The sequence below is a fragment of the Colossoma macropomum genome, unplaced genomic scaffold (assembly GCF_904425465.1).
Source record: "Colossoma macropomum unplaced genomic scaffold, Colossoma_macropomum, whole genome shotgun sequence".
In the NCBI taxonomy this organism is placed as follows: Eukaryota; Metazoa; Chordata; class Actinopteri; order Characiformes; family Serrasalmidae; genus Colossoma; species Colossoma macropomum.
This window is the reverse complement of record NW_023494804.1, coordinates 3,666,165-3,810,343: the sequence shown is the minus strand read 5'-3', so window position 1 is coordinate 3,810,343 and position 144,179 is coordinate 3,666,165. Positions and strand designations below refer to the sequence as shown.

At 40.2% G+C, this 144,179-nt stretch overlaps 6 protein-coding genes and 1 long non-coding RNA gene across 8 annotated transcripts in view; 1 reads left to right on the top strand and 6 right to left on the bottom strand.

Annotated features, from left to right (window-relative positions):
- Positions 1 to 39,730: 39,730 nt before the first annotated feature.
- On the top strand, positions 39,731 to 53,890 carry hrh2b (histamine receptor H2b). The gene is made up of 3 exons (XM_036595234.1): positions 39,731 to 39,868; positions 51,167 to 52,149; positions 53,183 to 53,890. The coding sequence occupies exons 2-3, from the start codon at positions 51,529 to 51,531 to the stop codon at positions 53,642 to 53,644; spliced, it is 1,083 nt and encodes a 360-aa protein (XP_036451127.1). The 5' UTR covers positions 39,731 to 39,868; positions 51,167 to 51,528; the 3' UTR covers positions 53,645 to 53,890.
- A 4,931-nt stretch (positions 53,891 to 58,821) lies between these two features.
- On the bottom strand, positions 58,822 to 72,195 carry LOC118825011 (protein mono-ADP-ribosyltransferase PARP14-like). The gene is made up of 16 exons (XM_036595510.1): positions 71,946 to 72,195; positions 71,162 to 71,268; positions 69,374 to 69,416; positions 69,053 to 69,220; positions 68,726 to 68,794; positions 68,386 to 68,616; positions 68,082 to 68,298; positions 68,021 to 68,028; positions 67,899 to 67,967; positions 67,559 to 67,777; positions 67,243 to 67,470; positions 65,512 to 67,092; positions 64,684 to 65,322; positions 62,949 to 63,097; positions 60,743 to 60,917; positions 58,822 to 60,616 (listed from the first exon to the last, which is right to left on the bottom strand). The coding sequence occupies exons 1-16, from the start codon at positions 72,124 to 72,126 to the stop codon at positions 60,336 to 60,338; spliced, it is 4,365 nt and encodes a 1,454-aa protein (XP_036451403.1). The 5' UTR covers positions 72,127 to 72,195; the 3' UTR covers positions 58,822 to 60,335.
- A 3,963-nt stretch (positions 72,196 to 76,158) lies between these two features.
- LOC118824471 (protein mono-ADP-ribosyltransferase PARP14-like) lies at positions 76,159 to 90,325 on the bottom strand. Its single transcript, XM_036594644.1, is given in 12 exon segments — positions 76,159 to 78,555; positions 78,640 to 78,649; positions 78,651 to 78,815; positions 80,910 to 81,055; positions 81,216 to 81,797; positions 81,977 to 83,539; positions 83,842 to 84,069; positions 84,183 to 84,410; positions 84,496 to 84,558; positions 86,953 to 86,995; positions 88,523 to 88,641; positions 89,834 to 90,325. Coding segments are annotated over 12 exon segments (3,618 nt in total). The 5' UTR covers positions 90,024 to 90,325; the 3' UTR covers positions 76,159 to 78,274.
- On the bottom strand, positions 84,898 to 86,945 carry LOC118824472. Its single transcript, XR_005008612.1, has 2 exons — positions 86,634 to 86,945; positions 84,898 to 85,391 (listed from the first exon to the last, which is right to left on the bottom strand). It is a non-coding gene; the product is annotated as an uncharacterized LOC118824472 (long non-coding RNA).
- A 2,980-nt stretch (positions 90,326 to 93,305) lies between the features above and the next one.
- On the bottom strand, positions 93,306 to 107,186 carry LOC118825010 (protein mono-ADP-ribosyltransferase PARP14-like). Its single transcript, XM_036595509.1, has 19 exons — positions 107,006 to 107,186; positions 106,693 to 106,811; positions 106,266 to 106,308; positions 105,962 to 106,132; positions 104,337 to 104,405; positions 104,026 to 104,229; positions 103,696 to 103,923; positions 98,474 to 100,314; positions 98,087 to 98,323; positions 97,765 to 97,986; positions 97,503 to 97,620; positions 96,944 to 97,093; positions 96,795 to 96,857; positions 96,498 to 96,677; positions 96,190 to 96,396; positions 95,222 to 95,848; positions 94,824 to 94,969; positions 93,741 to 93,915; positions 93,306 to 93,601 (listed from the first exon to the last, which is right to left on the bottom strand). Exons 1-19 carry the CDS (start codon positions 107,184 to 107,186, stop codon positions 93,321 to 93,323), a joined length of 5,262 nt encoding a protein of 1,753 aa, XP_036451402.1. The 3' UTR covers positions 93,306 to 93,320.
- A 6,448-nt stretch (positions 107,187 to 113,634) lies between these two features.
- On the bottom strand, positions 113,635 to 136,580 carry LOC118824470 (protein mono-ADP-ribosyltransferase PARP14-like). The gene is made up of 18 exons (XM_036594643.1): positions 136,169 to 136,580; positions 131,793 to 131,914; positions 131,358 to 131,400; positions 128,195 to 128,263; positions 127,860 to 128,090; positions 127,498 to 127,725; positions 124,944 to 127,285; positions 124,586 to 124,831; positions 124,259 to 124,480; positions 124,062 to 124,176; positions 121,996 to 122,145; positions 121,715 to 121,777; positions 121,424 to 121,609; positions 120,962 to 121,168; positions 119,727 to 120,368; positions 117,316 to 117,452; positions 114,404 to 114,578; positions 113,635 to 114,300 (listed from the first exon to the last, which is right to left on the bottom strand). The coding sequence occupies exons 1-18, from the start codon at positions 136,356 to 136,358 to the stop codon at positions 114,020 to 114,022; spliced, it is 5,649 nt and encodes a 1,882-aa protein (XP_036450536.1). The 5' UTR covers positions 136,359 to 136,580; the 3' UTR covers positions 113,635 to 114,019.
- A 5,812-nt stretch (positions 136,581 to 142,392) lies between these two features.
- The window catches only part of LOC118824469 (protein mono-ADP-ribosyltransferase PARP14-like), a 21,259-nt gene continuing 19,472 nt past the window's right edge, over positions 142,393 to 144,179 (bottom strand). For both annotated transcript variants that reach the window (XM_036594640.1, XM_036594641.1), the window contains 2 exons: positions 143,742 to 143,916; positions 142,393 to 143,639 (listed from right to left, as the gene is read on the bottom strand). In XM_036594640.1, coding sequence (XP_036450533.1) covers positions 143,359 to 143,639; positions 143,742 to 143,916 — 456 coding nt within the window. In that variant the 3' untranslated portion in view covers positions 142,393 to 143,358. The remainder of the gene's footprint in view (positions 143,640 to 143,741; positions 143,917 to 144,179) is intronic.

Below are 144,179 nucleotides of genomic sequence, written 5' to 3'. Positions count from 1 at the left end.
GTGATCCCATACTTGAGACCCTGGGTCTCTTTCTTGAGCCTCCATGATAGATCTGTTTAATTAACAGAACAATCTCTGTGGTGTTTCTTTTTTTTTTGTCTTTCTCGAGGAAACCCTCAAATTTGGACTTTTTTCACACACTTTTGAAACTTCCTCTGGGTAAGTGGGCATGGATGGGTTCAGACACAAAAATAGGCCAAGTATAGATGTCTTTTTATATTTATAGATCAGTGTACAAACAGTGCAGGAATAAGGTATAAAATATTAGAAATATGACTACTGAAAACAACAGAAACCATTTTGGAGTTCACCAGCTTAACCCATGGAAGAAGCCTGGGGAATTTGAATCTCTTTCAGTGACGTACCAAAGCTTCGTTGGCGGCTATCATGTGTCTCCAGCATTTGAACCGAGGCCCTGAATCATTGTCTCGATACAATTCACAGCACGAAGTGTCGACACTGAGGCGATACTCTGGTATCGAGCATTACGTCTCTATTTTATAGTAAGGAATGGTTTCTACTTTAGTTACTCTGTTAGTTTGTGTCCATCCGTTTGGCTGTGCTTAGTTATGGATGAGACAGATAAAATTGTTTCTGCCAGCATTTTCTCATCTGATTACTGTAACTTTTCTCATCAGTCAGTACAATCAGCACAGAGCTCATTTGCATATATCATTTCTATATGAGGCAAAGTAACAAAAATATATACATGCTATACTTAGAAACAATTCTATTATTAAGTGGATATCAGGGGGAAAATAAAACATAAGAATAATGTAGGTACATGAAGCACTGCCACATCTTTCAAACCCTTGCAAACACAACATTGATGGATAGCTTGAACACGCTTGGAGGAGAACACTAACTACTGATTCTGTTACATCAGCTACCAAATGCCCATGTTGGCTAGCATCACGCTGAGTGACGGGGCAGAGGGAAGACAGTAATGCTCTCTTGGACTCCCGATCTTGGGTGGCTGATGGCTAGATTTTTACAAAATGTTCTAGTTATGAACACAACTGTCCAGCAGGTGGCAGCAAAGTGTTGCAAATGTGCAGCTTAAACTCCATCTGTGGTAAACAGAATTCACTGCAGTAAAACTCTAGCACACATCATATATAACCAAAGTGTTCACAAAGCATCCCAAAACATCACTGAGCTCTTGTCCCCAAAGCCTTCACAGTGGTAAATAGGCATTCAGAAAACAGGCCTAATGGGATAAAATCAAGATCATAATGAGAAGTTTAGAAATATAACACCACTAAAACATCTCTACAGCTTAAAGTGGTAGCACGCAATTCATATTAGTCATATTCTTTAAGTCCAGTTCACACTTATGTAGTGAAATAAGACAATGAAGTTTTAGACCATTGAGGCCAGTGATTTTAGAGATAACTAAAAAGTAGTGTCCACTTAGAAACCATGCTTGAAGAAAATAGTTTCAGCTTCAGTTATTTTGGTGTCCATCCTTTCAATCCCTCTCATCAATGTGCTTAGTTATGGATGATGCCTTTAAATTGTCGATCATTTTAGTCTGTCAGTCATACAGTGATGGATGATCTTGAAATAATTGGCCCGAACTCCTCTCTGTCCTGCGTCCACAGTTTGGACATTTTTTTAAATGAATTGTAATCTTCATACATGTTGATGTAACTAAATGTAGATAATTACTGTAAGTGACCATTATGTTGTCTAACAGACACTGGAATGAGGAGAAATACTGACTGGTTAATTATGTGAAACAGAGAAAATAAGGAGAAAAAGCTAAAAGATAAAGGAATGTTTTGGTTTTATTTCAAGGTGTGGACAGCAAGCTAACTGGTTTGCTAATGTTATATAAACAAGGTAGAAATGTTTGAGTTACATTAGGCCTGGTCATTATTCACACAATAGTTCAGCAAATCTTTCCCATATTAAACACAAACAAGGTTAGGCTAAAAATAAACAAACATACCATGACAGTATACAAAGAAACAGATGAAATACGACACAGCAAATAAATGAATGACATTGATAACTCAAAACAAGAGCTTGAAGCCTCAGAGGAAAAATTATTCTCTGTGTATAACTGTTTACACGGCGTAGGTGTGGGGGAGTGGCTGGGCACTTACCTAAGGCCCCTAAAATGATCCACCTGGTCCTGCTAAAGGTTCATAAATGTAATAACTGGTTTAAATCTCTCAAACTGGGCTTAAATGAATTCAATACAGTGAAACCTTTCAATGCAATTTTCTCAGGTTTCTCTTTTCAAACATGATGCACATTAAAATATCATAACTTTTGAGATCTTAAAACTGTGTCTAAGAGTGCCTTTTTAAGGAATAAGTCCAAAAAATCAATATGCAAATGACATGTTTTCTGATTGGCCCTGTACTGTGCATCATACAAAAAGTAGCCTAGGCTGAAACACTCCTTATAACTTCAGTGTGAGTGGGTGGGGCTAACCTGTTGTAGGCTGACTAGGTGGATAAATGTAAATGTATTGTTTTTATTGTAGCATTGTAAAAGTAATTAACTCAAAACAGGCTGTTTTTGCAGCTTTGTTTCTATGTATGGACTGTAAAGACAGAGGCGTGAAACACTTTGGGCCTTTACCAATGTTTAAATTCTACTGCAAATTCTTGTATTTTAGAAAAATGCGGAAAATTCAGTTTTCCATGATACAGGCCTATTAAACCACCCCGTCTTGTCTCTTCAGTTGAGTGTACTTATTCAGCCAGACTCACACAGCGTGAGACCACTGAGTAGCAGTCTTACTAAAAACTGTGACTATTCTACATCATGTCAGTTCAAATGAATCTCAAGCCACTGCTGCGCTCCAACTTCTCATTTTCACATGGAAAGGCCACCTGCAGAAACTCTTCATGCATGCACGTCAGAGTAAATGGATAAATGAACAACGTTTGGTAAAGCGGCGTGAAAACAGCAATATATCCTGTCTGTGTGTTTGTCAGGTGGAGAAAGTGCAGAAAAAGAGAGTGCATTGCAAAATATTTGTTTTAGCAAGTGAAATTATTGTAAATGTAGTTAATATATCTAATATTTGTCATTAGGAGTTTGCAGTATATTATAAGATTGTTCCACCTTGTCAGTTTGCAAGTCCACCTCCTTGTTGCTACACTCATTGTCCATTTTATCAGCTCCACTGACCATATAGTTTCACTTTGTAGTTCTACAGTTACAGACTGTAGTCCATCTGTTTCTCTGCATACTTTGTTACCAGGTCCTTCATTGGTCAGGACCCCCATGGACCCTCACAGAGCAGGTATTATTTGGGTGGTGGGTCATTCTCAGCACTGCAGTGACACTGACGTGGTGGTGGTGTGTTAGTGTGTGTTGCGCTGGAGCGAGTGGATCAGACACAGCAGTGCTGCTGGAGTTTTTAAATACCTCAGTGTCACTGCTGGACTGAGAACCAAAAATATCCAGCCAGCAGCGTCCTGTGGGCAGCGTCCTGAGACGACTGATAAAGGACCAGAGGATGACCAACACAAACTGTGCAGCAGCAGATGAGCTATCGTCTCTGACTTTACATCTACAAGGTGGACTGACAAGGTAGGAGTGTCTAATAAAGTGGAGAGTGAGTGGACACAGTGTTTAGAAGCTCCAGCAGCACTGCTGTGTCTAATCCAAATGAGGAATTTTGACATTCGTGGCCTGAATCGGCGGCCTTGAAATATTAGTCACTTTTCATCACTGCAAAAACACACACAGCTGCTTTTTTTCTCTGTATGTCTTGCAGTGTAACAGAGTGTGAAGCTGTGACTCTCTGTCACTACCAGTGTCACATATGGCGCTTATGGCAACAAGCATATTTATAGAAATCGTCAGTCAATCATCAGTTTCATTAATGTTATCACCTGACCTTAAGGCTGATGAAGCCACTGCAGATGTACATGACCACAGAAAAGAGCTGGGGGCAAGCAGTGGTCTCTGAAAAGCAGAGCAGGGACTAATAGAGCTAAGCCTTATATATATGTAAGGCCTAGCTCTATTAGTCTCTATATATACACACATATGGAACCTCACAGATTATTCGCAGCACTGACATGGTTGTGTCTGATCCACATCAGTGTTACTGCAGTGCTGGGTCCATGGGGGTCCTGACCATTGAAGAACAGGGTAAAAGGGGGCTAACAAAGTATGCAAACAGATAGACTATAGTCTGTAATTGTAGAACTACAAAGTGCACCTATATAGTAATCTGCATCAGATGCATCAGACCTTCTCTTCAGCTCCTGAAGTCCCAAACAATAGAAGAGCTTGCTTAGCTATGTCTACATAGATATTTGAGAAAAAACAATATTCCATTTTCCAATTTTTTGTTGGGTCAATTAAACATTTTGTTTCTATCCAAAACTAAATAATAAAACAGGAGTGGTAGTATAATATGTGCAGGGTTTAAATACAAGCATAACTAATGAATTAAAAACTGAACTAAAAATTACAGATATAAGGCTCTTATTGATGTCTGAAAAAAGGGTCATAGTATTAGAGAATGGTTTATAGCCAGAACTTTGATTAACCATCCTATTGTATTTGGGGTCAGTTTGACCCCATTCAGTGTTAACGTCTGTGAATAAATGATTGAATAGTACAGTAATAGTGTGAATAAATAGTACAAAGACAATCTATGAAATGTTGAAACTGAGAAACATTTTAATATTTGCCCAATTTGAATTTCATTACATAAACACGTTCCAAAAAAGTCGGGACGGGGGCAACAAAAGGCTGGTAAAGTTGTGTAATGCTAAAAAATACCTGACGGTTGATTGGCAACAGGTCAGTAACATGATTGAGTATAAAAAGAGCATCACAGAGAGTCTTTTCATAGGTTTCATAAAGATGAGGGGGGGTTCACCACTCTGTGAAAGACTGTGTGGGCAAATAGTGTAACAATTCAAGAATAACGTTTCTCAACATAAAACAGCAAAGAACGTTTTGCTTTTCATCATCTACGGTACATAATAACACTAAAAGATTCAGAGAATCTGGAGAAACCTCTACTTTTTTTCATATCATACAAAAGTTTCATGAGTCATATGTGGAGCAGTTTGGACACCATTAATTAAGGTGAAATCTCCTTGCCAGACAAGACAGAGAGTGCGGTCAGTGCAACTTAAAATATATAATTGCAATAAAATAGAGTATAAAATATATTTGCAATAGAATATTGTACACTTTTGTTCCCCAATTAAATGTAATAAAGATTCAGGGTACCACCCCAGTCATTTTTTTTTCCTGAGACTGTATTTCACACGTTATTACATAAGAAAAAATATCATCATCAAATACACTTGAGTAAATACACAAGTACAAAACTTGATACATGTATATTTACAACCCCATTTCCAAAAAAGTTGGGACGCGGTGCAGAATGTAAATAAAAATAGAATGCAACACTATGCAAATCATGTGAACCATATTTTTGAAGGAAAATACTACAAAGACAACATATCAAATGTTGAAACTGAGAAATTTGATTGTTTTTTGAAAAATATTTGCCCATTTTGAATTTGATGCCAACAACACATTCCAAAAAAAGTTGGGACGGGGGCCTGTTTACCACTGTGATTCATCACCTCTTCTTTAACAACACTCTGTAAGCGTTTGGGAACTGAGGAGACACTGCTGTAGTTTTGAAAGTGAAATGTTTTTTTCATAATTGTTTGATACAGGATTTCAGCTGCTCAACAGTTCAGGGTCTCCTTTGTCATTTTTCATTTCATAATCTTCAAATGTATGCATGCAAAACATGCAGAATGTGGTTTGACATCGTCTTGCTGAAATAATCAAGGCCTTCTCTGAAAAAGACGTTGTCTAGATGGCAGCATATGTTGCCAAACCATGTATATATTCAGCATTAATGGTGCCTTCACAGATGTGCACGTCACCCATGCCATGTGCACTAATGCACCCTTATACCATCATGAATACTGGCTTTTGAACTGTGCACTGATAACAAGCTGAGTGGTCTTTAGCTCAGAGGACACAGTGTCCATGTTTTCCAAAATGAATTTTAAATGTTTCAAATTATTTTCAAGCAATTTGTTTGACCACAGGACATTTTTCCACTTCTCTTCAGTCCATTTTAAATGAGCTCAGGCCCAGAGAAGGTGGCAGTGTTTCTGCATCCTGTTTATATATGGTTTCTTCTTGGTGTTTTAGAGTTTTACCTTGCGTTTGTGGATGCAGCAACGAACTGACAGCGGTTTTCAGAGGTGTTTCTGAGCCCATGCAGTGATTTCCACTACAGAATTATGTCTGTTTTTAATGCAGTGCCATCTGAGGGCACAAAGATCATGGCCAGCATATACTGGTTTTTGGCCTTGTCCCTTGCAAACAGAGATTTCTCCAGATTCTTTGAATCGTTTAGCATTATTATGTACCATAGATGATAAAAAGCAAACGTTCTTTGCTGTTTTAAATTGAGAAATGTTATTCTCTTTGATCATTCAGTCTCTCACAGAGTGGTGAATCCCTCCCCATCTTTACTTCTGAGAGAATCAGCCTTTCTGGGATGCTTTTTTATACCTAACTGACCTGTTGCAGTTAACCACCAGGTGTTTTTTTTAGTATTACACATCTTTACCAGCACTTTGTTGCCCCCATCCCAACTTTTTTGGAACATGTTGTTGGCATCAAATTCAAAATCAGCATATATTTTTCAAAAACAATAATATTTCTCAGTTTTAACATCTGCTTTGTTGCCTTTATACTATTTTCAATTAAATATAGGGTTTAAATTTAATTTAATAAAGGATTTACACATCATTGGATTTTGTTTTTATTTATATTTTGCCCAGTGTCCCAACTTTTATTTAGTATTTAGTATTACAAATATATCACCAGTAGTTACATTGTTATTGCATGTATTGTTAATGTATAACTACACAGTTATTAGAGATACTTAATATGAAGCAGAACCAACAATGTTCTTGAAGGGCACGTACCCCAAATAGAAACTTTTATCCATGCAGGATTGTATAATTCACCATGAACTATTTAATGCGCCATTTGCCTCCCGATCCCAGACACAGAACCTCAGATGATCTCCAAGCTCAACCTTACACTCATATAGCATTTCGAATGAGCATGTGCGTTTGTGTTTGTTATTTATTATGTTTGTTATTGTGCTTGCATGCTCGTGCTCTTCTGTGTGTGTAGGGGTCCTCAGAAGGACATTTCCTGTCAGCCACATTACTCTCGCTTGCTGGCTCTTCTGGGCCAATTAGCAGGGATTAAAAACGTCTTCTGGCACTGGGATCCTGTCTCTGTCCATCATCCTCACCCAGGCGTGCGTGCTAACAAGCTGCAAGGAGCGTCTGCTCTCCAGTCCCCGGTCTGCCCTGGCACGCCCCAGCACCTTCTCTGCACGTACCGGCAAATCTTGGCTTATCTGGGTTCGTCTCGGGGCCTGCTGCACCACACTGAGGCCAGTACAGTGGGCCATGTTCTCTGAAACCCCACTTCAGGTCTAACCAAGTCTTAACTGCCTGGCCTTCTTCTCATGGGACCAAACATGAGTCATATTTTCACAGGAGACAGCAATTAAAGAATAAACCATAAAGCAAATAAAACCAATTCTGCCCTTTTTCCAAAAGTAGTCAATCAGTCAATACATGTTTGGAGTCTGACATTTGCTTATTTAAGTTTTGCAAGCATTTTAATTGCCTTACATTCTGGTCATGAATCTGATATGAATGGTCAATGCAAGACAAAGTCAATGTGGCAGAGCCGCAGGTCATCAGTCATTTTGTATGGAAGCACATGACTTGAAGCTGCAATTCTGTGACAAGCAGCAAGCAAACTAGTAAAAGGGGCACAAGCAACAAAGACTGTTGTAATTTTATGCAAATGAACTATGACATGTTGAACTGACAAGCTAAATGACTGGGTACAGTAAATCAGACACAGGGCTGTCCAAGGTCCTCAGTCTCTTTGTTTCTACCACCATCTTGTTTGAATTCCTAAGAATGTAATTGCACAATAGCACAAAAAATGGAAGAGACACCTGCAAACCCTACAAACATATAACTGCAGTTTATATTACAAACAAAACAGCAACAGCACTGTAAAAGTCAGAGACCATCTTTTTGTGAAACTGAAACAACTAGAGCACAAAAATTATTAAAGCTACAGAGAAAATGTTCGCTCCTAACAACCACCTGGAAGACCTGGTCGACCCCAAAACTGCCCCCATCAGATAAACAGCACTTAAAGCTTTCATCTGTGAGAGAGAGGAGAAAATCAAGCTGCTTCAGATCTGAAAACATCCACAGATGTTTCTGTCCATCCTTCCACTGTGAGAAGACGACTCAGCGCTGTGGGTCTGAAAGGATGTGTAGCTGTCAAGAAGAACCTCACTGAGAAAAGGAGACGGACACATCAAACAAAGAAGCTGAACAATGGACTGACCACCCCAGAGTCCAGACCTCAACACCACTGAATGTGTTTGAGTACTTCAGAAAATGATCGACCAGCTTCTAAGACTGAACTTTGGAGGTGAAAGTGAGTCTCCTGAAAAGAAAGGAAGCTGTAATAAAGGTAAAATATGGACACAAAATATGCATTTTATATTATATTTACCGGATGAAGCTTCTGCGTAATTTTCTGTTACTTTTTTATGATTCTTTTTTTATGCTGTAATATAAACAATGTACAAAATTACAATATGAAGGGTGGTGTTTGACTTTTCCACAGCACTGCATATTAGATATTTCCTACATTTCTTGCTGGACAGACTACATGTCCATAACCATGACAAGAAGAGAAAGACTTGGTGCAACATTCGTGACAATTTGCCCCCTAATGTGAATGTACCATCATTCCAAAGTGCTCCCTCACTAAAGAATCTGTAGTGTGCACAGCCAAGAGGCTAATGTTCACTCTTAAAAAAGATTCTTTCAGGGTTCTTTAGAAAAAATAACGGTTTTATATAGACCCATGAGTTCTGCGTGGTGTATATGGTTCTAAAGAGAGTTTTGCTATTGTTACAATATCAAGCTTGTAACAACAGAAAAACCATTTTGGTGCTATGTAAAACCATATACACCACATTCTCCATCAATCTGTAGAACCATTTCACCAATCAAAGAACCATTTAAGCATAAAATGTTTCTAAGCAGAACTCATGGTTTTTAATCGAGCCATTTCCTTTACAAAAACCCTTGAAAAAGCATCTTTTTTAAGAATGTAGCTAGCAAGTAAAGTTATCTTACACACCCCCAATTAGCATGGTGCTAACTGCATCCCGAAATCATCCCACACTTGTTTCAAACTGTGTGGAGTTGTTCATCTAGACTTAATTATGTGGTTTCTGACACTGTATGACTCACTGTTATCTATCCTAGGGTTTCAGTCATGTCATCTGTTGTGGCCGCCATATTTGGGACCAAATTTCTGGCTGCACTGCTCCACATGAACGTAGCTACAGATGAAAGATGGCTAAAATTACTCACCTTAATTCGGACGAGTAAAAATGTTACTTCGACAAAGTTGATAAAATCAGCTGTGATCCTTATACAGTTTCCCCTGAACTCCAGGTCCCACTTAAACTGGTGGGAAATCTACCAAATTTGTTTTCCTGACATTTATAATTATCCCATACTCAGCCCCTCTCCCTATTCTGGAGAGTCTCTCACAGCACTTAAAAGCACAGAAGCCCACCGGCTCTTCACGTCAGGGTGGGTAAAGGATCCCATAGTGTTGCATAAAGAGGAGAAAACACTCTGTCATCATAGGAGAGTAACGACATCAGCTAATTAACACAGATGTGAACAGTGCTAGCCTTTAGATAACTTTCTCTAATACTAACAGCCGAGAGATACACAGTCGTCCCCCTAACGGAGCTGCAGACAGCCGGTATAACTTTACTCTCTGTTTCTGGAGATTTAAATGATGTTTGAATGGAGAAACATCATCATCATCATCATCATCGTCAGTTAACCGCTTAGTCCAGCTAGGGTCGCGGTAGCAGTTGGGAGAGCAGAGAATCCCAGACGACCCTGCCCCCCGCAACTTCCTCCAGCTCATTCCTGGGGACCCCAAGCCACTCCCAGGCCAACCTGGAGATATAATCCCTCCAGCGCATCCTAGGATGACCCCGGGGTCTTGTCCCGGTAGGCCGTGCCTGGTACACCCCCACCGGGAGGTGTCCAGGGGGCATCCGGATCCGATGCCCAAACCACCTCAGCTGGCTCCTCTCAATGCAGAGGAGTAGCGGCTCCACTCCGAGCTCCTCCCGGATGGCTGAGCTCCTCACCCTATCAAATAGAGTGTAGCCCGCCACCCTGCGAAGAGGCTCATTTCCGCCGCTTGTATTCACGATCTCATTCTTTCGGTCATTACCCATAGCTCATGACCATAGGTGAGGGTCGGGATGTAGACCGACTGGTAAACCACTTCACCACTACAGTCCGGTACAGCGACCGCATTACTGCTGCCGCCTGTCCCAGTCTGCGGTCGATCTCACGATCCCGCTTCCCATCACTCGTGAACAAGACCCGAGATACTTAAACTCCTCCACCTGGGGCAAGTCCTTTCCCTTTACCTGGAGTGGGCGTGCCATCCTTTTCCAGGCTATGGAGAAACATTAACGTTAAATATCAGACTGAATGTTGTGGGTCGGAAAACGACGTCGTGTTTCGACAGACGTGATTCTGTAAGTTTGCTAGTGCAGTTAGTTCAGAGTTCAGCTCCAGTCCTGCAACCGCTGCACTGTGTTATTGTGGCTTCCCTGGTTAAAATACCTGATATTATTAGCTAATTAATCCCTTCTTGAGCTGAACGAGGTGTGAACAGCAGAGAGAAACACTGAACTATACAGTGCAGCGGCTCCAAGCCTGGAGTGAAAACACTGAATTAAAGGTCTGTGTGTCTCTCGTCATTCTGGGCTTCTGTTGCATCTTGCAGGCGAATTATTCACAAAGCAAAACAAATTGAAGGCATCACACAGCGCAGTCACTCCCTGATTCTTAATGAAATGGCGGCAACTACACAATGTGATGTCATACGAGAATAAACAAGTACTAAAGAACATTAGCATAACTAAAAACAGTAGCAGCAGCCATCTTGAAGTCTGCATTTTAACAGGTAACGGAAAATCATACAGTGTCAGAAACCGCATAACCAACTCCACATGGTCCGATGCTAACTTGGTGGCTATATGCTTCCGTTGCTTGCTAACTACATTTGCCTTGCAGCTCCATGCAAAACTAGAGAAGCAAACTTCAGACATACATACATACATCATCTAAACCGCTTATCCTTCTGGGTCGCGGTGGGGTGCTGGAGCCTATCCCAGCTGTCATTGGGCGGAAGGCAGGATACACCCTGGACAGGACGCCAGTCCATCGCAGGGCAAACTTCGGACAGACAAGATATATTACTGAAATGTTTATTTAACAACTTTGCACGAATCGCATGAGGTCAAATATGAATGGTCCATATAAAACAGTCCCAATACCACAGAACAAAAACAGTGAGGATGCAAAATTCAGCCTTCCATCTTACTTTTCACTCTCTCAATGATTATTTAAACAGGCTGAAATGAGGGATTCACAAATGCACTTTAACTGACAGCACACACAGAAGGATTTCACAGACTTTCTTCCCGGCCGATGCTCTCATTAACGCGCTGCCTAGAAAGGAGCGGCTCAGTGACTGTGCTTTTGACACATGATTGAAGCCAATTATTTTATTTGTTATTGAAACAGCAGAATTTTCTCTGCTCGGCTGCCTTATTAAGGAGACTTCACTGCATGTATTTTGCATGATGGCCGTTACGTAACGTTTCAGTTCAGTCTGGCCTGCATCTGAATACAAAGCTAGATCCACTCTGTTCTTTTGTGGCCACCCCTCCTGCACTGGCAGTCGACCTCACACTTCTCCTCACAGCGAAAAACTCTGATGACAGACCAAATGTGAGCGATAAAACACCTGACATGCGACCAGAGGTGTGAGATTTAATCCTTGTGTGGTGTTGATGTTTTTTGTTACTCAGTGTTCTGGTGGACCCACCACTTTATTGTTGTTTTTTAAATCAATACAACCATAACAAGTTATGTAAAAATCCTAAATATCACAAGTGGCCAGCGTAGTGTTCTCCTTCAGCAGCTGTAGCCAGTCAGCAGCCTGTCCATGTTGTTCACCCTCACACACACAAATACATAGATCAGGCATAACATTATCCTTGTTTCTACACTCATTGTCCATTTTATCAGTTCCACTTACTATATAGGTGCACTTTGTAGTTCTACAGTTACAGACTGTAGTCCATCTGTTTCTCTGATACTTTGTTAGCCCCCTTTTACCCTGTTCTTCAGTGGTCAGGACCCCCATGGGCCCTCACAGAGCAGGTACTATTTGGTTGGTGGGTCATTCTCAGCACTGCAGTAACACTGACGTGGTGGTGGTGTGTTAGTGTATGTTGTGCTGGTCTGAGTGGATCAGACACAGCAGTGCTGCTGGAGTTTCTAAACACTGTGTCCACTCACTGTCCACTCTATTAGACACTCCCACCTTGTCAGTCCACCTTGTAGATGTAAAGTCAGAGACGATAGCTCATCTGCTGCTGCACAGTTTGTGTTGGTCATCCTCTAGTCCTTCATCAGTGGTCACTGGACTCTGCCCACAGGACGCTGTTGGCTGGATATTTTGGTTGGTGGACTATTCTCAGTCCAGCAGTGACAGTGAGGTGTTTAAAAACTCCAGCAGCACTGCTGTGTCTGATCCATTCGTACCAGCACAACACACACTAACACACCACCACCACATCAGTGTTACTGCAGTGCTGAGAATGATCCACCACCCAAACAGTACCTGCTCTGTGAGGGTCCACGGGGGTCCTGACCACTGAAGAACAGGGTAAAAGGGGGCTAACAAAGTATCAGAGAAACAGATGGACTACAGTCTGTAACTGTAGAACTACAAAGTGCACCTATATAGTAAGTGGAGCTGATCAAATGGACAATGAGCGTAGAAACAAGGAAGTGGTCATAATGTTATACCTGATCGGTGTATATATTGTCAGTCATGGAATGTCCACTAAAATATGTAATTTAAACCATTTGTATTCTGTTCACACCAGTGACACGACTCCTGGGCAACACAGCTTTCATTATAAATTTTATATTTATTTGGCGTTTGTTTTCTTCATGTCATTTAATTTAGATATTCCATAGTCATGTATAGATTATTGTAGTTAAAATTGCAGAAAACTGTGTTTTTTCTTCAAATATGGCCTCAGCCTTTACACATGACTGTGAGGATGAATGCTTTTGTGGTGCTTGAAATTCTATATAATTGATTTAAAAACACAAGAAGCTGTAATTGTTCAAATAACATTGTTTTATTTAAAAAAAAACTTAATAAATTGTAACCCTAACATGTTTTTGAAGTGTAATATATCTCTAAACAGTAGGGACACAAAAGTGGACGTTTCTATAGAATGACCCATCCCTCAGATTAGGTTTCCCACACTTGTGTTTCCATTGAAAGTAAATGATGTATTTGACTGAACAACAACAGTATAAAAATCTTTTAAAATAACAATTAAATAACAAATTAAATACATTTTGTACTTTTTATGTATTCTTAAAAACTGAAAAGTGTAGGACATGAGAAAAAAACTGATTTTCACCCAAAACGCCCTTCATACGTAACACTGACAACAACTGTGTGTGTGCAAATGTGTTATGACACTAATATTTTTTTATCCTTCGTGACAAAAAAGAAACTGAAGTCCGTGTAGTTGGAGAAACATCCTTCTGTACAGTGCTGTGCAAAAGTCAGAGATTTATATATTTCGCTGTTGTCGAAGAAAACCTCGTATCTCCAAACTCCAGACTTTACAGGAGAAGGACAACGTAATGTACGAGAAGGACAATGACAATGTAAGTCAGTGGAACCAGACTTTTTTCCAAGGCATTTTGGGTCATTTCTTTTGATCCATTCATCATGAAATTTACACACAATATAAAGGACAACAGGAATTTTTAAAATACGTCCAATACCTCCAGTGTTCAGAGTGAGGCTTCAAGTTGAAGTATTTACTGAAGGATTTACTGAAACACTAAAACATCACAGTAAAGCACATTACAGGCTTCAAATGTCAGAGTTTAAACTAGAGCTGCCATCAGTGTTTTACCCAATGTGGGAAAGGTAATGTTCACCACCATTAGCTTGGTATTTGTCTTTACTTTACGCTCTCCAAGCTGGGACTGACATCTTTGGCACTGACATTATAACATGTTATTAACACTATTTATAATGCATTATATTAACAATTCACAATGTATAATAAACATGGCTATAGAGTGTAATTCAGTGTAATTCTTTTTTATAAATATTTATAACCATGTTTATAATGCCTTATAAATACATTATGTTATAAATGTATTTATAGATGCTTACAAATGTGACATTCATAGAAAGTGTTACCAGGTGTTCTTCTGACAACAGCAATATGTTAGTTTTGCATGGATCTGCAAGCAATGGAAGCTTATAGCCTCCAGGTTAGCATCGGTCCATGTGGAGTTGTTCAGCATCTCTACACTGTAATCCTGCAACTCAAATAAATTAAGTCGGTTGTACATAAAACTCAGTATATCCCACACATGGCTCAACAATTTTAAGTTAAGCGAACGTTTTTGATGATTTTGTACACCCAAATGACATTTTTGAGTTGAATTAAATGGCTATTTTGTTTAGTCTGTTGCTATGGCAACTTTGAAACCCCACATTCAAAAAAATGATGACATTTCTGTTGGTTTTAATTGTTTCTTTCTCATTAAAGGTGCTGAACAAATGTGTGAAACTGAGTGAAGCTAAGTAAGCTGTGAAATACAGTTACATGTTTCAATAACAATGATTTTATTAGATTAAACGTATATTTCTTTCCCATTGGCTGCTGGCTCCGTCTATTTGCATACCGAGTGTTTCTTTCCATTTGTTTTGCTCACCGTCAGTGTGCTTTCATTCCAACCAGGCTGCCTTTCCTCAGGCGAATGTTTTTTATATATGCTTTAACCAGCTGTCTGACATTGTGTTGTTGGCTAAGAGTGAAGGTTATCGTTCTCTTTGCTGATGAGTGGGCATTTGTGTTGGTCAGTGACCGTGTTCACAGTAAGGTTGATCCTTCGGTGTTTAGCAAGATTTACAGAAAAATTTCTCAATTGCCTAATGAAACATATAGTTAAATTGCAATTTCAAGACGTTAAATTATTATTATTAAGTTATTCTAACTCAAGTTTTCATTACACATTACTTGATTTTTTTTAGGCTTCCTTAAGTTTTTTAAGTAAATTCAACTTATCCGGGCTTACTGTGATAACAGACTTGGTTATGTGGTTTCTGACACTGTTATCCATTCAAATTCAGCATTCAAGATGGCTGCTGCTAGTCGTTTAGCTATGCTAATGTGCTTTAGTACCTGTTTATAGGTTACAGTGAGTCACACAGAGTCAGAAACCACATAATCAAGTCTATTAGAGACACTGAGCAACTCAACACAGTTTAAAACAAGTGTGGGATGATTGAGGCCTGCAGTTAGCACCATGCTAATTGGTGTTGTAGATGGCTTTACATGCTAGCTACATTCTTAAAAAAGATGATTCGTCAAGGGTTCTTTAGTAATGGAAATGGTTCTTTTAAGAACAATGGGTTCTAAATAGAAACATTTAATGCATGAGTGTGAAAATGTGTTATGACAGTAATATTATTTTATCCCTCATGACAAAAACCAACTGAAGTCCATGTATTTGCAGAAGTCAGAGATTAGCTCTTTTTTATTTTATTTTAAAGAAATATATATAACATACATAACTAAATTAATGAAAATTATATAAATAAAAAAAAATCTAGAAAGATATTTTTCTACACCTCCAAAGTTCAGTCTTAGAAGCTGGTTGATCATTTTCTGCAGTAATCAAACACATTCAGTGGTGTTGAGGTCTGGACTCTGGGGCGGTCAGTCCATTGTTCAGCTTCTTTGTTTGATGTGTCCGTCTCCTTTTCTCAGTGAGGTTCTTCTTGACAGCTACACATCCTTTCAGATCCACAGCGCTGAGTCGTCTTCTCACAGTGGAAGGATGGACAGAAACACCTGTGGATGTTTTCAGATCTGAAGCAGCTTGATTTTCTCCTCAGTCTCAGAGATGAAAGCTTTAAGTGCTGTTTATCTGATGGGGGCAGTTCTGGTGTCGACCAGGTCTTCCAGGTGGTTTTCTCTGTAGATTTTAATTATTTTTGAACTCATGTTTTTCACTTAATTTTCTTCCTTATATAAGATGATTATTTTATATCTAATCTCGTCAGAAATATGTCCTGAATAAATAAAAGGAATAACTTGTACTTGCAGTTGAAAGGGTCTCTCTGGCTTCTGTACAGTACTGTGTGTGCATGTTTTTGTTTTGTGTTTATGTGTGTATTGTGGGTTGTTTGGGTGTAAGTGTGTTATTTTATATTGTGTGTGTGTGTGTATGTGTGTGTGTGTGTGTGTGTGTGTGTGTGTGTGTGTGTGTGTGTGTGATAGTTATGCCCTGGTGCTGTGTTCTGTCTCCTCTAATTTTCATCTCCATGAATGCTGCTTTCACCACAGCTCCACACACACCGCCTGCCCCCACCACCGTCGTCAGGAGAGCAGAGCCCCCTGGAAACAGGGGAGGGGAAAGGAGGGTTAGTTGGGGGGGAGGGGGGCAAATGCACCCATGTCCCACCCACCCACACACACTCCCCAGGGAGTCGGTACACACACACACACACACACACACACACACACACACAGTCTCCAGCTTCGGCTGACTCAAACAGACACGACCGACTCTACTTACAGACAGAAACAAGACTACAGCTGGAGAGAGAGAGAGAGAGAGAGAGAGAGAGATGGAGGAGAAGAGAGAGAGAGAGAGAGAGAGAGAGAGAGACGGAAGAGAAGAGAGAGGGAGAGAGGGAGAGACATTAGAGAAGAGAGAGAGAGAGCAAGAGAAAGAGAGATGGAGGAGAAGAGAGAGAGAGAGTCATACTAAGAGGGGCTGTAGCTGGAAAGAGGGAGTAAGAGAGAGAGAGAGAGAGAGAGAGAGAGAGAGAGAGAGAGAGATTCATTCTAAGAAGGACTGTAGCTGGAAAGAAGAAGAAAGAGAGAGAGAAGAGACAGAAAGAAAGAGATACAAAGAGGCTGTAGTAGTAGGAGAGAGACATAGGAGAGGACAGATACAGAGAGAGAGAGAGAGAGAGAGACTGTAACTGAAGGAGAGAGAGAGAAAAAAGAGAAATAAAGAGATACAAAGAGGCTGTAGCAGGACGATAGAGAGAGACAGACAGAGACAAAGAGAGACAGACAGACAGAGGAGAGAGATGGAGTGATAGACACACGGACAGAAAGGGGACAGACAGAGGAGAGAGATGGAGTGATAGACAGAGAGAGAGAGAGTGATACAAAGAGAGGCTGTACCTTGAGGAGAGAGAGTGAGAGAGAGAGGCTGAGAGAGATACAAATAGAGGGAGAAAGTGAGAGAGCGACATTCACATAAACACACACACACACACACCTACACACACACACACACACACACACACACACACACACTCTTGAAGTTATTATTGCCTCACTCTCGGCTGCTCTGCCTCAGGCTCTCTCACACACCAGCGAACAGGAAGATACTTCAGCATTCTGTAGCAGTGCGGACAGTTTGACCCATAAATCATTTCTACTGTACTACTGCTGCAGTTACAACTGTTGATCAGTCGCCAACAACACACACTCCTGGAACAGCCTCAGTTAGTCAGGGCTTTGTTTAGACATGGCTATTATCTGATATGATACTCTTACCTAAAAATCAACAAAAGTAGCTGCAGTAGAAGCAGCCGGATTTCATCCAGGCTGAATTTTGTCCATGTTTACAGATAACAGTGTGTCAGACATGTCAGAAAACATATAAGTGAGTCAATTAGAGGTTACTCAACACGGTTTGAGGCAAAAGTGTGATGTTGTGATCATTTAGGCATGCAGTTAGCATGATGCTAATTGGTAGCGTCAATTGGTAAGTTCCCATTACTTGTTAGCTACATTAACCTTGTAGTTATTTTGTCATCACCAAAAAAATACTTCTGGTAACACTTTACTGTATGTCACAGTTCATAAGGCTACATGACACCTACATAAGCTTGTCGTAACAACTGACATAGACATACATAAATGTTTATATATGCTAATTCCAAAAGAGATCATTCGCTAAAAAGTTGCATTTGCCAATTTTGATCAAAGTTAGCTAAAGTAGCTTTTATGACAGATGATGCCTATTGGACTAAGCCTTTATAAGCATTTATGTAGGGTTATGTCAGTTGTCATGACAAGTTTATGTGGGTGCCATGTAGCCTTATGAATTGTGCCCTACAGTACAGTGTTACCAAACTTTTTGACTGTCTATCATACATTCATTATGAATCCCTACTGAACTCAACAAATTCCAGGAATTCCACTTATATCTATATGCTAATAAATTAATCAGTGTTGCTATCTGGCACTGTGTGTGTGCATGCAAGTTTGGGCAAAGAACAGCATCACATTTTTCCTGCTTAATGATGTAATTCAGTTGAGGAATGCTTGCAGAGTGCAGTGTGTCCAGGTGGGGAAAATATAAAGAGGTGGCTTTTGTTTTTCTTCATTGTTGGAACTATTGCAAAAACTGGTTAATGGCTAGCACTTCAAACTGGAGGATTACAAAAGAGATTTGACAGCCTGGGATATCCTCCAAAACAGATCGCAATGACAATAGAAGTTCCATATTTTTTCAATACAAACTGGACACCAGAAACTAGGAGTGACCATACATCCTCTTTTTTTAAGGACATGCACTCTTTTTGGGACTAGCCGCGATTTCAAAACAGCTTAAAATGTCCAAGATTTGGCTTTGGTTACATGTTGACATTTGGTTTCTACACTCTGACCTGTGCCACCCAAAACAGAGTCACTCCACCAAGTTTCCTGCCCCCTCAGTTAGAGGAAAGAGGCCAAACTGAGATATATTAGCTAGCTAGGTTGCTAACCTGTTAACTATCTTTTATCTTATTTCTGTAATTTCAGTAATCCATGCCTTGTTCTCATGATAGTTATTGAATAGCTTGGCTTCCAAGTAATAATGTTAGCTGTCTGGTTTGCAGTTAGCCCCGATGGTGGTTCTCAGTGGTCATCACAATTCCTGCATCACCATGTGAGGTCGTATTTACAACAGATGCATTGATGGTTCATTTGTAGATAATATTTTAGCAGATTTGAATGTCTCTAAGTGCTAGAATGTTCTCTGAAGGCCTATGTAATGCTGCTCATGCCCCAAACAAATTAAGCTAGGCCTGGCCAGTAAGACCGCCTTCCCTCTGGACCTTGTTGGCGTCTGGCCTCTGTGTTGCATGAAGGCTGGCCGTGAGGGCCACTTGCTCTTTGTCATGGAGAGAGGGGTCTGGAGCCTGCAGTGTAGCTGAACAAAGCCCCTGACATTTAAAGCTCCTGTCACATTACAGCCACTGCGGCTAGATGTTTGGCTCCCTCTTTTCTCTTGAAATCTAAGTTAAGACAAAATCTATTCCAAAAAGGCACATTGCCCCTGGCAGTAGCTTATTCATCAGAGGAAGTTACTAGGGCATGAAGAGAGTTTGTGTGCGTGCATGCAAGTTTGAGCATATGTTGTGGGGAAGAGAGATTCAGAGAGATAAAGATATAGAGAATGCAAAGAGAGAGAGAGAGAGAGAGAGAGACTGTGGGTGAGCATGGGCACCCCAACATAAATTCATGGCAGGTTTTTATCATGCCTCACTGAACCCTTCCTGCATGCCTTTGTTTCAATCCAAAGTCTTTTTAAAAAGCCTGTAAGGCCTCAGATTGTTTTGGGCTTTTGAGACCACCGGAATGCGTGCACTTCCCTGAGGGGCCACCGGGAGCAATGATGAGTCTCACTTAACCGCCTCCTACTTCAGAAAAGGCTGGGGGTGACAGCTGCATTCTGTGACAGCTGCATTCTGCCTTGCTAGTGGGTGCATTGAGCAAAGGCATGGTACTGTACTGTATCATAGGCGAAGTTTCCACTGGGGACGAGAGGGACATGCCTCCCCTTCCGCCCCTCCACCCCCACCCTCCCAACTTTCCAAAAAGCATTTTTGTCCCCCTGACTTTCAAAGTTAGCTAGAGGTTGGGGGGAAATCGCTAATTAGGGTGGGTCTACTCTTGCTGCCCAGCAGTCATAATTTGAATGTTAGAAATAGAATTATAATTTGGGTTGAGGCTAGGTGCGCTAGCAAGTTCTAAAGGACATGCCATATTATTGGCTGAATGCTATCATGGACGAGATGAACATGCAAATATATGCATCATTAGATCAGAATTTCAGTAACGTTACAGATTTCTTGCTGTGAGTTACTAGATATGTATTAAAATGGGGTGACTTGGTGAGCTAACGTTCACTAGTGTTAACATTAACATCAATTATTTGCTTAGACTGGTTTAAAGCCACCCTCGAGAATGTGTCCCCCTACTTCTGAAACTAAATGTTAGAACGAAGACAGCTCCAAACAATGACACGAGGCCCAAATAAACTAACGACAGCATGTATGCTTGAATCTTTCCTTTATTGTTATGAAGATTAGATGCATATGGTAAACAAAGGGTCACTGTAGCGACTTTCATCTGGGTCCATAGTCCACATCCAAAAAAATAAAGTAGTGAATCTCAAAATCTGTCATAGTCATGTTAGTCTGCTTTTCAAGTCCACAAACGAGGAGCATGATCAGTCAGGACAAACGTCATGCTCTGTAGACGATGTCACCACTCAGAAGGACGGTCCAAAGTATCCGAGTAAAAAGTTATGCAATTCTCAAACTTAGCATGGACTATCTTGTCACATAATGCAAATTCACTTCGGTAGATCCCATCACTGAATGACATGGTCTGTCCCTCTTCTGGACTGTAGTAGAAGCAGAAGTCTCCCGGGTTTATCAGGCCCACTCAAGTGGATGAATCATGATACTGGAAGCTTTCCTCCGGTCAATCACCCTCGTAGAGAAGTCATTAGAATAGAAGCATGGAGATGAGGAACAGCAGGACTGATCTACTTCCTGTGGACCTTTCGCGGCAGCCAGCCAAAGAACTTCCGGCATAGCTTCTTGGTCTTCACTTTGGCCTTGGCCTTGGGTTCTGTGTAGACGCTGGGCAGCGAAGATGCCTCGCTGTGATTCTGGGAGGTGGAGAATGAGAGGAAGATGGGGTGTCCTCCATCCTGCATCTCTCTTACTGGGGAATCCAGAGGCTCTAAGACCTCCCTGAACTGCCGCTCCTGTTTTCTGAAGTCATACTCCACACTAGGGGAGGGATGGAGAGAGAAACTGAGCAAGAACATACTTTTCCGTGTTTGTAAATCCAATAGGTTGGCAATTGTACAATCAAGACATGTTTGGTAGCCAGTGTTTCTTTAGCTTTGCACTGATCTACAAGGATAATAGCTAACAAGTAAAGGAGGCTTGTACTCTAATGTTAGCACTGGATGCTAACATTATCACATAGTTGTCTCAACTTGTGTTCAAACTAAAGAGGCAAACTTTATACATGGCTTATCTTGTGGAAAATGGAAAATTGTGTGATTTTAATTCTTCACCAATTGATTTCCTCTGTATTAAAGGTTGACCTGGGAAAGTCTGTCAGTTTGTGAGGTCTCACTGACCTGTAGATGATACATGCTGTCTCCTGGCAGGTGGAGCATTTGCTGAGGTCCTGGCCAGTCCGGAAACATCGGCGTCTATGGAGAGAAGCAACAGGTAGTGGCAAGGAGAATAATGAAGCAAATATTGCTGCACCTCCAGCCTCTCAATCACCTCTCTAATAGCTCTCGTGGGCCAGTTAAAAAGTGCTGAACTTTCTCGCAGAGCTGACTAAACTGCATTATGAGGGAAAAAAAAGCATTTGACAAGCTATTCTGTATGCCACTCTGCTCTTGATATTACTTGCAATCACTTTTAATCTTTCAGTACCCTGCTCACACCTCCGTGTAATGCTTTTGGCTCAAATCTCTCTCTCTCTCTCTCTCTCTCTCTCTCTCTCTCTCTCTCTCTCTCTCAATCTCTCTTTCAATCTCTCACAATGTGTCTTTCTCATTCTCACTTTCTCTCTCACCCTTTGCTAAGTGCGTGGCTCATCTCCAGGTCCTGGATGATGTTAAGCAGGGTCGTGATCTTCTCCTGGTTGGCCTGCAGACTGGCCTCCACTTTCTCTAGCCTCTTTTGAGGGTCCTGATTCCTGCCACATTCAAGAGACGTGGGCAGCAGCAAGGCCAAAGACGGAGGGTGGTAGTGTGTGAGGGTGCAGCGACCATTCGAGATGGCTCCACTAATGGGTAATATAATACTAGCTTGTGAATCAGTCTCTAATTCTTGGTGTGGTTCAGTGCATTTGAGGTTGCTATGGTTTTGTATTTGTGGCCCAGAAAGAGCATGAGAAGAAGGCAGGTGTGGATTTGGCTTGGAATCTGCATTTGCACCTCTGTTTCTGGTGACCTCGATTAATAATTCAAACGCTGGATGGAGAGGAGGTGCATGGGAAGGTTTGGGAGGTCTGCAAGTGTGCGGACAGAAAGTGTTGGGAATCCTCGGTGGTACAGAAGGCTGAGGTGTAAATTGCTGGTGTGCCGTTTGTGATTCCGAGGTTGTGAAGAGTTTGCCGTCAGCATGAATATTATGAATATCTGTCCCTGCCTCTCCCTGGAATTGCCGACTTGTTTTCACATCTGCCACTGGCTCAGCTGCTGCTTTAGAGGTGACTTTAACAGAGCTTGTAGTTGCAGTTGATGATTCACCAATTCCGTTACCCGGTTTCTCTGTGATGGACACAGCATTAGCCTCTTGCACAGCTTCTGCAAGGCCATTAGAGCTTGTTTTAGGCTGCTCCACATTGTTCGAATGCACTTCCACAAATGCTTGAGTGGTTTCAGCTGTGCTGGTCCTGGTTAAAAGGCTCATTGTTGTAACAGAACATGGGTTACATGCAGTGCTGGGATGGATGGTTGTGTAAGAGGTGTGGGACAGTTTACAGTGTGAACCACACTGGTTCTTTAATATGCTATGAGGTTTTAAAAGCGTGTCAACCTGTGGGAGAGTGCACTGAGGTGATACAGACATGTCAGTATTAGTGCTGGGAGGCTTGGAGTGTGTGCTTGTGTGTGTTGAGCAGCGCAATGTTTCGCTATCCGTGTGCAAGCATGTGTTGCCAGTCACTGAGTATGTTTGAGTGTATGTGGATGTGCCACAAGCTTTGGAGTAATTAGAGTTTGAAGTGGCTGGGGGCTTGGGGTCCGTGCTAAAATGGATTTGCGATATGCTTTGAGGTTTAGCGCTTGGATTTGCGTCTGAGGAGACGGAAGGTCCTGGGTGAGTATTTTGCCTGGCCTCTAATCCATTTGGGAGTTTGACGTCTGTATTAGGGTGTGAAGTGCAGAAAGGTTTGAAAGCTGTATTCAAATGACTCGGTTCTAAGCTTTGATCCTCTGCACTCGTGGGTGAATGCAGGGTGGCTGAAGGCTTGGGATGTGTGTTAGCATGGTTTGATTGTGCAGTGAGGGAAGGGCCTTTGGGATGTATTATGCTATGCGTGTGGGATGTGGTCTTTGGTGTAGTGGGCTGGACTGTGGCTGCCGTGATGATCAATTCGCAAGTTTTAGGGCGGCTGTCAGTAGGAAGAGAATTCATGTCAGAATTTCTGTGTGGATGCACTAAGGTCAAGGGTTTTGAATGTGTGAGTGTGGCCTCAATGCTGGCTTGTTTGGGCTGCATACCATTACAATGCAGTTTGTGTGGTGCTTTAGTGTGTGTACTTGTGCCACTTGGCCCATGTGTTTTGGCATGTGTTACCACTATGCTGTGTTTGTGTGCATTTGTAGGCAGGGTTAGCATGGGGGCCCTTGTTTCTTCAGCTGTATATGACAGTGACATGGGCTTTTGTGAAGTAGGACAGAGGGGTGAGTGTGTTTGTGTGCCCACCTCCTGAATCACCGTAACAGAATGTGCACATGGACATGATGTGCTAGTGACAGGGCTGTCCAGCATATCCTTGTTTGTTTGCGGAAGGGCAGCACCCATGTATTTCCTGGTGAATGAATGTCTGGTAAGTTTTGACACCTCCTTCTCCTGTGTAGATGATAATGGCAGGTCACTGTTAATGTTTATATTTGGATAAGGTGGAGGCCGCATCGCTGCAGACCCTTTGTCCATTTGCATAGATTTGTAGGTAGTATATTTTTCTGCCTGCGCATTGACGGGAGAAAATAGACCTCCGATGTCCTTCCCAGGGTAGAAGGGTGTTGCTGGGCCGGAACTGAGGGTATCAGACCCAGCAGATGTGGGTGAAGTGGCTCCCCTGGTGGTGGTGTAGACAACTGTAGCCACAGGGTTTTGCCTCCCTCCACAGGTACTGCAGATTCTCAGTGGAGGTCTGTGTGGTGGGGAACATGGAGGAACCTTCCTCTTCCCAGAGTGCACTGCAGTTTTGAGCCCTTGAGTTGGCTCCTCCCCCTCACTGATGTCGCTGCTGATCCCACCAATTGCCTCTGAGTCGACCACACTCCCGTTGGTGAAGCGGACGTCCCTCCTCCCTTTCACCCTGCCGTTGGTCATGCCCCCATGCAAATGAGGGTTAGTTTTGATTGTCCAAGTGTGCACCTCACTTTTTACGCCCTTACTGGCATCCTCAGGTAAATCAACGTCCACTCCTTGAAATGTCACTCCCTTCTTTGTCTTTGTCTCAAGACTCCTCTGTTTAACAAAAATACTCCTTTTTCTGTCTTTCTTAGCATCTTCGTCTGTGCCAGAATCATTAGAGATGAGGCCATTGGGTGGTATGCTCACTTTCTTCTCTGATTGGATGGTAACAGTGTCTGCCTGCTGGGTCTCCGACTGTGACTGACAGCTCCGTAAAGTGGGCCTGCACAATGTGAACAAATATTGCAAATCACAATATGCCTCACTGTATGTTACAAACACATCCTGAACCATGAAGTGCCATGGCTAAGTGTTATTCTTGGATTATACTGATCAAAATTATTCATGTTTGTTCATCAAAATATCCACAGAAATTGATCCGGAACACCTGGAGATTTGATACCTCATGTGTTTTTTTTTCCCTTACCCAAATATAATGAGCAAGACATGTTTGATGTCTGAAGTTTGCTTCTTTAGTTTTACACTGGGGCTACAAGGCTAATGTAGCTAACAATTAATGGAAGCTAATAGTCACCAGGTTAGCATTGCACACTCTTGCCTCGAACTGTGTTGAGTTGTTAAGTAATCTCAAAAAGACTTGGTTATGTGGTTTCTTACACTCTATTGTCTGTAAATGGACATTAGCAACATTAGCCTTGTAGCTCCATGGCAAAACTAAATATAAAGACACCAAATGTTTTGGCCGGTCAACTACATTTCGGGTGGGGGCAGTGTAGATTTACAGCCTTACCGAATAGCAGGAGATGTCTGGACCCCGACGTTACACTGATGGGTCCACGTCAGAGCCCTCCAGCCACGGACCCCTACCAGAGCGGGCACTCCCAGCACAGGCACAGGAGTGGTTGGATCGGCCGCCCGTCGACCCATCTCCAAGGCGACCAGCTCAGCAGGACACCAAAGCAGAAATCAGGGCATTTGGCCACGCTGTTGCATCTGAGGGGAAAGGACAAGGTTACCTTTAGAGGTGACTTTTGACCGTGTAAGTGTCAGGGGAAATAATTTGATGAGCCCAGTTGGTTTGGAAAACATGACAACAGCTCGAGTGTGTGAATGAACAGCTTGGCTTGTGCTGCACATAGCCATTTGTATGAATACTGATCAGGACAGCTCCTTCCAAAATGAAAAACCAGTGTAGCATAATAATCAAATAAGGTTATATCAGAATGTACTGCTGGAAGTAAATGGACCAAGTGGCTCTGATACAGATACTGCACATACAGAGCAAAGCAGGCCCAATATTCAGCTGTATATTACAACATGAATATTTTAATAGGTGATTTGATTTAGTAATTTACAGTACTGTGCAAAGGTCTGAGACCACTTATTTATTTTACCTCTGGTCAGAGCAGAGTACAGGTTTAAGTACAGGTACAGGTTTTAAATTTTTCAGGAAGTATTTCTGAGGAGATTAGATAAAAGATAGGATGTCAAGAAAATTGGGCTCCTATCAAGACAGGGTAGAATGTCGAGACCAGATAAACAGCACTTAAAGCTTTCATCTTCAAAGAGAGGAGAAAATCAAGCTGCTTCAGATCTGAAAACATCCACAGGTGTTTCTGTCCATCCTTCCACTGTGAGAAGACGACTCAGCTCTGTGGGTCTGAAAGGATGTGTAGCTGTTCAAGAAGAACCTCACTGAGAAAAGGAGACGGACACATCAAAAGAAGCTGAACAATGGACTGACCACCCCAGAGTCCAGACCTCAACACCACTGAATGTGTTTGATTACTTCAGAAAATGATCAACCAGCTTCTAAGACTGAACTTTGGAGGTGTGTCTGCAGATTTCTTTGAGGAACCGAAAGCAAGAATAGAAGCTGTAGTAAAGGTCACACTGTATAGTGAAAGATTTTATTTTATTTTATTTATGTATTTGTTATAGCTTCTTATGTAAATTTCTGCTGTTTTGTTTTAGTTGTATTCAAATGTAGGGTTTACACATCACTACTTAGTCGACTTAGTACTTTATTTACATTGCAAGCTCTATTGTCTAAGTGTTAGCTCTATTAGTCTTGCTAACAGCCAATCACGGTGTATATACTCTTCCATCACTGACAGATTTCAATAACTGACTCATGGCTACAACAGATTCAAGCCTTTGTTTACGACTGCTAAGCATTGGGAAAACTTTCACAGATTTCATGCGTAGCAGTGACTACGAACCACTGAATTAGTCACAGACGCTAAGGTCTGGAAGTGCAGATCATAGGAACCAAACTGTGAAATATGGAAGACGCTGCTTTCGCTGTTTTGCCAGTGCTCTGTCTCCCAGCCAAAAGACCCGCCAGCAGAATACCTGAACTGCGCAGCACTCACTCCATTGATTTAGATGATTCAGAAGGGCGAGTGAGGGGGAGAGAGAGAGGCAGTGGCTATAAAGGTGAGCTGATTCTTGGTGAGGAAATGCATGCGTGCTCAACTCTGAGCCACTGCGTGCGAATGTCAGTCCTTTAGTGATCATTTTTTGGGAGTATGAATAGAAGTTAAATGGCGTGTATGTAAATAATGCTTCGCTCTGACCCTTGCTGCTGCTACCTGGCCCAGTGCCTGACCGCCTGCCTCCGTCGTCCTCTTAGCCCACCTAAGGCAGGTTGATAATTTATGCATTAATGCTAATGACTTCATTAAGTCCTGACAAAAGGGGGAGATTAATCAGTGGCCGACGAGAAATTTACTGACGCATGACTCAAAGCAGCAGCTGTTTTTTTTAAAAGAGCCAGAAAGAGCGAGAGACTTTTGCTTTCACATAAAAGCCATTGGGGGGTGGGATGTTAGTAAGCCAAACGTTAACCCCTTAGTATTCAGTTATAAAGCCTAAGACCTAATATCCAGTATGAATTACTCAGTAGCTATTATATACTATGAATTATTCAGTATCTGCTATGAATTATTCACGAGACTACTGCTCTACGGACGCATATGTGGGCCTACACTTCAATTCCTCTTGTGACTGCACCTCTTATATCTTAGATTCCTGGAAGTTGCTTAGCAATTCATAGAGGCTGCAGAATAACAAGCTAATAAGCTAATATAACACTATTGATACAATACTTACATTAAATACTGTGTTGTTAATACGTTACTTTCGTTATGCAAAACCTAACTTTACCCAACCTTAACCAAAACCTAACCCTAATGCTTGTTTAACACCAGATGCAACGCGGCATGAGCGTTGATCCGGAATCGCTCCGCGACGATTGTTATTTCACACGGGTCGGGAAGCGAGAGCGCTTGCTGTTTGTATTGCATTTTCACATAATATGTCACAAAAAAACATCTGTATTGGCTTCCGGTTAAGATGGCGGCGTGATAAGGTTGGAAGCCACTGCTCCGCGGAAATTTTTGTTCAATTTACAGCTTTTTCCACGCTTTTCTCTGTTGTACTTGTCCCGCGTGGTAAATAGTAACATATTCTAGTAAAGCTGACTATAAAGTCGGAGATTAAACATGCCGAGAGTGAATACAAAGAGCAAGATGGCGGAGAGCGGCGAGGACCCTGATGGGGCCGCGCCAGCGTCAGCCAACAGTGCTCCAGAGCAATCGGACGACATCAGACAGCTACTCAGCGGCATAAAGTCTGAAGTATCCGCGCTCAGGGCCGAGATTCTTGGGGAATTAAGGTCGTCCATTTCGAGTTTAAAAGCTAGTTTACACACGCTGGAACAAAACCTGGAGGACACTGGGAACTCTCTGACTGAGGTGGACTCGCGTGTTACTACCTTAGAGAGCATGTGTTCTACGCTTGTGAAAGAAAACGAAACCATTCGGGCGAAACTTGATGACCTCGAAAATCGTGCGCGAAGAAATAACATCCGAGTCATTGGAATTCCCAAGCGCCTAGAGGGTCCCCGACCAACATCATTCATGGAATCTCTCCTACTGGACGTTTTTGGGTCTGACTCCTTCTCTAAGCCGCCGGTCATAGATCGTGCACATCGCTACTTAGCTCCCATGCCGAAGCAGCACCAGCCGCCGAGGCCCATGATTGTGCGGCTTCATCATTTCCAAACCAGGGAGCGGATATTCCAGCTGGCACGAGAGAAGGGGCAACTGCAGTTTCAGGGAAATCGGATCCATATCTACCCAGACTTCAGTGCAGATCTAGCCAGACGGAGAGCTGCGTTTGCGGCAATCAAATCCCAACTCCGCGAGGCCGGCATTGAGTACGGGCTGCTTTTCCCTGCCCGTTTGAGAGTCAAACATAAAGGGGTCAAGCACGTCTTTGAATCGCCTCAACAGGTCACCGAGTTTCTACAGGGATTGAATCTCTCACTAGATGCAAGCGTACAATGAGTGCGGATATGGGCGATTCACGTTTTGTGTAAGGCCATGGTACTCTGTAGTAGGGAGTCATGTGCATATGTGTGCCCGTTTGTGTATGTAGATACATGGATGCATATATTAATATATGTATGTATTGCTTTGTATACATGTGTATATTTGTATATATGTATATTTTATTTTATTTCCCTTTTTTTTTTTCTTCAGTGCAGGAAATAGTTATCTATTGATTTCAATTGCTGTTAAGTAGTGGAGCAGAACTGCTTTTGGATGGGCAGTGTTGTAAGCAGCCCAGCGTTTTCTTTTTGGGGTGGGGGAAGGTTATGCACCCCCTTTTGGAGGATGCGGGGTTTTGGGGGTTTGGGGAGTATTCCGTGTTGTCCACTGCTCCATTTAACTAATATTTTAAGTCTGATTGTACAGGCTTGTTTTGTTTATCAGAGATCATTTGTATTTCTAATGTTTTATTTGAATAATGTTGGTAATTTCTCATTAATATTTATCCATTATTGCTGTGTCTCACCCCCTTTCAGTTTACTATTGGGCACATTTTCTCATTGTATATGTATGTTCAGAGGGTATGGCAAGGGTTAATCAAACAAGAGTTAATTTCATTCCTTGGAATGTAAAGGGTATGAACTCCATTATTAAAAGAAATAGGATATTTACTCACCTCCGTCAACTTAACTCTAATATAGTGTTTTTACAAGAAACTCATATCCTCAATTCTGAAGTAATCAAGATTAGACGGAGCTGGGGAGGACAGGTGTTCCATTCCACTCTCAATGTGAGAGGTAGAGGTGTTGCTATTTTGATAAATAGGAATGTATCCTTTATTAGTGACCAAGTGATATCTGACTCTAACGGACGCTATGTGATAGTTGTGGGTCATCTTTTTAGGAAACCGATTGCCCTTGTAAATATTTATGCCCCAAATTTTGATGATGTAAATTTTTTTAACAAAGTTATTGCCAGGATTCCGGTAGTGGATAAATATTCAGTAATTATAGGTGGAGATTTTAATTGCGTGCTGGATCCGATGTTAGACCGATCATCCACAAAAAACACCCAGCTCTCAAAATCAGCATTAGTGATTCAGAACTTCTGTGAGCAGTGCGGACTGTTAGATCCCTGGAGATTCTTTTCTCCAACTTCAAAAGCCTTTTCCTTTTTTTCCCCGGTACACCATTCATATAGTCGCATTGATTTTTTTTTGGTCGACAAAAACTTGTTGTCCTTTATCTTATCAAGCACGTACCATAGCATTATCATTTCTGACCATGCTCCATGTTCATTCGAACTCAGCTTCCCTGATGAACCGTCGGCCGTTTACCCATGGCGATTGAGCCCTCTCTTGCTTTCTGATAATAAATTCGTAGCATATGTAACCAGTGAAATAAAGTTTTTCCTGGAAACCAATGACACCCCAGAAATATCAAGATCTGTTTTATGGGAGACCCTGAAGGCATATATACGAGGTCAAATAATTTCTTTTACATCTCAAATTAAAAAGCAAGAGACATTAAAATTAAAGGAGCTATCAGACTCTATACTTAAATTGGATGAGCAATGCGCCTTGTCCTCTAGCTCTACCCTGTTTAAAGAAAGGGTGCATCTTCAAACTGAATATAATTTAATTTCCACTTCTCAGGAGGAACAGAGACTGTTGAGAATGCGACATAAATTTTATGAATTTGGAGATAAAGCAAGTAAGCTTTTAGCCTTACAAGCTCGCCAGTCCAATGCTTCTAGAATGATAACACAGATACAGTCCACAGCTGGTACCATGCTCTTGGCCAAAGAAAACAAGGGACCCTACTCTCTGTGATTCATACAGACCTATTTCACTTCTAAATGTAGATTTTAAAATATTGGCTAAAGCTCTTGCATTGCGGCTTGAAATCGTTTTACCCTCAATTATCTGGATGGATCAAACGGGCTTTATACGGGGACGCAACTCTTTCAGTAATTTGAGGTGCTTATTTAATGTAATTTATACAGAATCTCCTTTGGAAGCGCAAGAAATAATAGTTTCTTTAGACGCGGAAAAGGCTTTTGATAGAGTGGAATGGCCTTATCTCTTCCTTACTCTTGAAAAGTTTGGTTTCCCTCCTAAGTTTATTTCTTGGATCAAATTGTTATATACGTCCCCGGTAGCATCTGTATGTACTAACAACTTCCGTTCGCAGTATATCCACTTAGAACGAGGCATGAGGCAAGGATGCCCCCTATCTGCTTTATTGTTCACTATAGCTATAGAACCATTGGCCGTGGCTCTGCGACAATGTTCTGACTTCAAAGGTATTCGCCGTAAGGATATTGAGCACAAGGTCTCGCTGTACGCTGACGACCTCCTTCTTTATGTCTCAAATCCCCTGTCATCAGTCCCCCATATTCTCTCTATCTTGGAGAACTTTGGGAAATTCTCTGGCTACAAACTAAACTTACAAAAAAGCGAGTATTTCCCTATCAACTCACTAACTAATGTATTACCCTCTTCTATCGTGCCTTTTAAGCTAAAGTACAGAGGATTTAAATATCTGGGCATAACAGTCGCACGCTCCCTCGATGCTCTCTTTGACTCTAACTTTGTCCCCCTCTATGATCGTACCAAGAAAGATTTTATTAGATGGTCCGCACTACCACTCTCTTTAGTAGGGCGAGTTAATTTCGTTAAAATGACAATTCTACCCCGTTTTCTATACTTATTTTCCAATATCCCTGTTTTTATTAGAAAAAGTTTCTTTAACAATGTAGATAAATTGGTTACTGCATTCCTGTGGGGGAATAAAGGTTGCCGTGTTAAGAAAACCTTTTTACAGAGGCCAAGGCGCAGGGTGGGATGGCACTGCCAAATTTTTTATTTTACTACTGGTCATGCAATATTCAAAAGATAGCTTTTTGGATGTCTCCAGAAGACTCCCCTTATATTCCAATGTGGGTGCGGGCAGAGAGGTCTTGCAGCCAATTTTCTTTAAGCTCTCTGGTATGCTCTTCTCTCCCCACAACTGGAGGTACTTCTCTTCGTTTCCTTAATCCTGTAGTCACCCATACCTTAAAAATTTGGTCCCAATTCCGGAAACACTTTGGGTTACAATCGGTTTCAGTTTTGAGTCCTATTGTGTCAAACTACTTGTTCCTACCTTCCTATTCTGACTCAGCTTTTCGCATGTGGTACAAGAATGGAATTAGAAGCTTAAAAGATTTGTTTTCAGATAACTTATTCCTATCTTTCGCCGAACTTTCGCAAAGATTTAAGCTACCGAGAAGCCACTTTTTCAGGTATCTTCAAATAAGGAGCTTTACTCAAAAAGCATTTAGCTCCTTCCCTAGTTTACCTCCATTGTCAATAGTTGATACATTGTTGAGCCTAAATCCAAATAAACGTGGCACTATCTCCCATATATATTTTACTATTAGCTCTATAAATCCTCAGATGTTAGAGCATCTTAGGGTTGCGTGGCAGCAGGATTTGGCTATAGATTTTTCAGATGCTGAATGGGAGGGCATTCTTCACCAGGTGCATTCATCATCCCCTTGTGCAAGACACGGGTTGATACAATTTAAAATACTCCACAGGCCCCATTTCACTAATTTCAAATTGGCTAAAATATTTCCTAATATCAGCTCGGCATGTAATAGATGTAAACATACGCCAGCCACCTTAGCCCATATGTTTTGGTCGTGCCCTAGACTGGAGGAGTTCTGGAGGAGTATATTTAAGTCTTTTAATGACATCTACAATGTCGTAATTAAACCACATCCCCTACTGGCTTTATTTGGCACACGACCTGAAGGATCATCTCTAACTAAAGACAAGTGCCATGTTATTGCCTTCTCCACCCTGCTAGCGAGACGCCTAATTCTGTTGAACTGGAAGGGGTCTACCCCTCCCACACATAACAGATGGATCAATGAAGTTATGGCTCACATTCAAATGGAAAAGATTAAGTTCACAATAAGAGGCTCAAAAGATAAGTTTTTTGACACTTGGTTACCTTTTATAACATACTTTGAGGGTTTACAAACATCTGAGTGAGAGACATCTGACCTCTTTCTTTATAATACATCATATGATTCCTATGCGATGCTCCAGCTACCGCCCTGGTATCAGGGATATAATTTGAGGGTTGAGGCAAGATTGACTTAGGTCCCTTCAGGATGACTATTTAAAAAAAGAAGATGAATAGATAAATAAAAGAATAATAATAAAAATAATGTGACTGATGTACAAATGGTGTATTAATGATACTATAATGGAGTTAATTACTAACATTATTATTAATAGGGTTTGGTACTGTGTATGTATGTGTATGTATATGTGTATGTATGTATGTATATATATATATATATATATATTATATATATATATATATATGTGTATGTATTTGCAAGTTTTGTCAATTTTATTTTCTATCCACCAAGGTACCTTATTTATCTACCACCTGTTTTTGTACTTATGTTTATTATCACTGTTTTATTATATTGCTCTGAGTGGAGTAGAGAGACAAGCACGGGTCTTTAAGGAAAAGGGTGTAAGAAACCAAACTGTTTTATATTAGTTTATACTGTACTATGTTGCCATTGTTGAACATTACAAAATAAAAAAAACAGAACAAAAAAAAATTTAAAAAAAAATGTAAAGATGATTGGACCAACAGAAGTGCTCCAAAATTGCTTAGAATAAAAACTTTTTCTGTTAATTTACACTGAAAGTAAAGAACGTTTTTGCCCTCTCCTGTAAAGATACTACTTTGGAGATACTTGTTTTTCATTGGACAGCGCCGATATGTTTTTTGATATGTTACAGAGAGCCTGTTCAGTGCTTGTTTATCTAAAAAGGACCACTCAAAATAAAGTGTCACTGTAACTGTAAAACATCTGTATTGTCCATTTATTACTATATAAACTTTACGTAGATGACAAAATGATCAACAATACATTTTTGACTAGCTGCCTTGACTGTTGCTGGCTTTCTCACCAGGTGATGTAGCTCTATATGAAGAGGAGGAGATGCCTGCGTGTTCACAACATTAACCTACTCAAGGGATTTCAATCAACCTGTCAAAGAGTTAAGACTAGATTTGTTTATTTGCCTAGATTGTATATTATAGAATAGACAATGCATGTATTTACTGTTTCTACATAGAAACTGCTGACATGCCGCGCATGGCACACGTCAGAAATAGACCCAAAGCGTATTTTTGTGCTTTAAGTGCAACGTTACCACCGCAGTGCCAATGTAGCTGCGTGAAAGGCTACCTTTATTAATATAGGAGCGTGTTGCATGCGGCACAGTTACCACGTCTGGTGTGAAATGTGCTTAACCCTGGCCCTAATCCTAACCCTAACCTTAACCTCAACTCAAAACTTAATCCTAACCCCCCATATGTGTTTGACATGTTACTGAGTGTCTGTTGAGTGTTTGTTCCAATAAAGGATCACTGAAAATAAAGTCTCACCGATGTTTTTCATTAATATAATTAAATAAAATATTTTTTTTCCCCTACAGCTCTGTTAACAGATTAACTAGGGCACTGTTGACTCTTGGGTACTCAGTGTTGAGCTGCTAGCGAGCAATGAGGGACGAAAGGGGAGGGGTGAGAACCCCCTGCTGTGAAAACAGCTTCTATCATTCCACAAAGATGGCAAGATAAAATGGACAGAACTGCAGATTTCTTCATATCCAACAATCCTGCACTGATGGCTGCCACAAAAAGGGTTTAAACACAATAAAACACTTTTATAAATGTTGACTTGCTCACTTACGAAGACATTAATCCAGTTCAGTTTTGTAAATCCAAACCATTTCTATCTAAAATGTATTCCATCAATGCTATTGAAAGAAATTCTATTGTTTCACTGAAGAACCTCCAAAACAGGCAACTGTACATTTTTTTTTTGACTACTGCTAATAGATGAGTAATAAGTCTATAAGGGGTTAAACGCTACAGCTGCAGTGGGACTGCATGAAAGGCCTTATCACATTTACTCACTTTCAGCAATAGCTCAAGTGACCCCCCCCCAATCCCCGTCCCCCGTCCAGCAGCTATGCGTAAACGCCGCACCGGATCGGCCTGTCACTCGTCCCCTCGGGCACTGCTCTTTTGATGTCATGTTGTGGATGTCAGGCTGACCCTTTTGGACTCTTGACGCTGGCGGGCTGCGGTCACCAAAAAAAACGACAACAGCCCCAAACTCTATCCCAGAGACTCATCCCAGTGCCCTGCCTTCTGCCCCAGTGAGTGACAGGACCCAAATTAGCATGCGTGATCTTGCAGAGATAGGACACCCCAACCCGGAAACTTAGCTTCACATCCGAGCCCAATTAGCATGCGAGATCTTCTGCAGAGATACGACCACCCAACCTGGAAAACTTTGCCCCAAAATGAGACCCCCAGTCATCCCCGTCTTCCGTAACTTACCCCTATGTGTTACAGCTGAAACTCCAGAGCATCCTGCAGCCCTCCACTGCATCTCCTGGAAAGCCTCTTGAGGGTCCAACTGCTCTCCTTCAGTTCCGGAAAGTGAAGTTGCCGCTAATCCGAAATGACTCACGGCTGCACGTGAGCTTCGAACACAACACCTGTCCACTTGTATAAGCTGGACATAAGCGGGCAGCGGCCATGCTCGTAGAGACGAACGACTGGATGCTGTCCTCCTCCACCTTCGCTCTCCTCCCTCTCCTCTATCCTCCCTGCTGCTCTCCTCCTCTCCTCTTCTCTCCGTCTGCTCCTCGTTTGTTTTGATTCGCTCTCACCTTTACATGCTGAAGCAGCAAGAGGCATCGATCTGCATTCTCTGCCCTGCGCACTCTCCCTCTCTCTCTCTCTCTCTCTCTCTCTCTCTCTCTCTCTCTCTGTTCTCACTCCCTCTCTCTTTTCTTCTTTCCCTCCTGCCTGCCCTCCCTCATTCCCTCATTCCCTCATTTCAGCTCAATTTAGGATGCCTCTGACCCAGCACTGGAACTGGATATGTATGTGTGAAAGAGGGGCGAGAGAGAGAGAGAGAGAGAGAGAGAGAGAGAGAGAGAGAGAGAGATCGTACCAAGGGGCTGTGTATAAAGTACCAACACCAAAGAAAAACAGATTATCAAAGACAGTCTAGGGATGCACTGCAAAAAATTATATCCCAAAAAAATTAATAACACATACATTATATTATATACCATTTTATAGGTCCGTTCAGACAATATGAAGGGTAGCATTTCTTCATAATTTCAAAACACCAGCTGCCCTTATACACACACACACACACACACACACACACACACAGACTGTAGTCCATCTGTTTCTCTGCATACTTTGTTAGCCCCCTTTTACCCTGTTCTTCAGTGGTCAGGACCCCCATGGACCCTCACAGAGTGGGTACTATTTGGGTGGTGGATCATTCTCAGCACTGCAGTAACACTGACGTGGTGGTGGTGTGTTGTGCTGGTCTGAGTGGATCAGACACAGCAGTGCTGCTGGAGTTTCTAAACACTGTGTCCACTCACTGTCCACTCTATTAGACACCCCTACCTTGTTGGTCCACCTTGGTCGGTCCAACACCAAGACACTATATGTACTGTACCACTATCCATTACATACACCACTATATGTAATGGATATCATGACAATACAATATTAAACAATTTAGCCTTTCAATTGCCTATCAGCATGTCTGTGCATATTTTGATCTTTGGAAGCAAATGATGACTAATTATCATCTACATTTATTCTGATCTTTAAAACTGCTTGAGGAAAAGCTTTATTCACTGTAGTTACTGCTTAATAATACTGTAATAAGCAGCCAGTGTGCCAAGTCAATTAATTACCAACTACTGGCTTGTTACGTTAATTATCAACTACTAGTTTGTTATGGCTGAACAAGTGCATTGTAACAAAATTATAATGCAAAAGTCAGAAGTTTCCAGTCAAAGCAGCCATTGCAGACAAGTTATTTGTATTTATAACATATATTTAACATAAGAAGCCGCAACAACTAAATATAATATAAATGTAGTGTTTCACTCTTTACCTTTATTGCAGCTTCCATTCTTTTCAGAATAAAGACTCACTTTCAGTTTCTCCAAGAATCTGCAGACACACCTCCAAAGTACAGTCTTAGAAGCTGGTTGATCATTTTCTGAAGTAATCAAACACATTCAGTGATGCTGGGGTCTGGACTCTGGGGTGGTCAGTCCATTGTTCAGCTTCTTTGTTTGATGTGTCCGTCTCCTTTTCTCAGTGAGGTTCTTCTTGACAGCTCCACATCCTTTCAGACCCATAGAGCTGAGTTGTCTTCTCACAGTGGACCTCTTGATTTTTTGGATCTGAAGCAAAAGTGAAGCTTGCTTTTCTCCTCTGTCTCAAAGATGAGAGCACTGTTTATCTGATGGGGATGGTTGTCTGGGTTTTGGTGGTCTACCAGGTCTTGCATGGTTGAGCAGTGACTTTAAAAGCAGTTTCAGTGGATAACTGATTTTAGCCTTAGTAGAAGCATTACTGGAGCTGGCCAATAGAGGGCTCTATGATGATCTACCACAGAAACCTGTGGATTCTCTTTGATCCACACCATTATATTTATGCTCAATCATGCTAATAGAGGTAAAATGATAGAAACATATCTTTGGTTTAAAGCTACAATCTTCAGGTAAACATCCAGAGGGTTAAAGCTTTGAACCCCTGTCAACAAATAAGCTCAATTTTGATTTGAGATGATAATTGCATGAGTGCAAAATTGCCTTTGGAATGCTCCATATTTCTAAGCACTTGAGTCAGGGCCCATATATTTGAGTCCTTATTTCCTGTGTAATAGCTAACCTTAAAGCTCATCCATAGATCACTGGTGTTCTTTTGGAAATACGCACAGAGCTCCCTCTACAGTGTTTACATTGGGGTCGTTCAGTGGGGTGGAATGACGTCCTTCTTTATGTTTTCCCACGAGGATCAATATTATGAACAGTAATAACACCCCTCCCAATGGTTTTTACACAGCATAATCCATATGGTGTTATTTATACACGGTATATATTATCAGGATTGTCTTCTCTGTGTTTATTATCTGCTAATTCCCACACTTCCGCACACATAATAAAGGCAGACTTTATCTTGTCTCGTTATCAGTCCAATTTACTTCCCACTTAATAAGTCAGCAATAAAACTGCAGCAATTCATTGACTGTGGATCAGTCTGAGCAATACAGCTCATTATCTAAGCACGACACTAAAGCTTGTGGATTACTGAGGATTATTAGTATAATGCCTGTGCATAAGGTTTATATTAATAAAGATGGCATGGCTAGAGCTATCACTGACCTCAAGGAATATATGCTGCTTAGCTTCAACACTCAGCTTCAGGTTCATTAAAGTATCCTCGGTATGAAGCGGGATGGAAATGGGCCAGAACTTACACGAGTAACAGTTGGGATGGGATGGTGTTTCGGATCAAATCTCAAAAATCTAGGCAACTATTTTTGAAACATAAAAATAAATAACTTATATCCCCCCAGCAAATCCTGGCCATGACCACCCTTGGTATTAAGAGCAGGTTTGGCTTAAATAATGATTTGACAGTTGCTACGGTAGCCAAGGTAGTTGCTATGGTAGCCAAGGTGGTTGCTAAGGTGTTGCTAAACCATTGCTATTGTATCCTAGGTGGTTGCTAAGGTGTTGGTAGGTCATTGCTATGGTTGTCCAGGTGGTTGCTAGACTGTTGCTATGGCATACAAGGTGCTGGCTAAGTTGTTTTGAGGCCATTGCAGTGGCATCATAGGTGGTTGCTAAGGTGTTGCTAGGCCATTGCTATGGCATCCAAGGTGGTTGCTAGTGTATTGTTAGGCCATTGCTGTGGCATCCCAGGTGGTTGCTAAGCTGTTGCTATGGCATCCAAGGTGGTTGCTAAGGTGTTACTAGGCCATTGCAATGGCTTCCCAGGTGGTTGTTAGGCCATTGCTATGGCATCCCAGGTGGTTGCTAATGTGTTACTAGGCCATTGCAATGGCTTCATAGTGGGTTGCTAAGGTGTTCTAGGCTATTGCTATGCTGTTCAAACATCATAAGTCAAATCAGTTAAGAAAGCACAAGAAACACTTTCAGGTATAGGTTCTACAATCCTGCAATGTTCTGTGGTTCTAGCTTGTTGCAAATTCTTGACCGTTGGATGAAAAGAGTATAGAAAAACAATTCAGTTACTTTCATAATCACTACAGCAAGGACAAAAAAACTGACAGCCATGGTCAAGTAGATGCGTAGATGTAAAGCATTGTCATATTGCATCGGTTATGCTACATGATGGCCTGTTTAGCTCTGGTAGTCCTGTGGGGCTTTTAGTCTCTCATTTCTTCCATATTCAGCTGTGCCAAACAAATACTCTCCCTTCAGCAGTCGTTTAGTCTATGCATTCATTTTCATTTGCATTCATTCAGTTCGTGTTTGCCAATCCACGCAGTTGCGTCACAGGTTTAACTTGCTTCATTCATCATGTCAGTGGCGCAACCACGGCTTGGCTGGACACTAAACGGACTGCAAGTGGCTCTAATGGATGAGTGAGTGTGGGAGGAAGAGTGGAATCGAGGGAGAGGAGAGCGAGGAGTAGGTGGAGTGCAGGTTGAGAGGAGAGTGGGAGGGAGGCAAAGGGAGGGGAGGGGAAGAAAAACAGAGCTAGAAAGCGAGGATGAAGGAGTTTGAGAGAAAGTGCAGTAGAGAGAGTTACAGGTGGGAGCTGTAAGAATGGACGTAAACGCAGAGAGACAGACAGAGGATCTGATCTGAGCCCCTGGAGGGTTTCAGCACTCGCTCACTTTGAGCTTTGGAGGAGGACTGGGACTGCGAAGGAAAGCCACACCTGCACAAAGTGAGTTTGCTCAGACTGTTTCAAGAGTTGTTTTTATGGCGCAAGCTCAAATTTAAGTTTACTTTTTAAAAAAACAAAACTGGATGGAAGTTTAGAATGAACTATATGTATACACTATATAAAGTATTGTTTCAGTCAAAATGCCCAAATGTAAAAGTTCATTTTCAGCATCAAGAAAAAGGCAGAAAACTGGAAGATCACACAGAAAAAAAAATATAATAGCATTTTTTCAGTATTTAAAGTGTTCACTATTTACCTTTATTACAGCTTTCTTTCTTTAGAGGATACTTGCTTTCAGTTTTTCATGGATCTTTTTCCACCAAAGTTCTTGAGAAGTTGGTCCAGTGGGGTGGTTGATTGGTCTTTCTGCTTCTCACGATCTCAAACACATTCAGTGATGTTGAGGTCTGGACTCTGGGGTGGTCAGTCCATCGTTCAGCTTCTTTGTTTGATGTGTCCGTCTCCTTTTCTCAGTGAGGTTCTTCTTGAACAGCTACACATCCTTTCAGACCCACAGCGCTGAGTTGTCTTCTCACAGTGGAAGGATGGACAGAAACACCTGTGGATGTTTTCAGATCTGAAGCAGCTTGATTTTCTCCTCTCTCTCAGAGATGAAAGCATGAAGTGCTGTTTATCTGATGGGGGCAGTTTTGGTGTCGACCAGGTCTTCCAGGTGGTTGTTAGGAGGCCCATTTTCTCTGTAACTCTTATTTTTTGTACTCTAGTTTTAGAATTTGGAAAATCTATATAGTACTAAAAAGAGTACTTTGACTCAGTAGTAGACAACAGTAGTGCAATATAGGACCACAGTTCTTTAAAGAACAGTGGTTCGTCATAGAGATGAACCATTCAATCATGTAAAGAACCACTTATCCATAGATAGAGTGTTCATGGTTCTATATACAACCATTGAAGTACTAACCATTACTTTTTAAAAGTGTACAAATGCAACATTATAAAAACCAAATATAATACAAAGCGTGTTACTTATCATGTTCAGTGAAAATCTTTGAGCTCTACTTTCATTGAGACTTTATTACACGTGTATAAGCCTTGAATAATATAGTTATAAAGCAATACATCAGTATTTCTGAAAAGTTTATGTTGGAATAAAGCTGGAATTAACATTTTATTAAGTATTTGATACTGTTTTAATGTTGGGGGTCTTAAATTTAAGTAAACAACATTTGTTCTAAAACACTTTTCTGAAGCATCATGCATCATTTCCAAGTCATAGTGATAAAGCAGAAGCCTTCAAACATAAACCATCTTATATGTTATGAGTGATAAATATATATAAGTATAGCAAGTTCTTCTTTAATTGCAGGTAAACTTATTACATTTCTAATCTTGCTGTAAGGAACAGACACAGTCGCATCTCTTCAGCGAGTCTGAGCCATATTTAGACATATGCATATTCAAACTGCACAGGGCTGGGTTTCATGAAAGCATCTATGCACAAAGATGATTCGTAAATGGTACAGCGAGCATCACGTTGAACGCTGTCTCTGCCAGTTAAGTCGTTCTTAACAATACAATGCTTTTGGACAGCTGGGCCCAGGTATCCTATTTTTGCTCGTCCTTGTGTTTTGGAAAAATCTGGACCGTGTTGCCTGGTGATGTGCTCATGTTTCTTGACCGGCTGCCCAAACGCTGGCAGTCGAGGAGAGGAGACGGAGCGGGCAGGAGTGGCTGTTTCTGTTCTGTTTGGGGAACTCGTACTCAGAAGCTCCATCTGCCGCTCCATCACGGCTGCGTTTGTTTGATCAGCATCTATAAAGCTGCGTTGGGCCGGCTGGCACTTCCATCATCTGCAGTGACACTTTAGAAGGATGTTTGTTAGGCTCAGTTAAAAGCGTGAAGCTTCACTGTTTTCCCTGGAAACTGTTGATGGATCTACGTTGCCAGTGTTGCTCATACAGTAAAGAAATAGTTTGGCAAAAAAAACTGATTTACATAATTTTCTGTTTTACCCCAAATGAAGTCGGGCAGCACATGTTTTGCATTTGAAATCTGCTTCTTTAGTTTCGCACCGGTGGTACAAGGCTAATGTTGGTAACAAGTAAAGAAAGCTTATACCCCACCAATTAGCATTAAACTGTATACCTAAATCATTGCATGTTGGGCTCAAACTCACATTGTGTTATTACGGAATCTCAAATAGACTTAAATGCAGGGCTGTTTTTAAATGTCTGGATGCCCATCCTACCTGGGTGTCCACACCTCCTCATAGAGTGTTGGGCTAGTTACTCAAAAAACACAATCTATTACAGACTAGTATTACTTCTTACTTCTATCCAACTGTAATGTGATTCCTATTACCTATAACTGCCTTCGAGCTCTCACTACTCATTACTTTACTTCTGTGTTACCCTCTAAAACTCAAACACCTGTACCAACCGTACAAGGCTCATTTTTAGTACTTTATTTAAAAAGAAACAGCCAATCACGGTAAACGTACCTTAATAAGCGAGTAAATATTTTTGCCTTTGAACAAGACAGTCAGTTATGGCTGCGTGCAAAAGTTTGTGTGCACTTGGTCAAATTGCATTATGTTTTTTTATGTGAAAATAAGTGAGCACATCCTCTACAAAGAACACACTTCTGTACATTTTAATGCACAATTTATGGATTTAAGATGATGGGGGAAAAATAAATCACAAAATGTGGCCTCTGTAAAAGTCATGGCATATATATATATATATATTATTTTCTCCAACATAAGTTAAAGCAACACTATGTAGGATTTGAGGATTTGGAGATCTCTCCGGTGGAAATATGTAATTGCAGTCAGCATGTGGAAGAACATTTTTGTTACATTCAGAGAAAATTCAGAGAGTTCAAAACTTGGTGAAGGACGCGTCTTCTGAGGATGTGAAAATGATCTACAACTGTCATCATATCTTCATCAGTGTAAAGTGTTTTGCATTTGAGACCCAAACCTTGAGCGGGACCTCCTTTTTAAAGCTGTGTGTGTGATGTTAAGGCGAAAGATGTATTATGTGGTTTGAATAATTCCCGCCAAATCTGTCCAGTTACCTCTGACTTTTAAATGATCATTTCAAGCTTTACAGGGTGACTTGCAGCAGCACACGCTCACCATATTATAGCGTGGGGGCAGTTGAGGGCTGGAGGTTAAGGAACCAGCCCCTGTGACCGGAAGGTCGCAGGTTCGATCCCCTGAGCCGACAGTACGTGACTGAAGTGCCCTTGAGCAAGGCACCTAACCCCCAACTGCTCCCTGGGTGCTGTGGACAGGGCTGACCACCACTCCGGGCAAGTGTGCTCACTGCCCCCTAGTGTGTGTGTTCACTAGTGTGTATGAGGTGTTTCACTGCACGGATGTTACTTATTTTTACTTAGGAAATCAACATCATTTGACTTGGAGTGTTCAAACAAGCAGTCAGTGCTATTTGAAAACTAAGAATAAAAGAATAAAGTGTAAAATTTAGTGTCTGGCATTGAGTCTGGTCTGTTTAGGTCAGGTTAGGGCTCTTATTTTCACTCTATGACATACTATCTATAACCATAGACATAAATATAGACCAAGTTAAGGCTTTAAGATGGTTACCACTTTTATTTTTAGCTACACAATGTACTTCTGCCCATTTCTGACACTGAACACATTCACAGCGTGGCTACACATGACTCAGCATATGTAAAAGTGAACAGCCATGCAATTTTCCCCAAACGAAGGGTGAATAATTTAAACCCACAGGACTCTCTGGGATTTGACTTCAGTTTGGTAAACATTCACCTGAACTTCTTGCCTTCCTTTCACACATATTCTCAAATCGAACATCCTGTACATGAGCCTCCTGCACCCACATTTCTGGAACTGCATTGAGAGAATGCCTGAAAAATTCAGTTTGCATGTTTCATTTGCATTGAATTGTTTGTATTTAGAAAAGGCTGAATGAATTAGAACATGAGGTTCTTCATGGTGGCACTAGATTTAACATCAGTCTTGCTATTGTTTGCTGTTTGTTATCCACTCAGGGTTCATGCCATCATTTTCAGCCTTCAAGTATAGACTGCTATGACAATTTGAAGAAACTTTCAAAATGGTGTCAATCGCTATCATGATCTGAGTCATTATTGTATAAGCATGTTCCCATAGCAACTGAATAAGTTAGAGCTGCGAGTTATCCATTTACCCATCGTCCCCCTTCCTCCTTCTCTCTCTCTCTCTCTCTCTCTCTCTCTCTCTCTCTCTCTCTCTCTCTCGCTCTCTCTCTGAGAATTTCTGTTTTCTCTGCTTGTCAGAGACTTCTCGTAGCTTTTATTAAAAGCCTTTTCCAAGGTCAGTCTTGCTTCAAACCCACAGAACAGTCTGTACGGAGAGGTGTGCTAAACTGTAGGTCTATAAGCCTATTCTGTTAGGGTTTGGATTTGGACCATAGTGAGGGTTAGGTTTATGTTTTGGGTTGAGGCTTTGGTCAGGGACATTAAACGTTAACGTATTAGATATACTCGAATGCAACTGTTCAAACACTTCCAGTCATATTCCATGTTTTGTTGGTTTTCTTAGTGAAAATGAGTCAATAAATCATCTACAGAGAACATTATTTCTGCCAATTCTAGGGCACAATTTCAATGTATTTGCCAGGTTTAACATGTTAGGAAAAAATGAAACATGAAATATAAAGGGTGCCATAACTTTTGAACAAGCCACATTTTATTTATTTACTTTCTTTTCCCCCAATATGTTAAACTGAACAGCGATTGCACATCAAAATTTCTCTGTTCTCTGTAGTGGATGTCAACCTATTTTCACTTCAGCAATCAACAAAATGTCACTTGACCAGGGGCGCCCAAACTTTTGCACATGACTGTATTTAGTCAAATGTAAGTTAAAGGCATCCACAAAGCATTTACAGTGTGCTATCCAAATAAAGTGTTACCCTTATGTCCTCTTTAAGTGCTTTACTCCAGGAGAAAAAGCCTGGTCACCACGAAATGACTGCAATACATTAACTTTTACGAGCGGAAAATAATGTAAATGCTGAAATGTGGCTGCGTGCAGGTCAGACACTCCGTCTCAGGAAGTCGTTTGACAGTTTTATGGTCAATGTAAACAACTGACCTCTGCCTGCCATCACTGAGGACGACTTGACTGAAGAATGTGTGAATTTGAAGGCAGCGATTCACAAGATTAACCACTTAAAAGGCCAAAGTTTTTTACACACGTCTATAACCGAAGAATAGCTCAATGAGTTTGCATTGATGTCCCTGTAATTACTGAGTAATAAGCCTTAGAATGTAATAAGCCTGAGATTTTAAGGGGCTAATTACATCACAAGTTGTTCATAAATGTGTACCAGAGATCTATTTGTAATATCTGTTAAGTGTATACTGATGATAAAAGTACACACTTAAAAAAGGATGATTCTTTAAGAGTTCCTCAGTAAAGAAAAAGGTTCTACATAGAACCATGAACACTCAAAGAACCATTTGCATGATTAAAGCGCTCCTTGCATCATGATAGGATCTTCAGATTGATGTAGAATGTGTTTTATATGGTTTTATATAGAATCTTTTTGACTATATAGCACCAAAAAAGGTTCTCTCTGGGTTCTTTAGTAAAGAAGATCTATATAGAACCATTAACACTCAAAGAACCCTTTGCATGTTTAAGGCTTCTTTGCATCATAAGAGGGTTCCTCAGATTGATAGAGAATGTGTATTATATAGTCCTATATAGAACCTTTTGGTTCTATATAGCACCAAAAAAGCTTGACATCATAACAATAGAAGGACCCTTTTTTAGTGCTATAGAGAACCCTTATCAAAAAGGTTCTGTGTAGAACCATCTATAGCATCTTCTCCATGAATCTGCAGAACCATTTTAGATGCAAAGATCCTTTAATCTTACTAAGGGTTCTTTGAGTGCTCATGGTTCTATGTGGAACGATTTTCTTTACTAAAGAACCCTTCAAGAACCATCTTTTTTAAGAGTGTAGGCCCAATCTGTGACTGTAAATATCTGACAGTAATATCTGTCAAATTAAGTATGTTCTGATGATTAAAGTACATTTCAGGGGTTCTTTAGTAAAGAAAATTGTATATAGAACCATGAACACTCAAAGAACGCTTTGCATGATTAACAGGTTCTCTGCATCATGAAAGTTTGTCAGACTGATGGAGAATGTTTTATATGGTTCTATATAGAACCTTTCTGACAAGGGTTCTATATAGCACCAAAAAGTGTTCTTCTTTTGTCACAAGCTTGACATTGTAACAATAAAGGAACCCTTTTTAGTGCTATATAGAACCCTTGTCATATATATCATATATGTTATATATCTACAGCACATTGTCCATCACTCCAAAGAACCCTTTCACAATGCAAAGAACCCTTTAATCATGTAAAGGGTTCTGTGAGTGTTCATTGTTCTATACAGAACCATTTTCTTTAGTACAGAACCCAAGAAGACCCATGTTTTTTAAGAGTGTAGGACCATGCTGTGATTAAGTTGAGGTAAAGGTTATCATATAAAGTGTTATATAATTGTTCCATTCAAAGCTAACAGTGTTATTTCCTTTTATTATCATCATTATTGTTATTTTCATTATAAACGTGGAGTTGAAGAGCTGGAGATTCTGTCACTCCGATCACGTCACTAACTCGGGGCCGGCGCTCGGTTCAGGCCTAAAAACGTCCTGACTCTGCAGAGGGAGATGAGAGATTTGAAGAGTGCACAGTGCAGCTGATGGCAGCAGTTTTAAGCCTTTATGCAGTTGGAAATGTGATGAAATTGTTCAGGGCTTTTCTCTCAATTAGTGCTCTAAGCTGTTAGCTGTCGCTGCACTTTCTCTGCTGCTGTGCTCTGTTCTTTTATTATTATTATTTTTATTTATTTATTTTTTTTAAGATCACCCACTGAGTCCTAACATTATTACACACCATATGGAGGCACTGTAGCCTAAGACTTTACCAGCTGGTCAGACTCTTTTCTGTCAGGTCAAGTTGGTCACTTTTGTTCACTGTCTGTCCTCATTCAGTGCCAGTTAAAGTTATAATGACCAGTAGCAAGAATGAGGTTGGATGATATTCAGAGGTTTTGTTTTGTTTTGTTTTTTTTTCCCCCCACTTACATCCACTTATGACATTTTTGGGGTATTATGTGCCAAACATTATTCATATTCACAGCATAATTTTCCATGATTAAACAGGCTGGGGGGCGGCACGGTGGCGCAGTGGGTAGCGCTGTTGCCTCCCAGCAAGAATGGCCTGGGTTCGATTCCTGGCCAGGTGACCGGGGTCGTTTCTGTGTGGAGTTTGCCTGTTCTCCTCGTGTCTGCGTGGGTTTCCTCCGGGTTCTCCGGTTTCCTCCCACAGTCCAAAAACATGCAGTCAGGCCAATTGGCATGCTAAATTGCCCCTAGGTGTGAGTGAGTGTGTGAATGTGTATGTCTGCCCTGTGATGGACTGGCGACCTGTCCAGGGTGTATCCTGCCTTCCGCCCAATGACAGCTGGGATAGGCTCCAGCACCCCACCGCGACCCAGAAGGATAAGCGGTTTAGATGATGTATGTAAACAGGCTGGTTTTGTTACTCCACAGTTCCAACAGCTAGCCACAGGTTTTACAGTGACCACAGTATAGAGTCACTTAGGTAACAGAACACACTTCTGCACATCTTAATAAACAATTACTGTTTATTTACTAAATTTAAAATGTTGGGGAAACAACAAAAACAAAAAATGGTGTCCTGTGCAAAAGTTATGGCACATTTTATACTGTATTCTTTTTCCCAATATGTTAAACTAAGCTAATAAATTGAGACTGTCCACTACAGTATGCTGAATGAAGCCACATAGCTGTTTTCTTTTGCTTATTATGGTTGAACCATAGTTGAGCTATAACTGCTGCCTCAAAAGAGTGATGTCACGTGATGGGATGCTCATTTTGTGGTGCCCTGAGTGATTTTTCACTGTTCTGTTGGAATGAGATGGGGGGCGACGTCCTCTCCACTTTTAAAAAATGATGCAAGAAAATTTTGGAGAAGTTGGGGGCGGTCATTGAAAAAAGTAGCTGAGTTGCAAAAGAGCTGTCAGATATCAATTTACAGCTGAGAATTACAGTTTAAAACTTAAAAACTAATAAACCAAAAATATTTTTTATTTGGTTTCATTTAGTTATAGTCATTAATGACAATAAAAAAGAAGTGCTAACCAGCCCTGGAATCATTTAACAGTTCATAACTGTACTATGATCATTTGTTGACATATGATAGTCGTTAGTAGTTCTTCCTTTTTCTTCTTAATTATCATATTTATATGAGATTTCAATATGATAAATATTATTGTAGGCATAATTCTTTTATGTGTAATTTTAGCCACCTGACATTGGTCTTCCTATACTGGTAAGCAGAGGCATAGCCAAGGGGTCAGGAGGTGGCCAGGGCTGCCCTGGAATAAAGCATGGTGATCCTTTTGTCCATCCCAATTTATGGAAAGTGAGACAATAAGAAATCATCAATAAAGCATCAGTTATGCTTTATGGTGAAAATCTGCCACCGGTATATATTAAGTAAATGCATATCACTGCTGTTAGAACAAAACCTCATTTCTCCAAAATAATAACTTTACAGGAGAAGGAAAAAAAAAAAATTTAATGGAAGTCAATGGAACCAGATGTTTTTCCAAGTAATTTTAGTTTCTTTTTGTCCGTTCATCATGAAACTTACACACAGTGTAAAGGGCAGCAGGCATTTTCAAATCATGTCAAAAACAGAAAAACGACAAAAATGGAGATACGAGGTTTTGTTCCAACAGCAGCGATATGTTGTAGGAAACCTTATACAGAGCTGTCAGGCTAGCTGTCTGACCATTATACACTTGTATAGTGAGGGCAGCCTTAATGTATAACTTCTATGGTCTGTCTATATGAATTGTTTTTACTTATAGTTAACGTTGCACTGAAAAAGAGATGCATTTATTTACTTGATTCAAACACATCACAGTTTTGTCTTTTGGTTTACTTTAGTCATTAAGTCCATTGTGGTAATATTTTATTCTTGTGGAAATAATGGACAGATTTAATTATGTAAAGAAAAAACAACACTTTTTGTCATTTTAAAACACTAACACTATTCTATTTTGTTGGTGTTTTTTTGTTGTTTGTTTGTTTGTTTGTTTTTTGGGTTTTTTTCCTAGCACTAGTAAAACTCTGGCTCTTACCTGTCCAACCCACTCTAAACTCTCTAGCTACACCCCTGCTTGTCAGACCAAAGTTGTACCTCCGGGAGGTCTAATGGGGGCCCTAGACACAAGTGTTGTAAACCAGTTCATGGTCAGCTGGTCAACTGATATTGCAATGATTATATCAGCATATCAGTCAAGCCTAGGAAGAAGTGCTATGACAAAAATGATATATACTGTATTTCAATATAGTAAAACAAAGCAAATGCTTAGCAAATCTAATAAAAAGTACAGGAGCAGGTGTAATTTGTAATTCATCACACGCCGACGTACATAACTGTGTGTCTGTGTGTAATCCGATCATTCTCGACTGATCTGATTACTGTCTCTGCCTCAGAATGGCTCTTAGCATCGCTCTCCTCTGATCTGTCTTAATGACTGCCATGCTCGTTCTCCCTGTCCTATGTCTAAAACTCATACTCTGCCTTTTATAAAGACAGAACATCAGCCAGGACCGGCTGAGGCAATCCAGATAGGCTACGCGCTCAGCCGAGAGGGAGCACTCAAATCAGTCAGCTAAGCGCTTTGAAGGCTGTTTCCATCTCAGTGGAGAAGTGTTTTCTGGTTTTGAACAAAACTCTCCAATTAGCTGATTGATATTTTTGGAATATTTTGACAATATATACTGAAAAAAGCTAATTTATTCATTCAATCTAATGAGAAACTCTAAAAAAAATTTTCTCAGAATTTTGGCGTAGTGTCTCAAAACAGTAATTTATTTTCTTAAAATTTTGAATTAGTGTCTCAAAGTGATCACTTTTTCACTGAGTGTCTCAAAATAATGACCTATTTGCTCAAATTTGACTTTGCATCCTAATATATTCTTAGAATTTTGACTTAGCTTTTCAAAATAATCACTTTCTCAGAAATTGTACTTATTTTCCGAAATGTTTGATTTAGTATCTTGAAATAATGACTTACTTTCTCAACATTCCCTTTTAGTATCTCAAAATAATGACTTGTTTCTCAAAACTTGGTCTTAGTATCTCAAAATAATGACTTACTTTCTCAAAATTCTCATCTCGTATCTCAAAATAATGACTTGTTTTCTCAAAATTAGTATCCCAAAATAAATTACATATTCTGAAATGTTTCACTTAGTATCTTGAAGTAACAACGTACTTTCTCAAAGTTCTTACCTAGTATAGCAAAATGACACATTTTCTGAAATTTTTGACTTGAAATAATGACTTACTTTTTTAAAATTCTCAACTAGTATCTTAAAATAGTGAATAAATTTCTCAAAATGTTGACTTTGCATCCTGAGATATTGAAATATTTTCTTATAACTTTGACTTAGCATCTCAGAATAATGACTTTCTCAAGACTCTTACGTCACATCTCAAAATAATGACTTATTTTCTGAAACTTAGCATTTTTAAATAATGACTGACTTTCTCAAAATTTTCAACTAGTATCTCAAAATAATGACTTTTTCAAAATTCTCATCTAGTATATCAAAATAGTCACTTATTTTCTCAAAATAATAATTATTATATAATAATTATAATGTAATTATTGTCATTATTTTGACATTGTATAAAAATATGTGAGTTGTTTCATCTCTACCCAGCAGGGACAGTAGCCATTTCATGGTAGATCAGTTCCCAAAGAATTATATAAGACTCTGTTTAGGCTGACCTCCTCTACACAACCCTGCCTGTCTGCAGTGCAGGACCCAGCAGGACGAAACTTACTTTGCATCAGATTTATTTTGGTGACCTTCCAGAAGCAACATCGCAACACATCAGAGAAAAAGTGCATTCATTAACATTGAACATTGGCGCAAGTCTAGGTGCCAACACTGGAATAATAATGCTAAGTCTTGATGACATTTTAACCACAGAGATCACACAGCGAACACGTTTGTGACCACATCTGTGTTTTCGAGGGAGGATGACACTTTAACTAGACAGTGTTTTTCTTTGGCTTGTGTGGATGATTTTCAGTGATAACTTGCACTCAACCATGGGAAACATGATGCTTGACCATTACAGGAACATATTGGATCAACAGAAGTTGCTGGGAGGATATTCAATAATATATATGTTCATGAATGTTTAATTAATTTAATGATCTTGTTTCCTGGCAGGATGGGACCAAGGACATAATGCAGATTGCAACCATGTATATGGTGTCATTGCGCTCCAGACATATGGACTATTCCCAATATCATAGCATACCCTGTGACAGCTGGACATAACTTGGTGTTCTGGACACTCTCTATGTATGTATGTGGTTTGGAATCCCAAAAAGAAGACCATTAAGGCTACCGTGGAGCTCATGGAACATCTGCAGTCTTAACAATAATCCACTTCTAAAATTCCACCTTTAAAGATGTAAAATTTGAATAAATTAACTGATCTTGATCTTATTCGACCAATAACACTACACCAAACGAGTCGACATAGAAATAAGATTAATGAGTCTTGACAATCTGCTGTGAGAGGAACCATGGTGTCCACAGCTTTCCGTTGGGTGGTGCTAGTAGCCTTCATCATGCTGACCATTGGTGGAAACATGCTGGTGATTCTGGCAGTGGGAACTAGTCGACGACTGCGCCGAATCAGCAATTGCTTTGTGGTGTCACTGGCCATAACGGACCTCCTACTGGGCCTACTGGTGCTGCCCCTCAGCGCCACTCTGGAGCTGCGCAGTGGACACTGGACACTAGGGGGCACCTTTTGCAACATCTATATCTCTGTGGATGTGATGCTCTGCACTGCCTCCATTTTCTCCTTACTGGCCATCAGCATAGACCGCTACCTGGCTATCTCAGGACCACTCAGCTACTCCAGAAGAGTGACTCCCCTGAGGGTAGCAGCCGCAATCAGCGCCATCTGGGCCTTCTCCATGACCGTGGCCTTTGCGCCCATCCACCTGGGCTGGAACACGGTGGATTTCAGCATACAGAATGTAGACTGGGAGATGGGGGACGAGGGTGAGGAGGGCAGGACCTGCCGCTACGAATGGAACAACAACTACGTTCTGCTGGACGCCTTTGGAACCTTCTTCCTTCCTCTTCTGGTCATGTGCGGGATGTATCATCGGATCTTCCTTGTGGCACGTGCACAGGTACCCAAAGATAGTTGATCTTGGGGTCACACATTAAGGTCAGTGAGCTCCAGTTTGGTAGGTACCAGTGTAATTTTGAATATTACAAACTACACAGATCACAGGCACCTTCACCCTTCTAATTCAGGTCTTTATTCAAGGTATGCTTAAGTGCTTACCTTCTCAAATATACCAAATAACCTGGCAACTAACTAAATGAGAGAACCTACTGAAAAAGAGAGAAAAAATAATGAAGTTATTTGAAAATTAAGATAACAGTATAACAGTTGTAGGGAACTGTTTATATAACAGTTATACAAGGTCTTACTAGGCCATTGTTGTACTATCCCATGTGGTTGCTAAGGTGTTGCTATGCCATTGATATACTATCCCAGGAGGTTGTTAAGGTGTTGCTGGGCCATTTCTATGCTATCCCAGGTGGTTGTTAAGATGTTGCTAGGCCATTGCTATACTATCCCAAGTGGTTGTTCACGTGTTGCTAGGCCATCGCTATGCTCTCCCAGGTGGTTGCTAAGGTCTTACTAGGTCATTGCTATACTATCCCAGGTGGTTGTTAAGGTGTTGCTAGGCTATTGCTAGGCTATCCCATGTGGTTACTAAGGTGTTGCTAAGCCATTGCTATGGTATCCCAGGTGGTTGCTAAGATGTTGCTAAGCCATTGCTCTGGTATCGCAGGTGGCTGCTAAGGTGTTGCTAGGCCATTGCTATACTTTCCCAAGTGGTTGTTCAGGTGTTGCTAGGCTATTACTAGGCTATCCCATGTGGTTGCTAAGGTGTTGCTAAGCCATTGCTATGGTATCCCAGGTGGTTAAATAGACTTGCTTATGTGATATGACACACCGTTATCTGTAAACATTGACAAAATGCAGCCTTGTTGATATAACCTCATGTTACCTGTCACCGATTTCAGCATCACAGCTCCAGTACAGAACTAAAGAATCCAACTTTGTATACCAAACAACAAACTGACTCTAATCAGTAATGAACTATTGCTTCAAAATAAACAATCTCAGTTGATTCTTTTCTCTGTCAGGCACGTTGTATTCGCGCTGCTACACCCTCCTTCATCCGCTCTGCCTCCTTGGTGGCCACGGCACGGGAGAACAAAGCAACGGTGACTCTGGCAGCCGTGCTGGGAGCCTTCATCATCTGCTGGCTTCCTTACTTCATCTACTTCATCTGCATGGGCCTGAGGCACGAGATGGACCCACCACGCCTCACACACTCCGTGGTGCTCTGGCTGGGCTACTTCAACTCCGCCCTGAACCCCATCCTCTACCCGGCCCTCAACAGGGACTTCCGCCAGGCCTACGGTCAGCTGCTCCGGTGCAGGACCGCACAGAAGTGGACCTCTACCCCCATAAGGGCCTCGCAGCAGGAGAGAAGTGTTTCTAATGGGCTTCAGAGTGAACATGACTGGAACAAGCGATGTGGGGAGACACATCTCAACCTGAGAGAGGCTAACAATGATGCCAGCCTGGAACACAGCAGTTAATACTTGTGAGTTGTGTAGAACTTTTGTACCTCTCATTATAAAGCCTCTCGTATAGATTCAAGCCTGTTGCTGACCTCTGAGATATGGCTAAAGGGAGCCACCCAGCAACACGTTTGAATGGGAAGAGGCAATATTTCACAGTTACATCATAAATATTCCAGTGTTTTTCAATCCAATCTCTGTCTGTTGCATCAGTCCAATATGGTTGATTAGCACAGACAGTAATTTCCCTGCACCTAAAAAGGGAAACGGATACTCACAGACTTAAAAGACACTCCAAATAGAAGGCAGTTGCTGAGTTCTGTGAATAAGCATTTGCAGTGCATCACTACCTAACATGTATTTGAAACCCCAACAGTGCAGGTATTAGAATAACAGGCTAAGAATATCTTACTGATGTTAATCTGTACTTTATTGGTCCTACAAGGGACATTTGTAATTTTGCTTGCTAACTATGTCCAGTCTGGGAGCAGCACAGCATCTCCAACAGAACACCACCACCTGGGACAGTGGTGGGGTTAAGTGCCTTGGGCACAACAAGAGATTCCCGTCAGTCCTAGGGTTTGAACCTGTGACCTTCCGGTTGCCGGATCACCTCTTCTAGTGGTGCATAATTACTAACTTAGTATTTAATTACATGTAGAGGTGCTTTCTGAATATGTTACATTAGGAAACATGTAAAATATGATATTTATCATTAATCAACAGAAAGAAGAGTGCGTTATTCAAAACAATACACTGTACATGAATGCTTACATAAAAGATCATGGAATGATATGTATATATATATATATATATATATATATATATATATACACACACACACACACACACACACACACACACTTTGCCCTCTCTCTGGTGATTGGTGCTCTTAAAGAATCACACAATAAGACAGGACTATGCTTAAGATTTCTTATAAGCAAAAGTTATTCTGGTCCCACTTCCAGTGTCTTTAATAACTGGGTAGTTACACATTTAAATATATGCTATAACAATGTAACTACTGGTGACGTATTCACTGATACAGACTGAAAACAGTTGTACAACACACTGTACATCAGTGTACACATAAAAACATAAAAGATGATGTAATCTATCTCTCTTTTTTATGCATATACTGATGTGTGGATATAATATATGTTTTTGTATGTGTGCATAAAATATTTAAACAGGCTTTAAGATGCTCAACATATATTTCTTCACTTTTCTATTTGTCCTCTGGTGATTGGTGCTCTTAAATAATCACAAAATAAGACGGGACTATGCTTAGAAACTTTTAGATTTCTCGTAAAGAAAAGTCACCCGGCTATCCCCTTTCTGCCTCTAATAACTGTGTAGTTACATGTTAAAATTTATGCTATAACACTGTAACTGCTGGTGATGTATTCACTGGTACACATTGAGTACAGTTGTACAGTTTGTGTAAGTAAGTAACTATAATCTGTATATTTTTTCTTATGTGTTATATTTTTATGTAATTACACATGCATAATAGTAGTAATAGGTATTTACATGTGTATGAACTGTTTTTCCAAAAAGACTTCTGACTGTGTTGTGTAATTACCTATATTATGAGATTATTTACTGCATCTGCATAGGAAATTGCAACTTTCCTAATATGTTCTGAGCTGTTGTAGTCTGCTTGTGTTGTGACGTGGTAACCAAAGTTCTGGCCTTAAACCATTCTGTAATGTGTTTTACACAGCAAAGCAGATTGTTTTGAAAGGTTTATCTTTATGTAGGTACTGTGAAATTACAGATAGGTACTGTGATTTGAAAAGGTTACCACAGACACAAATATTTCACATCAAAGTTACACTTTATAATAACTGGATAGCTCCTATTTAGTGGTTATGTAGGCACATTGATAATCCAGACATGCTTTTGGGGTAGTATAATAAACCCCATATACTTTAGTTAATAACATAAAAGTTACTTTTACACACTGTTGTGCAAATATCATCATATCAGAGAATGTTTTAAGGGCAGAACTTCAGTTACCATGTAACCACATAAGTGTAATATTACTGCTAGCCAAATGTTGGAAAGCTGGCATTTCCAGGAACTCTCATTATTAGTTACAGGTAATTGCACACCATCTGTTTATGCCAATGTATTGCATGTGTGAAATATGCTGTTATAACTATCAAGATGTAACTACACAAACTGTACCACTGTAATCCATCTGTATCACTAAACACATCACCAGTAGTTACATTGTTGTTGCATGTATTATTAATGTATAACTACATAATTATGAAAGACACTTAGTGGGACTGTCATTCCTCTTAAACCTAGCAATAGTGCAGAATATCTGCACTTCCTCTTTAGGATCAAACAGAACATTCTGAAATATAAATGAAGTTAAAGTGCGTCAGGAACAGCAGAGCGATTAAACTGGACTTCCAGTAAAGCGTTTGATATCTGACTCGGGTGATTCCGAGTTATAATTTAAAGGAGGTCAGCATTTCCACTCAGTGGTGATGAATAAGTGACCATCCTATTCTTTTAGCCCTCCTGCAGGCAGAGTGTAGAAGATTGAGAGGAGGGTTATATAAAGATAGATGGTCAGATCTGAAATTCTGTTTCTTTCTTTCTGAAGCTGAGAGGGTTCAAAGGACGTGCAGATTAGAAAACACAAGACTCACACATTTTTCTGTTGACAGAGCTGCTGATGTAAATGAGTTTAACAGTTGTTCATGCTTTTGTCAGTTAAGCCTACATTAAGTATGAAATAATATGGCACTAATTGCTCATTGAGTTAAATGCTGTTTTAATTGTCCATTCTTTGTGTAGACATCATGAAAATAATGATCTCAGGTCAAAGAAAAAGTCTGAGACTCTAGTTGATGTAAATGTGTTTATGCAGCTGTTCATGTTGTACATGAAAAGTGTATTAGAACTAAACATAGTGTCAAATTATGATCTTTGTATCATATACTGTTAATACAAATATAAGGAAAAGTCAACAGCGTTCTCTTTGCATTTGTGTTCCCTGACCTCTAGTGGAAATAAGAAGTATTGCATACCAAAAAGAGGAATGTTGCAGTATCTGATAATTAAAGTATTTCTATACGGACTATAATAACCTGTTCATTCTTTATTCAAGGATGCAGTGACGTACAGCAGGGTAACATTTGGTGTCAATGATGAATAATGCACAGTTGTTCAAATTACAGTTATGCAGCACAGAATTTGACACGACAAATAGACATATTTTACAAATAATGGATGAAATTTACAGCACTCTATACTTATTTTTCATTGAAAAAATGCTTAATTTGTAATTAAAACATTTAGATTAGAAATATATTTCAGCTATAATTCATTATATCAGATTTCCAGATGGTCTAAATTTGATGTCTACATAATTGTCAGTCTCTTTAAACTGTCTAGAAGACACCAAAATTGATGTCATGGCTTTTAGCAGCTTCTGATTGGTCAGCTGTCCTAATTAAGTGTTAATCAGGAGTGCACCTGGGTCCTAACTTTACAGACAGTGCCTTTTTGTCCTTGATACCATTGGAAATTCAAAGCAACTCAACCAAGACCTCTGGTTGCTCATTATAATTTCCAAACAACTGAACGTACCATAAGAAATGTACCAACAACTGTATGCAAATATAAATATCTTTGGACCACATATACACTGTATTTCTCAGCTAGAAGGCACAAATCCTTCCCAGGGCTGGATGAACTTTGGTCTGAAAGGCTCAGCCATACCCCGAGACATCAACAAAGGAACTGGTGAAGCAGTTGGTCTTAGGTAATAAAGTGATCTACGTGCACTTTAAAAGAGTCCTAGATTGCCATTGGCTGAAAGGCTTCCATGCTAGGACGAAGCCCCTACTTCAAAACCAACTTAAAAAGCCACACTGAGGTTTGCATGTGATCACCAGGATGTATTTTGGACGAGTACTCAAAAACTCTTTGGCCATAATGATCAGTGCTTTGTATGTAGGGAAAAAAGTGAGGCTGTTTTATGCAAAGAACACCATCCCAACTGTGAAGCATAGGGGTGGTAGCATCAGGTTGTGGGGGTGTTGTGCTGTAAGAGGGATTGGTGCACTTCAGAAAATAGATAGCATCTTGAGAAAGGAGGATTATCTAGAAATACTGAAGAAATATCTCAAGAAATCAGCGAGAAGGTTAATACTTGGTCTTCTAACTAAACAATGGGCCTCATTCACCAATATCTTTCTAAGTTTTTCGTAAATGTGTTCTTGAGAAAGGTCCTGAGAAAAAGTCTACAGCAGATTCATGACGTGCTCTTAAACAAAATGGCTTGAAGACAACAAAGTGAAAATATCAGAGTGGCCATCACAAAACCCTGACCTGAATCCCAAAGAAAAACTGTGGACTGAACTGAAAAAACGTGTCCAGGGAGGCCCACAAACCTGACTCACCAGTTCTGCCAGAAGAAATGGGCAAAAACTCAGACAAAGTATTGAGAAGATTGAGACAGAAGCTTGTGGAGAGCATTTGAATCAAGTTAAGCAATTAAATGGCAATGGCACCAGATACTGACAAAGTTGCGCTGGTCTGAGTGGATCAGACACAGCAGTGCTACTGGAGTTTTTAAACACCTCAGTGTCACTGCTGGACTGAGAATAGTCCACCAACCAAAAATATACAGCCGACAGCGTCCTGTGGGCAGCGTCCTGTGACCACTGATGAAGGACTAGAGGATGACCAACACAAACTGTGCAGCAGCAGATGAGCTATCGTCTCTGACTTTACATCTACAAGGTGGACTGACAAGGTAGGAGTGTCTAATAGAGTGGATAGTGAGTGGTTTAAAAACTAGTGTTTAAAAACTCCAGCAGCACTGCTGTGTCTGATCCACTCATACCAGCATAACACACACTAACACACCACCAGTGTGATTGAGAAGAGGGTTATATAATGATAGATGGTCAGATCTGAAAATCTGAAGCTGAGAGGGTTTAAAGAACATGCAGATGAGAAAACAGGAGGCTAGAACATTTTTTTTGTTGACAGAGCAGCTGATGTAAATGATGCTCACTGAGTTAAATGCTGTTTTTATTGTGCATTCTCTGTGCAGACATGCAAATAATGATGAAAGTTCTTGACACTCTAATTGGGGTAAATGAGTTTCTGCAGCTGTTCATGTTTTGTGTTCAGCAAATTAAGTGCATAAAAAGCACAAGACAACAGAACACAGTGTTATGGTCTTTCAGACACATCATATATTGCTGATACAAACAAAAGGAAAAGTCTTTTATTGTAAACCTCCTATTACAATATATGTTCTACCTTTAAAATAAAGTGATCTCAGTCTGTTTGAGTTTCCTGACCTCTTGTGGCAGTAGGAGGTACTGCATGGCAAGAAAGTAATTATGCTAATACCTGAGACTTACCCAAAGTAGCTAATATTATTCCAACACATTCTAACGAGTCTCTCTTCCCTCGGCTACTGTTGCTATGTCAAACTTTCAGCTCAGGCTATCTGATAGCATCTGTAGCACTTGCGCTAACAGACTAAAAGGTTCCTAAGCATAAAGGAAAATGAGGGAGCCACACTGTGGAGTCCCTGAGATGCAGGAATACAGCTGAAAACACTTTATTAAAACAGGATTCTGGAAATCATTTCTACAGTACAGTACAGAACCAGGGGAGTCTTCCCTTCACTCTTCATGGACGTTAAAGCTGTTGGTTCTAATGATTAATAATGAGGAAATATGAATGGTGGAAGACGACCCTTCAGATGAGCTGGCGCTAATGCTAACATTGAGTTATTCAGCTATTTAGCGAGTTAGATGCTCAAATTGTACACAGGGTCTTTCAGCAAAATTTTAAAGAAATTATTTGAATGGCATCCTTATGTATACAAGTGCATCAATATTTTACACTGTGAATGATTTTAATTGCAATCAAAATTTGACCCTGAACATTATCTTGGTACCCAAACAGTGTAGAGACTTAAAACATCAAATACGTATCTTTAATTTTATCATCACTGTTGAGGAACTATCATGAAAAAAATTTGTAAGTGCAATAGTATTTTAGAGACACTGAAACTTGAAAAGGGTCATTTTTTACTGGACCATGTGATAATAAAGAGGCTCATCATTACTGAGTTTACTGCCATAAAATGTTATTGATTTACAGAAAACAAAGTGACCCCGACAGGCAACATCTATTCTATATATATATAAATAATGTGAGTAAGCATTGACAGTTTACCTGTATTTTATATTATTTTGGAACACTTGTATATATGAATATTACTGAAGGTCAACAAGATCTTGCCTTGACGGTCCACTGGAGCTCTAAACAGACATATTTCAGTATGAAAAAAACATAGATCTATAATAACCTGTTTATTTTTTCAAGGATGCAGTGACACAAGGAGGAATAACTTGATGTCAATCATGAATATTGCGTAACTGCATTAATAACCATTGCAATCTGTAGCACACAATATAACACCATAAACATAGTAGGTCATAATTGATGAACATTATAAAGATAATTTATTAGTGAAATATTTTAAATGTATTTGTATCATTATTTATTAATATGTACTGATCTGAAGTGGCCCCACACCTAATACTTCTATGCATTACAGCAACAAGTTAAACCTAATCCATAAGAGTGAGTAACATAACAGAAAATTGAAATATGGATAATCATAATCAGTCCACAACTGCTGATTAAAAATATCCTACTGAAAGGTGATCAGGTATTCCGGATACGCCTGCACGTCATGGAAGATCACAAACATACTCGGGTTTTGTTGGTTATCAGTGACGCTGTCATACAAATCTGTGGCTATAAAGCTCTTGGGTGGAGGTGAAATTAGCCCAGCCCTCCCTCTGGTGTAGTCACCGACCAGCACTCTGGCCAGATACATGCGCTTACGACCAAATTGGTCAGGCCTGGAGTATCCCCTGGCTGAGTAACTTGGGTCAACAGCAAAATACACACCATTGCCATACATGGCACCTTCAGACAAAGAAAAAAAAAAGACACATGATATATTGCAGAAACAAATTTAAACTACTAACTATTAACAAATTGTGGATTTATTATCTACAAATGTGTGGTGATGATATTATTGCTGTGTTATACCATGCATCCCAGCATAGCTCCTATTGAAGCCCCGGTGGTTGATCTTGTCTATGTTATCAGGGCCGGTGCCGTGGAACAGCCTCTTCTCATTGTTCTTGTGCTTGTTCTTTTCTTCAAAGTGCTTCTTCTGAATCATGTAGCTCCTCCACAGAGTGCTGTTCTGGACTCTCTCAATCTAAGAACATCACACTAATAAATAAGTGGCCGGCAAAGCACTGTTTTGATCATCACTAGCCTTAACATTATGTTCAGTGGTTCTTGAAAGTTTGTGAAGTCCTTATAATAGATGAAGAGAGCCAAATTAAACAAATGAGACAAAAATATTAGACATGGTCATTTATTTATTAAAGGAAATTATCCAATATTACAAATCTGTGAGTGGCAAAAGTATGTGGACCTTTGCTTTCAGTATCTGGTGTGACCGGCTTGTGCAGCAATAACTGCACCTAAACAATTGATTAGTCCTGCACGTCGGCTTGGTGGAATTTTAGGCCTCCATACAAAAAAGCTTCAACTCAGTTATGTTGGTGGGTTTCCTCCCATGAACTGCTGCTTCAGGTCCTTCTACAACAATTCTGTAGGATTAAGTTCGGGACTTTGACTTGGCCAAAACATTAACTTTATTCTTCTTTAACCATTTCTTTGGTAGAATGACTTGTGTGCTTCGGGTGGTTGTGGGTGGTTATGCCTGCTGCATGACCCACGTTCCATGAGTTTCAGTTCACTGACAGACATCCTGACATTTTCCTTTTCCTGATGCAGCAAAACAGGCCCAAACCGTGATACTACCACCACCATGTTTCACAGATGGGATAAGGGTTTAATTCTGGAATGCAGTGTTTTCCCTTCTCTAAACATAACCCTTCTCGTTTAAACCAAAAACATCCATTTTGGTCTCATCCATTCACAAAAAGTTGTTTCAATAACCTTCTGGCTTTTACATGTGATATTTAGCAAACTGCAAATGGGCAGCAATGTCCTTTTTGGAGAGCAGTGGCTTCTCCTTGCAATCCTGCCGTGCACACCATTGTTGTTCAGTGTTCTCCTGATGGACTCATGAACATTACCATTAGCCACTGTGAGACAGACCTTTAGCTGCTTAGAAGTCACCCTCGGTTCCTTTGTGGCCTTGCAGACTTTTACATGTCTTGTTCTTGGTATGATCTTTGTTGGTCAACCATTCCTGGGGAGCAAAACGAGGGTCTTGAATTTCCTCCCTTTGTACACAGTCTGTCTGACTGTGGATTGGTGTAGTCCAGACTCTTTAGAGATGGTTTGTAACCTTTTCCAGCTTGAGGAGCATCAACAGCTCTTTTTCCGAAGATGAAGTTCTTCTAATGAAGTTTTAGGTCAAATTTATGCAGAAATATAGAAAATTCTAAAGATTCGCAAACTTTCAAACACCACTGTAGGCTACCATTTTACACCAGATGTGCAATAAAGCATGGAACAAGACATTTTTTCAATGAAAACAAGTACACACTGCATTACTCTGATCCATTGAATATCCAAATTGTGGCTAGCTTGCAAGATAGGTAGGTAATAGAGTTGACCCTGATATACTCCTAGGTACGAGTTTTAGTTGTTAAAGTAATTAGGCAATTAATATTGTAGCGTCTTTGTAGAAATTATGGCCTCCTGCCCAGTATGTGAAATACCCCCTGGTACTCGGGTGGCGGGAGTCTGGGTCCCATGTTGGCCGGCTGATAACTCACTCGCCATAGCGGTGCTGATGTTTCAATGGCAGCAAAATAATTGATCTTCCTCGTCTCCTCATCAGTCTTCTTTTGAGAAACGAGTAACAATTTACTTTATCCACCAAACTCTTGGGAAACTGGGCAAATATTTTGCACATTGTAAAGTTTTTCAGAGGTTTCTCAGAGGCACTCACACACACACACACACACACACACACAGGGGCAATTTAGCATGACTCATGGCCCTGCTGTTATCTGTAGCTTTCTTAGCCACAAAAGTAGCCAGCGACATCACTAGCTGGCCAAAAAAACAACACATCTACTGCGGTTGAGCTGCGAAACATTTGAATGTAGCTTACAAAAGTGTTGCATTTCATAGTAGTAACAACCTGTCAGTTTCATTTGTTCGTTTGTCAAGTACATTAAATAAAAGACTTTAAGCTGCTGTATGAGAGTTTTATATCATGGGTAAAATACATGCATAGAGAGATTTTTTTAAGTAATCTTACGTTAAGAATTTGATTGGCCAGCCCAGTTCTCCTGAACTCATTCTCCACATCCTTGTATTCCTGGCTGCCTCGTTGAACTTGGACCTGCTTAACAAACACACCTCCCTTCATGTTCTCCCAATGACTGGGCAGAGCCAATGAGGGCTGGTCTGGAAAAGAATCAAGACATACCATGTGTAGTATTTTGAAAAAGAACAATTTTTCTCTAAAAGCTAAAGAATACTTGTTAAAGAACACTTCATTAGAAAAACAAAAGAGGTTCTTCTAAGGCATCGTTCAAATACAGAGCCCCTGAAAAAAAACTAGTTTTTCAATAATGGTGGCAACCTAAGTGCATCATGCTGTCTGCCCTGTAGAAGGCACCAATAGAACATACAGACAGGATTCCACTCACTATTATCTCCCAGGTCCATGGTCCAATTTTCAGTTGTGTATCCTTGATTGGAACTATGCTAATGGAAGCTGACCACTGTATAGCTCCTTATCTTGAACATCATTATGTTGTATCGGAGCCTCATTTTAAACATGCTTTAAAACTCAACAGACTGTTTCGGACAAAGCGTTACAGCAGAGGTCACTAATAGGCAGACCGCGGTCCGAGTCCGGACCCAGACGCTGTCCTATACGGACCTGGACCTATAACCGATAAACTATGGAGAATTATTTAATGTCAACGGGGTGGTCCTATTTTAATCAGCATAGCTTTTCTAGTCATTTTAGCCAGTTTAGCAGCCCGGGAGACTCACAGACCAATTGCATTGGTTGTAAATATCACACGTGACGCTACTCAGGCAATCAGATCTGTGCATTACGATGAGCACCAAGACTCGAGTGAGTAACGCACAAACAGGGGAGGGACAAGGTGAGAAACAGCAGTCAGAGAAGAAAGTGAGCCACATTATCTTACATTGTGTGCTCTAAAAAGAGAAAACTGACAATAAATATTGTTGAAATATTAATGAATTGTACTGAATTGAACTGATTTGACATTCAGTTGTTGACTTCATAAGATGTTGATATACCTACTAGGCTACTTCAGTAAACAGTATATGGCACTGAAACATGATGCAAGTTAGACATTAAAATGTTCGGACCTTTGCTTGAGAAAATTTTCTCTAACTGGACTTTATTGAATTTTAATTAAAGCTGTCTGGGTTACAGAATATATCCACTATATTGCTTTTTATTCAAAATCAGCTACAGCTTTTTATTTTACTGAACAAATAATTTTATTTTTTTTTAGTTTATTGAATAAAACTTAATCTTAAACTAAACTAAACTAAACCTTAAAATCTCATGCTTATCACATACTAAGGCTTATTATTCAGTAACTACAGTGACTTCAGTGTAAACTGGCTGAGCTATTCTTACCTTATAGAAGTGTATAATAACACTTTGAGACATTTAAGGGGTTTATGTCTATAGGTGGACGCATGCAAAGTGTTTAAAAAATTTCCAAAAGTGTCCAAAAGAACATTTCCAGAAAATTATCTCGAGATAATTATCCTGAGATAACAAATTTGAGAAAAAAAAATCTAAGGAGGTTTCTTTTTTACCTATTATAGAAAGCCCAAGTCTTTTTCACCCATGTCTTTTTGGGGGCTCTGTACATTGGCACGTTTATGTTTAAGAGTGTACACTGCAAGGGTGATAGAGATTTGCAATATAATAAAGCATACAAGCTGAAATGGAAGGTTATAGCTGAAGGTTTCATAAACCATTTGAAGCCTCTTACCTTTCCGGTCAACCCTCTTCAATTCAATCCTTCTGTTTCTTAAATAAGCCACTCTTTGGGTTAAATCAACCTCAACCTCCTCGTTGTTGACCTTGATCTTTATGCGAGGTTGTTTTTTCCCATAGGCCTCCTCCAGGTCATAGTTCATGTAAATATCGAAGGGTACGAGATTATTTGTCCTGTCCAGATACTGCCACTCTACCAAGCTGCTGATCATGAAGGCTTCACGTTTTCGGGCCTCGTTCTTCTCCACTTTGCGGATCATGTCCCGGATGGCGCTCTCTGCCTTGACTACATCTCGGGTCAGGCCCTCCACGGTGATGACCGGCTCTGGACCATTCTTATCAAGCTGAATGCTGACCGTGAGCTCGCTCTGCAGGTTAGTCAGCATCTCTGAATCCTCTCTACTGAAAAAGTTGATGGCGGAGTCCCGGATGGATGAACTCGTTTGCTCTTTGATGATGAAGCTGTGGATCAGTTCTCTGGCTTCATTCAGGTCCTGCTGGGTCTCTGCACACAGCTGAAAGACCGCCGGCTCAAACTCCTCACTCGCCATCACAAAGTCCTCGTCTTCAGAATGGAATGGTCGTCTGGCTTCTGGACTGTTGTCAAAATAGCTGGCCATAGAGTCAAATATTCCTTTTTTAAAATGAAATAAAAACAGAACAGAACAAATTACTTCCATAGATTTAGATTTATTTTTAAATTTTACATACTAAGTTCTTTTTAACCATTAGAAGTCCCAGTTATCACTAGCAATAACAAAAGCTTGTTGTATTTCAGTGATTTACAGCAACTGTAATAGATAATGGTATGAGAGAGACTCACTAGAAAATGATGAGAATTTGGCAACAGGTGATATTTTAGGGCACTGTTGCTTAATGGCATGTTCTTCTTTCGTGGTAGAACCTGGACTTTCCTCAAGAACGACCACAAATCTATGTTCCTTCATCATCATCAAGAACATGCTTCCCTGCTCCTGGAAGTACTTTTTAGCACCTGCTTTTTCAATCGTCAGCCTATCCGTGTGGAGAGCGTCTGCAATCTTCTGAAAGTTCTCCATGGCTGGTTGGACGTGAACACGCTCTCCAGACAGTCGGATCAAGGGTCGTTTAGGGTCAAATTGAACTCTTACCTCATTGGGCTTTACAAGTCTCTTCCAAACTGGGGACTTTTTCTCATTTATGAACTTCACCACAGCGCATGACTTGACGTGAAGGACTTCTTCGATTCTTGAGTGCGTGTTGATGAATTTCTCCAGGCTCCTGCTGACCTCCAAGACTGGTTGCTGAAAGCCAGTAACTACAACTGTGTCATTGTGTTTTGAGGGTTTTATAACCACAGTTTTCTTCCTGGCTAAGTTGTATGTGTCACACATTCGGTCATTGAGAGAGCGCCATTCTGGCTTTTCAAGCACACTTAAATCCTCTAAAGAGAGGATATTAGATGTAAGTGCCATTTGAAGTCTCTGCTCTGCCTCAGTCAGTGCTCTGTCTGTGCTTCCAGTCAACACAACATCCCCATTTTCAACTGTGTAGACTGCACTGATTCCCTTGGTTATAAACAGATCTCCTGACATCTCCTCACAGTCCACTGATCTCAGGAACTCCAACAACGAAGGGTCCATTTTCAGAGGCTTCTGTTTCAGTCTCAGTCTCCTCTCAAGGATCCAACGTTTGATGTCAATAATTTCCATAGAAAGGCCACACAATGTTAACTGATTGGTGTCTTTTTTGTATGTGAGCTTCAACTCTGGGTATTTAGCTGCAGCATTTTGTTGAAGTCCTTCCTGCAGAAGCAGAGAGACCATGGAAGGGGACATCTCAATACTCTCTGAGACACTATTCTGGTCCCTTTCCATCTGATCTGATGCTCTCTTTAAAACATTCTCCAAAATCGGCTTCAGCAGATTAATGTCTTGAGCCATTCCTGCCAGTGTCAGGACTCCATCATCCATCTTCATGAAGGCTTTGTCTTTCACTATTGATCGGATGTCTTTCTCTACTGCAAACCAGACAGAGGGGATCACTGCATACTCAAAAACAGCGTAGCTGGAGAGTATTTTCCTAAAGCCATCTGTGGCGTTTTTCTTCCAGGTGTCTATTATTTGCCTCTTGGTTATACCCTTCTGTTTTGAGAGCGTAAGAAGGGGACTAAGCTGTACTTCAGCTTTGTCCATGTTCACGTGGCAGAAAAGTGAGATCATCTCTTGACAGATGGAAGATATCAGCCCCTTCTTATTGAGGAATTCCCTGATAGCAGGATGGATCTTCTCTCTGAAAGGTTTGGGCAGCGTCCATGTTGGTCTGTCTTTCCCATATAAGGCGGTACCCAAAGATATGAAATATGGGTATATATTGATTGGAGTCCTGCCAATACGGTGATCTTTCTCCAGAATTCTCTTTATGCCTGGAAAAGGATGATGGCAGATATTTATACTATAATCTATACAAATGACACATAATCTTTGAACATTTTAACACAATATATATATGGAACTATATATAACTATAAGGTAAATAGAGAATCTATCTAAAATTTAAAGCACAAATGATTTACCTTCTTCATTTTGAAAGGTGACAATGGCAGCCTGTTCATCTGGAATCATAGTGATTGTCTCCACTGCCCCACCCCACTTTTCAAAGTAAAGTTCCAGCAGGTCTGTAGAAGTCTGACCAGGCAAATTTTCCATTTTCACACTTCTACTTTTTTCCAGAGGCCGTCCAATTAGACCATACTGCTGGAACTTTTTACTGCTCTTGCTCTCCATGAAGAACTTTTCAGCAACTGCAAAAAAGAAATAGTTGAATGATTTATGATTGGCTGAGCAGTTCGATAACAAAACATTGTTTCACACTGAGAGTGAAAGACACACCTTTGTGGTCATTAAAGGTCACAACAGCAACATTTAATTCTCTTATCAACTCCAGGAAAAACTCCTCTTCAGAAACACCACTGATGTTCTCCATTAAAAGCACAAGGACTTCTCTGGACAAGTCATCTGTCAGTTTCTCCAGGACCACAGCACTGGACCGTGGAGGGTCTTTTGGAGGTTCCCCAGTTGGGGGCTCACTCTGGCTCTCATCAGGACCAACTGCAGGTAAAATCAGAAGAAAATAAGATAACTTCACTATTTTATATGCAAATGTTTTATTTCTGCATGCCTTTCATTTATCTCTGCAGCTGAAAAGGAAGAAAAGAGAGAAATAACTCACAATATGGATGCACACTGACTGACACCTTGAGTATCTTGAGATCAGTCCTGTCCAAAACTCTCTTGACAGCTGAAATTGAGACAAAATTATGTAGTTTGTTTAACAGAAGAGAGAACAATTACTTGAACAACTGAGGTGAAGTTCTACAAGTAATAGAATATGATGACTTACCGGCTTGACTACGAAAATGTGACTATGGCAGAATGCTTCTCTGGAATCATGGTGACTTTCTCCACTGCTCCAGCCCACTTTTCAAAGTAAAGTTCTAGCAGGTCTGCAAAGACCTGACCAGGTATGTTTTCCACTTTAACGCTTCTGCTTTTCTCCAGAGCCCGACTCCGTAGACCATACTGCTGAAACTTTTTACTGCTCCTGCTCTCTGTGAGGAACTTCTCAGCAACCGCAAAAGGAAATTTCATTTAAGTCTGAGAACCTGAATAGTTCTACTCAATAAGATAATGTTTCACATGGCTGGTCAAAGACATACCATTGGGGTCATTAAAGGTCACAACAGCAACATTTGATCCTCTTATTAACTCCAGGAAAAACTCCTCATCAGAAACACCACTGATGTTCTCAATTAAAAGCACAAGGACTTCTCCGGACATGTCATCTGGCAGTTTCTCCAGAACCACAGCACCGGACCGTGGGGGGTTTCGCAAACTATCTTTGGGGAGTTTCTCAGTTGGAGGCTCACTCTGGCTCTCATCAGGGCCAACTGCAGGCATAACCAGCAGAAAACAAGATAACTTCACCATTTTATATGACACAGACTAAATGCTTTTAATTTATCTCTGCAGCTGAAAAAAGAGGAAAGAAAAACTCACAATTGGGATGGACACTGACTGATACCCCAAGTATCTTGAGATCAGTCCTGTCCAAAACTCTCTGTACAGCTGAAATTTTGATTAAAAAAAAATCATGTAATTTGTTCAGTAGAAGAGGGAAGACAACATTCTTGAATAACTAGTGTTCTCCAACAGGTAATACAATATGATGCAATAAAGCCTAAAATGCAGGAGGGAAAATTCAGCAATAAAACAACACATATCACTGTCCAAAATGTTCTTTAATATACGTTAATTTACATTTTTTTCAGTTAATTTTATACAACGTCTATAATCTCAAGGGTATCTTCGCCAAACTGGTCCTACCATCAGGTGACTGGAAGGTGATGATAGCAGCTTGCTCTGCTGGAATTGAGCTGATTGCCTCTATAGGTCCACCCCATTTCTCAAAGCACAGTTCCAGAATGTCCTCGTCAGTGACAGCATCAGCAGGAACATTGTTCACTCTCACACTTAAGGCCCTCTGACCAGGAACTGGAGGGGTCAATGAAATATTTATAATGCATGTTATAGAAAGTTGCCAGTTGTTTCCACCAGTAAGATTCTGTATACAACAGCAAGGGAGGAGTTATCAACGGTAGAACCCATTATCAATGGTCTGAACCCATTATTAGTGCAGTTTCCCACCTGACTGCTGGAAGTTAACTGCCACCTCACTTCTTGTTCCAGCCTGAAAAGAAAAACAAAATAAATGGTAACCTTGATCAACACTGACATAAATCAGAAAAAAACAACTTTGGAGACATAACAGATAATGGACATCCCTCCAAATCAAGTTGATTTATGTGAGTCCTAGTCACAAGTATCAAGTTTCTATCATTAAAATATCCAATGTTTTTATCTAAGTGGTAAAACAGGGGGGACAGTTCCAGTTTCATGTATTTTGACCAAGCTAACTGTTGTACTGTAGTAAACTATGGTGAAGGCTGACTGATAAAATTGGGTACTAAATAACTTAGTAAACAGTGTAAGAAAATCATACAGAAGCATACATTCATCGCTTATTATAAATAACTTGCTAAGTAAAAAATGGTCTCAAAAGTCACTAAGTCTAGCTGATCAGGCAGGGATGAGGCAAAGATACGTTTACCACAAAAGATTCAGTGGTTATATGAGTCCATAATTCATATTCATATCAAAAATTCTAGCAGTAAAAAAAGACCATGGCTATAGCCCGATAGCCAGACCCTAAACACACCCCTGGGCTGGCTTCGAGAGACAGAGACAGCTGCTATCAACATATGCAATATGTCATATATGGATGGCTGAAAAAGTGATGCATTAAATATTGCCCTCATAACCAACACTACCAATATACAAATAATGTGATAAAGCAGAAACATATTTAATGAAACATATAATGATCATCTAATAACAAGTGAAGCACCACACTAGCCTTATTAGCTATTGTTTACTGCTCCAGGTGAGGATAAATCACCAAGCATGAGTACACGATGGATAAATGCACCAGAATTTAAACGCTATTTCTAGAACCATCAGTTTGTAAAGTTTTAGAGATTAAAGTTTTGTAAAGATTTTTTCACCAAATGTAACATTAGCTGTCTTTAAAACTATAATGCTAGGGCCATTAGCATGTATGCTAGCAGCTAGAGAATGAGTTGTTTTAGCTTTTATTTGTATACACATGTGAAACTGTACATTTTAGAGTCTGACAGATATTAATAACAGTCTGTTATGATAATTCAGACAAAGCTAAAGCGCTAAATCTGTCCATCATATAGCAGCAGCACGATGTCAGAATAGTGAAATAAATCACCTAGCGAACCCGTGAAGAGCATAGACTGATCCACTACTCTCATTTGACAACTGTGTACCACAGTGTCTCAAATGCCACTGCTATCATAATAAGAGTCCCATATCATTGCATTGTTTAAACAAGCTAACCTGATTTACTTGCACAACTACTGAATGTAGTGAATTGTACCTATTATTGTTATTATTATTATTATTATTATTATAAACAATGATGTGATGCTGAAGTTAGCTAACATTACACTGGCGAATAAATGTAAAAAATAGTGATCAACAAATCAAAATATATCCTATTCTGTATCCTATTCTATCTACTCTACCAACACTGGTGAGAAAATGCAAAAGCAGCGGATGGTGGTCCAGTTTCCTCGTCTCATTTCTCATTTTCTACTGACTGATTTTGGTGAGGAATCTCAGCCCAAAGGCTGGTACAGAATGTTACCGAAGTTGAACGTGAGCAAATTAACCCACATATTTCTTTTCCCATATCCTTCTAAACCAGTCCGAGGTCTGAATGCACTAAAATTGTTCTAAGACAGAACTTCAAAACACTGACTGGCTAAAAACATGCCCACTTATTACCCCCCTTCCCCCTGCTGCTTCTTAATCAAGCACAAGACATAGACAGTTTTGTTCACTTACTGCTCCATCTGCATCTTCTTCATCACCAGGTTTGAACACTTTCAGTTTCACCACCTGGTCTCCAATAGTTACAGAGTGATCTCCTTTAGCGAGAACTTGATCTCGAGCTGGAACAAAAGCAGAAGGTCATCAATAGTTTATAATGCAAGGTTGCTGCATTTACCTTCTGGACAGCATGCGGATGTGGGTCATGTCTGGCAAACATGGCACTGCTGGCACACTGCCGGCACTGGCAAACTCCCAAACTTCCCTTGCTTTTACTTATGTACTTATTTTTAAATAAAATACTTTGATGAGATGTGTAAACATTGTTAAAGTCCATATATGTAAACCAAGCTGCAAAAACAGCCCATTTTGAATGCATTGTTTTTGTGATGTCACCACCTTTTTTACATGTATCCACCCATTCAGCCTAGAGCAGCCTGTTTCAGCCTGTTTAATTGTAAGGGATGAAGAGAGGCTGTGAATGATCATGTAAAAATGACTTATGACCATGTTTGGTGCATAAAACCACAAACTTAAGTGACCCCCGGAGGAAGAAAGTAAAACACAAGAAAAATGTAGGATACGGGCCCTTTATTTGGCTTATTTGGCCCACATGCCTTACTAAGCCGTGGCCACAACTTAATTATCTCGTTCCCACTCCCCAGCCCTAATAGTCCAGCTGTTCTGGACAGGACGTGTGTTAGAGGGACGTCTGGCTACACTGGCTTACATGATGGGACAGTGACGTTGAAATAAGCTACTTGAAAAACTACTTAACGAACGAAGCGAGTGAACGTACCTCGAGCTGATCTGAAGAGAACAGTAGCGGCGCTGCTCTCCTCGGGGAACCTCACCACACAGTCTCCGCCCTGAGACTTCTTCTTACTCTGAAAGTAAATCTGGAGTTTGGCTGTGAGGGTCTTGTTGGAGGTTGAGGGCCAGCGAGCCTCCACAGTGAGGGGGTGAGGAAAGTCCTCCATTGCGCTCCTCCTCGCTCGGCTCTGCGGGAGAGACTGTGGAGGAGCCGCTCAGCTCCAACATCTGTTTCACTTTCGTTTCTTTTCATTTCCTTTCAGAAGGAGCACCGGGGGCTAAACCACATACTGTAAACCACATACTGTAAACCACATACTGTAAACCACATACTGTAAACCACATACTGCTCGTTATAGTAAATGTATACACTACTGTTCAAAAGTTTGGAATCACTGTTCAATATTGAATATATATATATATATGTTTATGTATATGTGTGTGTGTGTGTGTGTGTGTGTGTGTGTGTGTGTGTGTACACACTCAAAAAAAAAAGTTTCTAGTTCTTCAAGCGTTCTTGAGTAAAGACAGTGGTTCTACATAATACCATGAACACTTTGCATGCTTAAACGATTCTTTGCCTGGTGAAAAGGTTCTATATTCACACACACCAAACAGTACAAGCAATACAAACTGCAATACGAACACATAACCAGCAGATGGAAGCAGAGCTGTTGGCCCAACACAAGAGTTCAAATTCCTCTTACTTGGAAAACTGATTCAGCTCATCAAGGCATGAAAAGCTGACATGCAGCATCTTAGCTTTCACTGTTAGAAAGACATGGTTTTAACCTGGTTTAGTGTTAGTGTAAATATCTGTCACCACGCGGTTATAACTCGTTATAGCTTTTGTGAAGGGACATATTCAAAGTATGAGCAGAAGATGAGCGAGTAGTCATTGGTTGCTTGGTTGAGTCAACAAGGTTAACTTCAGAGTGTTATTATCTATAATGCTAAATAAAAGACATTTCAGTTTGGATACCCCCAACCCAAAAACCCACCCCACAAAAACTAACCTATTATAAAATTTTTCATTTTAAAACTCTGTGGCAGTCACATGCAAACGTTTGCACATCCCTAAACACGACATGTTTTTGTTGACTTTAGGTGTAAATAAGTGAACACATCCTCCACAGAGAACATGTGCCTGTGCAAATGTTCTGGCACATTTTAGATTTGTTTCATTTTTTCAATATGTTAAGTAATAATAAACTGTGCCCAATTTTTTTTTATTATTATTATTTAAAAGTACTGCATTGACATTATATCAATACTATAAGTATTTATCATAGAAACGTATACATGGATAACATCTGGAAAATCTAGTGAGATACATAGACAGACAGACACATACATAGACAGACAGACAGATAGATAGATAGATAGATAGACAGGCAGACAGACAGATGGATAGACAGACAGATACATAGACAGACAGACAGATACATAGACAGACATACAGATACATAGATAGACAGATAGATAGATAGATAGATAGATAGATAGATAGATAGACAGATGGATAGATAGACAGACAGATACATAGATAGATAGACAGACAGACAGACAGACAGACAAATAGATGGATAGACAGACAGATACATACACAGACAGATAGACAGATAGATAGATAGACAGATAGACAGATAATAGACAGACAGACAGATAGAGAAATAGACAGATACATAGACAGATAGATACATAGACAAACACAGATAGACAGACAGACACACAGATAGATAGATAGATAGATAGATAGATAGATAGATAGATAGATAGATAGATAGATAGAGACAGACAGACAAGATCACTTTATTAATCCTAGAAGGAAAGTTGTCTATAGCAGCAGCACAAAGTACAATAAAGAACACAGTATCATAGAAAACATATATATGGATAACATCTGGAACATCTAGTGAGATACATAGACAGACAAACACATACATAGATAGATAGATAGATAGACAGACAGACAGACAGACAGACAGATAGAAAGATACATAGATAGATAGACAGACAGACAGACAGACAGACAGATGGATAGATAGAAAGATACATAGATAGATAGACAGACAGACAGATAGATGGATAGACAGACAGACAGACAGATACACAGACAGACAGACAGACAGATAGATAGATAGATAGATAGATAGATAGACAGACAGATAGACAGACAGACAGATAAATAGACAGATACATAGACAAACAGATAGATAGACAGACAGACAGAGAGATAGACAGACAGACAGATAGATAGACAGACAGATAGACAGCGCAGACAGATAGACAGCGCAGACAGATAGATAAATAGACAGACAGAAGATAGATAGATAGATAGACAGACAGATAGATAGACAGACAGACAGATAGATAGATAGACAGATACATAGATAAACAGATAGATAGACAGACAGATAGACAGACAGACAGATAGATAGACAGAGAGATAGACAGACAGACAGACAGATAGATAGACAGACAGATAGATAAATAGACAGACAGATAGTTAGATAGATAGACAGACAGACAGATAGACAGATACATAGATAAACAGATAGAGACAGACAGATAGACAGACAGATAGATAGACAGACAGACAGATAAATAAATAGACAGATACATAGACAAACAGATAGACAGACAGACAGACAGACAGACAGATAGATAGATAGATAGATAGATAGATAGATAGATAGAGAGACAGACAGATAGATAGACAGACAGATAGATAGATAGACAGACATAGATAGATAAATAAATAGACAGATACATAGACAAACAGATAGACAGATGGATAGATAGATAGATAGATAGATAGATAGACAGACAGACAGATAGAGAGACAGACAGATAGATAGACAGACAGATAGATAGACAGATACATACATAGACAGATAGACAGATACATAGACAAACAGATAGACAGACAGACAGACACACGGATAGATATGAAAGAAAATGCCACGCGAACAGGAATGAGGCAAAATACACTGAAAACATAAACACAAGTCTTGCATAAATGTTTATTGACATAATTCAGCAACTTAAGTTAGAGTTTCTCACCAAATACAGAATAAATAAACTTCCACACTGAAATGATTGTCTACTGTAAATCAACCTGTTCTTCTAAGCACACTAAATCTGTGTATTTACTGTAAAAGGCCATCAAACATTTCATTACAGGGTTTAAGATGGCCAATATAATTTGAACAGAGGAAGCTGCTGGGTTACTGTAAGATTTCTCATAAACAGTGGTCATTCCTCATAAGACTGGCAATAATTCTAAGCGCTACCACACAAAAAGGTGAATTATTAAAGTCAGCATGTTCTCAGGATCAAACAGAACGTTCTGAAATATAAATGAAGTTAAAGTGCGTCAGGAACAGCAGAGCGATTAAACTGGACTTCCAGTAAAGCGTTTGATATCTGACTCGGGTGATTCCGAGTTATAATTTAAAGGAGGTCAGCGTTTCCACTCTGTGGTGATGAATGACCATCCTATTCTTTTAGCCCTCCTGCAGGCAGAGTGTAGAAGATTGAGAGGGGGGTTATATAATGATAGATGGTCAGATCTGAAATTCTGAAGCTGAGAGGGTTCAAAGGACGTGCAGATGAGAAAACATGAGGCTAGAACATTTTTCTGTCGACAGAGCAGCTGATGTAAATGAGTTTAGCAGCTGGTCATGCTTTACAAAATGATGCTATTAGCTCAGTGTTTTAAATGATGCTGTTTTCATTGTGCATTCTCTGTGCAGACATCACAGAAACAAAGGAAATTACATCATGAACTGGTCAAAGAAAAAGTCCTTGCCAATGGGGGAGTAGTCCACTGACCAATAATATCCAGCCTGTGGGCAGCGTCCTGTGACCACTGAAGAAGGACTAGAGGATGACCAACACAAACTATGCAGCAGCAGATGAGCTGTCATCTCTGACTTTACATCTACAAGGTGGACCGACAAGGTAGGAGTGTCTAATAGAGTGGACAGTGAGTGGACACAGTGTTTAAAAACTCCAGCAGCACTGCTGTGTCTGATCCACTCGTACCAGCGCAACACACACTAACACACCACCACCACGTCAGTGTTACTGCAGTGCTGAGAATGATCCACTGCCAAAATAATACCTGCTCTGTGAGGGTCCATGGGGGTCCTGACCACTGAAGAACAGGGTAACAAAGTATGCAGAGAAACAGATGGACTACAGTCTGTTTTAATGGACTGGTCAGTTGGTGCATGTCAAGCAATTTTAAAATGTTAAAAGAATTTAAGCCCACTGTCTTAATGAGGATATCACTTTTTCACAAACTACTTCCTGTTCAATGCTGCTAATTTTGTGTCGTTAGCAGATACTACTAGCAATAAATAGCAAGAATAATGAAAAAATGTACTTAACACAGAGGCTGGGGGTCTCAGGAGGTCCACACCTGACAACCGTCTGTTTAATTATAGTTTTTGCACACATATATGATAATACAAACAAAAGAAAAGCGCTTTATTGTAAACTCTTATTATAAACGATTGCCCGTCTGTTCTGCCTTTGCAACTAAATGATCTCAGTGCATTTGTGTTTCCTGACCTCTTGTGGCAGTAGGAAGTACTGCATAGCAAGAAAGCTTCAGGGAATGTCACAATATCTGATGTTAAATCTTGTCAGTGTGGAAAAAATCTTGCAACTATAATAACCTTCATTTTTCATGCAGTTACATAAGTTGAAATAACTTTTGATGTCAATTCTGCACATTTGTTCTAGCAGTCATTGTGACCTTACAAGCAAAATAGGTCATATTTGATAGATTAGATATTAGATTGTTATACATTTCACCAACAATTGACCGTTTGCAAAATTCTGACCAGCCCCTCCTCCTTTGGTTACTGCTGCCATGTCAAACTTTGAGGTCAGGCTACCTGGTTGTATCTGTAGCACCCTTTGTATTTATAGAGAAAAAGCATTCTGGAAACCATGTTTACAATAATTACGTCTTTCATCTGGTGGACGTTACAGCCATTGGCTTTAAAGATAACTGAGGAGGTTTGAATGACGCTGCCCCTTCAGATGAGCTAGCGCTAATGCTAACGTTGGAGCTATTCAGTGCAGAGTTAGATGCTGATGAGAACTCGTCTTCTTCTACTCAGCAAACTTTAATGAGATGATACGAATGGCATCATTACATATATAAGCGCATTAATATTTACACGGAATGATGCAATCTCAAATGTGAGGGGTCTACAGTCTCGACCTGCTAGAAAAAAAAGCAAACCCCCATAGACTAGCATGATGTTCACCAGTCAAATCAGGATTTTGTCAGTCGGAATGAAATGTTCTCCAAAAGGGTAATTTTAGAGGAGAAGGAACAAAAATTCTTAACTTTCCATGTAAGTCAGTCAATGTAAACATTTTGTCTAATTTTGGGCTATTTTCTTTTGGTCCGTTCATCATGAAATTTTGATAGAATATAAAGAGCAGCTGACATTTTTAAATTATGTAAATACATTTTTTAAAAAAAGGAGAACGGAAAAAAATTGGATATGAGGTTTTGTTCCAAAAGCAATGATACGCTAATCTGATGGTGACCATGGTGGGTGACCAGCAAAACCAGCACTGGACCAGGTCCAGACCCAAATAATCCAGCACAGACCAGCATGGAACTCATGCTGTTTTTTTTATTTTTTTTTTCAGAAGGGTGTTTAATCTGACTAATTTATCAAGCTAACTATAAACAGCTAAGTTGAGAAAAGCCAGTTAAGGTCGCTAGAAGTTGTTTATCGTCATCATATCAAAATTAGCATTGGCAAGTAAAATAACCTCAATGAACTTTAGTTCATCTTAAAGCTCCAGTCCTCGAGAGCCAAAACACTGCACTCATTAAACACACTGGATTCAGCTCATCAGCTAATTAGCAAGGCCTTTATGAACTAATTTAAGAGCGTCAGATGAGGGTAAACGCTGATCTCTGCAGCACTTTGGCCCGGAAGGTCCCCAGTTTGACATGCCTGCCTTAGAGCCTGTTAATAGTTTTGTCATTGAACTTTTTCAACATTAAGAGTAAAAAAAACAAACCACCCTCCAGATGATCAAGATAATGTGTCCTAATTAAACGTTCCTCAGTAACCTTTAACCTTTAAAACAAAGATTTTTGCTTGATGGTGAATGTGGCTGGCTGAGAGATGGGTCAGTCATTATTTTGCAAACGGTCAGTGCTCTGAGTACTTACTAAAAATGTGCATCTTACAGTAATATCAATAAGAACAAAAAAGGACAGCAAGTTCCTTAATCAATCCACAATTGCTAATTAAAAATAAATTCCTACTCCTACTGAAAGGTGATCAGGTATTCTGGATACGCCTGCACGTCATGAAAGATCACAAATATCGTTGGGTTTTGTTGATTATCAGTGACACTGTCATATAAATCTGTGGCTGTAGAGCTCTTGGCTGGAGGTAAAAGAAGACCAGACTTCCCTGTAGTGAAGTCACCAACCAGCACTCTGGCCAGATACATGTGCTTATGACCTTGTTGGTCAGGCTTGGAGTATCCCCTGGCTGAGTAACTTGGGTCAACAGCAAAATACACACCATTCCCATATGCAGCACCTTCAGACAAAACAAAACAGAAAATAAATAAAAGAAACACATTAAGAAACTTTGAATTTGTAAGTCTGTACAGCTGTTTTATACCATGCGTCCCCAGCATAGCTCCGATTGAAGCCTTGGTGGTTGATCTTGTCGATCTTATCTGAGCCGGTGCCATGGAACAGCCTCCTCTCATTGTTTCTGTGCTTGTTCTTGTCATCTAAGTGATTCTTCTGGATTGTGAAGCTCCTCCACAGAGTGCTGTTCTGGACTCTCTCGATCTAAGAACATCACACAATGCAAACAAATCTAACTTTGTTTTGCTCCATTGATGGCATCAATCAATAGCGAACAATTTTTGCAAGACTGAACAAGCTGGTAAGTCAGTTCACAAAGTGAGAAAAATAACTTTACTGGCAACTTCAGAGCAATTGTCTTTAAAGCTGATGCAATAAGAAGACTTTATCTAAATGAGGGTTGTTTGTGCCAAGGTTTGATTTGAAATAAGAGCAAGTTGCATTTGCTGTGTTCATATTATGTAGAAAACTAAAAATCACAAAAAACAAATACTTTTCTTGTTTTTTTTTGGACAGCAACAAAAATGTTTGATTCCGGTCAGCATATTAACTTGGCCAGCATGCCAGCATCCAAAAAACTGCATATGCTGGTTCTACTGGTGACCAGCACTGCTGCTGACCTACATACCAGCATATAAAAACACAAGATAGTTTAGCTAGTTTTGGTAGTGCTGTTTTTTCTAGCAGACTGGACCACTATTTCTCACTGTAACATTTACTGAAAGTGTTTTGTAACAATGCATTTGCCCTAAAACTTAATCAGATTTTCACACAAGTCCTTATAGTAAGCAAAGAGAACCAAATTAAACAAATGACACAAAAATATTAAACTTGGTCAGGAAAATGATCCAATATTACAGATCTGTTAGTGGCAAAAGTATGTGAACCTGTGCTTTCAGTATCTGGTGCAGCAATAACTGCAACTAAACATTTCCAGTAGCTGTTGATTAGTCCTGCACATCGGCTTAGTGGAATTTTAGCCCCTCCATACAAAACAGCTTCAACTCAGTTATGTTGGTGGGTTTCCTCCCATGAACTGCTGCTTCAAGTCTTTCCACAACATTTACAAACATTAAATTTATTTTTCTTTAACCATTCTTTGGTAGAACGGCTTGTGTACTTAGGGTTGTTGTCTTGCTGTATGACCCACGTTCTCCTGAGTTTCAGATCACGGACAGGTCCTGACATTTTCCTTTAGAATTTGCTGGTATTATTCAGAGTTCATTGTTCCATTAATGACGACAAGCCATCCTGGCCCAGATGCAGAAAAACAGGCCCAAACCATGATACTACCACCACCACGTTTCACAGATGGTATAAGGTTTTGTATGCTGGAATGCAGTGTTTTCCCTTCTCCAAACATAACGCTTCTCATTTAAACCAAAAAAGATCTATTTTGGTTTAATCCATCCACAAAACATTGTTCCATGTGATCTTTATCAAACTGCAGATGGGCAGCAATGTTCTTTTTGGAGAGCAGCGGCTTTTCCTTGTATTCCTGCCATGCACACCATTGTTTAGTGTTCTCCTGATGGTGGACTCACGAACATTAGACACTGTGAGACAGGTCTTTAGTTGCTAGTAGAAGTTACCCTGGGTCCCTTTGTGACCTCGTGGACTATTACACACCTTGCTCTTCGAGTGATCTTTGTTGGCCGACCACTCATAGGGAGCTTAACGGTGGTCTTGAATTTCCTCCATTTGTGCACAGTCTGTCTGACCATGGATTGGTGGAGTCTAAACTCTTTAGAGATGGTTTTGTAACCTTTTCCATCTTGAAGAGCATCAACAGCTCTTCCTCTGAGCTCCTCAGAAATCTCCTTTGATACACATCCACAAACATGTGTTGTGAAGATCAGACTGTGATAGATCCCTGTTCTTTAAATTAAACAACGTGGTCACTTACACCTGATTGCCATCACATCACAATCCTAAAGGTTCACATACTTTTGCCACTCACAGATTTGTAATATCTGATCATTTTCCTCAATAAATAAAAGATCAACGCAAATATTTTTGTTTCATTTGTTTAGTTCTTTTTAATCTACTACTAGGACTTGTGTGAGAATCTATCTCGATAAAGTTTTAGGTCAAATTTATGCATAAATATAGAAAATTATAAAGGGTTCACACACTTTCAAGCACCACTGTATTTAACTAGCTGGATAAGGCAACCCTTACATGTCTGTGTTTAGCTGTGTTTGCTTTGATGTAGCTTAGAAAAACACCAGTTATTTCCTAGAAGTAACTGCTTATGTGGACAAGCATAGAGTGACCCCTCCTTTGCAGTCATCTTACATTAAGGATTTTACTGTTCAGTCCAGTTCTTCTGAACTCATTCTCCACATCTGTGTATTCCTGGCTGCCTTGTTGAATTTGGACCCGCTTAACAAAGCTTCCCGTCATGTCCTCCCAGTGACCGGGCAGAGGCACAGAGGAGTCATCTACAAAAAGACGTACCGGTAAAAGTAATAATCAAGCCAGTCATTAGTCATTATAGATACATGACAAAGATAATAGACAAATGGAGGTAGAAGAATACATATGCTGAAATGAATGATTATAGCCGAAGATTTTGTTCATAAACCATATGAAGCATCTTACCTCTGCGGTCAACTCTCTTCAATTCAATCCTCTCGCTTTTGCCAACAGCAACTCTTTGGGTTAAATCCACCTCAAACTCCTCGTTATTGATCCTGATCTTCAAGCCAGACTGTTTCAGTACAAAAGCCTCCTCCAAGTCATAGTTGGTTAAAATGTCAAAAGGTACCAGTTGATTTGCGCTGTCCAGGTACTGCCACTCTACAAAGCTGGTGACCATGAAGACCTCACGTTTTTGGGCTTCGTTCTTCTCCACTTTGCGGATCATGTCCCGGATGGCGCTCTCCGCCTTGACCACGTCTCGGATCAGGCCCTCCACGATGATGACCAGCTCTGGGCCGTTCTTCTTCAACCGGATGCTGACCGTGAGCTCCCTCTGCAGGTTAGTCAGCATCTTTGCATCCTCTCTGGTGAAATAGTTGATGGAGGGGTCTTGGATGGATGAACTCGTTTGTTCCTTCACAAGGAAGCTGTTGATCAGTTCTCGGGCTTCATTCAGGTCCTGCTGGGTCTCTCCACAAAGCTGAAACACCGCCGGCTCAAACTCCTCACCCACCTTCACAAAGTCTTCATTTGCAGAGGGTTCTAGATTGTCGCCAATGTTCATATTAAGTATTAAAAAAAGAACATGGTAAATTTGACAAAATGTAGTTTTATTTTTAACAATTTAAAATTGCTGAATAATGAGAGAAAAATCTTAAGCAAAGAAAAAGAAGCACACCAACTTACAGTAACTATGACAGGTAACTGCACAAGAGACTCACCAGGAGATGCTGAGGATCTGACAACAGGTGCCTTTTCCTGAATGGCATGTCCTTCTTTCGTGGTAGAACCTGGCCTTTCATCAAACACGACCACAAATCTATGTTCCTTTATCAGCACTAAGAACATGCTTCCATGCTCCTGGAAGTACTTTTTAGCACCTGCTTTCTTAATCGTCAGCCTATCCGTGTGGAGAGCGTCTGCAATCTTCTGAAAGTTCTCTACGGCTGGTTGGACGTGCACACGCTCCCCAGACAGTCGGATCGAGGGTGTTTTTTGGTCAAAATGAACTGTTACCTCATTGGGCTTTACAAATTTCTGCCAAGCAGGTGCCTTTTTCTCGTCTATGAACTTCACCACAGCGCATGATTTGACCTGAATAACTCTTTCAATTCTTGAGCGTGTGTTGATGAATTTCTTCAGGCTCTTGTTGACCTCCAAGACTGGTTGCTGAAAGCCAAACACTACAAGTCTATCCTTCTGTTCTGAGGGTTTTACAATCACCGTTTTCTTGCTGGAGTTGTAGGTTTCACACAGTTGATCGTTGAGAGAGCGCCATTCTGGCTTTTCAAGCACACCCAAGTCCTCTAAAGAGAGGGTACTGGACGCAAGTGCCGTTTGAAGAGCTTTCTCTGCCACAGTCAGTGATCTGTCGGAGCTCCCAGTCAACACAACATCCCCATTTTCAACTGTGCAGACTGCACTGATTCCCTTGGATGTGAACAGATCTCCTGACATCACCTCACAGTCCACTGATCTCAGGAACTCCAGTAACGAAGCATCCATTTTCAGAATCTTCTGTTTCATGTTCAGTTTCCTCTCAAGGACGTGACTTTTGATGTTAATAATTTCCACAGGAAGACCACGCAATGTTAACTGATTGGTGTCTTTTTTGTATGCAAGCTCCAGCTTGGGATATTTAGCTGCAGCTCTGCTTTGAAGTCCTTCCTGCAGAAGCAACGAGAACATGGCAGGGGGCACCTCGAAAGTTTCTGAGATGCCGTTCTTGTCCCTTTCCACCTGATCTGATGCCGTCTCTAAAAGATTTTTCAAAATTGGCGTGAGCAGTTTAATGTCTTGAGCCATTCCAGCCACTGCCAGGACTCCGTCAGACATCCTGACAGAAGCATTGTCTTTCACTACTGACCAGATGTCTTTCTCTACTGCAGACCAAACAGAGGGGATCACTTGATGCTCAAAAACAGCGTAGCTGGAGAGTATTTTTCTAAAGCCATCTGTGGCATTTTTCTTCCAGGTGTCTATTATGTGACTCTTGGTTATACCCTTCTGCTTCAAGAGTGTAAAATGAGGACTAAGCTGTACTTCAGCTTTGTCCATGTTCACGTGGCAGAAAAGTGAGATCATCTCTTGACAGATGGAAGATATCAGCCCCTTCTTATTGAGGAATTCCCTGATAGCAGGATGGATCTTCTCTGTGAAAGGTTTGGGCAGTGCCCATGTTGGTCTGTCTTTGCCATACAAGGCAGTACCCAAAGATATGAAATATGGGTATATATAGACAATTCTGTTAATGATGCATCGTTTTCCCAGGACTTTTTTTACATCTGGAAAAGGAGGATGACAATTATTCTCCAATTTATACAAAACTGGGGGAAGAAATGAAACATAACTTTTGCACAGGCTGCATTTTATGGCACATTTTTATTTTTTCCCCAATTTATGAAATGCAGTGAATTCATAGAAATAGTGAACTAAAATTTGCAGAAAATGCTTTAGGTTCTCTGTGGAAGACATACATACTTTCACTTAAAACTTGTCATAAGTTTAAAACACCCATATGACTGTATATGTTGATCTGAGAATTTACTTCAGGTAATCTCCAAGACAGAAAACACCAATTACTTACCCTCTTCACTGTGAAATGTGACTATGGCAGCCTGCTCTTCTGGAATCATGGTGACTTTCTCCACAGCTCCAATGCACTTTTCAAAGTAAACTTCTAGCAGGTCTGCTGAGATCTCGCCATGTACGTTTTCCACTTTAACACTTCTACGTTTTTCCAGAGCTCGAGCTCTAACACCATACTGCTGGAACTTCTTATGGCTCCGGCTCTCCATGAGAAACTTCTCAGCAACTGGGAAAAGAAAAAAAAAAGCTTAAATGACAGTTTGACAGTTTGATGGGTTCTACTCAGGGCTCAATGATACACAGTTGGCTCAGTTTTGGAGGAGGTTGTCAAGGACATACCTTCGAGGTCATTAAAGATCACAACAGCAATGTTTGATTCTCTTATTAACTCCAGGGTGAACTCCTTTTCAGGAACACCACTGATTTTCTCCAGTAAAAGCACAAGAACATCTTTGGAAAAGCTGTCTGGAAGTTTCTCCAGTGCCACATTATTGGACTGTGGAGGGTCTTCCAAACAATCCTTGAGCGATTCCTCAGCTGGGTCACTCTGAATCCCATCAGGGCTAACTGGAGGCAAAATCAGTGGAAGCAAGATGGCGTCACAGTGGGTTTATCTTTGCAGCCATTATTAAGGATAGAAGAGAAGACTCACCGTTTGGAGGTAGACTGACTGACCCCATGCGTACCTCCTGATCAGTCCATTCTGAAATACTCCCTACAGGTGGAAGTTTGAGACAAAATGATGTAATTTGTTCAACACAAGAGGGAGAAGAAAACGTGAATGACTGTGGTTCTTCCTGAAGTAATGCCACATAATGAGATACATGTGCGAACGACAAACATCAAATAATTGCAAAACGCGAAATGCTCGCTGTGAGAGTTCAAGCACTGCAACCGCTGCTTTCTTTCAATCAGGATTACAGCACCACACTGCTTTGCTGATGCATAGAAACACCAAAATGAGTGTCCAAAAACAAGAGCAAGAGATCATAAAACCAACTGATTTTGACAAGACTCTATAATATTCTGTAGCCTCCTTCTCTCTTTGTTCTAGTTTTTTTTTTTTTATTAGCATTAGCCATTCGCATTATCCATCGGAATATCCATTAGCAACCATCAGCATAAGCCATTAGCATTAACATTACACTAACCTTGCTGTTAGCCTCCCTTCTCCTTTGTTTTCTTTGTTCCTATGTTGCTATTAGCATAGCTTAGCCTAGCATAGCCTAGCCTACCATTGTTTTCTTCTAGGCCTCAGGGTTTAGTTTTCTTTATGCTCTGTTCCTTTCTTGTTATTATCTTTTCACTGCTAACAAATCCTCTGTATAAGTGTCATTAACTCTCCCAGACTTCCCTACTCCAGCCACACGACGTGAACTGCGCCAGTTTCTAGGCATGGCTGGGTACTATAGGGGGTTTTGTAGAAACTTGTCCACTGTTGTTGAGCCTCTTACTAGACTGCTCAGCCCTTCCGTACCATTTCGGTGGTCCTCTGACTGTGAACGTGCATTTCAAAGTGTGAAAGTGCTCTTAAGTGAGGCGCCCGTTCTTGCTGCTCCAGATTTTACAAAGCCATTCCAATTGGAGGTTGATGCCAGTACAGTTGGTGCAGGAGCAGTATTATTGCAAGAGGATGGCTGCGGTGTAGTGCCTCCTGTGTGTTACTTCTCAGGAAAATTGAACAAACATCAACTCAATTATTCTACCATCGAAAAGGAAAATTTAGCACCACATTTTAACTTGATGTGATGTTGGATCAAGCAGTTTGCCTGTCACAGTACATACTGATCACAACCCTTTGGTGTTTTTTTATCCAGGATGTATAATCAAAATCAGCGTTTGATGAGGTGGGCCCTTTTAATGCAGGATTATACGCTGGATATTAAACACAAGAAAGGTGTTCATAATGTGGTGGCAGATGCTTTTTCTCGAGCATAAACATGTTAGAAGCGCCGTTTGTGGTTTATCTTTGATTTTGTGTGTAAGCCACAAACTAACGTTGCTCTCTTTTGGGAGAGCTTTCTCTCTCCCCTTTTACCCAACCAGATCGCTGTGCAGGGTGTGCATCCAATGGGCCAATGTGGACATCGAATGCTTGGCTGTGCTCTTCTCTCCACCAATCCAGATGGTGGACCTTGGCAGATAAAAGGACTCAGCTGAGACTAGTCATGTGTGGGAGCATTTAGTGTGCATGAGACTTATGGTGTTGGCCATAATGGCAAGCTGTGCTACTCTAGCAGTGAAATGTAACCGGTAATGTCAGTCTCCTGTGCTCCCTCTCTAGCTCTCTCTCTCTCTCTCTCTCTCTCTCTCTGTTTTCTCTCCCCCAGCACAATGTGTGGACAGGCAAGTTGGGTGCGCCTATACATATAAATACACAGTAGTGGTTGGATTGTTTAGACACATCAGGTAAGGGGCGAGTGCCACCCGCTGTATTTTGGTGAGGATTAGCCTTGGCTAGGCAGATTAGATTTTGGTTTCTTTGTTTCATTTCTTTGGCACCGTCCTCCGTCCACCTTTGCGGTTGGTTGGGTCACATTAGTCAGTGTTCTTGTATAACCAGTGGCTAATTAACTCCTTTTCTTTTAACCTATACTCATTCTCAGCTCAGCTTATTGTATCATCTCTTTTCCCTTGTAAATATTATTCTTGTATCATACACTTTTGCAAGTGAGAAGCAGTAAAGCATTGACTGAAAACGCTACTACTGTGTCCTTGTGTCCTTCCCTTCCGTCTCCCATCACATGCCATGTTATTTCCTCTCCACCCCTAGCTACATCTGAGGGGAACGTAACACTGGTACTTTTTCCAAATTTTTCTCCCAATGTAGTTGTTTCCGCCAGCCACCGATCTCCTTCATCTAGCCACCAACTGTCGCTAACTGACCACATCTGACTATACATAATACATCTGTGGTCTCAAGAGCTTCTTTGCTAAGTTCTCTGCCAGATTAGAACTGGAGGGGGAATTAAATATAATTACGTCACTAAAGTTGCTTTATATAAAATTAAACAGTTTAAAATAGTTTGTCATTTTCTATAAACAATGCAGATTATTTCCAACAATAAGGTTTTGTTTTTTTGTTTAAGATGTGCAAACAATATCCCACCTGGTTGCTGAAGGTCAACTGCCATAGCACTTCCTGCTCCAGCCTAATACAGAAACATCACAATTGGTCAACTTCATCAACTGTTTCTGATTCATAACACAGCTAACCTTTCAAGCACCACTATATGGAAGGGGTTGTATTTGTTTTAGGGCTATGACTAATGATGACTTGCATAATCGATTAATTGGTTCATTATAGCTTTGATTAAGCTTAGCTTTGGGGCAGTGAGGGCCAAAGTACAGAGAGAAAACTGCTAAACATGAAAAGTTAATAGTTTCTAATCACTCGCCCAGAACTTTCCTTTAATTTTAAAGTAGAAGGATGTATTTTACTAAAAAAAGCAAAGTAAACCGTCCTGTATGTTTCCTTTTTTCTACAGCAAACGGGTTTTGGGCAGCAGGACGCTAACATTACTGCTACTGAGTGCTGATTGGTTGGCGAGCGGAGCAGCTCATTGGATGTTCGTGCTCACAATCGTCATGAACGTACATGAGGCGCCATTTTGAACTTCCATAAACGGTGTTTAAAAGCTCTTAAAAATATAACAGCAGTGTTAAAAGGTTAAAAGGCTGTTCTGTGTTCAGTAAGTGAATGGATTCTTTCATATTAAAAGTTCTCTGACTTGGGCTGGAAAAATGGCGGGAAAAAGACAAAGAAAAAAGACACTGAAACGTCTCAGACAAAGGAAGCTCTCCAAAAATACAACTGATAATAACCAGACAGCAAAACAATTCCTCTATAGTCATACAAGGAAGATGAACTTTTTTTTTGTATTGTTTTTTGTGCTCCTTTTCACTTTTCTGTTATGAGGAGTTTGAATTTCATTTTAACCTTCTGGTATTTTGGGGCAGAGTTTCTTTTCAGCCCTCTTTTTTTCTTTTCTCTTTGTTTTGGACCTGTTTGTGTCTTTTCCTTCCTTTTATTTAACTTTCTTTGGTCATTTTGATTCAGCTAACACACCGGTCACCCCTCTACAAAGGTGCAATGCCAAACTGCTGTTTGCCACGGGCTTAAATGCAGCATGGCCCAGGTGTGCCTGGTTGGTGCTAATCAGCCAACCAGCATGGGCTTCTGGGAATTGGAGTTCCCTGGGCAGGTGGCACTCGCTACTGTCGCCCTCTGCTGGTGGGCAGCAGCACAGAGTGATCACTTACGAGAACAACATATGAACAAATATCACATGGCAGACGAAGTACTATTATGGAGGCAGTTTAATTCTAGAAAACCTATGCATTGTATTTTGCGTAGTCGGTAACACATTCATTCATTCAGCTTCTAAGCCGCTTATCCTCTTGGGTGGTCGGTAACATCATGTAATCAAGTTTGATATAACAGAGCACATAGAAGCAGCCAATATAAACAAAATATAAACACGTGATGCAGTAACTGAACCGCTGATGACCCCAAAATGAATCTCATGGCTTTGTGAAGATGGTTTTGTTCTTGGTTGATTGGTGGACCCATGAAGATCTATTGGCTATGAAGGTACCTCAAAACTACCGCTGAACTGGCAGAGCAATACCGTTTCTTAAAAGTTACAAATAAAACATAAGCAGTTTTGTCCACTTACTGCTCGGCTGGTCTCTGCGGTCTGATTTCCTTCATCACCGGGTTTGAACACCTTCAGTTTCACCAGCTGGTTTTCAATAGTTATGGAGTGATCTCCTTTAGCCAGAACCTGATCTCGAGCTGGAACGAAAAGCAGGAGGTCTTCAATGAAGAGCAGTAGCTAAAGTATTATTACAATTCCAAGTAGGACCAAAAGAATAATCGTTTTTATATCGAAATCTCAATTAGAAAGAGTGCACACACTGCACTGTGAATTTCCTCCATTGTGGAACTAATAAAGGATTATCTTATCTTATCTTATCACCAAAAAATCTTGTTTGCAAGCCCTTTTTCCACGGACACTTGAAACAGAGAAGGTCATGACCTGAGGGCTCCCAAAATTGACTACTTGTTTAGTATTTTGGCAAAATTCCTTCAAGAAAAAAAATCTCAAAATGGGAAACGTTAGATATTTTAACAAGATATAAGATCATTTCACTTGACAAGATACCATTTGTTGCAGTGAAATTTTAGTGGTCCAGTGTGTTTTATCTCTTTATTTAAAGTCTGTAGATGAAAATAGCAAAATAAGGCCTTTTTATACGATATATCATGGTTCTTTTAAGGGCAAAGGTAACTTTGAACAAGTCTGAAAGCAAGTTATATTTCTTTAAAAATCCTGTTCTGTCATAAGAGGGTGAGCTATTATGGAACAAGTGGGTCAACACATTTGAAGCCTTTATTTTGTTGTCTCTACACAGCTCATATAGCACAATAAGGCCTCTTTATACAATATCATGGTGCTTTTAAAGGTCATCACTCTGAGATAGACTGAAACTAAGCTATAATACTTTATAAAGTGCTATTTTTCCATGTTAAAGTGAATTTTAGTCGCTACAATCTGTTACTAACTCTGACATCAATGTACCATCTACTATGTTTGGCTGCATTATAAAATTTCACCATTTGTTGCACATCCTACAGTTCCCTAAGTATAGACATATGATTTTATTGTTGTGATTTATACAATGAATATGACCACTGAATCCACTATTATTATTATTATTATTATTATTATTATTATATTTTTAGTGCAAGTGGTCTAAGAAGGAAACTCAGTGCTGTTTTACAATGATTACATATTCATGAATGAAACTGACTCATCAGTGCCGCCTACAGGCGAAACAGCGTCTCTGCAACAGCACTTAAGGTGGAACGGAAAATTCAAAGAAGAAGCCAACTTCAGTTCAGCTTTAGGGAAACACTGGCGTTGCAATCAGCTGAGAGTCTGTATGAAATACATAATACCGTACATTTTTAATCGACTACTCACTCTGAGCTGATCTGAAGAGAACAGTAGCGGCGCTGCTGTCCTCGGAGAAACTCACCACACAGTCTCCACCCTGAGACTTCTTCCTGCTCTGAAAGTAAATCTGGAGTTTGGCAGTGAGGGTCCTGGTGGAGGCTGACGGCCAGCGACCCTCCACAGCCTCCACACTGATGGGGTGAAGATATTCCTCCATTTCTCCTCTCTCAGTTCTGAAACTGAGGAGGAGCCGCTCAGCCCTGATCAGCCTGTGCTGAGTGAACTGCGGCAGGTTTTAAGGTGGAACGGATTCCAAGTTCAGTCTCGTCGCTCAGTTCCGGATCCGTTTCACTTTGGTTTCGTTTAGCAGGAATGAGCCTGGAGTTAAACCATACACTTAACTTAAAGGGGAACCCCAACCATTTTTCAAAAATTCTACAGGAACCACAACACAACAGAAGATGTGAAGGATGTGAATTACACTACCCGGAACGCCACAACTAACGTTAGCCATGAAACACTGACCCCTTTTCGGCCCAGTTCCTGTTAGCCGAGCGTCACGCAGCTGGTCCAAGGCTGGCAGCCCGTGTCAGTTCTGACGCTTTGCCCAAGTACACTGGCCTAAATCCGGATGGCAGATTTGTACAGACTCTGCCATAACTGGGCTGGAAACATCCCAAAATCACTGATTTCATTTTGTTTCCTTTACTACTGTATACACACAAACACACACACACAGACACACACACATACAAACATATGTGTGTGTGTGTATATATATATATATATATATATATATATATATATATATATATATATATATACACACACATAATAAACTTTGATACATATTAAATGAACATTGATATATATTGAATGAACCTTGATATATAATATTTTAATATATAATATTTCCTGTTTGGACATATATATATATATACACTTCTGGGCAAAAAAAATGGGCTCATGTATAATAGTTTTTACTGATAGTTTTGTGGATTTGGCTGGTCAGAGTCCGGATATTACAGTGGTTGAGACCCAACAAACTGCAAATAAAAGCTGAGGACACAGACACTACATTTCCTAAACACACTGAGCCTTAACATCTAGCAGCAGAACTTCAAAATCTGTCCTGAAAGTAGTCAGTGCAGTTCTTTCTAAACGGCAGTAATCTGATCTCTCTGTACTGCCGCATACGAGTTGTAAGGGATGTACTGTTTTGTCCAATAAGAAAATCATTACAGTGATCAACTCTGCTTGTAACAAATGCATGAACAAGTTTCTCTGCGTCGCTCTGAGATAGAAAAGGCCAAACTTCAACGATATTTCTCAAATGATAAAAAGCTACTTTAGTGACTGTGTTTACATGGAAATTAAAACAGAACTCAGAGTCTAAGATCACACACAGGTTTCCTACTTCAGGTTTAGTATATGAAGCTAAAGAACTGAGCTTCTCATAAAGCAGCTTTCTCTGAGTTTTAGTACTGAGGATCACTATTTCAGTTTGTTCATCATTTAGTTGTAGAAAATTTTGTTCGATCCACTGAAAAACATCTGACACAACAGAGTCTTGATTACTAAAAGGAATAGAAATGTATAATTGTGTCATAAGCATAGCTATAAAAATTGATATGATATTTCCTAATGATTTCACCTAGAGGTAACATGTACTAAGAGAAAAGTAAAGTCCCTAAAACTGAACCCTGTGGGACTCCACAAGAACTGTTTCATTTTGATGAATGATTTCCCATTGAAACCATGAACTTTCTATTTAACGAAATATGATTTAAACTCTTCTAAAACTGTCTGAGAGGCCTACCCAGAATTCAAAACTGTGGATTAGAATCTTGTGATTAACAGTCTCAAAAGCTACACTAAGATCCAATAAGACCAGAACAGAAGGATGTTGTGCATCAGTGCTGAGCCTGAGGTCATTCACAACATGAACCCATGTTGTCTCAGTACTATGGTTAGCACAAAACTTGTTATCAGCATTTAATTGTTTGAAAACAAGCTTTTCTAAGACTTTACTTAAAAAAAGAAAGGTTTGAAATTGGTCTAAAATTTCCAAAGCATCTGGAAAAGCACCTGTTGAGAGAGAACATAATCAAAAACCATCCATCCATCTTCTAAGCCACCTATCCTTTTGGGTCACAGAGGGCGTTCCCAGTGTTCATCGGGTGGGAGGCAGGAAACACCCTGGACAGTCGCCAGTCCATCCATTGCAGGGCAGACAGACAGACATATACACTCACACTAATCAAAACCCATTTTAAGAATATTCATTTTTTACTTCAAAATTATTTATGCAATTATAAATTAGCTAATATACATTTTTGAGGCTGTAAAATGTTGAACCTTCCTGGAATAAAATACAAACAGTGGACTGACCAGAGTTTTAGACTATTAAGTGTGTTATTACTATGTATTGAAATTGAGCATTAGCATGTTTAAAGAGATGCCCAAGGCATGTATAGAGGTGTATTTTTGGGAAAAAGTATTAAATTCCCTTAAACTCATAATTATATTAAAAGCTATCACTGAAAAATGAATGAGTGGTTAATAATGAGATTATTTCTTAACTGTACACAGACCCCAATATAAGCAAATAACCAGCCGACGGTGACAGAACTTTTAACCGATGGCCACACAGGAGTGTTCAAATTCCTCTTTATTTTCTGAGATTAAGAAACCCAATAAGACCTTAAAAGGGAACTTACATAATGTTCATGTAAAAGCTCTGTGAAGGTGCTCCAAAAAGTAAGCAAAGGAAATCATGATTCAAGCAGAAAAAAAATTTAAACCAATTTAAACTAAAATATTTAGTGAAAGAACTCAAATCAAAGAATATATCAGCATGAAATGTTGCTGAAATATAAAAAGATGTAAGACTGATATGAAAACTCTTGACTTTCCTCTGTTATGTAAAGCCTTACAGTGCATATCATTCAACAGTCTGTTGTAACTGACATATTGAAACACATTAAAGATGGGCAGCCATTGGTTGATAATCAGTATTTTTTCTGTGATTGACACAGATCAACAGGAACTTGCCTTAGAGGTCTAATACAACACTACAAAGGATAAAAACATATTTTTCAGCGTGGATTAAACACATGTAACTAAAATACCCATTCATGTCAAATTCAAAATAAAAAATGGCATAAGATATAGACATTTATTGATATCAGTGACACATTTTGCATAACAGTAGCACAGAATCTGACATTACAAATAGAGTCTGAAATTGTAAGGATTAGATGGATACTTTACCAGTAATCTACATTTTTTGCCATAGAAGTTTATCAATGATGACATATGAGACCTAATCCAAAACCAGCTCATCCATGTGACCCCCAAAGATAATACTATTATTTATTTCACCACCAAATTCAAAGTAATTCCGTATGTGTACCCACAATAACAATAAGGACAAAAAGACAGCAAGGACAGTGTTCCTTAATCTATCTACAATTGAGCAAACAAAGTAAAGAAAAACAATCATTTCCTACTCCTACTGAAAGGTGATCAGGTATTCTGGATATGCCTGCGCATCATGAAAGATCACAAACATAGTCGGCTTTTGTGCATTATCAGTGACGCTGTCATATAAATCTGTGGATCCAGAGCTCTTGGCTGGAGGTGAAAGAAGGCCATGTTTCCCTGTAGTGTAGTCACCAACCAGCACTCTGGCCAGATACATGCGCTTATGACCTTGTTTGTCTGGCGTGGAGTATCCTTGGGCTGAGTAACTTGGGTCAACAGCAAAATACGCACCATTTCCATACATGGCACCTTCAGACAAAACAAGACAAGGACTTAATTTCAGAAGCACATTCACATTAACATCTTCTGAATCAGTATGTTTTTATAACTGAATAACAAACAAATTACAGTAAATTTTACAGATTATTATGTTATAGCTGTATTCTACCGTTCATGCCAGCATAGCTCCGATTGAAGCCTCGTTGGTTAATGTTTTCTATGTTTTCAAATTTGGTGCCATGGAACAGCCTCTTCTCATTGTTGCTGTGCTTGTTCTTGTCATCCATGTGTTTCTTCTGGATTGTGTAGCTCCTCCATAGAGTGCTGTTCTGGACTCTCTCGATCTAAGAACATCACATAGCGCAAACAATCATTATTACTGTGAGCCATATCCCTTCTAAGAGGGAGGAACTTTGAGCAAATGTGAGTCAGAGGAGCAAAGAGTGCATGCTGCAGAGTATGACTGAAGCATGACTACCAAGGTACGAGGGGGCGAGGCCATACAAAGATTTAAAAAACAGCACAAGCAATTTGTATTGAACATGATACTGTACTGGGAGCCAATGAAGATGCTTCAAAGTTCGACTGATGTGCTCACTGGATCTAGTGTGCTGAATTTTGCACATACTGCAGCCCAGCAGGGAGTCCATGTAGCACAGCATTGCTGTAGTCAATTCTAGATGTTACAAAAACATCTGCACATTGGCCGCAAAACAGTGAAACTGCAACCCATGTCACCTGATGATGTCACCAAGGGCGAGCATGTACAGTATAAAGAATAATGGGCCAAGAACTGAGCCCTGAGGGACACCACATGACAGGGAGCATGAGGCAGATCTATAATTTCTGATAGAGACAAACTGCTGCCTGTCTGCTAGATATGACTGAAACCAGGCATACCGTGCATTGATAACCTGAGTAATGAGAGGGCAAACTGAAGCATGACAAGCTTTCATCCAGTGTGTTGGCATTGGGTCCAGTTGGCAAGTGGTGGCTCTGGAGGACTTAATAAGCTGTAAGACAAAACTATCATGCACAGTAGTAAAAGTGGAAAAACAACTGATGGAGGATGGAAATTCAATGGAGCTATAATTGAGAATACATATTTTTTTGATTAAAAAAGACCATAAAACGAGAGCAAAGTTCTGGTGATGGAGCCAGAGGAAAACATTTCACACGGCACAGTAAATTATTAACAGTAGAAAAGATAAAATACATGCATAGCGTAACCTCTCATTTGTAGTAATCTTACATTAAGAATTGTATTCTTCAGTCCACTTCTTCTGAACTCATTCTCTACATCTGTGTATTCCTGGGTGCCTTGTTGAATTAGGATCCTCTTTACAAAGTCTTCCTTCATGTCTTCCCAGTAACTGGGCAAAGGCACAGTGGATTGATCTAAAAAAAGAAGAAATAAAGGTAGCATTAATAAACAAAGCAATTAATATTCCAATCAATTGAAATGCACAATTAAAAAAGGTGCCAGAAAGATTTATTTGGAGGCTATTGAGCAACTTTTCTCAAAAAGTGTAAAGAATATTCCAGATGTGAAAGGTTCCTAAATGGTTATTGGCTATTATGTATGATTCTAATAGAAAATACATGCTGAAATGAATTATTATGGCGGAATAACTATTTGAAGCCTCTCACCTCTCCAGTCAACTCTTTTCAATTTAATCTCTCCATTTCTCCCAATAGCCATTCTTTGGGTTAAATCAACGTCATACTGCTCGTTTTCAATCTGGATCTTTATGCAAGGTTGTTTTTTTAGATAGGCCTCCTCCAGGTCAAAGTTTGTGTAAATATCAAAAGGTTTGAGCTTGTCTGCACTGTCCACATACTGCCACTCTATAAAACTGCTGATCATGAAGGCTTCACGTTTTCGGGCCTCATTCTTCTCCACTTTGCGGATCCTGTCCCGGATGATGCTCTCTGCCTTGACCACATCTCGGGTCAGGCCCTCCACAGTGATGACTGGCTCCGGACCATTCTTATCAAGCTGGATGCTGATCGTGAGCTCCCTCTGCAGGTTGGTCAGCATCTCTGCGTCCTCTCTGGTGAAATGGTTGATGGCAGAGTCCCGGATGGGTGAACTCGTGTGCTCTCTCACGATGAAGCTGTTGATCAGTTCTCGGGCTTCGTTCAGGTCCTGCTGGGTCTCTGCACACAGCTGAAAGACCGCCGGCTCAAACTCCTCACTCGCCATCACAAAGTCCTCATTCGAAGGGACTTCTGGACTGTTGCCCCGAAAGAAGTTGGTCATAGAGCCAATTTTTCCTTTTTCCCCCAGCATTTCATAAAATGAAAAGGAAAACAAGTAAGTTATGTTTATCATGTCTAATAAATTATATCTTTTCCACAGTGGAGACTGCATAAAGCAATCTGTAAGAGATTTGTCTGTTGGACTCGTATGTGATAAAGTAGATGCATAATTTTCCAAATTCCCAAAATATTCAGATTAAAATCACTGATCTCATTGGTAACCCTGTAAATTCTTATTTTAACGGGTAAAATGAATTCATGTCCAACTAGGTTTTTTGGTGTAAATTCTTGTACCTTTGACTTCTTAATTTTGTGGTAATTTCCTGACTTTTTATTCACTGAATTTATCCACCCACCTTTAAACCAGCCAAACACAGTGGTGTCTTCCTCCACGCCCTCCTGCTGCCTCTTCAGCATGCTCTGGTGGAAATCTGACGCCATTGATGTCTGGAATAACAGGAACTTCACACTTCGTAAATTCCCTTTTTTCTTCTTTTTCACAAAGTCGATCACGGCATCAATCATGGCATCAGCAACAGCAGAAGGACTTGCACCACCTTGACCTAATCATTGACATACCAAGACCATTGAGCAGTCATAGCTGTCCTTACAAGTATTTAATGCTAAGAAACAGTGAGACAGTTCTGATCATGCTGTGCTGTACCTGTGCCAAGAGCCGGAAAGGCAACAGAGGAGAATTTCTGAGCCTCACACAAGTTTAAAACAGAGTGAACAGCATCCTTGATGGCTGCAGAACTTTTTTGGCCTTTGACGTGAATTATGTGTCTGCATGGGAGCTGACCTCCAGATGTCACAATCATTTCCTTCTGTTGTGATGCACCTACTATGGAAAAAATGCAATGTAAATTAAAACAATAATAAAAAGGTTAGTAAGAAATCATAACATAAAGGATATCATTTTATAAAATAATTTTCTAAGAAACCCAAAGGGTTCACAGACCAATCTCTGCACATTCCTGTTCCACTGCTAATCCAGCTGCATCTAAAATTGCCTTGGAGACTCCTGGATTAAACCAGATTACACACAAACACAAATTTACATATAAAAGTAATAAAAAAATCGAATATTTCTGTGAATAAAGAACCTACCTGATTTCAAAGAGAACGATTTATTGGAGGAGTTAACAATGGCGTCACTTTTCTCTTTGGTGATGTCACCTGATGACACCTCCAGGGTCACATGTCCCACCTGCACTGTGTGCACTCCGAGAGTCGGAGTGGAAACCACTCCAAAGAGTCCTGGTGTATAGCACAATGAATTGTGTCATCATGTTTTTTTCTAGTATTTGTTTGACTTACTTAAAATTTGGTTGACAGGTTTATAATCATTTTTATGCAATGACAAATGATAGTTAATTAGTAATAAAGAGAGGACTGCATGAGGTGGTTTGAGATTACTTAACAGCTCAAAGCAGATTTGAGGCAAGTGCGAGATGGTTAGGGTAGGTAAGCAGTTTGCACATTGCTAATTGGTGGGGCATAAGCTTGCATTACATTCTCCTTGTAGCTTCAGTAAAAAACCTAAATAAGCAATCTTCAGACAAACCTGCTTTGGCTGATCAACAACATTTAACCCCTTTAGTAAATTAGCACTTTAAGTGAGCGTAATTCATTAACTATGTTGAGTTAATTCAAAAGAAAAACCCACCTGGAGGATGCGAGGATCTGGCAACAGATGACATTTGTTCAGGTGATTGTTGTTGAATGGCATGTGCCCCCTTTGTGATTGGACCTGGCCTCTGACTTCTGAAGCTCTTTATGAAACTCTAATGGGCAAGAAAATCATTACAAACCAGAAGCATTAAAATAACACCCACTGAAATTTTAACTTCTGCATTCCTTTGCTATTGGCAGACACTGTCAGATAAGCAATTTAACTTATGATGAGCTGTCAATCTTTTATCTAGTACCTGTACAGTCTCGTTGTCTGAAGGGTGCACAACCACAGTCACTTCTTTAAGGTATTGAGGCCTGACTTTTGCACTAAAGTCATGAATCTCTCTCAGCAGAATGCCGGACACCAAGTCTTTAGGAAAGCCAAGGTTCCCGGTTCCAATGGCCGGGAAGGAAATTGAAGCCATTTTCTGGTGTTCTGCTTTTTTAAGGCAGTTGCTAAAGATTTGTTTCAGTGTCTGTTGGGATGAAAATACATATTATCATAATCTGTATATTGCACAGTACATATCTGGATATTCACTATGTCCAAATATTGGTAAGATCTCTCAAAATCACCTCAGCTTCTGAATCAGCTCCTCCGTTCCAAAATGGACAAACTGTATGGAAGACCTTTTGACAACTTAAATTGTAGCCACCAGTGATCACTATGTTCCCATAACCTAGATTAGAAGATCCATTTACAGAACTAGCTTCTGCCTGCATTTGAGGACCAGCAGCCTGTAGGAGTGCTTTGGAGACAGCACCTTTGCTGAGGTCCACGTCTCTTGAGATGGTGTTGACAATCACATCAGACTGCAGGGGTAAATAGTAAAGATAATCATTCAAGGCCAGGAAGTGACATTCACAGATTATTCATACTGACTGCTGGTGCATTATTAATTAAAAGAAAGGAATTTTAATAAGCTACAAAAGGTAGAAGTGTATACCTGTATATTCACTTACCTGTGCATCCTGGATATTGCCTTTCTTCAGAATGATTCTGAGTCCCTCTTGTGTGGATTGAGTTTCAAGGAACCCTGGACTGTCCAGTACATCAGTTTGTGTCCCGGACAGTGGCTTTAAGTTTTGTCTCTTTGTCACTCCTTCAAACTTCACAGTTTCATTTGCTCTGTAAATCTGTGACTCCTTAACCCTTGGTGCAACATCTTGATGTCCATGTCCACGAGCACCTTGACCACTGACAACAGCACCTACTTTAAACTCACTGACCTGACCAGGCACCTGGACCTCAGAGAATGACTGTCCTAAATCTTCCATTTTAGCATTATCATCATTCTCTGTGTCCTCATTCAGCATGGGATCATCCTCAAGAATGACCACAAATCTATGTTCCCTCATCATCACCAAGAACATGCTTCCCTGCTCTCGGAAGTACTTTTTAGCACCTGCCTTTTTAATCGTCAGCCTATCTGTGTGGAGCGTTTCTGCAATTTTCTCAAATAACTGCACAGCTGGCTGGACATGCACACGCTCTCCAGACAGTCGGATCAAGGGTCGTTTGGGGTCAAAATGAACTGTCACCTCATCAGGCTTTACAAGTTTCTGCCAAACTGGGGACTTTTTCTCATTTATGAACTTCACCACAGCATAAGACTTGACACGAAGGACTTCTTCAATTCTTGAGTGCATATCAATAAATTTCTCCAGGCTCTTGAAGACTTCTGAGACGGGGCCCTTAAAGCCAGAAACCTCAAGTCCTTGTTTTGAGGGTTTTATCATGACAGTTTTTTTCATAGAGTTGTATGTTTCACACAGTTGGTCGTTGAGAGAGCGCCATTCTGGCTTTTCAAGCACATTTGAGTCCTCTAAAGGGAGGGTGTGGAATGTAAGCTCTGTTTTAAGAGTTTCCTCTGCCTCAGTCAGTGCTCTGTCTGTGCTTCCAGTCAACACAACATCCTCATTTTCAATGCTGTAGACTGCACTGATTCCCTTGGATATGAACTGGTTTTCTGACATCTCCTCACAGTCCACTGATCTCAGGAACTCCTGTAATGAAGGGTCCATGTTCAGAATCTTCTGTCTCATATTCATTCTCCTCTCAAGGATCCAATTTTTGATGTCAACAACTTCCACAGGAAGGCCATGCAATGTTAACTGGTTGGTGTCTTTTTTGTATGTGAGCTTCAGCTCTGGGTATTTAGCTGCAGCATTATGTTGAAGTCCTTCCTGCAGAAGAAATGAGAACATGGCAGGGGGCATCTCAATGCTGTCTGAGACACTGTTCTGGTCTCTTTCCAATTGATTTAATGCTCTCTGGAAAATATCTTCCACAATTGGCTTCAGCAGATTAATGTCCTCAGCGACTCCTGCCACTGTCAGAACACTGTCATCCAACCTCATGACAGCTTTGTCTTCCACAGCTGACCGAATGTCTTTCTCTACTGCAGACCAAACAGAGGGGATCACTGGATGGTCGAAAACAGCATACTTAGAGATTATATTTTTAAAGCCATCTGTGGCGTTTTGCCTCCAGTCGTCTATGTGCTTCTTGGTTATACCCTTCTGTTTCAGCAGCGTGGGAAGAGGACTGAGCTGGACTTCAGCTTTGTCCATGTTCACCTGGCAGAACAATGAGTCCATCTCTTGACAGATGGAAGATATTAGCCCCTTGTTATTTAGGAATTCTCTGATAGCAGGATGGATCTTCTCTGTGAAAGGTTTGGGCAGCATCCATGTTGGTCTGTCTTTGCCATATAAGGCGGTACCCAAAGACATGCAATATGGGTAGACATTGACTGCAGTATCACTAATACAGTGTTCTTTCCCCAGAATATTTTGCATGGCTGAAAAAGATGACACACATGTAAAGTTGTATGCAAAAGTCTGGCCAAATTATATATTTTTATTGATTCTTGATGTGAAAAGAAGAAAACACAACCTCTGAAGTGAACTATCAAAAAATTACATTTTTACTGAAAGTGTTTGCGCATGGTTAGTTGATATTTGATAAACGTAAGAAATGGAAAAAAAATGAAATAGTAATTGTGGTATGTGCAAATATGTGGATACCCTACTATGGTAATACTTAGCAGCACCTCTTTGGCAGATATTACAGCTTGCAAGAGCTTTTTGTAGCCAGCTTGGACTCATTTTTTTATTCTTGTATTTGTGAGTTCAGACCATGCCTTCAACATGGTGGTAGTATGAGAAAAACTGATTGAGGGACTCTGAGAACTTGTGCTGGAGTTCTGGGCAGCTTCTGCCCATAGCAGCTGCCCACTGGCCAGAACCCCAAAAACTCCAGGATGAACTCAGAAACTGTCCAGAAATCTGTTTTTCAAGAGCTGATTCTGAAGTGACAACACTGTAGCAGCCTGGGGGAGAACTTGGTATGACTTTATGCCAGTGGAATATGGAGGAGCTGGATTTAGAATCAGGTTGGTCAGACAGTCTAGCATTTGGGTATCTGAGGCATCGTATGGTTAGGTAGAGAAGTTTAGCCAAGGCAGAAAAGAGGTCTAGTTACATTGGTCCATTGTATGGTGCTTGGAGTAGTTTTGCTATCAAGGTTGCAATATGACAAGAAAAATTGAGGAGATTAATTTGATTCAGTGTGACATAGTTAACAGACATCCAGGTCTGAACCCCTGATGAGCAAGCCAAGGGCAAAAAGTGGCAAGGAAAAACTCTCACTGAGGAAGAAACCTTGAGAGGAACCAGGACTCTGGTCGACACCAGATTGTGAAGATTGTGTTAAACATGGCAGGCAAAGGGGTTGGATGAGAGTAAAGCAGATTATTTCCTCCTGAATGAAATGAACATGGAGCAGGAATTGGAAGGTAGTTAGTCCACGTGATGATGTGATGACAGAGGCAGCTGGATGATGCTCTGGTCACTGCAGGAGCTAGTTTGGCATGGAAAAATCCTGTTGGCAACAGCATGGCTCTTCAATTATGACACTGGATAAGAATTACTTGTTTGGAATTTAAGCCCCGCAAAAGGCCAGTGGTGGAGAAAGGACATGGCTCACAGGGACTGAGAGCAGAATGGGATAAGAAAGTGAAGGCAACAGCAGAAGGGAATTCAAATCAGCAGTGGCCAAAGAACGGACAAAATAACTAGGAAAGCAGGGTGTTACATGCAGCATCTTCACAAACCAACCAATAATAGTGCAGATGGAAAAATGAAGAAATGGAACCAAGTAAGATGGAGCTGATCCAAGGTAGAGCTGATCTGACATAGAGCCGAGCTGAATCAGAAATGAGTTGCAGAGCTGAGGAACGCATGGGCTGATCTGAGATGGAGTCGATTTGAGATGGAGATGAGTGGAGTCAGAAATGAGTTGCAGAGCTCATTGTACTGGAGCTGATCCAAGATCTGAGACTGATCAGCGTTAAGTCAGAAACAAGTCGTAGAGCTAAGTTTCGCAGGAGCTGATGGAGCTGAGACGATGTCGAGTGGAGTCAGAAATGAGTTGCAGAGATAAGGCACATTGGAACTGATCTGAGATGGAGCCTATCTGAAATGAAGCCAAGCGGAATCAGAAATGAGTTGCAGAGCTGAGTCAGAAATGAGTCGCAATGCTGATTGTACTGGAGCTGATCTGAGATGGACCAAAGGTGAGTCAAAAATGAGTTGCACAGCTGATCCAGTATGGAACAGAATTGACTCAGAAACTAGTTGCAGAGCTGATTGCACTGGAGCAGATCAGAGATGGAGCTGATCCAACAGCTGATCCAACAGCTGATCCAATATGGAGCAGAGCTGAGTCAGACATGAGTTGCAGAGCTAATTATATTGGACCTGATCTGATATGAAACAGAGTTGAGGCAGAAATAAGTTGCAGAGCTGAGTTGTGTTGTAGCCAATCTGAGATGGAGCCGAGTGGAGCCAGGAGTTGCAGAGTTGAGACACATTGGAGCTGAACCAAAAAGGAGTTGAATTTGAGATGGAGCTGAGCTGAGATGGAGCCATGTAGAGTCAGAAGGAATTGCAGAGCTTGGTTGCAGGAGCTGATCTGAGATGGAGCTGGGCTGAGATTGAGCTCAGACCGGATGGCGCTGAGACGGGATTGAGGTCTGAGGTAGATGGATGAAAGGGGGAGGCAAGATTGAAAGGGTGAGGCGTGGATGCGGGATGAAAGGGGTGAGATAGAGAGAGAGGAAGAGAGGAAGAGAGAGGGGCCCTGCATGTTTAAGATCTATCCACAGATTTTAAATGATTTTCAACTTTGGGGACTGTAACGTTATTCCAAAATCTTCAACTGGTGTATTTTTATTTTTTTTTTCTGTAAGTTGTTCCTGATGGTGTTTAATGCAAGTTATTCACCTTGATGAAGACTCATGCCAAAACACATTGAGAGACTTGTCCACAGCCATACTACAATAAAAACTTAATGAAGAGTGCCATACACGTTCACTTTTTCTCTGGATTTTAATTTATGTTTTGGATCATTGTCTTCTTGTAGAAGCCAGCCCCTTTTCAGCCTCTGTTCCTTCACTGTGTCACTTTTCCTTCCAGAATTTGCTGATATTTCATGGAATCCATTCTTCTATCTACCTGTGCATTGTTTCCTGCTATTGGCTGCCACATGACCCCAAAGCATAACAGATCCGCCCCCAGGCTTAACAGTTACAATAGTGCACCACTAATGCTGTGCTTGCAAAATCTTCCTGCAGGTCCTGTTTTATCATATGGGGGTTTTGCTTTGCCTTTCTGACCAGCATACAAGTAGTTCTGAGAGTTTTCTTGGTCTTCCAGATCTTGCACTGAATTGAGTTCCTGTTAATTGCTATTTCTTAATGATAAATTGGACAGTGTACATTGCAAGCTGGTACTGCTTTGATATCTTTTATAACCCCCACCATCACCCCAACCACCCCTGCTTTGGAGACCATGGTTGGTGAGTGTCAGAGCAATGCTTGAAAAGTCAGAGATCCAGACCTAATGAGTCTGTTAAGGCTTAATGAGTTACACTCTGAGACTTTATCACTGGAAGGGTGTCTAAACTTTTGCACATGCCACAATTACTATTACAATTACAATTATTATTTTAACTATAAGTTAGTTAAGTGCTGGGTAAGGTCATCAGGCCTGTAATTGGCAGAATGTGACTGTTCCACAAAACATGGCAGCCCCTTATTATGTATTAAATATATTTACTGATAATTGAACCAGTAACTCTTCAGCTGGTCTCAATATAATTAAAAGCGGAAATGTTTTACCTTCTTGACTGTGAAAGGTGACAATGGCAGTTTGCTCTTCAGGACTTGTGATGATGTCCTCCACTTGTCCCCCCCACCTTTCAAAGTAAAGTTGTAGCAGGTCTTTATTGGCCTCACCAGGCACGTTTTCCACTTTAACACTTCTACTTTTTTCCAAAGCCCGACTCAATAGACAACGCTGCTGGAATACTGTATTACTCCTGCTCTCCATGAGGAACTTCTCAGAAACTGGCGAAAGAAAATTACTAAGTTACTTTAACAATTTAGGTAAAATAAGAGAAATTGAACATGGACAAAGCTGACGTTTCACACTGCTAGTCAAGGACATACCATTAGGGTCATTAAAGGTCACAACAGCACTCTTTAATTCCCTTATGGACTCCAGGGAAAACTCTTTTTCAGAAAGACCACTGACGTTCTCCACTAAAAGCACAAGAGCTTCTCTGGAAAATGTCTGTGGCACATTCTCCAGGACCACAGCACTGGACTTGGGACATTCTTCAGGTGGGTCCCTCTGACTCTCATCAGGTTCAACTGGAGGCAAAACCAGAGGAAAGAAGAACACTAAGAACACTGTCTTGCATGACACAGGGCAAATGTTTTCCACTGATCTCTACCGATGGATAAAATAAAAGTCTCACCATATAGTTGTACACTGACTGGCAGCCTGCATAGACTGTGATCAGTTCTGTCCAGAATTCTCTGTACAGCTGAAATGTGGAGACAAACTGATGTTATATGTTTAATACAAGAGAGAAAAATGATACATGATTTATTTCTACAAGTCATGATGCAATAGAACTTTTAACGTGAGTATGAAACACCACATTGTGCTGTGTAAGACGGCATGGGATTGACATAAAATGATAACTGGGGTGTCACTAGAGGTTCATGGATAGGGGGCCTAAGCCTGTATTAGCGGGGTCTGACAGCATGGTCCCCAGGAGAATTCATCTTTTTACTATTACAGTAAGAACAGACAGAAAATGTTTGGAAAAAATAGGCTTTTTGGTCAAATTGGCACACAGTAGATCATCTCTTTGTAGCTTTTATTAAGCACAGAGTTAGTATGACTTAAGCACTATATCCATCCACTTACAACAAACACAGAGCAAGCAAAGGTCATGTAGTATTATAGTAGTATAGTGTTGTCAAAAAGTGTTGTTCATTTTTGTCTTTGGCACAAAGAACTTGATGTCTGTTTTTCCCCATAACAAGCTGAAACGTGGACTCATCTGACAACAGCACGCATTTTCCCTGTCTTTTGGACCATCTGAGATGAGCTTGGGCCCAGAGAACTCAGCGGTGTTTCTGCATAGAATTGATGTATGGTTTTCTCCTTGCATGATGCAGCGTCAGTTTTCTGAAGTAATCCCAAGACTATGTGGCTACATTTAACACAGTAGCATGATGGTTTCTTATGTTTCTCATGCAGTGCTGTCTGAGGGCTTGAAGGTCACACATATTCACCAGTGGTTTCCAGCCTTACCCTAAATGAACTGAGATTTCTCCAGATTTCCCGAATCTTTTCACCCTATTATGTCCAGTAAATGGTAAATCTTTGTAATCTTGCATTGGGAAATGTTCCTTTGGAATTGCTCTCTTAATTCTTTATGAAGTTTGGCACAAAATGGTGAGCCACAACCAGTCTTTGGTGGATGTTCCTTTTATACCCAGTCATGATATCCTCACCTGCTACTAATTAACCTGCTTATTGTGGAATGTTTTAAAATGGTGTATCTTGAATATTCTATAAAGTTTTCAACGTTTAGCTGAATGGTTAAGTTTCTCCCTCTTCATGTAGGAGAGCAGGGCTCAAACTCAATGTCAGGAAGCACTTGCTGGGCTTCTAACACTCACCCCACCAATGTTTCCAGCAGTGTAATCATGTCACTTTGGTGCCACACTTTAACAGTGTGTTTAACCCGGAAACTGATATTGAAATAACAACAAAAAAATCTATTAAGTAGCCACAGTGCTAGGTCATGTTCACTATTAGACTGAAGTCAAAACTGTTATACTGTATAACTCTTTCTGGACCATAAACAACTTATAGATAAACAACTTCAGGCTAACATAAAGCATTGGAAAAACAGGAGTTTTCTTCTATTACAAGATGATATTAATTGTCACTGATTGTCACAAACTGTTCAGTTAATCTCTTAATATTAATCCAAAACAAAATCCAAAGGACTAGAGGATACTGGAAACAAAATATCGACTCAACTATGTACACAATCACATGTGTGTATTAAAGTGATCATACCATCCGGTGACCGAAAGGTGATAATAGCAGCTTGCTCCTCTGGAATTGTTCTGATTGTCTCTACACGTCCACCACAGTTCTCAAAGTACAAGTTCAGAAGGTCCTCATCAGTGACAGCATCAGCAGGTATATTGTCCACTCTCACACTTAAGGTCCTCTGCCCAGTCGGAACTGGAAGTACAAAATATATATTCAGTTCTTTATGTATCTTGATAGATATAACATTGCTTTGTAGAAGCTGTGAATTTTGGTTTGTTTGTTTGTTATTTTTGTTGTTTTTTTTGTGTGTTTTGTGGGTGCAAACCTGGTTGCAGGACATCAGCTGCCACATCGCTTTCTGTTTCAGCCTAATTAAAAAAACACACACACACATTGACTGAACCTGATCAACGGTCGCTGTGGTATTCAACGCAAAAATACTTCAGAGTCATAACAGATAACGGCCATCCCTCCAGGCCATACTGTATGGGAGGGGTTGTGTTTGTACAAACGGTCGGTCTTTCAGTGAATCTGAGCATCAGGAAGATCCCACAGAAACTCAGCTAAACAACAATCTGGTGCCTTTCACTTTAAAACTGCAAAGACAATCACCTGTTCAAAATGAACAAAATTAATTCACTCAAAAGTTATTCACTCTGTATTATGAACCCAGCAGGTTTTGTCAAGATGGTTGTTGGCAAGGTGCTTCTGCTTCTTACAGTCACAAAATACAGACAGATTTGTCCACTTACTGCTCCACTGGGCTCTTCTGTCTGTCTCTCTTCATCACCAGGTTTGAATACCTTCAGTTTCACCAGCTGATTCTCAATAGATATGGAGTGATCTCTTTTGGCCAGAACTTGGTCTCGGGCTAGCAATGAAGGATAGTAGTTTAAAATACTGGGTTACTGCCATTGAGTCAAACTATAGGAGAACATCCATCAGGAACATCTAAACATTCATATTTGTGCGCTTCTGGACTGGACCCTGGACATACAGGCCCATATAATGACATAGTGACCTGATTGAAATGCAGTTTTCAATGGACAACATGAGTTTACTCACTTTCAGCAGATCTGAAGAGAACAGTAGCTGCGCTGCTCTCCTCGGGGAACCTCACCACGCAGTCCCCACCCTGAGACTTCTTCTTACTCTGAAAGTAAATCTGGAGTTTGGCTGTGAGGGTCTTGTTGGAGGTTGAGGGCCAGCGAGCCTCCACAGTGAGGGGGTGAGGATGGTCCTCCATTGCGCTCCTCCTGGATCAGCTCTATGAGAGAAACTCCTGAAGAGCTGCTCAGCTCTGATTCATGTGGATTTGTTTCATTTCCTTTTATCCTGAATGAGGAAAACCCGTCACATAGCCTGGAGCAAAATCATATATGCGTACTGAAACCCGATGGGTGGGCAGGCTCCTTGAACAAGTCGTGTGTGAGATTTTTTTTTTACTAGCCCTGTGGAAACGAAACCAATCAGTCAGATCACCGATGGTATCTTAAGTTAACAGAGCAGAATAACTTCACTGCAAAAAATGGCATCTTGTCAAGTGAAATGATCTTAAACTTAGTCGATATATCTAACATTCCCATTTCGAGATCGTCGTGCACTTATTATAAGATTATCTAGATTATTTTCAGAAATGTTTACTTGTTTTAGGTCATTTTATTGAGTAAAATTATTTCACTATACTGGCAGATAACGTTGCTGGTTTCAAGCACATTTCTAGAAACAAGCGAAATTATCTGCCACTATAGTGAGATAATTTTACTTTCTAAAATTACTTAAAACAAGTACAAAATGTCTAGAAATAAGCTAAATAATCTTACTTTAAGCTTACAACAATCTACAGGAGAAATATTAGATTTTTTGACTCTATTTAAGATAATTTTACTTGACAAGATACCATTTTTTGTATTTTTTCGAATGAGATGTAAACGGGACAGTAGACTGGTGAAAAATGCAACAGTGGAAAAAATTATGTTTAAAAACATTGAGGATTAGGATTAGGTTTTGGGTCAAGGTTAAGGTTAGGTTAGGATTAGGACCAGGGTGAGGATTAGGTGTTGGGTGAGGTTGGTTAGGTTAGGTTTTTGCGTTATGGAAGTAACATATTTACAACACATCTACTTAATGTAAGTAATGTATCAACAGAACATCTACAAGAGATTTACTTCAGTGTATTCAGATACGTCACTACTGCTACTTCACTGATACGTTTTTGATATGTTACTTATAATCTGTTAAGAGTTTATTAACCATCTACAAAGGTCCACTCCAAATAAGGTGTTACTAATAGCTCTTGTTAGGTTATTTTTAACTTTCCGTTGTACCACCAACTAACTATAACTGATATGATATAGATTTTCAGGGACAGTGATTTATAAATCTGACTTGTATTCAAACAAAAACAGAACAATAACCAGACACAAACAAGACTAACAAGACTTGGAAATACCAGCTAGAAATGTTATGGTGTGTAGCGCAGGTTCAAAGCGTGTCAGGAAGGTTGGGCACTTTCAGTTAAGGCTCTGTATCAATGCTGGTATTGTTTTCCTCACATGACATTATTGATGATGAGTCAAAGTCTCATTTAGGGGTTGTTTTGAAAGCAGGTTCAGTTTTGGCAGGATACACTGAAAAAATACTGCACTGACTTTATTTAACCTCTTAAAATATCAGTCTTATTATAAACTAAGGCTTATTCTTCAGTAACCACACGGACTTCAATGCAAAATTATTATTCTTAGGTTATAGAAGTTTGTAATAAAACTTTGGGCCTGCTGGCGGGCCTGGCCATTTAAGGGGTTAATTCCAACATGTATATTGGTTCCACTTAATAGGATTCATTACATCAACTGAATTCTAGCCAAAAGTGCGAACATATTTTATTCATGTGGAACCAAATTTCAATGAAGTGATCACACTTTTTGAGTGTATGTAAAGTCACAACACCCTTGATAACACCTTTGCCAGTTGATTACTGAAAAAACTGCTTTTCCTGATAGAAACACTTAAATTATCTTCATTATTTTCAGTGCAAAAACATTGCAAAAGAAATATTTCAACATTCTGTAAAAATGTATAAAGTGCAAACAAATTATGTAAACAAATCTAGAAAAACAACTCATTGGCCGGCAGGAAGAGGTCATCTGATATGTACATCTTATACACCGATCAGACATAACATTATGACCACCTCCTTGTTTCTACGTTCATTGTCCATTTTATCAGCTCCACTTACTATATAGGTGCACTTTGTAGTTCTACAGTTACAGACTGTAGTCCATCTGTTTCTCTGATACTTTGTTAGCCCCCTTTTACCCTGTTCTTCAGTGGTCAGGACCCCCATGGACCCTCACAGAGCAGGCACTGTTTGGGTGGTGGATCATTCTCAGCACTGCAGTAACACTGACGTGGTGGTGGTGTGTTAGTGTGTGTTGTGCTGGTACGAGTGGATCAGACACAGCAGTGCTGCTGGAGTTTTTGGATGGAGACAATCAGAGGAATCATAAAGATGCCATTAATAAGCCTGAAGACCCAAACAGAAGACAGAGAAGAGAAACACTGTGTATATTATTGCCAGGACTCAACAAAAATAGCATATTATATATATATATATATATACATATATGTGTGTGTGTGTGTGTGTGTGTGTGTGTGTGTGTGTGTGTGTGTGTGAAACAGAGTTCCTAAGCCTTCCACCAGACACATATACACACTTAAAAATGATGGTTCTTCAAGAGTTCTTTAGGAATCATGACCACTCAAAGAACCCTTAGAATTAACAGGCTCTTTGCATCGTTAGATGGTTCTTCAGATTAATGGAGAATGTGCTGTAGGTGGTTCTATATAGAATATTTTTGAAAATGGTTCTGTATAGCATCAAAAGAGTTCTTCTATCGTTACGATGTCAAGCTTGTAATGATAGAAGAACCCTTTTTGGTGCCTTTTTTCAAAAAAGGTTCTATACAGAACCATCTACAGCACATTCTCCATCAATCAGAAGAACCCTTTCACAATGCAAAGAACCCTTTAATTATACAAGGGTTCTTTGAGTGTTCATTGTTCTGTATAGAACTTTTTTTTTTTAATAAAGAACCCTTGAAGAACCATCTTTTTTAAGTGTCTAGGATTGTGACAAAAACACAAATCTAGTTTGTCTAATCAATTACTCATTAAATTAAATAAATCCTTGCAGTAGCTGGGGGTCAGTAAATATCACTATCTTTTTTAAAAAATGAGTGCATTTGTGTTTATTTGCATTTATTCTAATGTGATATATTGTTTATACTGGCAAAACACATTAACTGTTCAGATAAAGTTTCTTGCACTGTATATAGTATAATGAACTGCACTGTAAATAGTGTAAAAAACAATACACACACATATGAAAACTGCCACCCCCACAAACCCTTGAAGCAGTATCTGTTCAGGCATGAGTGAGAGATTCTCTGTTAGCTCGATTTTAATTAGTTCTTTGCCATAGTAGAAAAACAGAGGAGCAACAGAAAGTGAGAGCACTGAATACAGCGCAGGGCACGATGAGTCACCAGGATAAAAACAGACTTTCAGCTGTGCTAGAAAACCCCTGGAAGAACCGGCAGTACTTCGAAGATCATGAAACTACCTCAAAAAAAAAGATGACTAAGGGTTTTAGTTACCATCAGCCATTTTCTTTGCCAAGCACTGTTGTGTGGACTGGGAACTATTCGGTGTTATGATCCAAATGAACATATAACAATTCATACATTAATGAATGTTTATTATTATCATTTTCTATTGTCAGTCAAGTTAGAATATATAATGAAAATGATCAATATATATTGATATCTTCGTTATTTAAAACTATGGATACTATAGGCATTTTTCAGTAACATTCAGTATATCTATTTTTCATTTAGGCAAAATTAATTTTATTTATTTATTTATTTATTTATTTCGCAGTGAATGCTACAACATATTTCATTAACCTGCAGAGGTCAATCCAGTAGTGTAAGTGTTGGCTATACTCCTGAAAAAAAAAATCATGAGTAAATGGAAACACAGCCGAGCAAAGCTACATTTTTAAAGTGAGTATATAAGCAAAAAATGCTCTTTCTGCTAGGATACATGCTAAAACCGTTAGGAATTAGCTACATAGCTAACATATAGGCCTAAACATTACTCTGCTGCCCTCTTAGCATGTTGGAGCTGTTTTTGTGTCCTAATTTACTGTTTTATTTAAATTTATTTGCTTCAACTCAACACACTCAATTGAAATCTAATGACTTTTATGGCAGTCAGCTTTTATAGCAAAATATGTGATTATTTGATCATGTCAAATATTGCGATTATTTAAAAAAAATACAATTAGGCCACCATGTAATAAATGTGCCAGGCCCAGCCCTGACCTGATCAGATTGTTCCTCAACCATGCTTCAAAAAAACAGCAATACAAGCAAATGGCCAGCAGATGGCAGCAGAACTTTGAGTGTTGGTCACGGGAGTGTTCAAATTCTTGTTTACTTCTCGAGATCACCTGTGACAGTTAACATAAACCACACATTCTTAACCTGAGAAGAAACCTGAAAAAAAGTCTGTAATAACAGAAAACATCCTTTGTCTGAAACTGAAGTGGTTGTTCATAATTTCATAATTCCTAATCTCATAATTCATTTAGAAAATGCTGAAAGCTTTGTGTATATGTGTATATGTTTGTGTGTGTGTGCGTGTGTGCGTGTGTGTGTGCGTGTGTGCGTGTGTGTGTGCGTGTGTGTGTGTGTGTGTGTGTGTGCGTGTGTGTGTGTGTGTGTGTATACGCTGTGTTTCCTGAACTACAACATCAGATCTGACCCTGAACAGTATCTTTGTACCCAAACAGTGCAGAGACTTTATAAAAACATCAAATTGGTATCTTCATTTTTACACATTCATATGATCACTGTTGAGGAAGTCATCAAGTATATGAAATACAATATAAAAATATAAAGTGTAATAGGATTTTAGAGACACTGAAACCAGAAAAGGGTAAATTTTGACTGGACCATGATAGGAGGGTTTGATGATAATAAAGGCAAACATCATTACTGAGTTTACTGCTGGGCGATAAAACAATAACGATAATTATGCGATATAACTTTCCTCGATAAGAAATATAAGCAATGTTTGATAAATGTTCAATATAATAGAGCATTCTCAGACTACTGCCTTCCAGCGACAGCCCTGGTGGCGTTTTCTACTGCAAGGAAAGCAGCACTACTCTGCTGTCGCCACAAGAGGGCGCACTTCTGAGTTTTTCGACGTGATTAGAGAGGGAGTTGCCAAATAAACTTTAGCAACGTCTGAAATGTGGAGTTATGTATTCCCTATTGAGTGGAGCGACCGGCGATCTGTTCTCCTGTTACCAAGTGTGAGTGATGAGATCAGTGGTGTAACTGAACTGACCTTCAGTGAACTTACCTCTTTCCGTACATCCTAACCAGCTTTAGCAGCGTTAAATCAAGTCTGCTCCTCACAACTACAGCGCAGTTACAGCGCTCAGTCATGTTTTAATATTAGTGCATTCCCGAGCAACAAAAGTGAAAGAAAGAGCCCTGATTTAAACAGAATTAAACTGAGGATGCTGTATGTGTGGCACTGGAGAGCGGGAGAGTGTGAGCTCCCCAGGCTAGCTGTTTTTAGCAGCTGGCTAACTTGAAGCAGTGCTCTGTCACTCACACAGCCTGGCGAATTGATAATATTGTAGATCAAACACGACAAAAAAGCACCAATTTCAGTTTAATGTACCTAAAAGGAGGACTTTGTTTGTCTGCTACTGTTCGTATTAAGCCAACATTGTTGAGAAACTAAACAGTTTAGCATTTGTAACTGGATAGCCTGGCACTCGTCACCAGGCAGCTAAAATAATCTGTTTTCTTTCTTAAATTATGACTATTACAAAAATTGCGGCTGTGCTTTTCCAGCTGGTAAAAACAGCTGACCAGAAACTTTCGCCCACTCTCCCATGACAGATGACAGACTTTTTGGCGAGTGTTTATGTTCTGACCATAAAGTATAGTTTAAAACAGCAATTAACCACTCAGGAGCAAAAATCAGCCTTCAAACTTGAAAGAAATAACGATTTGATATGGATCATGATATGTTTTGATATCGACTGATATGAAATTTTTTTGCATGATAACATTTTTGGCCATATCGCCCAGCCCTAACTGGAATGCAACATCTCTCCTCTCTCTAGAATTAATAGTTTCCTGGTTTAGCATTACAGTATATTGTCGTAAATCAGTTATAATGTGCTTTAGTGTAGTTGTTTTGTAAATTTAGCATATCGCTGCTGTCAGAACAAAACCTCGTATCTCCATTTTTGTCGTTTTTCAGTTTTTCACATACTTTGAAAATGCCCACTGCCCTTCACATTGTGTATAAATTTCACGATGAACTGCCCAAAAGAAATGGCCCAAAATTATTTGGAACAAATTCTGGTTCCATTGATTTACATTAAAAGTAAAGTAGGTTTTTTCTTTCTCCTGTAAAGTTACCATTTTGGAGATACAAGGTTTTGTTCTGACAGCAGCGATATCTACGTGAGTAAACACTGACAGTTGAACTGTATTTTCTGTTATTTTGGAACATTGGAAATGTGAATATTATTGAAGGCCAACAAGAGCCTGCCTGGACGGTCCACTGGAGCTCTAAACAGACATATTTCACTATGAAAAAACATAGATCTATAATAACCTGTTTATTTTTTCAAGGATGCAGTGACATAAGGAGGAATAACTTGATGTCAGTCATGAATATTGCATATAATATTGCAATTTTTCTGCATTAATAACCATTGCAATCTGTAGCACACAATATTGCACCATAAACATAGTAGGTCATAATTTATAAACATTAGAAAAATATTTTATTAGTGAAATATTTTAAATGTATTTGTACCATTATTTATTAATATTTACTGATCTATTGAAATGCACCCACACCTAATAGCTCTATTCATTACAGCAACTAATTAAACATAATCCATAAGAGTGAGTAACATAACAGAAAATTGAAATATGGATAATCATAATCAGTCCACAACTGCTGATTAAAAATATCCTACTGAAAGGTGATCAGGTATTCCGGATACGCCTGCACGTCATGGAAGATCACAAACATCTTCGGGGTTTGTTGATTATCAGTGACGCTGTCATACAAATCTGTGGCTGTAGAGCTCTTGGCTGGGGGAGAAATTAGACCACCCTTTCCTGTGGTGTAGTCACCGACCAACACTCTGGCCAGATACATGCGCTTATGACCTTGCTGGTCAGGCTGGGAGTATCCTTGGGCTGAGTAACTTGGGTCAACAGCAAAATACACGCCATTCCCATACATGGCACCTTCAGACAAAACAAGAGAAGACAAATGATATATTGCAGAAACATATTTACATTAACAAACTCTGACAAATGTGTGGATGATGATATTATTGCTGTGTTATACCATGTGTGCCAGCATAGCTCCTATTGAAGCCCCGGTGGTCGATCTTGTCTATGTTCTGAGCGCCGGTGCCGTGGAACAGCCTCTTCTCATTGTTCCTGTGCCTGTTCTTTTCTTCAAAATGCTTCTTCTGGATCATGTAGTTCCTCCACAGAGTGCTGTTCTGGACCCTCTCGATCTAAGAATATCACACAATACAAAAAAGTCTGAATTTCATCAGCTTTGTGTTGTTCTACGTGATGCTCAGTCAGTCGTTCAATCAATGGTTTGTGAAACCTTAGTCCAGACTGCCACTAAAACTGATGTTCTAAAAAACATAAAACTGTGACCACCCTAGTAAGGGGTGTAGTTACAGGGAGGAGGAGGAGGCCTCACTTGAAAGCCAGCCCTCGAGATTTCTAACTGCTCATAAAAAAAAAACATGCTCATGAAAATGTAATCAAATGTAATTTTTCTTGTGATCTTATAATACAGGGGGAATCCAAAGGTGCTGAGCTGTTGCCTCTTCATGCCTTTTATCCAATTTAAGCTAAATCTAAGCATCTATAAACACATTCATAACATGTTATAATTCATTCATAAGGCATTATAAACATGGCTATAAATATTTATAAAAATGCATCATACGTTATAGCCATGTTTATTATGCATTATGAATTGTTAACATAATACATTATAAGTACTGTTCATAACAAATTATAAGAGCTCATAAGTAAAGTGAAGCGTACTGTACTAAAGCCTCCTCCAGTGTTCAGAGTGAGGCTTCAAGTTGAAGTATTTACTGAAGGATTTACTGAAACACTAAAACATTCACAGTAAAGCACATTACAGGCTTCAAATGTCAGAGTTTAAACTAGAGCTGCCATCAGTGTTTTACCCAATGTGGGAAAGGCAATGTACACCACTGTTAGCTTGGCACTAACTTAACACTGCATATCCAATAGAATGCTAGCAGAAATTAGCATCACTGTAGTGTAGTTGTTTTACAGAGTGAAGGGTTCTAGTGCTTGACGTTAGAACCAGTGAGGGAACAAATTACAATTACAGCACTTTACTTTCTCATCTCTCCCTCTCCAGGCCGTCACTTCACAGTGACTTCACCCTCAGTGTGATGTCAGAGGGGGTTCAGGGGAGGGGCTTGTGGGTACTTGGTTTGCTGTGATGTAATATAGTGTTTAAAGTGAGAGCTCTGGGTAAAAAAGCACATTGTAGCAGTAATTCTAGGCTGGACAGCCTGTTTGGAGCATCTGAATATTCAGGACTGAAGCCACGTAGATACAGCCCTAACAGCACCAGCACTGAGAAATAAAATACTGGAAATCTCAGGGTGTAAATAAGCTTTGTATTTGTCTTTACTTTACGCTCTCCAAGCTGGGACTGACTTCTTTGGCACTGACAGTATAACATGCTATTAACACTATTTATAATGCATTATATTAACAATTCATAATGTATAATGAACATGGCTATGAAGCGTAATTCAGTGTAATTCCTTTTTATATATATTTATAACCATGTTTATAATGCCGTATAAATGCATTATAACATGTTATGAATATGTTTATAGATGCTTACAAAGGTGACATTCATAGCAAGTGTTACCAAAGAAGTGGCTAGCAAAGCGCTATTTTGATCATCACCAGCCTTGTAAACATGTAAACACAGCGTCACTCTGCTCCACTGATTGTCCAAATTGTGGAAACTTAGCAGAGCTGTGCTAGCTAGCAAGCTAGGTAAACAGTTGACCCTGATACACTCCAAGTCCTTTAAAAGGTGGAACTTTCAGTTGTTATGGTAATAAGGCAGTTGCTAAGGTAGTGTCTTAGCAGAAATCATGGCTTCCCACCCAGTGTGTGAAATAGTCCCATGTTAGTCCCACGTCTCATGTTGGCTGGCTGCTAACTCACTCGATATAGCGGTGCCAATGCGCTCTTCCTCACATTAACTGAGGTCTTCCTCATCTCCTCTTCTCGTCTTCATTTTGAGAAATGAGTAACGATTCAGTCTTTCCAACAAACTCTTGGGAAACTGGGTGAGTTTTGCAAATATTTTGCACATTGTAAAGTTTTTCAGAGGTATCCAGGCATAGTTGCAGTTGCTAGGCTATGGACCAACTGGGTGAGCCAGTCTTCTATTTAGTTAAGAACACCAAAGACAGAAGCTGGTTGTGGGTGAAGCAGCTAACAATGACCTTGACCTCATTTTTCCCCTAATGGACATCATAATTTTCAGGGACCATTCTGGGGGTCTAAGAGGTTAATTAGGAGGACCCCTAATTTTGCACCCTCCTCCCACTACACTATAACACAAGGTCAGAATCGTATGTTGTTCAAAAAATATATATATATTTGTTTTTTGAGTTATAGAAGCTACAGTGACATAGGCTAGTGGCCTCACTATAGCAATATCTCTTGAAAATAATACTTCCTAGGTTCCCAGCTGCACCCAGACCTTTGGTTACACCACTGGTTCTGGGCTCTATAATCAGCAGTCACAGTCCAAAGGTGATGAATTTGACCTTACACTACAAAACTGCTTAAAAAATGAAGAATGCAGTGGAAATAAAGCATGTAGAAAGAAACAGGACTGAAACAAGAGTGAATGGTGTGATAACATAAGCTAGCAAGCTAATATTAGCTAGCAAAATAACGTTAGCTGTGCTATTGTAGTCTATCCTGGCCTGTTTGTTATCTGTAGCTTTGTTAGCTATAAATTTAGCTAGCTACATCACTAGCTAGCCAAAACAACACTTAGATAACTACTGGGGCTGAGCTGTGAGTGTCGTTTGGCTCTAGTTTACAAAAGTGCTGCATTTCATAACAACATTAAATAAAAAAAAACATTAAGCTGCTGTATGAGAGATTTATATCAAGGGTAAAATACATGCATAGAGTGGCCTTTTTTAGTAATCTTACGTTAAGAATTTTATTGGCCAGCCCAGTTGTCCTGAACTCATTCTCCACATTCGTGTATTCTGGGCTGCCTTGTTGAATTTGGACCCGCTTAACGAACTCGCCGTCTTTCATTTTCTCCCAGTGCCTGGGCAGAGCCACTGAGGAGAAAAAAAAATCAAAGACACACCAGTGAATGTGTAGATCAACTGAAATACACTCTTAAAATAAAGGTGGCAAAAAAAGGTTATTTGAAGCAATTTCTAAGAAGAACTGCTTTAATCAAAAAAGTTTAAAGAACACTTCTTCAGGAAAACAAAAGAGGTTCTTCTATGGCATTGTTCAAGGTAAAAAGAACTCCTCTTCAATTCCTTGAGACCACCGGTGGTTCCAAAATGCACTTCTTCATATTCTTCATAACTTTCATATTTCATAAGCTACATTCTAAAGGTGGGGGTCGTATGAGAGCTGTAACTGTCTTCTCTCCAGTCAAATAGATGGGTGATGTCATTTTAAACTCTTATAATAAAAGAAGCTGAACTCACATTTTTTTTTTGAAAGTCGCCTCATTTTTCCACAAATCTGGGCTATAAACTATAAACAGATGGCGTCTCTTCAGTGATATGCTCTGTACAAATTATTTTTAGAAAAAAATACAAAGAGCATCTAAGATTTTTGGCTTTCAGCAGTAAATTGTAAGCATATAGCAATATGCGTAGATCATAAAACACACCTTCTCATTTGAGAAAAGTGTGTGAAAAGTTCATTTGAGGGGAACTTTTACAAATAAAAAAATAAATAAATAAAATAAAAATGTACATTTATTTCACACAGTTACTGAATAATTTGCCTTACGATTTGGTCACATAAATTCAGATGGACAAACCAAAATATACCCTGTAGATTAAGAGGTTAAGAAATAACCTGAGATTTTTGTTTGTTTGTTTGTTTTTCTTTTACTGAAATTAATTATCTCGATCATAATCTTGAGATACTTTTCTTGGGATAATTTTCTCAAAATAATTATGTCAAGAAATGTAGGGAAAACCTAAGTGCATTACACACTCTGCCCTGTAGATGGCCCCAATACGCCATTCAGACAGTATTCCACTTCCCAGGCCCATTGTTCAGTTTTCAGTTGTTTCCTTGACTGGAACTGTTCTAATGGAAACTGACCACTATATAGCACCTTGGTCTCAAATACAAAGACATTGTTTCAATTCTTGCCAACAGCCATCATTATATTGTATCTGAGCCCCATTTGAAACGTATTTTAAAACTCAACAGACTGTTTCATATGAAGGGTTACACAAATATATACGAGATATTGTTTTTCATTCAAGAGCAGCTACAGCTCTTGAAAAAAAAATATTAACCCCTCAATATCCCAGGCTCATCACAGGCTAATACTAAGGCTTAATATTCAGTAACTACAGGGACTTCAGTGCAAACTAGCTGAGCTATTCTTAGGTTATAGAAGTGTGTATTAAAATATTGGGCCATGTAGGGGTTAATGGCTACAGGTGGATGCATGCCAAGTGTTTAGGGAATATGCTGCATGTCAAAAAAAGAGCACTTCCAGAACATTATCTTGAGATAATAATCCCAAGATGATAAATTTGAGAAAAGGAAGTTTCTTTTTCACCCATGTCTTTTCGAGTTCTCTGTACAATGGCACATTTATTTTTAAGGGTGTAATGACAGAGATTATTCAGTAATCAAATAGATTAGATATTGTAATCAATAACCAAATAGGTAGTATTGGCTAACAGAGAATATTGATTCTCTCACAAAGTGTAGGTCTTAGTCTGTCTGCACAGGAGATTCTGGACACTACGAAGCCCCTGGGTTCACAGACAGGCCTGTGGGTACCTACTGACCCAGTGAAGAGGTGCAAGGTGACCTTGAAAGGTAGAGCAGGCTGGTAAAAACCTGTTGAAACCAGTTTTTAGGAGTGAGGTCATCATGCAATGGCCAAACTGATGGACAAAAAGATGCACCTATTATAGAATGAGCTAATATTAAAATTTGAGAAGGCAGGGGCATATCAGATTATCCCAGATAAATGGTATAAACTGTTGTTTGGAACACTGTATTTGCGCAGTTGGGTCTCGAGACCGTGAACCACCTGATGCTGAAATAAAGAAGAAGCCTTTTTCCCTCTTCCACAAACTCAGCGTCTGAAGACTCTTTCCTTTTTGACATATTTTGAGAACTTTTGACTTAAAACAGTTATTAGTGAAAGTGTTTAGCTGGTTTTAAAAGATTTCTTTTTTATTCATAATATTATGTTGGAGGCCTGGGGTTGGAGGGGACAGCCTTTGGGGCCCGACAGTACACTGCAGGAGTAATATAGATGTGCAATATAATAGAGCATATAAGCTGAAATGCAAGGTTATAGCTGAAGGTTTCATAAACCATTTGAAGCCTCTTACCTTTCTGGTCAACCCTCTTCAATTCAATCCTTCTGTTTCTTAAATAAGCCACTCTTTGGGTTAAATCAACGTCAAGCTCCTCGTTGTTGACCTTGATCTTTATGCGAGGTTGTTTTTTCCCATAGGCCTCCTCCAGGTCATAGTTAGTGTAAATATCAAAGGGTACGAGATTATTTGTCCTGTCCAGATACTGCCACTCTACCAAGCTGCTGATCATGAAGGCGTCACGTTTTCGGGCTTCGTTCCTCTCCACTTTGCGGATCATGTCCCGGATGGCGCTCTCTGCCTTGACCACGTCTCGGGTCAGGCCCTCCACGGTGATGACCGGCTCTGGACCATTCTTATCAAGCTGAATGCTGACCGTGAGCTCCCTCTGCAGGTTAGTCAGCATCTCTGCGTCCTTTCTGGTGAAACTGTTGATGGCGGAGTCCCAAACGGATGAACTCGTGTGCTCTCTGACGATGAAGCTGTTGATCAGTTCTCTGGCTTCATTCAGGTCCTGCTGACTCTCTGCACACAGCTGAAAGACCGCCGGCTCAAACTCCTCACCCACCATCACAAAGTCCTCATGTTCAGAACGGAATTGTCGACTGGCTTCTGGACTGTTGCCCGTAATGTAGCTGGCCATAGAGCCAAATTTTTCTTTTTTCCCAGTGTCGGATAAAATAAAAAAGAAAACAGGACAAGTTAGTTACGTTTACAGGTTTATTTATACTTTTATATTTTACAGCCATGATCACAAATAGGGCTGGATTCATTTTAACGTAAGGTCATTTGTAAGGAATTGTACTGGCTGATGGGTATGGGAGACAGACTGGAAAAGGACTACTGTTACTGAGGGAGCTTCAGGTTCAGGCAATTAAAGAAGGCTGTTCGCTCCACAATTATTACTGCAGATTCATACTGGATTAAAATCACTCCACAATTATTACTGTCAGACTGTAAAACTACACACACTGCAGATTCATACTGGATTAAAATCACTCCACAATTATTACTGTCAGACTGTAAAACTACACACACTGCAGATTCATACTGGATTAAAATCACTCCACAATTATTACTGTCAGACTGTAAAACTACACACACTGCAGATTCATACTGGATTAAAATCACTCCACAATTATTACCGTCAGACTGTATAAACTACATACACTGCAGATTCATACCGGATTAAAATAGCTCCACAATTCTTACTGTCGGGAATTTTCTATTCACTAAATTTATCTACCCACCTTTCAACCAGTCCAACACAGTGGTGTCCTCCTCCACGCCCTCCTGCTGCCTCCTCAGCATGCTCTGGTGGAAATCTGACATCATTGTTGTCTGGAATATCAGGAACTTCACACTCTGTAAGTGCGACTCTTTTTTCTTCTTCACAAAGTCGATTACAGCGTCAATCATGGCATCAGCAACAGCAGAAGGACTTGCACCACCTTGGCCTGATCATTGAACATTACCATTATCAATTACCAATGACTTTTATAGCAACCATAGCTATACTTATATAGAGATTGCCTAAAAGAGGCAGAACATCAGAAAATGGCTTCGATTTCTTTCCCGGCCATTGGAACCAGGATCCTTGGCTTTCCCAAAGACCTGGTGTCCAGCATTGTGCTGAGAGAAATTCACAACTTTAGTGCCAATGTCCAGGCTCAATATCTTAAAGTAGTGACTGTGATCATGCTGTGCTGTACCTGTGCCAAGAGCTGGAAAGGCAACAGAGGAGAACTTCTGAGCCTCACACAACTTTAAAACAGAGTAAACAGCATCCTTGATGGCTGCAGGAGTGTTTCTGCCTACGATGTGGATTATGTGTCTGCATGGGAGCTGACCTCCAGAGGTCAGAATCATTTCCTTCTGTTGAAAACTTGGTGCATTCACTGTGAAAATATGAATGAAAACAATAACAAAAATGTTCATAATTTTAAAGGCTGACATAGGTTTAAAAAAAGGAATTTAATAAGAAACATAAAGGCTTTACAGACCAATCTGTGCACACTCCAGTTCCACTGCTAATCCAGCAGCATCTAAAATGGCCTTGGAGACTCCTGGATTAGACCAGGATTACACAAAAGAAGTTAAACACAAAAGTGAAAATATTAAAAAAAAAATCCAAGGTATTTTGGCAAACATTCTTGACAATGTGCGACAACACTGTTAAGTATGTACATCTGTATCTGCAGAAGAGTCGTAAAATACAAGTCAGAACACATAAGGTCTGGTGTCACATTAAAGTAAAACATTCTATACTGTACCATGGTTTTACCTGCTTTCAAAGAAAACGATTGATTGGAGGAGTTAACGATGGCATCACTTCTCTCTTTGGTGATGTCACCTGACGACACCTCGAGGGTCACATGTCCCACCTGAACTGAGTGCACTCCAAGAGTCGGAGTGGAAACCACTCCAAAAAGTCCTGGTGTATCACATCATGATATATCAAACTTTGACTTGCCCATTGTAGATTTTCTTTTTTTTTTTTTTCTCCCCAATTTAGTCGTCTCCAATTCCACCCACTAGTTAGGACTCCCCCAATCACACGATGTAATCAACGCTAGGAGGGTGAAGGCTAACACAGGCTTCCTCCGAGACCTGTGAAGCGCCACCGCTTCTTTTCGAACTGCCGCTCACGCAACGTCACTGGACAGCCGAACGTGCTCGGAGGAAAGCGCCTGACTAGCATCGCGCTGAGTGATGGGGGGAGAAGGAGGGGCCATCCTACCCACCCAGAGAGAGCGAGGCCAATTGTGCTCTCTCGAACTCCCAGCTACGGATGGCTGTAGTATCACCAGGGATCGAACTCGCGATCTCCTGATGATAGGGCCAACACTTAGACGGTTGCGCCACTCGGGAGCCTCGTATCACAAAAAAGTTACACAATTTCATCCTCACCCCAAATGTAGTCAATCTACCAGGACATGTTTGGTGTCTGAAGTTTATTATTTATTACTAGCTCTAAAAAGCTAATTTGTCACTTGCAATTTCCACCTGTTTTGGAGCTCCCTCAGTTGAACTATAACATTGATGAAATATATTTTGATGTAATTATGTCTTACAGTCTCTTACCCTATCTATTTTGTCCATCATTGCTCACTAGCAGCTCAACACAGAATCCACATAACCAAGTTTAACTGAGTTTGCTGAACAACACAAGGTTTGATGTGAGTGTGTGATGATTTAGGCATGTAGTTTGCACTGTGCTAATAAACCTTTTTCATAGTCACTGCGTCGTCACATCCAACTGTAAATAGTAGCGTTATCGAACAAAGCGGCGATGAAGGGTCGTCAGTTTTTAGTCTCCCTCAAAAATCTTCTTTCGACCTCATGGTGCAGTTATTAGTACAGCAGTTGGCATGTCTGTTAGTTCCTCCAACATGGGTGGAAATGCTAGTTTGACGTAGCTAAAGCATGTCACGCAAAATTTAAAACTGTTTGAACTTTGTATAACCCTGCTGTGCGGAGTTCCGTGTCTCAGCCCGATGAACGGAGTACGCTGCGGCAGACCACATCTCCATGACAGAGCAGCATCCGACGGCTTAACATATCCCACACAAAATCCACGTCTGAACCGTGAGGAATTTGACTCAGACAAGCAAAGCAGAGAAGGGGCAGAGTGGATCTTAATGTTCAACACCACATCACATGTCCCTAAACAGGTCTGCACTCATTGTGCTTCATTTTGAAGTCCACCAGATTTAATTCTTCCTACTCAGCCCACGTAAACATTAGCAACATTAGCAAGTGCCCTGAACACAACAACCAGCACAGAGACACGATGTTGTATTTCTCCATTACTGTAAACTAATAACTGACCTATAGTGCTGAGGAGTCTGCAAACTTCTGTGATGACCATCTCCGGGACTGTAAATGCACCAGTGAATAAATGAGCTCTCCAGTTCACTTTCACTCTCTTTTTTGATCGGTTACCTCATTAAAAGTGACACATGACGAGTGGAGCTTTTCAGCTGAAGTTAAACTTGATCGAGTGGAAGTTCAGGTGAGACTGTTTGGTTGAATTATTGGTGCATTTAGGACTGCAACAATGATTTCTGGCAATATCAACCATTATTTACATTGCAACCGGAAGCCATTCAATTGCTTTTCTGCATTAATGAACACGGAAGTGTGACAATGGTCTACTGATGTGGTACACACTTTCATTAGCTTCTGTTAGTTGTTTCATACTCTCATCGTAAAAACAAAACAGTACACTTCTGGCAAACATGGCTGACTACATTTGAGCTAAAGGGCAAATTGTGTATTATTACATTTCACCAATGAATGCTTTGAGTAAAGATAAGATGGACAGTAAAGATGGCATGACAGACTCACCAGGAGACTGTGAGGGTCTGGCAATGGGTGATTTTTTAGGTGACTGTTGAGGAATAGCATGCGCTCCTTTTGTGATGGGACCTGGCCTCCCACCTCTGAAGCTCTTTATGAAACTCTAACGGGCAAAAACAAAAATTATTACAAGCCAGAAGCATCCCCAGTAAGTTGTAAAGAGCTGTCAGGGTTTTTTCTACTACCTGTACAGTCTCGTTGTCTGAAGGGTGCACAATCACAGTCACTACTTTAAGATATTGAGGCTGGACATTGGCACTAAAGTTGTGAATTTCTCTCAGCACAATCCTGGACACCAGATCTTTGGGAAAGCCAAGGATCCCGGTTCCAATGGCCGGGAAAGAAATCGAAGCCATTTTTTGATGTTCTACCTTTTTTAGGCAATCTCTAATGATCTGTTTTAGCACCTGTTGGGATTAAAATGCATATTTTTTATTAGCCCGAAAATAAATACATTGGCTACTTTATCTGAGTGTACAGTATCAGGATGGTCACAAAGCTCTCAAAATCACCTCATCCTCTGAACCAGCTCCTCCTTTCCATGATGGACAAACAGTATGGAAGACCCTTTGACAATTTAGCTTATAGCCACTGGTAACCACCATGTCTCCATAACTTAGATTAGAATATCCACTTGCAGCCAGATTAGACCTAGCTTCTGCCTGGAGTTGAGAACCAGCAGCCTGCAGGAGCGCATTGGAGACAGCACCTTTGCTGAGGTCCACGTCTCCTGAGATAGTGTTGACAATCACATCAGACTGCAAAGGTAAATAGTAAAGATAACTGTTAACGCCTGTTGTAGAGTATATACTGTATATGCTGGTTGTTTTGCATTAAAAGGTTATGATATTTGCTCTAATGTTCACTTACAAGTGCATCTTGGATATTCCCTTGCTTCAGAATGATTCTGAGTCCCTCTTGTGTGGACTGAGTTTCAAGGGACCCTGATCGGTTGAAGTCATCATACTGTGATCTGGTCGGTTGGCTTGAGTTCTGTTCCCATGTCTGTCCTTGAATGTCGAACTCCACAGATTCATTTCTTCCATAACCATGTGGTTCATTACTCCTTGGCCCACTTTGGGCCACTTTGGGGCTGAAGGCTGCAAATTCCTTCTTAACTGCCTGAGCCATGGCATTCACAGTGTTGGCATTGAGGTCCACCAGATGAATCTGTCTTAACATGTTCATGCCACCTTGATGCTTCTGATCTTTGATGTAAGCATGCAGTTCCTTGGCAATCGTTTCAGTGCAGAGTTCAAGAGGAAAGCCAAATATTCCTGAGCTGATAGCCGGGACCGCAATGGAGGAGCACTTGTTACTCTCTGCTTGGTTCAGACTCTCCCTCACAGCCTGTCTCAGCTGCTTCACTGCAATTAACTTGTCTGAATGTGTGTAGTGGGGACCCACAGCATGCACCACGCATTTGCATGGAAGACGACCTGCTCCAGTAGTGACAGCCTTTCCAGGTGGCACTCGTCCATGTGCAACTACATATGTGTCACTCCATTCTTGTAAACTTGGTCCAGCAGCTTTCAGAAGTGCCAAAGCCACACCACCAATGTGCTTCAAGTCCTCATTGGCAGCATTGACCACAGCATCTACTTTAAACTGACAGATATCAGCCTTTCTGACCGTGATGATGACCCCACCAGGGAACTGGACCTCACAGGACAACTGTCCAAAATCTTCCACCCTGTCATTGTCATCATAATCATCTTCATCCTCTTCCAGCATGTGACTTTCCTCAAGAACGACCACAAATCTATGTTCCTTCATCATCATCAAGAACATGCTTCCCTGCTCCTGGAAGTACTTTTTAGCACCTGCTTTTTCAATCGTCAGCCTATCCGTATGGAGAGCGTCTGCAATCTTCTGAAAGATCTCCATGGCTGGTTGGACGTGAACACGCTCCCCAGACAGTCGGATCAAGGGTCGTTTGGGCTCAAAATGAACTGTCACCTCAAGTTTCTTCCAAACTGGGGACTTTTTCTCATTTATGAACTTCACCACAGCGCATGACTTGACACGAAGGACCTCTTCGATTCTTGAGTACATGTTGATGAATATCTCCAAGCTCCTGCTGACCTCCAAGACTGGTTGCTGAAAGCCAGTAACTACAACTGTGTCATTTGAGGGTTTTATAATCACAGTTTTTTTCCTGGCTAAGTTGTATGTGTCACACAGTTGATCATTGAGAGAGCGCCATTCCGGCTTTTCAAGCACACTTAAATCCTCTAAAGAGAGGGTACTGGACATAAGTACCATTTGAAGTCTCTGCTCTGCCTCAGTCAGTGATCTGTCTGTGCTTCCAGTCAACACAACATCCCCATTTTCAACTGTGCAAACTGCACTGATTCCCTTGGTTATAAACAGATCTCCTGACATCTCCTCACAGTCCACTGATCTCAGGAACTCCAATAATGAAGGGTCCATTTTCAGAATCTTCTGTTTCAGTCTCAGTCTCCTCTCAAGGATCCAATTTTTGATGTCAACAATTTCCACAGAAAGGCCACACAATGTTAACTGATTGGTGTCTTTTTTGTACGCAAGTTCGAGCTCTGGGTATTTAGCTGAAGCATTGTGTTGAAGTCCTTCCTGCAGAAGCAGAGAGACTATGGAAGGGGACATCTCCATGCTTTCTTCAACACTCTTCTGGTCCCTTTGCATCTGATCTGATGCTTTCTTTAAAACATTCTCCAAAATCGGCTTCAGCAGATTAATGTGTTGCTTCGTTCCTGCCAGAGTCAGGATTCCATCATGCATCTTCATGAAGGCTTTATCTTTCACTGCTGACCGAATGTCTGTCTCTATTGTAGACCAAACAGAGGGGATCACTGCACACTCAAAAACAGCATATTTGGAGAGTATGTTTCTAAACTCATCTGTGGCGTTTTGCCTCCAGTCGTCTATGTATTTCTTGGTTATACCCTTCTGTTTCAGCAGTGTGGGAAGAGGACTGAGCTGGACTTCAGCTTTGTCCATGTTCACCTGGCAGAACAATGAGTTCATCTTCTTACAGATGGAGAATATTAGCCCCTTCTTATGGAGGAATTCTCTGATAGCAGGATGGATCTTCTCTGTGAAAGGTTTGGGCAGTGTCCATGTTGGTCTGTCTTTGCCATACAAGGCGGTACCCAAAGACATGTAATATGGGTAGACAGTGACTGCTGTCTTGCCAATACTGAGATCTTTCCCCAGAACTTTCTCTGCATCTGAAAAATGATGATAGACATTTATTCCACACTTTAGTGTACAAATAACATACTTTCAACATTTTTTAACAGCATCAATGTCAAATTGATACCTAAACCAACTATGGAAACACGAAGACCACACAACACAATGGTACTCAAATTTGCCTTACATGTATCTAGCATGGTATCCCTTCAGCTACTCTCTAAAATTAAAGGAACACATGATTTACCCTGTTGCTTGCAAAAAGTGACAATGGCAGCCTGTTCTTCTGGAACCGTGGTGATGTTCTTCACTGCTCCACCCCACTTTTCGAAGTAAAGTTCTAGCAGGTCTGTAGAAGTCTGACCAGGCAAATGTTCCACCTTAACACTTCTACTTTTTTCCAGAGCCCGTCCCATTAGACCATACTGCTGGACCTTTTTATTGCTCCTGCTCTCCACAAGGAACTTCTCAGCAACTGCAAAAAGAAAAGTCACTTTAGACTGACAGTCTGATGCTATTTTTCAATGTCATTTCACATCACAAATGGTTGTCTCAATTTCAGAAATGGCAGTTACAAGTTAATCTAGATCTTGCAAGTTGAGGACTTACCACTGGGGTCATTAAAAGTCACCACAGCAACATTTGATTCTCTTATTGTCTCCAGGAAATAATCCTCTTCGGAAGCATCGCTGATGTTCTCCACTAAAAGTGCCAGGACTTCTTTGGAAACATTGTCAGGCAGTTTCTCCAGGACTACAGCACCTGACTGTGGGGAGTCTCCCAAACTGTCCCCGGGAGATGGCTTAGTTGAGCGGTCAGCCTGACTCTCATCAGTGTTAACTGGAGGCAATATAGGTGGTAATAGCTTAATAACACAGACAAAATGTTTTTCTATGTCTCAGGTATCATAATAGAAAAAGAAGAAAATAGAAGAAAATACATACAATACGAATAAACGCTGACTGGCACTCTGCATATACTGTGATCAGTTCTTTCCAGAATTCTCTGTACAGCTGAAAAGTTCAGACAAACTGATGTTATTTGTGTAACACAAGAGAAAAGAAAAACGGCTTGAATGACTGGTTTAATTCTACAAGGAAATGATGCAATACATTCAAACAACTGCAAAATCCATTCCGACAACACACTGTGCTGGGACAATCCCACTGGAACAGTATAGTCATATCTCTTCAACACTTTCTAGATTAAAGAGACTTATATATATACAGATATTCAGGTACTTTAATCACACAATCAGGATTACAGCCTCAGATTGTCTTGAAGTTTGTTTAAGTCTATTGCTTGCAAAATCAGCTGTCAAATATAAGAGCACTAGACTGTGTTTACCTTTTGCAGTTCCCGCTTGTTAGCTAGGTCTCCGTTATCGCAAGATAGTTGGGTGAGGGGCTATAATGTTTCTTTCATTCAAAAAACATCAAGGTTCCATTTACATAACATCATAGGATGGCTGCCTAGCTGCTAATTGTTGCTGACTGTCCAGTGCTCTGTACATTAACCTAAAAAGAGTCTTACAACTGACTGGCATCCAGGAGTGGCGGCACACCTACAAAACTGGTGGGGCAAAATTTACTGGTCCTGAAAAACACAGCCAATGTCCCAATGACAACATGTCCTAATAAGCTTTTTTTCTATACAGTGTCTGTATTTTTGAACCTGAAGTTTCAATGGGTTGCACCAAAGTCCTCACACTATGACAGAGAAGGGTCTACTTGTTGAAAAATAAATGGGGAATTTTGTACTGCTCAACATTCCATCTGTTCATGGGGAAAACCCACTTTCAATAAAGAGGCAGGCATCCTGTCGACAAAACTGCAAGCAATTTTATCAAACACAAAATCTCTTTGTAGCACATCATGTTCTAACCTGGTCTCAACGAGGACGCTGGAGGCAGGGTTCGAGTTCACAGCAGCAGTTTTACTTGAACCAACACAAAACAAACCAAATACCCAAAACCTAAGCTGGCCACTTTTTAGTGGCTTCAAACTAGACTTTTCTGTCCTTTCCCCACTCAAGCTCCTCAGCTCTCCAGTCTTCAGTCTCTCGCTGCTGCTGCTGCTCATCCCTCTCCCTTTTCTCTGTTCCTTGTCTGCTCTTTTTAAAAGCATCATTTAGGGCTCTCATTAAGGGCAGCGTGAGCACCTGAGCCAAGAGGGAACGAGAGTTCATTGCTCCACCTCCCGGTCACCGCCTCGCTCCACAGCTCGGCCGGCAGAGCTCGGGAATTGAATCCTGCCTTCATGCCTTTTGTGACCATCATCAGCGGTATCCCCTCTCTGGTGGCTGACGTCCTTCTCCCGCCATCACTTGCATACCGTGGCAGTGTTCAAGATTCGCGTGCTGTCACCCTCTCACTCACAGTTCTCCTCTCCCAGCCGTCCTTGCCTTGTCTTCGTCCTCACTCTAAGTTTGGGCCCCACCTTCCTGTCAGCTCTCACAACCGTCATCGTACTATTTTTTAGTGGGAAAATGTCCTGCCTCAGCTAAAAAAGGGATTTTGATTGGTTTTGCTTTTCGCATGTGTTTGACTCCCTGTCTGTTTGTGCCTGTAGGTCAGTTTATGCTGAGTCACACCACATAATTTTAGAGGCAAATCAGCATTCATTCAGGACTTGCAATTGGCTCTCCATTACTATGTGTATACTGTTCAAAGACACCATTCCAGACTCGCTAGTGCCTCGCAGACGCCCGAAAGATATTACAGGATAAATATCTGGACCTGTTGGGGAGTTCAAATCCTGAAGTGTGAAAAGTGTTGTGACCCAGTTGTGACTGGCAGCGAGTGCGGCAACAAGCTACAGCCAATGAAAAAGACACGGGTTAAGGTCACTTCTTGCGTCTGTTTGGAGACCACAGAGACTTCCACATAGCCATTTTATTTACTATTCAAAATGACAAGTGCGCCTATATATGTCTTCTGAGATTTATATGGAATATTGATGGTGATAAAATTGTGAAAAAATGGGGGGCCAAAACCTTCTGAAAGCTGTCATAAAACAGTGTCTCAGACATCAGGCAGTGAATTCATAACCATTTCATGTAGTAACTTTCTGTGAGGGAGCTTTTAGAGGTGGACGTCTGGTTCCTATCACCACCACTGTGAACAATTCTGACTCAAGTTTTTCTAGAACCCAGCATTTCATAGCAAACCATCTGAATGAACTTTGTTTACATGTTGACCATTTGAAAGAGAATTCTGCAAAACTTCCACCGAATTAAATGATTAATATGTAAGTCATTCAGAATTCTTTACAGTGGTGGTGATAGGAACCAGACATCCAAAAGCTCCCTCACAGAAAGTTATTACATGAAATGGTTATGAATTATATTTGTGTTGTATGACAAAACCATAATATGTAGCCTGTAGTGTTAAAGGGGAATTCCACCAATTTTCAGAATTTGGTGGCATAATTAAACGGTTAAGATGTAAAGAGAGTCGTACAGAGTGGTTTGGTGTGAAACGCTCCATTCTAGAGAAACTTACAGAGCCAGAATGGTTCACAGTGGTGGTGATAGGAACCAGACGTCCACCTCTAGAAGCTCCCTCACAAAAAGTTATTACATGAAATGGTTATGAATACAGATACATTGTTTTATGATAGTTTTAAGACTAAAACACATTTTTTAAACCTCATTCATGGTGGAGGGATACATGCAGGATGTTGTGAAGGAAAATAGTCCCCAAAGAAAACTTTGACTATTTTCCCATCATGAACATTCAATATGAATCTCAGAAGACTCGTGTAGGTTCACTGGTGGTTCTGGATAGTAAATAAAATGTCTATATTTGTGTTGTAGTCATGGCGACCCCTGGTTCCTATCACCACCACTGAAAAGGAATCTGAACCATTTCACACCAAACCACTCTGAATCTCTCTGATTATATCTCAAACACCGGTGAGATTTCCCTTTAATTATGCCGAAATTGTGGACTTCCCCTTTAAGAATCAACAGAAGGTTATGGGAGGGAGTATGAGCGTTCAAGAATAAAGTACTTTTTTGTAATGATTTTTTCGTTCATGTATTTATTTATGTATTTATTTATTTATTTATTCATAAACAAACAAACCAAAGCGCACAATCACTCACCTGTTTTCTGAAAGGTTGGTTCCACATCACTTCCTGTTGCAGCCTGTAAGATAGCACAACAAACCCTGTTCAAAAGTCCCTGTGCTTTAGCAGTGCTATAAACAGAACTGGACTCCTCCCAGCATTCACAGTATTAAAAGTAACAAGGGCCATCCTGGCTCAACTTGTACTCTTTCAGTAACTCGACGCCTCGAGCAGATCGGCTCGCTCTCCCACAGACACTCTCCACAGCCTGCTGCCTCCCAGATTACCATTACAAATCAACATGTTATACACATCTAGCACTAACTGAACACTCGGGGGCTCATTCTTGATTATTTTTCAATATGGTTGTTCTAAATGCCACAAAGGGCTTCTGGTAATGAGGATAAGAACTCCCTTCACACTGGCAGGCCTCTTATAGTAAAACAGATATGGACAGTTCTGTCCACTTACTGCTGCGCTGGGCTCTTCTGTCTTCTGTTTCTCTTCATCACCGGGTTTGAACACCTTCAGTTTCACCAGCTTGTTTTCAATAGTTATGGAGTGATCTCCTTTAGCGAGAACCTGATCTCGAGCTGGAACGAAAGCAGACAGACAGTGATAAAGGCCAGATAAAATACAAGGTCACTGCAAACAAGAATACAAGAATGCGAAGTGACGATACCATCAGCTACACTTAAAGTCTGAAAAAGTACTTACTGGATTCAAATAAGTACATTTGTTGTACTCTAGCATTCAAAAGTCCCTTGTAATATTAATATATTTCGTTATTTTATATGAACCATTCTACCGATACACGTGTATATATATATATGGATATAAATGGACAATGAGTGTAGAAACAAGGTCATAATGTTATGCCAGATCGGTGTGTGTGTGTGTGTGTGTATATATATATATATATATATATATATATATACATATATACATATATACATACACACACATACACACACACCGATCTGGCATAACATTATGACCTTGTTTCTACACTCATTATCCATTTTATCAGCTCCACTTACTCTATAGGTGCACTAGTTCTACAGTTACAGACTGTAGTCCATCTGTTTCTCTGATACTTTGTTAGCCCCCTTTTACCCTGTTCTTCAGTGTTCAGGACCCCCATGGACCCTCACAGAGCAGGTACTATTTGGGTGGTGGATCATTCTCAGCACTGCAGTAACACTGACGTGGTGGTGGTGTGTTAGTGTGTGTTGCGCTGGTACGAGTGGATCAGACAGCAGTGCTGCTGGAGTTTTTAACCACTGTGTCCACTCACTGTTCACTCTGTTAGACACTCCTACCTTGTCAGTCCACCTTGTAGATGTAAAGTCAGAGACGATAGCTCATCTGCTGCTGCACAGTTTGTGTTGGTCATCCTCTAGTCCTTCATCAGTGGTCACAGGACACTGCCCACAGGACACTGTTGGCTAGATATTTTTGGTTGGTGGACTATTCTCAGTCCAGCAGTGACACTGAGGTGATTAAAAACTCCAGCAGCACTCTTGTGTCTGATCCACTCAGACCAGCACAACACACACTAACTAATTTATGGGGTGCTTTTTATTGTGTCTGCCCCAAAGCCTAACCCCTAAATTACTGACAAAAGTGAGTCCAATGGAAGACAGTAATGTTGATGTGATACAATTCATTCATCCGCAACCAAAGCACGTTTGAACAATTCATTAGCTATATATATATATATATATATATATATATATATATATATATATCGCTAAAAGTATTCGCTCGTCTGCCTTCACACGCATATGAACTTGAATGACATCCCATTCTCAATCCATAGGGTTTAAGATGTTGTCAGCCCACCCTTTGCAGCTATAACAGCGTAAGCTCTTCTGGGAAGGCTTTCCACAAGGTTTAGGAGAGTTTATGGGAATTTTTGACCATTCTTCCAGAAGCACATTTGTGAGGTCAGACACTGATGTTGGACGAGAAGGCCTGGCTCACAGTCTCCGCTCTAATTCATCCCAAAGGTGTTCTGTTGGGTTGAGGCCAGGATTCTGTGCAGGCCAGTCAAGTTCTTCCACACCAAACTCGCTCATCCATGTCTTTATGGACTTTGCTTTGTGCACTGGTGCGCAGTCATGTTGGAACAGGAAGGGGCCGTCCCCGAACTGTTCCCACAAAGTTGGGAGCATGAAATTGTCCAAAATCTCTGCTGAAGCATTAACAGTTCTTTTCACTGATACTAAGGGGCCGAGCCCAACTCCTGAAACACAGCCCCACACCATAATCCCCCTCCACCAAACTTTACACAAGGCACAATGCAGTCTGACAAGTACTATTGTACGGATTGACAGACGGAGAAGCGTGATTCGTCTCTCCAGAGAACACGTCTCCACTGCTCTAGAGTCCAGTGGCGGCGCTTTACACCACTGCATTCGACGCTTTGCATTGCGCTTGGTGATGTAAGGCTTGGATGCAGCTGCTCGGCCATGGAAACCCATTCCATGAAGCTCTCTACGCTGCTCTTGAGCTAATCTGAAGGCCACATGAAGTTTGGAGGTCTGTAGTGATTGACTCCGCAGAAAATTGACGACCTCTGTGCACTATGTACCTCAGCATCCGCTGACCCCACTCTGTCATTTATGAATACTTTTGGCAATATATATATATATATATATATATATATATATGTGTGTGTGTGTGTGTGTGAGTGTGTGTGTGTTCCTCCATTGTGGAACTGGAATAAAGGATTATTTTATTTTATCTTGTCTTATGACCAAAAAAATCTTGTTTGCAAACCTTTTTTTTCATGGACACTTGACACAGAAAAATTCATGACCTGAGGGCTCCCAAAGATGTTTAATATTTCTTCAATTCCTTCAAGAAACAAATCCCATCAAAAATGGGAAACGTTTGATATAGTGACTAGATTTAAGATAATTTCACTTGACAAGATACCATTTTTTTTAAATTAATTTTAGCAGTCCAGTGTGTTTTATCCCTTTATTTGGTCCATAGGTCAATATAGTACAATAAAGGCCTTTCTATATGATATATCATGGTTCTTTTAAGGGTGAGGACAACTTTGAACAAGTCTGAAAGTAAGTTATATTTCATGTCCTGTTCTGTCATAAGAGGGTGAGCTATTATGGAACAAGTGGGTCAACGTGTTTGAAGCCTTAATTCTGTGCTCTCTACACAGCTCATATAGCACAGCAAGGCCTCTTTATGCAATATCATGGTACTTTTCACTCTGTTATAATACTTCATAAAGTGCTATTTTTCCATGTTAAAGTGAATTTTAGTCACTACAGTCTGTTACTAACTCTGACATCAAGGTACCATCTGCTATGTTTGGCTGTATTATAAAATTTCACTATTTGTTGCACATCCTACAGTTCCCTAAGTTTAGACATATGATTTTATTGTTATTTATACAATGAATATGACACAATGAGTATGACCACTGAATTTATTATTATTCAGTGGTGGACAGTAACTAGGTAATGGTGATTTGTTACTGTAAGTAACTACTGTTAAGTATTTTTCATTTATCTGTACTTTACTGAAGTTTTTCCATTTTGGGGGACTTTTTACTTTCACTCCACTACATTTCAAAGTCAAATATCTCACTTTTTACTCCACTACATTATGCGAAATCTGTCGTTCCTTTTGGTTTATGTGTGCATAAAAACATAACATGTCAAAACGAAAGAAGCGCAAAGCAAGAACACCAATCAGGGCACCGAGTGCACTTTGTTCTGAGCTTGTTTTGACCTGTTGGTCATACCGACCCAGTGCAGCACACGGTTCAACATCAGTGCAGCAGCGTAAAATTTTGAGAGTCTATTCAACATAAATGATGAACTAAACTAACTTTGTGTAAATAGACCACAATATAGAAATATGTACTCATATGCAGTTGTGACTGACGTGTCTTTATTCTGAATTTATACAAACACATTTCATTTTATAGTAAATTAGTTTTGGCTAGTTTATGTTTATGAACAGAGACCTACAGATGCAGTTTAGTAAAGGAAACTCATTTGTGAATCTGAGTTTAAAGTTTTTAAACCGTAACTAAGTTGTAAATAAATCTTAAACTGAAACTTTGCTTGTTTGTAAAAAGTGATTTCAGAGCCACTCAGTTCTACCTGATGGAAACTGTTTGCCTTCAGTGTTTTGTGCTTATGATAATTTTAATAGACATCAGCGTCACTAATTAATGACCTTCTATTAAAAGACTGGTTTACCAAGAGAGACACTGGAGTATTTTCACCTAAAATGAGTTAATGAAGCGAGTCTTGTTACAAAAATGATAATAGGACATCAGAGCCATAATTAATCTTTTAGCACTTTTACTTTTGATACTTAAGTACATTTGAAGGCAAATACTTTTGTACTTTTACTCAAGTGGAGGTCTAAAGGGAGGAACTTCTACTTTTACTGGAGTAATATTTTACCTTGGGTGTCTCTACTTTAACTCAAGTACATGATTTGTGTACTTCGTCCACCACTGATTATTATTATTATTATTATTATTATTATTATTATTATTGTTTAAATAGCGCAGTGAGAAAAGCTTTCATCAGATCAAAGAGTGAAACAGGCTTATGATATTTTTAGTGCAAGTGTTCTAAGAAGGAAAGTGCTGTTTCACAATGATTATATATTCATAATGAAACTGACTCATCAGTGCCGCCTACCGGCAAAACAGCGTCTCTGCAGCAGCACTTAAGGTGGAACGGAAAATTCAAAGAAGAAGCCAACTTCAGTTCAGCTTTAGGGAAACACTGGCGTTGCAATCAGCTGAGCGTCTGTATGAAATACATGCTACCATTCATTTTTAATCGACTACTCACTCTGAGCTGATCTGAAGAGAACAGTAGCGGCGCTGCTGTCCTCGGGGAACTTCACCACACAGTCTCCACCCTGAGACTTCTTCCTGCTCTGAAAGTAAATCTGGAGTTTGGCAGTGAGGGTCCTGGTGGAGGCTGAGGGCCAGGGACCCTCCATAGCCTCCACAGCAAGGGGGTGAAGATATTCCTCCATTTCTCCTCTCTCAGTCCTGCGGGAAACACAGTGGAGGAGCCGCTCAGCCCTGATCAGCCTGTACAGCAGACCGAAGGGAACTGCGGCAGCTATTACGGATTCTAAGTTTGGAACGGATTGCAAGTTTGGAACGGATTCAAAGTTCAGCCTCGTCGCTGAGCTCCAGGTCCGTTTCACTTTGGTTTCATTTTAGCAGGAATGAGCCTGGAGCTGAACCATACACTTTACTTAAGGGGGAACCCCAATCATTTTTCAAAAATTCTACAGGAACCACAACACAACAGAAGATGTGAAGGATGTGAATTGCACAACGCGGAACGCCACAACTAGCCATGAAACACTGACCAGTTTTTGACCCAGGTCCTGCTGGCAGCCCGTGTGAGTTCTGACGCTTTGCCCAAGTACACTGGCCCAAGCTTGCACATGACCGACCTTCAACGCTGAAATGTGGTTGAAATGATGCCAGTTGTTGTTTCAACGTTGAAAAAACTGTTGAAACAACTGTTAATATTTAATGGTTGTGAAATGGTTAACTAATGAATCAACGTTGAAATTTCAAATTTAAATCAACATAATGTCTTAATCGTCCTGCTTTATGAATATGATTATTATTATTATTGTTTTATTGGCATTTTTATATTTTAATCATAAGACAACTTCATAAATCTAAATGTATATGTTAAAAATGGCAAACAACAGCAACAATAATAGTAACAGGCAAATTAAGTTTGCGAAAAACCCTTGCTTGCCGCCCACTGTAACAGCATGAAAACTATGTTAACTGACAATCAGTGCCCGTACTGAGGCGGGCTGACTACACCCGTTTTGAGGCTGCCCCAGTGCACCTGCTCTGCGGTGACGCTCGCGATTCACCAACGTTCAACTGAGCGGGAAAAGCGTTTAGAGCGGCTTCTGGAAACTTTGGAGGCTTCGAAACGCGTTTGGTGAGTAATACTTGGTTTATTTGACATACCAACAGTTTTAATCGGACATTAACTGAGATTTAATCCTAAAATCTGATGATGTTGAACTCTTTATACAATAAATCGAAAATTAACATCACTTGCTAAGTTAGCTTTTTAGCCGGTGGTCTGCTATGGTGGGCTGGCTGGGTTACTCAGCTTGACTCAGATTGTTTTCTCTCACAGTGTAAGAAATTATTAAGTCAGTTAAAAGGTAAATTTTTAATTACTGTTTTAAAATTGGAACGACGAGGTCAAATTCATGCTCTAAATCTAGCTAATAAACTGTGAGTTGCTGTCGAAGTTAGCTCAAGGTTAGCTAACGTTAGCAGGCTGGCTAACAGCTCTGCTGGAAGTCCGGTTCGATTCCAGCTAACTTGTGCTAAACTGTGCTGAACTTGCTCAAATTTGAGCAAGGGAAGTCGCGTGGATGGTGCTGGAGTGTTCAATAAGCAGAAACTAATCAGGTTTTGTGGTATGTGGGGCTGTTAGTTTGCTAGCTAGCAGGTAACGACTTCACAGCCTGGACCAGGTCTGATGCTTCACTCAGACGAGATGAAGCAGAAATCTTTAGAGGGAGAGACGTGGCCCCAGTCCCATTTCTTCTTTTTACACCTACCCCTTGTTTTCGAGTGTCACCCTAACCCCCTGGAACTGAGTTAACCTACATGGGGTAGGCATTAATATCTTGCCCTACAAAATGGGCAAATTAAAACACAAAAAGGGCATCACTTCATTAACAGCTACTGGCGCTGCTCTGTAGGCGACCCTGCCAGTCTGCAGTGACAGCAGAGGAGGGTAAAGTTCAGCTCCTCACTGCTGGGCTTTAGTTACTTTTAGGGCATCATATGCCTTCAAAGAGGGGGGCAATTATTTATTATCACCCACCCCTAATTCTTCAGTGATATGAAGCTGAAGTCAGATATTCACCAGATTCTTGTTCAAATTTTCCCGTTCCACCTTAAACGGTGCAGCAGTTACATTCTGGTGCTTCAGGCGTCAGAACTGCTGGACTATTTAAGGTGGAACGGGAAAGTTAGCCAGCTAGCTACCGAGACATTAGCATGCTATTAGCGATTTGTTGTGCGTGTTATGAAGAAAACGACCATAATACACTGAAACGACATTAAACTAAGAAAATACAGTGATTATCATAATTTTTAACAGAGAAATTTTCACATTTGTGGGTTTCTTTGGTCGCTCGTGCAGCCATCTTGCAGGTTTTTCTTTTTTTCTCATAACTCTCCGTTTGGAGCTTCTGAAAGACCTCCGTTTGGAGGGTCATGTAGCCCTAACACTTTGCCCTACCCCTCTGTCTCAACAAAAATTGGGACACCCTAACCCTAGACATGAACATGCAAAATAGAGGGCTAAGTGCTAAGTGGTAGGGGCAAGGGGTGAAATGGGATTGGGCAGTGGAGTGACTGGTGCTGGAATTAAAACTTAAATGGGAACACTGATTTTCAAAAATTCTGCATAATTAAATGGTTGCGATGTTGACAGTCATTCACAGGGGTTTGGCGTGAAATGCCCTGCTGTAGTGAAACCTACGATTGAGGAAATGTTCAAAGTGGAACCAGACGTCTGAAGAATTCAGTGCCTCTGATACACTGTGTGATGCCTGAAACTTTGTTTTATGGTAGTTTTGTGATAAAATTTTAACTTCATGTTTTGAGGGGTACATGCAGGACAAAATAGTCTCCAAAGAAAACTCTTTATTTTTTTTTTCCAGACTATTTTTCCACCATCACTATTACACAAAAACACATGTAGGTTCACTGGTGGTTTTGGACAGTAAATAAAATGTCTATATTTATGTTGTAGTCATGGTGACCCCTGGTTCCAATCACCACCACTGTAAAGAAACAGTACACTTATTTACAATGAACCATTTTATGTCGAACCATTCTGAATGACTCTGCAGCCACATGTTTACATCGAATACCTGTTTACATTGGACTGAATTATTCAAGAATTTTGAATTGGTAGAACTTTATCCTAACTGTATAAAAGTTATCCTAACTGAACTGAGCCGTAACTTGGTTACTTTCTGTCCGATAGTTTTACTTGCTTGAATTTGAATATCTAAAACAATTAACATTAGGTCAGTGTTCAGCTTTTGGAAGTTCAGTATCTGTTGTTAAACTGAAGTTTGAGCATCCACTTTATGAGAATATTAATTTGTGTATGGTAAGTGGAATAAAACCATTTAATGCTAGTACAAGAAATCACTGCGTCACTGACCGGAGGTTAGCCAGATGTTTCTGAAATCTCCTTGTTCCCTTGTTGGTCACCTGCATGTCCTTCATATATCAATACAATTTTTCAGGCATGGAAGCAACCTTTATTTTCCTTTCTTTTTCTACTGGGTTACTGGTTTGATTTCACTAATTTTTCTGTCTGTGTAATCACCCACAACAAGTATGTCTGTCTGTGTGTGACTATTTTATATCTTAACCGTACGTCAACACAAGTACGTCTTTCCCTTTCTCATGATTGGCTGTCATAATGATTGGGAAAGAACAGTTTTGTGACATTTAAAAAATTTCTTAAGTCCTGTTGCCGTGTCTTTTTTTCCTCTTTCACTTCTACGCTCCCTATTAACCTGCCATTTTTTAAGCTATGGAAGCTCCTCTCACCAGGAGTGAGCAAAGTACAAAACGTCTGAACCTGAGTAAAAGTAGAAATTCTTAGTTCAAGTCACTTAGTTAGTACAAGTATTCTATTTGTTTCTTACTTGAGTTAAAGTACAAAAGTACTTGTTTTTAAGTTGTGAATTGGAAATCATAGTGCACTATATATTAATTTAACTTTTGCGAAAGTAACTACACTTTTATAGTAGATTATGGTAAAATAAGAATTTTGTTATGTGATGAATTAATATGACCATGGTTAATAAAGTAAAATGAACTAACAAAGGGTAAAGTTCCATTTTGATTTTAATTCAGTAAAAGTACTGAATTATTGCACTTCTGTTTTAATGAATACGTTCTGTTAAGAAAGCCTGTGTGGCTGCAGGCATTAGAGTTAATTGTTCATGTATGTAGCCACACAGATCTCTTTATTGGAGAGTACTTCTCAGAATTTCTTTAATAACTTACAGTTCCTTTACTTGTGATACTAAGTAATTTAAAAGCAAGCACAAATAGTGATCTACTTTTGGTCAAGTAATATTTTACCAAGAGCATTTCTACTTTTACTCAAGTACAGAAATTATGTACTTTGTCCGCCCTGCTGCTGGCTTACAAGCAGAGGCTAGGAAACAAACCCTGTCTGCATAAACAGGTATTTCTCAGGTTTAGAAACAATGTGACTGAATTTGGGAGGCTTGTCTGCTTTTTTCAAATGGAGTTAGTCAACATAAACATGGCTGTGTCTGTTTGTTATTAAATTTAGTGTTTTAAAGTTTGATTAAATGTCTCCTCTTCCTACAGTTATCCATCTGCTGCTTCTAGTTCTCGACTGTTAAAGACTTACAGCTTGTCCCAGATACTTTTATTTATAGTAATGTCATAGTGTAGCTCTTTGTAATGTTAGTATATGTTTATTTACGTATTGCTGTTGTATAAATGCAATAGGACTTTGAATGTTAAGTGTCATTGTGAAAACCAGCACATTGTTATTTACAGAAACACTCTCCTTCTTCTATGCTATTGCATCCACAGCCCCTTTTTTCTGGTGATGGTTTTACTCATCTTGCTTACTTTTTTCTTTATTTTAGATGCAGCCACGAAGAATCCACAGTAACAATCGCGCTGCAGGTGACAAAGAAATTTACCAGAGACCTCCACGTCTGTTAAGAGCCGAGTACATTTAACATAATTGGGTAGGGGTCAGATGTTCATTCTCTGTCTGCCTCTCTCTCTTCCACACATGCTCTATTTATACGTTCACTGACCACTTTATGTACACCTTACTTAAGCCTGTTTGCAAATTACATCACGTCACTGCGTTGCTGTGGTACATACTGGAGGGCAGGAAGTGATTTTCATAGAAGGCACTGTCACAGGTTCTCGAAATGCGTATAGTTTACGTTGTTCATGGTTGCTAAATTAGTTCTAACTGAGAAACTACAAAGAGCTTTTATCAGGTACCAAAGCTGGTTGATCACTGGCGGGAAAAATGTGAGAAATTGACCAAAAACGGCAGCAAAAAATATATTTTACACAGTTCATCTGTGGGTGTGCACAGGTGATAGATTTAAAAGGCACAAGCAACACCACTTGCACTTAAATCAGGGTTAACAGTTAAACCAAAGACGGGTGAACAAACAAGTTGCTTATATCTGCTGCCTCAATAGCAGGGAAGTCTTTCAATTCAGTTGGAAAAAAACACACCTCTTGAAAACATAAGGATCACGCCCACCATACGTTTTTAATTTTCTCTCGTAATATAGTCTAAACAAGCATAGTACGGGCTTGCCTCCATCTTGTTTTCCGCTTTACACTTCCTGCCCGCCATCTGGAATTTGCACGTATATATATACAGATCAGGCATAACATTATGATCACCTCCTAGTTTCAATGCTTATTGTCCATTTTATCAGCTCCACTTACTATATAGGTGCACTTTGTAGTTCTACAGTTACAGACTGTAGTCCATCTGTTTCTCTGCATACTTTGTAAGCCCCCTTTTACCCTGTTCTTCAGTGTTCAGGACCCCCATGGACCCTCACAGAGCAGGTACTATTTGGGTGGTGGATCATTCTCAGCACTGCAGTAACACTGACGTGGTGTTAGTGTGTTAGTGTGTGTTGTGCTGGTCTGAGTGGATCAGACACAGCAGTGTTGCTGGAGCTTTTAAACACCTCAGTGTCGCTGCTGGACTGAGAATAGTCCACCAACCAAAAATATCTAGCCTGTGGGCAGCATCCTGTGACCACTGACGAAGGACTAAAGGATGACCAACACAAACTGTGCAGCAGCAGATGAGCTCACCAGAAACTTTCTCCCACTCTCCCATGACAGATCTGTGAAATGTTCCACTGTTTGGTGAGTGTTTATGTTCTGACCATAAAGGATAGTTTAAAACAGCAATTAACCACCCAGGAGCAAAAATCAGCCTTCAAAGACTTGAAAGAAATAATGATTTGATATTTATTGCGATTTGTAACGATATTTAACGACATGAAAATTTTATCATGATAACATTTTTGGCCATATCGTCCAGCTCTAACTGGAATGCAACATCTCTCCTCCCTCTAGAATTAATAGTTTCCTGGTTTAGCATTACAGTATATTGTCATAAATATGTTATAATCTGCTTTAGTGTAGTTATTTTGGTAATTTAGCATATCGCTGCTGTCAGAACAAAACCTTGTATCTACATTTTTCAGTTTTTCACATAATTTGAAAATGCCCACTGCCCTTCACATTGTGTATAAATTTCACAGTGAACTGCCCAAAAGAAATGGCGCAAAATTACTTTACATTAAAAGTAAAGTAGTTTTTTTTCTTTCACCTGTAAAGTTACCATTTAGGAGATACAAGGTTTTCTTCTGACAGCAGTGATATCTATGTGAGTAAGCATTGACAGCTGAACTGTATTTACTTCCAAAATAATAGAAAATGCTTGTATATGTGAATATTATTGAAGGTCAACAAGAGCCTGCCTGGACGGTCCACTGGAGCTCTAAACAGACATATTTCATTATGAAAAAACAAATCTATAATAACCTGTTTATTTTTTCAAGGATGCAGTGACATAAGGAGATAACTTTTGATGTCAATCATGAATATTGCATATAATATTGCAATTTTGCTGCATTAATAACCATTGCAATCTGTAGCACACAGTATTACACCATAAACATAGTAGGTCATAATTTATAAACGTTAGAAAGATATTTTATTAGTGCAATATTTTAAAGTCATTTGTATCATTATTTATTAATATTTACTGATCTGAAGTGGCCCCACACCTAATAGCTCTATTCCTTACAGCAACTAATTAAACATAATCCATAAGAGTGAGTAACATAACAGAAAATGGAAATATGGATAATCATAATCAGTCCACAACTGCTGATTAAAAATATCCTACTGAAAGGTGATCAGGTATTCCGGATACGCCTGCACGTCATGGAAGATCACAAACATCTTTGGGGTTTGTTGATTATCAGTGACGCTGTCATACAAATCTGTGGCTGTAGAGCTCTTGGCTGGGGGAGAAATTAGACCACCCTTTCCTGTGGTGTAGTCACCGACCAACACTCTGGCCAGATACATGCGCTTATGACCTTGCTGGTCAGGCTGGGAGTATCCTTGGGCTGAGTAACTTGGGTCAACAGCAAAATACACGCCATTCCCATACATGGCACCTTCAGACAAAACAAGAGAAGACAAATGATATATTGCAGAAACATATTTACATTAACAAACTCTGACAAATGTGTGGTGATGATATTATAGCTGTATTATACCATGTGTGCCAGCATAGCTCCTATTGAAGCCCCGGTGGTCGATCTTGTCTATGTTCTGAGCGCCGGTGCCATGGAACAGCCTCTTCTCATTGTTCTTGTGCTTGTTCTTTTCTTCAAAATGCTTCTTCTGGATCATGTAGTTCCTCCACAGAGTGCTGTTCTGGACCCTCTCGATCTAAGAACATCACACAAAACAAAAAAGTCTGAATTTCATCAGCTTTGTGTTGTTCTACATGATGCTCAGTCAGTCGTTCAATCAATGGTTTGTGAAACCTTAGTCCAGACTGCCACTAAAACTGATGTTCTAAAAAACATAAAACTGTGACCACCCTAGTAAGGGGTGTAGTTACAGGGAGGAGGAGGAGGCCTCACTTGAAAGCCAGCCCTCGAGATTTCTAACTGCTCATAAAAAAAAAACATGCTCATGAAAATCACTTT

Excerpts from the sequence above, each read along its gene's own strand:
- LOC118825010 (XM_036595509.1), bottom strand. The coding sequence starts at position 107,186 with ATGGAGGACCATCCTCACCCCCTCACTGTGGAGGCTCGCTGGCCCTCA. Across the intron at positions 96,858-96,943 it reads ATCGTTCTCTTTGAAATCAG|GAGTCTCCAAGGCAATTTTA; the intron begins GTAGGTTCTTTA and ends GGTTTAATCCAG. Across the intron at positions 94,970-95,221 it reads GAAAAGAGTTGACTGGAGAG|ATCAATCCACTGTGCCTTTG; the intron begins GTGAGAGGCTTC and ends TTCTTTTTTTAG.
- hrh2b (XM_036595234.1), top strand. The coding sequence starts at position 51,529 with ATGGTGTCCACAGCTTTCCGTTGGGTGGTGCTAGTAGCCTTCATCATG. Across the intron at positions 52,150-53,182 it reads TCCTTGTGGCACGTGCACAG|GCACGTTGTATTCGCGCTGC; the intron begins GTACCCAAAGAT and ends TTTCTCTGTCAG.
- LOC118825011 (XM_036595510.1), bottom strand. The coding sequence starts at position 72,126 with ATGGAGGACTTTCCTCACCCCCTCACTGTGGAGGCTCGCTGGCCCTCA. Across the intron at positions 69,221-69,373 it reads AGTTAACTTCCAGCAGTCAG|TTCCTGGTCAGAGGGCCTTA; the intron begins GTGGGAAACTGC and ends TGACCCCTCCAG. Across the intron at positions 63,098-64,683 it reads GAAGAGGGTTGACCGGAAAG|ACCAGCCCTCATTGGCTCTG; the intron begins GTAAGAGGCTTC and ends ATTCTTTTCCAG.
- LOC118824470 (XM_036594643.1), bottom strand. The coding sequence starts at position 136,358 with ATGGAGGAATATCTTCACCCCCTTGCTGTGGAGGCTATGGAGGGTCCC. Across the intron at positions 131,401-131,792 it reads CAGAAGAGCCCAGCGCAGCA|GCTGCAACAGGAAGTGATGT; the intron begins GTAAGTGGACAG and ends GCTATCTTACAG. Across the intron at positions 121,778-121,995 it reads ATCGTTTTCTTTGAAAGCAG|GAGTCTCCAAGGCCATTTTA; the intron begins GTAAAACCATGG and ends GGTCTAATCCAG.